Raw genomic sequence first — 121,896 nt, forward strand, 5'->3', positions numbered from 1 at the left:
ATGCCCTGGGGTCTCTCCCGGGCATAGAAAACATGGCTCACCCCCAAATACCAACAACATTTTGGAGCTCGGTTTTGCTTGATGGACTAAGAAGACTTTTTTTTTTTTTAATATCTCAAAATCCCTTAGCATGCGGAGCCACAGCCTGAGAGGGGGAGTTCATGGCTGCCAAAGGCCTGCCATGTGCTGTGAGAGGTAACTCTCACAGCTCCCACGCATAAGTATCATTATCTCCAACTTACGGATGAGAAAACTGAGCAAAGACCAAATTGGCCAAGGTCGGAGGGCAAAAAAGAGGTAGAGACAAGTCTCTATAACCCCGAATTCTTGATCCTAAAACCCGTTCTCTTTCCACCCAGATATCCCGTTTTGCTTTCTGAGCAGAGGAGCGACCCAGCCTTGATCTGGCCCTGGGGTCAGGAAGGGGGTGGGAGGGTGGAGGGTAGGGTAGGATGTGGTCCAAGCTCAAAAGTCCCATGAAGTAGCTTCCAAACAAACAGCTGGGAGACAGGGCCCTGGGTCTGGAACTGCTTTGGGAATTCCCTGCATTGGCCTGGGATGCCTGGTCAGTTTCTCTGGAGAACGTTGAGTTTGTCCCTTGTCCGTGAGGTCCTGCACACAGGGCAGTTGCAAGACGGGACCTACCAAAGCCAGTACAAGTGCTGCAGAACAAAAGCAAACGTGCGAAGTGCAAAGCAAAGGGCTCTCCGCTCTGCTTCTTACCCTAGATGTTTCTCCTTGTTACATCTCAGAGAGCAGGTGGGAGGGCAACACTGCGGAGTCGGAAGGGGGGCCAGACTCTCAACCAACCCAGACTGGGCTGGGGAAGAGGTGGCATTCCCCTGGAGGAGGGAAAGGCCCCATACAGCTGGCCTGAGAGACAGAGAAGTGGGACCATACAACAGAGTGGAACCAAGTCCCAAGTGTGGTGGGGGAGAGCAGTGGGGAAGCCCACCCAGGAGGCCATGGGTCGGGGCAGGAGGCTCCGAACCAAGACCAAGAACGGGGAAGGGGGGGAGGTTGAGGCCCGTTTCTAGGTCGTCTGGAGGCAGATCCAATGGTTCAAGAGGTCCACTCAAAGCTCAGACCACAGGGGTGGGTCGTTCACGGTGATAGGCTTCCAGAAGCCGGAAGAGACAGAGGAGTCTAGCAATAACCTTCATCAAAGTCACCCAGCTTGGACTGGGGACAGAGACCCCCTGCCCCGGGAGCTGAGACCCACTGGGCGCCTCCCCTGTCCACTCTTGCTGAACCCCAAATTTCCTTGTCTAGCCCATGGGGCTGGAGCGAGCCCCAGGCAGCGCCTGCTTGTCCTTCTGTCTCCAGCCATAAAGAGACAACAGAATGGAAAAATAATTAAAAAATAAGAGTGGAGGGGCGCCTGGGTGGCTCAGTGGGTTAAAGCCTCTGCCTTCAGCTCAGGTCATGATCTCAGGGTCCTGGGATCGAGCCCCACATCGGGCTCTCTGCTCCGCAGGGAGCCTGCTTCCTCCTCTCTCTCTGCCTGCCTCTCTGCCTACTTGTGATCTCTCTCTGTCAAATAAATAAAATATAAAAAATAAATTAAAAAAAAATAAGAGTGGAGGTTGTGCGGGGGCGTGTTGGTAGTGGGGAGAGAGTTGGGGGCTGGGGAAGCGATTTCCAGAGGAGAGACGGGTAGAGGGTTGGAGTGGCTGGCGTGGAGATAACCAACAGATGCGATTCTTCAGATAAGCGTAGCAATTTAGATAAATCTCAGGCTTTGGAGCTGGTCGCCTGCGTCCCTCTCCTCCGTCTGCCTTTTTTCAATTTTATCTCTGAGCCAAGGGAGGGGGAGGGGGAGGGCAGGGAACTCTGAGGGGTGAGGAGATGGGAGGAGGGGAGGGCAGGGAGGGGGGCCAACTTCATCTTCGGGGACTTTGGCTTTTCTTTTTAATGTGTTTTTCCCAGAAGGTGGGAAATGCCAACACACACTCGGAGACCTAGAAGGCGGCCTATGTTTTTTAAAAAGCGGCGGACAAAAATCAAAATATTTGAAAATGTATTTCATGGTAATTATGTCATATTTCATGGGCTGGTGCCACTACTGAAAGAGAGGCTGAATGCCTTAATTTGTATAGAAATTGTAATCATTTGTTCATTTCAAGGTGAAAATTGCATTTTTTAATTTAAATTGTATCCTGCATGATAGTCTATTATCTAGTAAAATTGTCTCCATGTCTGAATGCCTTATATGCAGCTGCAATGCTTGTTACAAATCCACTTATATTCATAAAAGCAGGTGGACATCTCAGGAAATGGAAGCCGTTATGTGTGCGTGCGTGTGGCTGCGTGTGGCTGCGTGTGGACGCGGTGGGCTCTCTTGCCCGGCTCTCACTCCCGCCTTCTCGTCCCCTGTCCACTCCCCACCTCTGACTCTCATGTCAGTGTTTCCAGATCTACTTAACAAACGAGCGTTAGTTGGGATAAATGAGGAATAAATGTACGGTGCGGAAAAGCAAGTTTCGGTCCGAGTCTGGGGGGCTGAGGCAGGGCTGGGTGTCCCCCTTGCTGTGTGCCCTTCCCCGGGCAGCTTGCTGCCTCGAGCCCCACTCTGGGCCTGACTGCCCGACTCTGAGTCCCGGTTCTGGCCCTGGCAAGCTGCGCTCTGGGACTCAGTTTCTTCGCCTTTAAAGTGGGATAACCACAAAATCTACTTCGTCTGGTTGCTGCCAGCAAGCCATGACCCAGGGGGGAGGGGGGCAAATCCACCTGCCACCTGTCTAAATGGGCTGCCAGCTGAGAGCGGCTTTTACATTTCTTTTTGTGGGAGGAGAAAGAAATAAAAAGAAATGATAGGAAATTACCTGAAATTCAAATTCAAGAGTTTATAAATAAAGTTTTATTGGAACACAGACATACTCGTTTAAAAATGGCCGTGGGCCCGGCACATCAGAGCTGAGTAGTTGTAACAGAGACCGTAGCCCACAAAGCAGAAACTACGTCTTTATGGACAAAATGTACCCAGTCCTGAAATAACATAAGTGAAGGGCTTAGCTCAGCATCTGGCGTGTCTAGGCATCCATCCTCATTAGCGGTGAGGACAGGACTTAAGGAAGCTTGAGTGCCCAGAAGAAAATCAGCCCACCAGTATTTCTGTGACAAAAGTTACCATCTGCCCAGCTTACATATGCGGTATGTACTGGTCAAAGAGAGAGAGTTTCTCTCTGGGGCAAAAACTGGAAATGGGGACCTTGTTTTCCCAGAAGAATTTCATCCAGGGTTTTCTTGACAATTCTATGACTTTTTTTTAATCCCTGGGATGTCCGAAGGGGTTCTGGACCGAGAGTTAGATACTCTATCCATCCATTACTCTGGGGTTTAGTTTTTCACCTGTAAAATGGGTCCCTCCCAGGGGCACTTGGGTAGCTCAGTCAGTTAAGCGTCTGACTCTTGATTTTGGCTCAGGTCGTGATTGCACGGTCATGGGATCAAGACTGCCGCATGGAGTCTGCTTGAGATGCTCTCTCCTTCCACCTCTGTCCCAGCCCCTGCTCACAGGCGTGCGCTCGCTCTCTCTCTCTCTCAAAATACATAAATAAAATCTTAAAAAAAAAATGAGTCCTTTCCAGCAAAAGGTCCAGCTACAAGTGCCTTATGACATGTGTGAAGGGTCACATGTTCCTGGCGTATGGCAGCTGTCCAAATGGTTCATTTCTTCCTTTCCTTTCATAAGCGTAGGTTTGGTGGTCCCTGTAGGACCCTGTTCAGGAGCACTGACTACCCATCTTTTAGTCCGTCCATCCCTCCATCCATCCCTCCATCCATCCCTCCTTTTCTCCCTCCCGCCCTCCCTCCGACAATTTCCAAGCATCTATGTCCCAGGCACAGTCTTGGAGGAGGGTCCTTTGTGGTGTCTCTCAATTCCAGGCAACCTTGGGCAAAGGAGATAGAAAATCTGCACTCCAACACAAGCCGGGTGTCCTTTGGTGAGTGACTTCATCTCTGAGCCGTATTTCCCCAACCCAAAAATCGTTGCCCTCTCCCTCCCAGGGTTACAGGGGAGTGCTAGAGATGGTGGGTGTCAAAATGCTTCAGAAACTCTAGAGAGCCACGCAATTGTTAGTTAAGGGTTTACCTTCCCCAGGAGTCAGGTCGGGAATGACTTGCCCAAGACCATACCGGGGAGAAAGGAATGCAATTGAGTTTAAGGCCAATGCTTGGTGTTATGGACTGCATGTTTATGTCCCCCCCAACCCCCCAGTTCCTATGTTGAAGCGCTAACCCCTACTGTGATGGTATTTGGAAATGCAGCCTTTGGGGTTAGATGACATCATAGGGTGGATCCCCCACGATGGGATTAGCCCCCTTGTAAGAAGTGGAAAGACGCTGGACTCCTCTCTCTCCATGTGCTTGCACCGAGGAAAGACCACGTGGGCACACAGCTGGAAAAGGTCTGCAAACCAGGTAGAGAGTTTGTACCGGAACCCAACCACACTGATACCCTGATCTCAGACCTCCGGCCTCTGGGACTGTGAGAAAATAATCATTTATTGTTAAGGTAAGTTTTTATGGAGTCCAAGCAGACTGAGGCACCCAGGTTCTTAACGCTCCCCCCACCCCACTTCCTCCCTGAATGTATTTTTATGAAGGGAAGAGAACGCTAGCCTTGTTGTGTAGCCTGGCGGAATCCGGGGTTCGAGGGAGTCAGGGGTGGGGCTCCGGGGGCTCAGTTTTCCCGTTGTTTGTCCATACCAGCTGTATGACAGAATCAACAGGGGAGCTAAAATAACAGTAACAACAACAACAACAACAACAATAACAATAACAATAAACATGCCTGAGCGCCAGTCCCAGAGGTTCTGGGAGGAGCCTGGACCCAGCATGTTTAGTGCCCCTCCCCTGCCCTTCTTTGATTCCGCACAGAATATTTGTTGGGTGGCGGCCCACCCTGAGCCGCGGGGCCCTGAGTCTGGGACCATTTCAACCCTTGCCGTGAGCCCAGGGGGAGCGGAGGGGCACTGAGGGCAGCAGCGCACGTGGCGTGTCCTCCCGTGTCCCAGCCCCGGCCAGAATTCCTGGAGGGTTCCCAGTGCTCCCTGCCAACTCCGGGGAGTCTGGGAACACGGGAATGATTCAACTGAGATGGATCCTGGGGCTGGGGAGCTGGAACCCAGAGCCCTGAGCTTGCGTCTCTTCCCCGGGAGCTCCTGCTCCGTTTGAAAACAGTCTACACGGGGGGATGGGCGCTATCCTGGTCATCTTCCAAGCACGGTTCTGTGTTCAGGGACATTTACCATTTCCTAGGGGCCTACCAAGTTCTAGGTGCCCCACTGACCTCCTGCCTCGAAGAGGACCTCAGCAGTCGCTCTCCTGTCCCGGCTTCTGGTGCCTTTCTCCCCACTCTCTTGCTGCCTCTGCCCCGTTGCACCTTTGTTCACTGGACTCCTCTCCCTTCGACCTCGCATGGCTGGAGTGCCTAGGGCCCGGTCCTTGGCTCGCTTTTCTTCTTCTGTCTCCATTCCCTAAGTGACCTCAGCCAAACTTAAATACCGACCAGATGGCCCCCCGTCAGCCGCTGCGCCCTCTCCTCTCCTCTCCTGCACGCACCACAACGGGCAGGTGCTGCTGTCTTCACGTGGAGTCCCCAGGCGGTTCTCTGCTCCCACCTGCAGAACCCCTGCCCCACCCTCGACTGGCTCCTCCCCGGTCATCCCAGCTCTGTAAATGGCCTCTTTGCCACCTCTTTTTAAGCCAAAGCCCTGGACAGTTGCCTCCTTTCTTGTCCCCTTCCACACCGCAGGTCATGAGCAGGAGCAGCAGGCTCTTCTTCCAAAATGGGTCCTGCATTTGTCCTCTCCTCTCTCCCACCGCATCTTTATTCATCTATTTAGCAGAGAGAGAGGGAATGAGCAGCAGAGAGACAGGGAGAAGCAGACACCCCACTGAGCCGGGAGCCTACCATGGGTCATGATCCCAGGATCCTGGGATCAAGACCCAAGCCAAAGGCAGACGCTTCAGCAACTGAGCCACCCAGGTGCCCAGACAACCTTTTCTTGACATAAATCAGATCATGTCATTCAAGATGCCCCCATGGCTGTCATTCACTCAGGAAATAAAATCCAGCCTCTGGAAGGCCTGTTTCAGCCTTCCCCTGTCCTATGCCAGATGAATAATCCATTGACTGCCTAAATGAGCAGACAAATGAATGAACATCCTGGGAAGGGCGGGGCTGGGCACTGAGAGGCTGGGATGCAAGCCCTGGTTATTCTGGAACTTTGGACAATTCCCCTTGCTCTCCCTATTTATTGCAATGAAATCTCCTGTGAAATAGGGTCTGTCATACCCATTTTACGGATGGGAAAGGAGAGTCTTGAAGGAGCTCTGTCCCAAGCCAAGGGCACCCTCACCCCGGTAACTAAGAGGGTTAGGATTTGAATACAGGCCTATGTGATTCCAAAGGCCACATACATTCCATTGTGCTGCTGCTCTGACTCCGCCTCCCACCCGAGACCCTCCCCAACCCTGTCTCCAGGTTGGGGCCAGAGGCACATCCAGCGGCTGGAACCACCCCCCTCCTCTTCGACTCTGAGTGGGCGCGGGAGCCCTTACTCTGCAGAATCCTCCATCCGCCAGGACCTGGCCACTCCCAGATCTGCTTCATGGGCTTGGAGAGGACACCTCCTAAACCAGAAGGTACCAGACAGCCACATCCAGCTGTCTTCCAGAAAGACCAGCTCAACGGTTGCTCTTGTAGGGATGGAAAAATTTCATTTACTTAGTGGGTATGGGCACAGTGCAGGACAGTCAAGGCCTCTATCTCTCAGCCTCAGGGCGATGGAGCTAACCCCTCCTGATCTCTCTCCAATCCCGAGTTTCTCAACCTTGGCACTGTTGACATTTAGGGTCAGATAACTCTTTGTGGGGGGCTGTGCTGTGTACTATAAGGGGTCTAGCAGCACCCCTGGTCTCTGCTCACTAGATGCCAGGAGCATTCCACTCACCCAGCTGTGACCACTGAAATGACCTCCGGACTGCCAAATGTGAATGTTCTGGGACACCAGGGAGAAGCACGGCTCTCATCGTGGGCGTAGCTTGGTCCTTACCAGCCCTAGCTTACAGGATAGTAACCATTCTCCCAGATTGTACGCTGCCACACTTCAGGCATCTAAGGTTAGTGACTTGCTAAGTGCCAGGTGTTAAACATCTAACATGGATAACCTCGTTTGCTTCTTACAGCAGTCCTCTGGGAGTAAGTATGATTATTATCCCATTTTACAGACGAAGAGACACAGGCCCAGGGGCATCGGGTGAGCCACCAGAGGGCTCTATCCCCGTAGATGGCAGGTGCCCACAGCCATGTTCTCACTCGGTCCTGGTGCTGTGGCAGGTCATGGCATCATGGTGCTCAACTTCCAGAGGAGGAACCTGAGGTTCATGTGGCTTCCACGAGCTCCCCTAGAGCCCCCAGTCATGGCAATTGGCAGAGTCAGAGTTTGAACCCCAACCTTACAGTAAAGCCCATTATCTTCCCACCACTCCCAGCTGCCTTTTAGACTCATCAATATGCTTCCAACTTGACAGACACTTGGAGATGGTTAACTGATTCAGTAGCTATTTATTGATGTCTACTCTACAACAGAACCTGTGGTTAAGAATGTGGGCTCTTGGGGCGCCTGGGTGGCTCAGTGGGTTAAGCTGCTGCCTTCGGCTCAGGTCATGATCTCGGGGTCCTGGGATCGAGTCCCGCATCGGGCTCTCTGCTCAGCAGGGAGCCTGCTTCCCTCTCTCTCTCTCTCTCTGCCTGCCTCTCTGTCTACTTGTGATCTCTCTCTGCCAAATAAATAAAATAAAATCTTTTAAAAAAAAAAAAAAGAATGTGGGCTCTTCCGGGAGGCCTGGGTGGCTCAGTCAGTTAAGCATCTGCCTTCAGCTCAGGTCATGATCCTGGGGTCCTGGGATTGAACCCCGCATCAGGCTCCTTGTTCAGCGGGGAGCTTGCTTCTCCCTCTCCCTCTGCCTGCTGCTCCCCCTGCTTGTGCTCTCTCTCTGACAAATAAATAAATAAAATCTTTTAAAATAAAAAAGAATGTGGGCTCTTCCTTATCTTTTAGAGACAGGGGCTGATGTATCTAAGGGTGAAATGATGGGGACATGGAATTTGCTCCAAAGTAGCCTGCGATGTGGAGGGAGGCTCTGAGCCCTTGATGGCCCTGGAGGGATTATAATCCTGAGTTCCCCATAGAGCGAGGAGGACACAGAGCTCCTAGTCCCCATGAAGAATGCTGACTCTATGCAAGTCCACCCGCTTTGGCCCCAGCATGACGAGGCCTCGTCTGGAATTCCTGGTGACCGATGTGCCACTTCCCACCCATCCAGCCCTCTGCCCTCGCTTTCTCCGTGCTCCCTCCAGGCTGGCCTCTTTCCCTCATCAACTCTCTGGGTCGCTTGAATTATTCCCATGTTCCCAGACTCTCCAGAGTTGGCGTGAAGCACTCGGATTCCTCCAGGAATTCTGGCTGGGGCCGGGGCACGTGAACTGGTGGGCGTGCCATGTGAATTGCTTTCCTCTGAGTCCGTCTGCCTCCCCTGGGGACCCACTCATGTTCTCAGGGTTGCTGCTTGGGGAATGGGCCTCCAGCCAGCAAGTATTCCATGAATTGTCTTACATTTCCCAGAAGGCCTTGCAAGTTGGAGCCACATGGCCAGAAAATAGTGGTGTGACTTCTGAGCCAAGGCAGCTAAGAGCCAGTGTGCCCTGGCCACCCTTCTCCCTGACTATGGATACCTGGGAGGCCACACATTCCAAATGGCACGGACACCTGGAGGAGAAAACAAATCTTTCCTGTGTAGACCCACTGAGACTTGGGATTTATTTGTCTCTGCAGCAGAGCCAATCCTCACCTGACTAATATAATATGGCCTTCAGAAACAGTTAACAAAGCCAAAAGACAACTGACAGAATGGGAGAAGATATTTGCAAACGACATATCAGATAAAGGGCTAGTATCCAAAATCTATAAAGAGCTTATCAAACTCAACACCCAAAGAACAAATAACCCAATCAAGAAATGGGCAGAGGACATGAACAGACATTTCTGCAAAGAAGACATCCAGACGGCCAACAGACACATGAAAAAGTGCTCCACATCACTCGGCATCAGGGAAATACAAATCAAAACCACAATGAGATACCACCTCACACCAGTCAGAATGGCTAAAATGAACAAATCAGGAAATGACAGATGCTGGCGAGGATGCAGAGAAAGGGGAACCCTCCTACACTGTTGGTGGGAATGCAAGCTGGTGCAACCACTCTGGAAAACAGCATGGAGGTTCCTCAGAGAGTTGAAAATAGAGCTACCCTACAACCCAGCAATGGCACTACTGGGTATTTACCCTAAAGATACAAATGTAGTGCTCCGAAGGGGCACGTGCACCCGAATGTTTATAGCAGCAATGTCCACAATAGCCAAACTATGGAAAGAACCTAGATGTCCATCAACAGATGAATGGATAAAGAAAATGTGGTATATATAGATATATATACAATGGAATACTATGCAGCCATCAAAAGAAATGGAATCTTGCCATTTGTGACAATGTGGTTGGAACTAGAGGGTATTATGCTTAATGAAGTAAGTCAATTGGAGAAGGACAATTATCATATGATCTCCCTGATATGAGGAAGTAGAGATGCAACGTGGGCGGCCTTGGGGGATAGGAAAAGAATAAATTAAACAAGATGGGATCGGGAGGGAGACAAACCATAGGAGACTCTTAATCTCACAAAACAAACTGAGGGTTGCTGGGGGGAGGGGGTCAGGGAGAGGGTGGTGGGGTTATGGACATTGGGGAGTATATGTGCTATGGTGAGTGCTGTGAAGTGTGTAAACCTGGCAATTCACAGACGTGTACCCCTGGGGCTAATAATACATTATATGTTTATAAAAAAATAAAAAATATATAAAAAATTAAAAAATCTTTAATCCTAATAATAATAATAATAATAATAATAATATGGCCTTCAAAGGGGTCAGATCCACCTCCAGAGGGTCTGGAGATTAAAGATGAGCTATGTGGGCAACTGGATATGTCTCACCAATGAAATCTCTGCACGCCAAAGCTTAGATGAACTTTCCTGGTTGGTGATAGTCTGTGTAAATTGTTATACCCTGTTGCTGCAAGGAGTTATCACTGGCTTTGACTCCACAGGGCACGAAGCTTTGTGTTTGGATACCCCCACCCCCACCACCTGATATCAGATTCCAGCATGCATCTCTTTTCCAGGCTGATTTTTCCCTGCATCCTTGTGCTGTCATAAACCATAACCATGGGTGTAACAGCTTTCGATGAGCCCTCTGAGTCCTTCTAGGAGATTATCAAACCTGACGGTAGTCTTGGGAACCCCCAAAGACCGAAAGAAATGAGTGCCAGAAGTAAGTGTGGTTTTGGGGACACTGTCTTTGACTTCTTCTGTCCTGGAAAAATTATACCCCAAAAATGCGGTACCAGACGAATGGACCCATATATCCCGGGGGTGGGATTCATGGGCCAACCTGTCTTCTGGGGACACAATCAGATGAGGAAAGTGGTGAAGAAGGTCACCCCTCGAGAGCAAGGTGTTGTCTAGCAGGACTTGATGACCACCCCCATCCCAGTCCCAGGTGTTTAGGCCATCCCATAAGGGGGCTGGCGCAGGTGTGCCACCAGGACCGTTTATGGAAGTGGAGACAGAGGCAAAATCAGATGGGCTGTTACCTAGCACACAGAAGTGACGCTCAAATATAGTCCCATGGAGGAAGTTCAGTGTCACCGAACATGAGAAGAAACAGAGGGAAGTCTACAGCACAAAGATATTTATGCAAATTCTTCACACACATACACAGAGGTATTTTTCAGGAATCTAAGGATGTACATTCAACATGAGAGACGCTAATGGATGAAGAAAATGATCAACAAAATAAGACCATGACAATTGCATTTGATTAGAATTTACAGAACTGTGGGAGGGCACCCTAGATTATAAAGTTACTAGCAGAACTGGGCCCACTTGTCTTGGCTCTTTTGGAAAGTCTTCGCCTTGGGTTGTCCCCTTTTCTGGTCTTCACCTCAAGTGAGTGCACCAGGCAGCATCAATTTTGATACGGTTCCTTTTGCTTTTTGTGCCTCATGTCTCCGACCTGCCTTCAGCACCGCATAAACCCAGAAAGATGGGTAGATCTTGATGCCTCCTCCCAGCTAGTCAAGAGGTCTCAGTCCTGATTGCAACTTAGAATCACTTAGCTGCTCGGGGCGCCTGGCTGGCTCTGTCAAATAAATAAATAAAATCTTAAAAAAAAAATTAGCTGCTCCCTTCTGCGCCACAATGCTGATTCTGTTGTTGTCTGGGGTGGAGTCTGACATTGACCTTTAAATGGTCCCAGGTTGAACTCATGGATGGGAGTCATGGAGGCTCCTCATCCAGGCTTTCCTCACTCAGAGCCTGCTCTCCTGCCACTGACATCACCCATGTGTCCCTCCCCGGCTCGGCTCTTTCTAAAACACCTTGAACAGGACCTGGCATAGACTGACCTCTCAGGGGAATGTTTTCTTTGAGAGGAACTGTTTTAAAACTGTTCAAATAGATGAGTCTTGCCCAGTTCAGCCTGGTGCTGCAATCATACATAATTTTTTTCCAGCTGATCCCAGGTTCAGCTCCTAATTCCCACTGGATCTTAGAACTCTTACTTACAGAGGACAAAATAGTCGTCTTTTTTATTTTTCAAGTTTTGAACAGCTGGGATCCACCTCCTTGCTTGTGAGCCTAACTGCTTTACTGGGAGTCCATGGGTTTGAGGCAGTAAGTGGGGGAAGGGCAGGCTCTGGGGTCTTTTGGGTCTGGGCTTGATGCTCCCCAGTCATGAGATCCAGAGTAGGATATCAACGGCTCATCATAAAATGGGCTGACTTGAGAATGGACAGAGATTGTATGTGCAGAATTCTTAGTGCTCTATCCAGCACATATAAAATGTATCATGAATAAAAAAGTATTCTTACCAGCTTCTTTTGGTGATTTTAGACACCTCCAAGCATTAAGACACCTCCTGCCTGCAGAACCAGTGGCCCAAGAGGGCACAGAAGCTTGGCGTCAGTAGGCAGAGAGTTTATGGAGAACTTCAGAACCAGTGGACTTACGGAGCCCACTTACCTGCAGGTGGGACAGTGCTAATAACCTTGTCTTTCTGGCCAGAGGACTATGAGAAAAATCTCCTGTGAGCCAGAGAGTGTGAGAAATCTCTAGGGTTTCTAAAAATTGATTTTCAACCTCTGCCCAGCCCCGAGACCAACCCCTATGGTGGATCAGCATTGAGGTGATGGAAGTGGTGGCAACTGGGCCTTTAAAAGCCAGAGAGAACACCTGTCCATCTGGATGGAGGAACCAGGCATAGGGGTCCCATGTTGTGAGGAGTGTGGAAGGAATCACAGGGTTTAAAAAATATATCTATTGCTTTCTAGTGTCTTCTTCCTGAAGGCAGATCCAGTCACATCAACCGTGACAGTGTGGGAAGTTAAATGCTAACAGAACCCCATCTTTTGGTCAGAAGGGCCAGAAAAGTGAGCCCCTGGGATATAAGGAAAATCTCCAAGAGGAAAGAGATGGAGAAGAGGAAACCCTAATTTTGTGTATGAAATGACACAAATACTTACCTCACCCTCTAGCTGTGAGTGCACAGAACACACATTAAAATGCAAAACAAAACAAAACAAAACAAAAAAACCAAAAAAAAAAATGCAAAACAAAACAAAGCAATGGCTTTGAAGACTGAAAGATTCTATAAACCACTACCCAAGTCCCAGACCAGCCCCTAACTGGCACATGAGTGGGATAGACCAAAACAGCATAGCAAGGCTTTGCACATTGGGCTCAAATTGAAACTACTCTTCCCTGAAGGCAAGACAGATCTTGAGATCTGAACTTAAGTGGGTTGATTGCTAAATTAAAACAGCAACAAAATAAACAAAATCCCCTTTCTCCAAAGGATTTTAACAGTCTCCAGAGTCTCACCACATAATGTTTCAAAAGTTCAAAATTACTTGATGTATTAAGAACCAGCAACCTCAACCAATTTTCAAGGGAAAGGACAATCAATAGATGCTAATCCTGAAATGACAGAAATTGGAATTATTGAGGATTTTAATATGGCTTTTATAACTGCACCACATGAGGTAAGGGGAACATTCTTGAAAGGGGTGATGATACAGAAATTCATGGCAATGAAATAGACACTACAAAAAAGAAGTAAATAAAAATTTTGTAACCAGAACATATAATATCAGAATAATAATAAAAATCACTGGGCACATTGAATAGCAGGATGGAGATAACACAGAAGATAGTCACTGAATTTGAGAAATGACTTAATCTGAAGAACAGAGAAAAAAGATCGAAAAAGAATGGACAGAGCTTCAGAGATCTGTGGGACAATAATGAAAGACCTAGTATTTCTATCATCAAAATGTCCAAATAGGGGAGTAAGAGATAGATACAGGAAAAAATATTAAATAAAAAAAGTAATGGCTAAAGTTTTCCCAAACATAAGTGAAAAAACTTAAATTTACAGACTCAAAAGGTCAGTGAATCCCCAAGAGGATAAGCTCAAAGAAAACCATGCCTAAACACAATCTAATCAAACTTCTGCAAATAAAAGATAAAGAAAGGCTTTAAAGCATTCAGAGAAAAACTACTTTTACACAAAAGGAAGCAACAGTTCAAGTACCTGTAGATATTTCATCAGCAACCACAGAGGCCAGAAGACATTGGAACACCTTTTCTGAAAGAAAATAAACTGTCGGCCCAGAATTCTATACCTAACAACAACAACAAAAATCTTCTAGAAGTGAAAATGGAAATGTCTATACTTTTGAATGAGGGAAAACTAAGAGAATTCTTAGCCAGCAGACATTCTCTAAAAGAAAGAGTAAAGGAAGTTTTGGCTAAAGAGAACAGGTACCAGAGGGTAACTTGGAAGTTCAGGAATAGAGAAAAGGCAACAGAAATGGGAGGTATCTGGGAAAATAAAATAGACTACTTTTCTCCTCTTAAGTTCTTTAAAATATATGATTGGTCAAGGGAAAAGTATAATATTGTTTGGGAGTGTTCGGTGTATGTACATGTATACATACATATGTCAGCTATCACATCAAGGTTGCAAACTTCTACATTTTATTTGAAATTGTAAGATATTAACTCTAGACTGCAAAGGGTAGGTATATAATAATTGCTAGACTAATCACTAAAAAATGTTAAAATATGGGGCGCCTGGGTGGCTCAGTGGGTTAGGCCGCTGCCTTCGGCTCGGGTCATGATCTCAGGGTCCTGGGATCGAGTCCCGCATCGGGCTCTCTGCTCAGCAGAGAGCCTGCTTCCCTTCCTCTCTCTCTGCCTGCCTCTCTTGTGATTTCTCTCTGTCAAATAAATAAATCTTTAAAAAAAAAAAATGTTAAAATATGTTCCAAAAAGCCAACAGATAAACTAAAATGGAACGCTAAAATATGGCCAGAACTTCCTTACTTCCTTTACTCTTTCTTTTAGAGAATGTCTCTCTCTCTTTAGAGAATGTCTGCTGGTTCCATTTTATATATTATACATATATATATAAAATATATATATATAACATATATGATATATATGTATATATACATATATGTGATGTATACATGCAACATATAAGATGTATATATATAAGATTTTTTTTATATAGTGGAATATTACTTAGCCATCAAAAATGAAAGTTTGTCATTTGCAATGATGATGACCTAGAGGGTATTATGCTAAGTGAAATAAGTCAATCAAAGAAAGATAATTATCATGATTTCACTCTTATGTGGAATTTAAGAAACAAAACAGAGGAGCATAGGGGAAGGGAGGGAAAAATAAAATAAGATGAAATCAGAAAGAGAGACAAACCACAAGAGACTTTTAACTGTACAAAACAAACCAAGGGTTGCTGGAAGAGAGATGGGTGAGGGGATGGGGTAGCTGGGTGATGGGCATTAAAGAGAACACATGATAGAATGAGCACTGAGTGTTATATATAACTGATGAATCACTGAACTCTACCTCTGAAATTACTATTACACTATATGTTAGTTAATTGAATTTAAATAAAAGAAAACAATATTTTAAGAAAAGAAAAAAAAACAGTCCCTCAAAACACATCTTTTATATTTCAGGAGTTTATTCTTGAGTTCTTATTTTTGATATCACATTGTCCTATTTAGAAAGACACTAGGGAGAACTGTCCTTTAGCAAGTTTCTTTTTTTTTAAAGACTTCTTAAAAATTTATTTGACAGACAGAGATCACAAGTAGGCAGAGAGGCAGGCAGAGAGAGAGGAAGGGAAGCAGGCTCCGTGCTGAGCCAAGAGCCCGACACGGGGCTTGATCCCAGGACTCTGGGATCATGACCTGAGCCGAAGGCAGAGGCTTTAACCCACTGAGCCACCCAGGAGCCCCTTTAGTGAGTTTCTTATTTTTTCATTGACATCAGTACCTTATTGTAACTCATTTGTTTTCCTATTTTCTATTGGTTGCTAGGAAACTCCTGGCATCTCTCTATAATGTTAATAAGCATTCCTACAATAAAAGATCCAAGGATCACATAAGTTTGTGAAAAAGGCCTAAAGAAAGTGAAATTGGTTTCTTCATTCTGTGATCTCATGTAATCTTCACAAGTGCCTTGGAGTACCATTGTTATGCCATTTTTACAGATGATGATAAAACCGAGTCCTCAGAGAGATTACTTGCCCAGGATTAGCTAGTAGTGGCATTAGGATTGGAACATGCTGTTTGATTTCAATCTGCTCTCTTAAAACCACAGGCAACTCATGTATATAAAATACCTGGAAAAAGGAAATGTTTATCCATATGACATAGGCATCTAAAGGGCTGACCTTAAGGGTTAACTTCATAAAAGGAAGGAGTTCTATAGGGTCAGGTGGATGTGGCCCAGCCCAAAGAATCTAGGAATCCAGCCACCCATACCCCAACACTTACCCAAGTCCTTCTGCCTGGGAATGCTCCAGTTCCTGTCAGTTTTACCCAAAACTGTTCCTGATAACCCACAAACTTCATACTGGTATCTGTTCCTCACCCTGACTTCTCCCAGTCCCTATTTTCCTTTCTTGGAGGTCTGCTCTCTGCAGACCAATTTGACAGGGCCAGGAAAGGGGGCTCCATGGGCTTCAAATGTATGATGGAGGTAACTGCTTAGGGAGGTCAGCTGTGTACTGATGGACATGGATGAGGTAGAACCAGACAGAGGGATTTTTGGTGTGTGTGCTAAATTTCCCAAGTAATGGGTCCCAATTCTTAACTTCTCTGTAATAGACATCCAAACTCTTTCCATGCCTCAGCGTAGGTAAAATGGACTCCCTCGTCCCTTGATCTTGAGCTTGACCATGAGCTTGGCCTTGGCCAATGAGATGTTAGTGGATCTGACAAGGGAAGAAACTTGAAATGGGGTTTGGAAAGTTTGAAATAGGAACCCCAAGATGCCCTTTGAACTCTGGTGATCTGTACTTATGGCCCAGTAGTAATCTGAACAAATATCATCAGACCTAGAGCCTCAAGTCTTGCTGCCCATCTGTATAAGTTTTCTATTGCTGCATAACCAATGAGCACAAACTTAGTGGCTTAACACAACACCCCCCCCCATTTATTATCTCGCAGTTTCTGTAGGTCAGAATTCTAGATACAGCATAACTGGTTCCTCTGCTCAGGATCCCACCAGGATGGAATCAAAGTGTCACCAGGGGCTGTGATCTCATCAGAAGGCTCAATGGTGGAAGAATCTATTTCCAAATCCATTCAGGGTATTGGTAGAATTCAGTTCCTTGGGTAAGACTGAAGTCCCCACTTTTTTTCTGACTACTGCATGGGTCACTCTCAGCTCCTGGAGGGTACCCTGATGTCATGTTATAGCTGTCATGATAAAGAAGCTTACTTCCAAAAGCTGCAGGAGAATCTCACTCCAGTCTGCTGTGATGGAATCTTGAGTAATGTAAGGTAATCACGAGAGTGACTATACTCTCATCTTTGCCAGAGAGTGTAACCATGTCAAGGTAGTGACCATTCCATCATATTCACAGATCCCACCCACTCTCAAGAGCACATATACCAGGGAACAGGAATCTTGGTGGACATCCTACAGGTGATCTGCCTACCATACCACCCAAGCCTAGATTAATGAAACCATGGTTGACCTACAAAACTGTGGAAGTGAGAATTAATGTTCATTGTAAGCAAGAGTTCTGAGTGGCATATTATGTAGCACTACAGTGGCAATTGGCTGATTGCCAATACTTCCAGAAGTTTTGTCCTCCTGGTTCACACAGTGTCCTATCTGCATTTTGGGGAGGCAGCCTGCGATGATGGACAGGACACAGGAACGAGTCATGGGTTTGAATCTCTACTCCTCCACCTCCTAGTTGGGGATGTGGAGCCAATTGCCTCACTTCTCTTCTGTACAGTAGGGTCCACAATGCTTACCACATTGCAGATGGTGGGACTGTCACCTAAAACAATGGCTGAGGATCACCTGGTACACAGCAGGCACCATAAATGTTAGTGTCTTTTCTCTCTAAAGCTCGTATTTCTAGCCAACATGCCCTTGTCGTCCACGAACGAGTGTGGTAAAAATTCTGGGAGGCGTCTCTGCAGTGCTCCTACCTGCGGGTTATCTGGCTGGTCTCTCCTCATCGGATGACAGGGGTGACCTACAGGGCTCTCTAACCCTGAGTCAGATTGTGGAAGACAGGCCTGCTTGGTTTCCATGGGGTCCAGACCATCAGCGTCCACCCTCAGACAAGACCCCTGCTCCACATCTCCAGCACTTCAATATTAGGATGTGACATGGAAGCCTTCTTTCGGAGAGTTCAGTCCCTACCAGTAACAAGCTGTGTGAGCTTGTGCACCTTTCTGACCCTTGGCTTCCTTCCCCATACACTAATGGTGAATTCTTCCCCCCAAGCAATGTTGTCATGCCAATGATATGACAGAAAGGGCATGCATGGCACACCGCAGGAACTTTGTACTCAGTGTTCCCTTTCCCTCTGAGAAGAGACCGTCTTTGTGGTTCATTTAGTGCTACCTCTTTGCCCCATCCTATCTCCAGGGTCCACCCTGGCAAGGGGCACAGAGTGGGCCCTTATAGAAATGTTTGTTTTCACATCATTAGACTCAAGAAAACCCCCTGCATAGGTGGGCATGGGTCCCAAGTGCTGTTCCTGATAGTTCCCTCTCCTATCTCCCAGGCACAGGAGGCATTACACTTCCTTCCTCCTTTCAAGGTCAGTGTGGCCACGTAACTTGCTTTGGCCAATGGAGGGTGAGCAGATGTGTACACCAGCCACTTCAGGTGGACGCTTTAAGAGCCAGCACAGAATTTACCACATCTCTCTTTCATTCTGGTGCCAACAGCCAGCAATGCTCAAGACAATGCCCATTCTCGATCAGGCTGACTATGATGAGTGGTGGTCACAAATAGGAATGAGAACAAAATTAAGCCTTTTTGGTGTTAAAAGCCACGGAGGTTTGAAGTTGTTGGTTACCACATTCTAGCCTGATACAATGGGACAAATGTTATTCCTATTTCAAGGATCAGGGGAAGTGGCTTATCTACCATCACACAGAGGGCACCCGGGACCAAGGACAAGGCTTTACCTGAGGGAGCATTTTGATTCTTTCCAGGGGGGAAGAGAGAGCAGAGGTGACTGGAACCCTGAACCTACTCTCCTGGGTGCTTCTGGGAAGTGAGTCCCCACTCCCTGCAACAGGTGTTTATATCACCAGGGCCAGGAGATTGATTCTGTGCTCAGAGAAAGTCAGTGGCAGCCTGGGGAGTGGAGGGGGTGGGGTTCTGGAAGCTGTGCTTTCAGGTGTTCCAGACTTAACACCACAGCAGATGGAAACCTCATCTCTCTGTCCTATGTGTCCCTCCCTACTCAGAGCCCATGTATCTCCTGTCTCAGGAATTTCTTTCCTTTACTAGTAGATTTTACTCCAGGAAAGATTGTGAAACTCACTCATATAAGATGTGCATGAGCAATGAGACTAGGAACAGAGGCTGCTACGTTACACAGCATTACTGCATTACTGTGGCAATAACTGACTGATACACTTGTCTATCCAATTGTTGTTCTTTCCTTTTCCTTTAGACACAGAAACTTGGTCTTATTCTGGGCAGTAGTATGCCTGGGCAGAAGATTACACTTCTCAGCTTTGCTTGGTCTGTGGGATGGGATTCTTAGAAAAGGTCCCCGAGAGGAGGGTCAGAGAGCTCTCTGAGGGCCTCTAAGGGCAAGTTTGTGTCTGGGGGCAACTTGGCATCACTCAGCACCCAGCACTGAGCATTGCTTTCCCAGGACTGACAGTGGACAGCTCTGAGCCATTGGAGCACTCTCTGGGCCACATTCGAGACCAGCTTTCAGCTCAGTTTATTGTCAGGGTAAAATGAAAGATCCTTAGGGATTATCTAGCTTGTTTAAAAAAAATAGAGAAATAGTGTCTGAGACAGCGAGAAAATTTTCTCAGAACCCGCCTCAAGTCACATGCAGAACTAAGAGCACTTGACCAGTTCTTGACTCTTCCCCATATCTTCCTGACTGACTGAATAACTGCACAGTTGGGGGTGGGAGGGTGGGGAATGTGGGAGGCAGCCCTTGTTCTGACATAAGCTTACTGGATTCCTAGACAGCTGGTGGAAAGCTCATCACCTTGCAGGGATACTAAGTGAGGGAGGGAAGACCCAATCTCCCTCAGTCCTGCTGTGGAGCATTTGGCTGGGTTAGATGGACTCAGTCCATAGAAACACCTTACTAATCCTTCATGTACAATTTCTCCCAGCAATTCCCCCACATTGCCCCTTCCTGTTCAGATTATCTGAGTAAACCAGGACCCTGGAATGACACGGGTATCCTGATTTAGAGCCAGGGGAACATATGTGGAATTGATGCTGCTGTTCCTTGCCCAGATCCCCTTTACTGGGCCAGCGTACCTGTCCCCAGTGGATGTGATGTTGCTGCTAAGGATGCGTTGCTGCACCTTTCTCTGGAGAACTGCCCTCAGCCCACAGGAGCCACATTGACCAGAGCTGCTTGGGCACATTAGCCTTTACTCACCTACCCACATTCCGAGGGACATCCAGCAGCCAGTGAGTGACTGACACTTTGGAACAAAAGGCTGTCCTCCACACTCAAGGTGAGACTAACTCTGTGCTACTCATCCTCCAGAGTTCCCTGCAGTATTAGGTTGAAACTAGACTCTACTTAAAGCTCCCTCTTTGTTTAGCTCCTTCCCGTCCTATGTTATTTCCTTCACTCCCTTATGCATTTCTCTTGAGATCTCTGCCTCCATAAATTCACCTGTCACATCACATTCTGCTTCTTGAGGAGACATGGAAGCTTCCTCCTCCTCCTCCCCCTCCTCCTCCTCTTCTCCCTCTTCTCCTCCCCTTCCTTCTTCTCCCCCTCTTCCCCTCACTCCTCCTCCTCCTCTTCCTTCTTCTCTTCTTCTTCTTCTTTTCTTCTTCTTCTTCATTCACTTCCTCCTCCTCCTTCTCCTCCTCTTTTTTGAAACATGAAAGTTTCTGAGTACTCTCCTACTTTCCAAATTCGATGTTTTGGGAGAGGGCCACAGAGGGCTCTAAATGTAGCAGCAAGAAATCTAGCCTAGTGAACAGAACTGAAATTTCATTAGTGAGATGCTTAAGCAACACCATTCATTGATCAAATATTGATTAGGCATCCACTATATGCCTAACACCTGCTTGGCACTGAAGGACCAAGTGGTCCTACCCTGACCCCTAAATTAGGTCAAACAGCTTCTCAACCACCCCTTGGTTCCTTTTAGGACAGCTGCCTAATGACAATCAATTGAGTACACAGAACCTTGGAAATGCTTTAATTTCTTTTAATGTATAACAGTTACGCCTGAGTTACAGAGGAAGCACTTACAAGCAGGTAGTTAAAGCAAATGCCAGTTTCTCTTTCTAGTCTACTATTCCATATAGCTGAATAAATTATGGTGCGATTATATTTAAACACACACCCTTGTGCCCACAGGCCCACGCACACACCCCACTCACACTCTCATGCATACACACTCACTTATACATGGAGGAATATGGCTGTGAGTCAAACACAGAAACAACCAAGTTGCAATTATTAGGAAGAAGGAATGATCTAGAGTGCTATGTAGATATTTCCCAGGTGGGGGATTGGCCATATTAGAGTTGACAGAAAAAGCATTCAATACACAGTTGTCGCTGAGCGTGTCAAGATGGCGGCCGGAGTACCCCTCCCCCGCCCCCCATTTGGTCTTGGTTAGGTGTCTTTGCAGGACAGAACTGTCAACTTCAAAAAGCGTCCAGTAGTGAAGGGCACATCGGGAGCTTGGCAAGAACATCAACCTGAGAGAGGCTGCAGAGAATGTCTTTTTTGGGCAATCATGGAATTTCACCAAGTTCCAGGATCCAAATCTCAGAATGCTTTGCGAGCTCCATCTAAAACAATGTTGGATCTTGGCAGAGTCTGGGCAAATTCTGGGACCTGTTCTGCTCTCAAGCCATAGTCAGATTGGAAATCTGACCTTCTCATTTTTCTTCTGGGCAAACCTCCCTCTTCATCCTTCTGTCCTTCTCTCTCATTTCTCTATCTCCCTTCTTCATATTCTTCTGGCAAAAGAATGGGAAAGGTAAATCAAGTAAAAAATAAGAGTATAAAGCATAGCTTGGTTCTTACACATCACTTTTTTTCATAGCAAGAGAGAAATACCAAATGAGAAAGCAAAGCAGTAAAAATGAAAGAACCCAACAGCGCCTGGAATGTATAATCTGAAACACACAATATGTAGATATATCCCTACAGATGGTCCCTGGCACTAGCACGACACACACTGTGGGGTTTTCTTTCCTTTTTTAGTATATATATATATATTTATATTTATATAAAAGTCAACTTCCTATAAACGAACAGCACATCACCACATTTCCAACTAATATACAATGAGTTCAGAAGAGGGACCTCCCCCCCCATAGGTAGGACCAACAGCTACTTGTGATAAGTTGGAGGAAACATCTCTTATTTTGCTATGGATTCTATTTACAGAAATGGATGGGGATTGTTTCTGGGCTGGCATGGCCACTGAGTTTCAGGCCTTCTTTCTAGGCTGTGGTCAACCCTCGAGTTTGAAGCCTTGTACGTCTTGTCCCACTTTCTCTCTCCAGTGAAGGGGTGAGCTGCCAACACAAGACAGAGTTTTATGAACTAAGTTGGCCAGACACATTAATACACAAGGTTCTAGGGAAAACCTGTCAGGGTCAGGGTCTCTCTCTGAGGGGGCGGGGCTCCAGGCGGAATAAGTCCCATTTACTACCAAGATGGCGGCTTGGGAGAACTCCAGAGAAGTTGGATATAATAAGTCACTTGGTTTATTCCCATTTCATCACAGGGGGCAGATGTTTGGGATTGGTCCTAGCATAGGAATGTCACCTCCTGGGAGTGAGGCTGGGCAGTTTTAAAGTCACCTGCCTGAGAGCTCTGCTCCTGGGTATGTAAGGGGACTCAGACGATTTCTGAGTCAGTCCTCCAGTGGGGAGGACTGACCATTTAAGGAATGTCAGTGAAGACCATGGTTGATCTTAAAAGCTGCTTCCTGGCTGTGTTGGTTTCAAACACGGGGACCGGGTCACCAGGGGACGACACAGTCTTCCTTTCTGTCCAGAGCTTGAAGGATCAAAAGTCTCCTGCAGTAGATGCTTCATTCGAAACCTTGGCTGAACTCCATGGGCTACACATGTCCAGGTATCTGCTGCTACCAGAAAGTCTATTTGTCCCCACGTATGAATAGGTTCCTCTAAACCAGAGATACAAGCCCCCCCTGGCCACGGTCCAGGACAGGCTTGATATTACCAAGTCTGAAGATGAGAAGCAGGTGAACATCTGTTACAGAGGAGGCGTCCATGCAGGAAAGCATCCTAGCATCTTGCTAGTCCAGTTCCCCAGTAGGGAGGAACTCAGGTTGACTCCCAAGGCAGCAGCCCTTCCCTCCGGGAATGTCTTGTTGGCTGAGAGCAAGGGGCACGGGTTGAGCAAAGAGGTGGCCTCACATGCCCAGGTGGGGACAAGCAATCTGGCCCAGTCTCTGCAGATTCAGTGCTGTGTCTCCTGTCACAAGTGCCTTTAACCTAGCAGCACTTGATAAAGGTGATCCAAGGGTAGATTATAATCATGAAGATGGCGAAGATGAATACAATTTTGAAAGTAGGTGAAGGTGGTGGAAAGTCCCCAGGGAGGCATAGTCAGGGGCTTGAACCATTCCCCAAATGTCTCGACTTTTAAAGAGAAGGGATATGAGGAAGCCATGGGTGTGGCCAAGGAAGGCGCCTTTCCCTTATTCTCTGGAACCTTTGGCGTCCCCCACCTGTACAGGAGTGTTGGCCTGAAGACTGGCCACAGATATCACCACCCCCACCCCGGCTGTGCTGGGTGACCAGACAAGGCCCACTCAGCCTAGAGTGGATCAACACTGAAAGGTGCCACTGTCAGTGGGACAGGGACACGACCCCCTCACCCCAAATGTTAAGGGGAATCGGTAGTCTTGTCTGTGGGTAAGCAGTCCTTGCTGGTCCAAGAAACCTCCTCCAGAGTTCCAAGGGAAGCTCTGTGTACCCCAGCAGCTTAAAGGGCAGATGGAGGACCGCTTTCCAGAGGTTCAGGTCTCCGAGGGAGGCTCTGGGAGAGATTGCAGCTCCATGGGTTGTGGACTCAAAGGCATAACCCTGAAGACTTTGGTGACAAAGGTCTGATGCCCACAAGGAGAGGGACCCCAGCTATGAAGCCCCCTTCTGAGCCTGCCCTCTGCCTCTTCACACAAAACTTGCTCCCTCCCCCTCCCATCTGATTCAGAAAATGAGAAAACTGAAGGGCTCGTGGGCTCCCCAGACCCCACATGGGATGGGCGAGATTGGCATTTGGGCTTCAGTCTAGACGCCTGCTGCCTCTAGGTGCCTAGGTTGGGTCCTTGTACCTGGCAGCCCACTGCTGGTGAACCCTGCCTCCTGGGAGGCCTCTATCTGCCCTTTTTGGTCCCCCTTCCTGGGCTAGATTCCTCTCCTACACCCAGCAGAGGTGTGTGGGGAGGGTCCTGGAGTCCTCAGAATTCCTGGGTGATTCCCCTGGGAAAACCACAGGGCTAGGGTCCTCTCTCTGCTGACATCCCAGCATCCAAAGGTGGAATGAGCTCTGGTTCTGGGCCCGAGCTAGAGATCCACCTGCGAGGGCTGGTTCCCAGTGCTTCCAGCTAAGAGTGACTCTCTGAGCTCCACCCCTACCTCTGGCCAGGGAACTCACTGGAGTCCAGTCCAAAGGGCTCTAGTACCTCCATCCTCCTTTGGGTACCCAAGGTACTCTCTTCAGGGTGAGCTTCCATATCTGTGCCTGAGATAGCACAGAGACCAGGACAGGATGTGACTTGGTGGGGGGGGGGGGTGCTGCAGGCTTAACCAGAAACCCTCCGGGGGAGACAGTGGAAGGGCAGACTCCAAGGGGGTCACTCTGGGCTCCTGAACATAGGTGAATGGTAGACTGGCTGCACATCTCCAGAGGGCTGGCTATGAGAAGGGAATGGGCTCCTTTCCTGGCCTCCTGGGATCCCAGGGCAATGAAAGGACGGAGGCTGGGAGGCTCAGGGATCAGTAAGGGCTGGACTGGGACTTGGTCTGGGGCAAGTTGTCCCAGGGGCCCTAGTAGGCCTGGCCAGTTTCCACAGGCAGGAGTCCCAGCACAGCAGAATGCTCCCCAAGCTTCATACGACGCTGTGTGGAGAGGCTCACGTTTTTGGCCAGGTAATCAACAGCAGCTGGAGGAAAAAAAAAAAAGAGAGAGACAAACTCCTAGAAATTGAGGTTCTTTTTGCCGATTCTTCCATCTGCCCCACATCCATCCATCCATCTATACGTACATACATACATTTATTCATTCATTCATTCATCCATCCACCCTTCTGTCTATTTGTTCTTCAGTCCATCCATCCAACTAACCATCCATCCATCCATCCATCCATCCATCCATCCATCCATCCATCCATCTTTTCATGAAACTCTTCCTCTTATCTCCGCTCTGACCACGAACAAATATTTACTTAACACTTACTATTTGCTCAGCTCTCTCATGGGTTCTGTAAGAAGGTACAGAGGATATCTACACTGCTGAGTGAAGATATTAGTTCCAACACACCTGTATGTATGTCTGCTATGGGGAAAGTCCGGTGAATCCCACAGAGCCCAGGTAGTAATGAGGGCAAGGTCCTTCTGTCTTCTCTGGACCCTGAGCCCAGCTCATGGATGAGGCAAAGCAACATCCCTTACTCAAAAGCAAAGCAGATATTAAGAGCCTCTTACGGTTTTGGGGGGTGGGAGGGATGGGGTGGCTGGGTGATGGACATTGGGAAGGGCGTGTGCTATGGTGAGTGCTGTGAATTGTGTAAGACTGATGACTCACAGACCTGTACCCCTGAAACAAATAATACATTATATGTTAATAAAAATTTTAAAAAAAGAAGCAAAGCAGAATTTGCAATTGAGCTGAAGGGTCAATGCAGAAGAAGCCAGGACCCCGATATGCAGAAAGCTGAGACCTTTAGCTTTGAAGTTCTGGCCATCCAGAGTGGGGAGAGGACAGTCTGAGGGGGTGTACTTGTGTGCATGCATGAACAGTGGAAACGAAAACCTCTGTGTAGTCATGGGCACGAACGTGAATGTTCACATATGAACAAGGCTCACGCATGTACACGCGGGTAAGCCGTGTGTACCTGTGTGAGTAGAACAGTGGGGATGCCTGTGCACACACAGGTAGGAGCGTACAGGTGAGTGGCACCTAAGCCAGGTACACGTGTCAGTGGATATGTGTGTGTGCAGGTGTGACTGCTGGATGAAGCGTGCATGTGTTCTGTCTTGATTGTATGAACTGTGCCTGCATGAGGCTACAGAAGAAATCAGCCCTGACCAGGTGACTTGGCTGGCATGTGACCAAGGTCTCTTGAGGCACAGAGATGCCTCCTCCCAAGCCAGAATCCATGGCTGTGGCCAATCCAAATCCTGGGATCTCTTGGATCCAGAGGTGAGAAGAAAATCGAATGAGTGCTGCCTTGGAATCACGAGGCCCGGCCCAATACTCTCCCTGTCACCTGCCCACTGAGGGACCGTGAGGGTAGGGCCAGGAGGTGTGGGCACAGCCAGTGGGCAAGGCCCAGGGAAGTGAGATGGGCAGTTATTAGTCATTGAGGCCATATTCCCTAGAGGTTCAAATACTGCACCCACCAACTTTTACTCTGGGGCACACCAGCTCACCTACACAAGCCTCAGTTTGTGATCCGGGGCACACCAGCTCACCTACACAAGCCTCAGTTTCCCTGTCTATAGAATGGGGATGATGATAGCACCTAGGTCAAAGAATTGTGGGGAATGAGGTGAGAAAATGTGTATGAAGAGGTTCATCAGTGCTCAGTGAGCTCAATGGCCTTGGGCTCTTGTAGGATTGGGATTCAGTGAACGGATGTGACCTTTGATGAAGGTAGGAAGGAAATGAGGTGTGAATGAAACAACTCAGAGTCCCAGCTATCTCTGGTTCATGCAGCTTTGGGCAAGTCGCTTTGCTTCTCCAGGCTGGTTTCTTTGTCTATAAAATGGGTACAATAAATCCCAGCCTCCTCAAGGGCTTTTATGAGGATTAAATGAGATGATGCACTTTAAGATGCTGGGCATAGAGGGCTCAGGGATTGTACCTAGTTTCCCAAAGGATATGCAAATGTCCTGGGGTTTTTGGAGTGCCTGGATGGGCCCTGTGTTCCTCAGCTTCCCAGGTTCTTGGGCTGGAGCTGAGCCCCCAAGTGGTGTCCCTGAGGTCACCCAGCCTCCAGACTCCCAGCTGGTAGCACAGAGGTGGTGGTGGCCAGCCTTGCCCTGCCTTGGGTTGGCCCCTCACTCTGGGTGGAAGCATGAGAAGCTCTGATCTCTGGCCTCAAGCTCTCATCTCTGCTCCTTGGAGCAGGTCTTATCTGGGTCCTGGGGGCAGGAAGAGAGGAAGGAGCTGCTGCCTACTGAGCTGGTGCTCCGCCCATCCTGGTCTAAGCACTTCCCGTGTGCTCACTTCCACGATCCCATTTTACAGATGATGTGGCTGAGGCCTGGCCCTAAGACACTGTGTAACTTGAAAGGTCATATGGCTCTTAGCCTGTGGAGCCAGATTTCAAGGCCAGGTGTTCTGGTGCCAGCTCCTAACCACCCCCACGCCTTCAGTGGCAGCATCCTACAGAGGAACCCCTGATGTGTGCATAGCACTTAAGGGGTTACGAAGCACTCTACACCCCAAATCCTGCACTGGCCCCATTCTCTACTCTAGGAAATGTGAGGGGTCCCAGGGCACATGGTCAAGTCAGGTGACCTTTCCTGACTAGCTGAAGGCTCTGCCTGCTCCTCCTGATTGTGCCTCATACCTGACTCTATGCTGGGCTCTCCAGCTCTTCCAGGGGGTGGAATGGAAAGGTCTGGCTCAGAGGAACAATCAGAAAGACAAAGCCTGATCCCTCCTGTTTTGTGCACTCACTATGGGCTGGGTGGACGCAGTCTCATTTCACCTCTCACCGATCCCAACAATCTCAACAATGGTACAGCTGTTCCCATTTTCCAGTTGTGGAAACTGAGGCACAGAAAGGTTGCTGACCCACAGTCGGACATAGCATGTGAGCTGGAGGAACCCAAATTTGTCCTGCTTGTGCCTGTGGTCACTCTGGGTCATCCTTTTCAGCCTCTCGCGGCTGCCAGCCAGGGCTCAGCGCACAGTAGGACCCACATCCTGTCAAGATGGGCAGGAGACTCCAAGAAACTCAACTTTGCTGATGAGCAGCCAACTTCAAGGGCACCCCTCCTGCCGCAGAGCCTGCCTCTCCCTGGGGTCGAGCCGGAGGCCGGTGAGGGCAGGGCTGTGACATTTCTCATTATGGCCTCTGTCAATGGCCCTCCCTGTCCCTCTGTCTCTCCGTGTCCCTTCTCCTCTGCCTTGTGCCCGCTCCTGGGCTCTAAATGTCTCAAATTAGATTAAGCGGGAGTTGGCAGGAGATGCCAACCAGTAAACAAATCTCAGCCATCACTGCCTCGTCAGCCCGCGGCCCCAGAGGAGGACCCTTCTAGACACAAATTCTTATTAGACTTGTCAGATCTATTAAAATTCTTTTCACACTTCTGCGTTCTATCAGCCCCATCATTAGTACGGCCCTGGCCTCTGGGAACACCAGGGCCATACTAATCTGCTGTGTGCCCCGTCCCTGCCCCCTGCCCCCACCCCCTCCAGGGACAGGAGAGACAGACAGATGGACGGATGATGGCCGGGCACAAGAAAAGAAGGTGTGGAGGTGTCCCTGGGAAGACAAGGGGCCCAGGGAGAGGAGTGGACTCTCCAGCTGAGGAGTCTGGCCACGTGCACGCGCCCCACCCACCAGCAAGGCTCTCCGGGGGCGGGGCTGTGGGCGTGGCTGCGTTCACACAGAGGCGGGATCTCAGGCAAATAGCCTCTCTGGGATCCCCTTCCTCCTCTGTCCAGGAGGAATAAACCACGTGCACCACATAGGGCAGCCATGAGAGCGAGACCCACAGCAGGTGTTCAATAAACTTCGAAGCCATGTGTTTAGACACACGTTAGTGCACACTCAGGAATCAATCTGTGTGTGTGCAGCTCTCCGCACACTGGTGCCTGTGGGGTCGTGGACGTGAATCTGGCCGAGATGTGTATCATTACTGAGTATCTGACACAAGTCGGTGGTTTGGCCAAAAGAGAAACGGGTTGGAAGTTAGGGGACCTAGGGCCCACCATTCACCTCCTGTGTGACCTTGAGGAAGTCCCTAGTCCCTCAGAGACTTAGCGCTCACATCTGTAAGCTGTGGACAAATAAAGTCTACTTGGGGTGGGGTTTTGAGGATGGCGTGAAATGAGGGCCATGCAATCAGCCCCATGCCTGGGCGGGACTTATGCTCGGGACAGATGGGAGCAGGGGATGGGCAGACCTGGGCACAGAGGCTGTCTGGGAATGTGCACTCTTGCACATGGGCTGGGAATCCAGTCATAGGTGTATTCGGTCTCTCACCAACATGGGGCAGGTGGTCAGTGGCAACGTGATGTGTCCCTGTCCCTGGCTGTCCCAGAAGGTCAAAAGCGAGGAAGAAGGTGCAATGGAAAATCTCTGGGGGGGGGGGGTTTCGTCCCTGGATTCCCATTTCCCAGATGGCAAAACTGAGGCTTAGGGCCAGGGATATCTAGGGGCAGAATCAGTGATAGTGGGGCCAACTCTTCCTTGAGCCCCTCCCAGCCCAACCCTGGGAACTTTGTGGGTAGGGGTGGGGTCTGCCCCAGGGATGCCTTCTGGATAGGGCTGGAGAATATGGCTCCAGAGGAGCTCTGAGCCACCCCCTGGAGGAGCCAGGGAGGCAGGGCTGGAGCTAGAAGGGGAGAGTGAGGAGAATGGAAAGGAGGGAAGGGGGAGGGGGAGGGGAAATGGCTCTGGCCAGCTTCTCCCCTAGCAGAGGGGGCACAAACACTCCTTTCTCGCCTCCTGGGCCCTTTCCCTTTTGATCCCCCCTCCCTTGCAGCCCCCGTGCTGACTCTGGGGTTAATTTTATTTCCGACTTGGGCAGGCAGCCCTGGAGCAGGGCGCGGGGCTCCGGCTGTGACTAACGCCCGCCCCAGGCCGCCGCTGCCTCCACGGAGCCGCTCTCAACTCTTTATCAAGAGCATGTGTGTCCTGCTCGCCCTGCCCAGGCACGGGGGCTGGGGCTGGGGATCGCCCTGGGTCCCTCTGGAAACACTCGCGTGCACACATGCGAGCCTGCCCTCCACCCTACCTGCACACACGTGCTCTACCGGCCACACACACGTGTCCCTCACGCGCGCCACTCCACGCCGGCATGGCTACACACACGGGCAACACCACATGTCCGTGCCCTGAGGCACAGCTCTACACAGGTGCATGCGGCCTTGCCTAGGTACACGCCGTAGCACACACGCACCCAGATTTACACACCGCCCGTGCAGTGTGTGTGCCGGTACCCATGTACTCCAGGACATTTACGGATCCACGGACACAGGCAAGCGTCTGTGTACACCAGAACGCACACGTAGACGCTCAGATATGGACCACGTGTACGTATCTGCACACCCTTACACACGTCTGTACACACGTGCACCTGCTCGTTACACACGTCCCCAGAGTGACATACGCCCATCACAGACATCACACATGCAGGCACACCACCTGTGCACACCCGAGTATACACGGAAACACACGTGTGTAAGCAGGACAGACACACTCACTCACAGGACCAGATGTGAGCACTTTGCGTGTTCACACATAGACTCACACGCCTATCACGTGGACGCAACAGGCTCATTTAAACTCAGACACGTGAACAGCCATGTGGACACACACTCACATGTGCCCCTCACACACTCACACATACAGCACACACTCACAAGGATGTGTGGGCAAACACGTGTGTGCTGAATGACAGGACACACACAGACACACGAATCATACCTATCTATGCTGTGTGTGTTCTCGTACACATAGGTGCACACACACGCACGAACACACACAAACACACACACACGGGACGGGGGCCATGAGCACAGCTTGGAGGTGGAGGCCGGCACAGCTGGCCCTCATTTAGCTGTGGAGGCCAAGGCCGAGCGAGGAGGAGCGGCTGGTGTGGGGGGCAGGAAGCAGAGGTCAGGGAGGCCGGCCGGGCGGCGGCGGAGGGGGGCAGAGGACACCCTCAGGCTGGGACCTCAGCCTCTCACCCAATGCCCTTCTGATTAGTTTGACACCAGCAGGTGAGGCCTTTGCCAGGAGTGGGGGGAGGAGAGGAGCCTCCTCCCGGTGACCCCGGCTCCCAGTACCTCCCGCCTGCCCTCACACTGCCCTGTCTGGCAGCTGGAGGCTGTGGCTGGGTCACTCTGCCTTTTGTAGCCTCTGGTCCGAGGGTCACCCGCCCCCCCCTTCCCCACCCCGCATCTAGGCAAGGTGCCAGGGCGATGGTGGCCAGGAAGGGCACGTGAAACCAGCTCAAAGTTTGGGGCAAACAGGGCTGAGGACGGTGGGGGGTTGGGTACGGGCCAGAGAGGAAAATCCAGCTGTCCCCCCGCACCCGGGGGCAGAAAGGGTCAGGGTCCCTAGAACCGCACCATCCATCATGGCAGCCGCCAGTCACATGTGGCCCTTGAGCCCCTGAAACATGGCCATGCCACCGAGGAACGGGATTTTACATTTTAATTTAATTTTATCTAATTTAAATGTGAAAAACCAAAATTCGATTTAGCTTAATGATTGGGAAACTTTACAGTATATCGGGAACAACTAGAGTGTGTAAATCCACTACTCTGTTGTAATTTTATGAAATTTAAATACGGATTGAGTAGTTCTATGAAAACTTAAGTGTCTGAGTTAAAGGGACTGAATTTCAAAGACGCCGCATGAGAAAAGAAACGTGAGAACATCTCACTCATAACTCAGTCTGGATTCCGTGTCAAAATGATCGTTTCAGATCTACCGGGTCAAACAAAAGATATTAGCGAAAAATCATTCCACTTGCTTCTCCTTACATTTTCAGCTGTGGCTACCAGGAAATTGAAAATGCCCTTCGTGGCTCCTAGTACGGTTCTATGGGACAGCACTGCTCTAGAACCACAGTAGCGGGAGTGCAGGGCCCGGGCTCAGGATCAGCTTAAGACAACAGCCCGTTCTTTCTGGGCCTCGATTTTCTCGTCTGTGAAATGGGCGCTCCCACCCCAACACCACCTTGCAGCTCTCTACAAATCAACAGACCGTCCTCGGAGTAGGACAGGAAGGGGGAGGAGGACGCCTGGGGCGCCAGGCACTCACTTTGGCCGTACTGGCCGTACTGGTAGCCAGCCACGGGGTCCACGCTGTAGCCGGTGGTGCTGTAGGTAGGCGGGCAGTAGGACTGGGAGGTGGGCAGGCTGTCTCCCGGCTTGATGGAGTCAGCCCGCTGGCTGCAGCTGGCTGAGATGGACGTGGCCGAGTCCAGCCCACCGTGCAGCGGGGAGATGGAGAAGTCGGCCTGTGGCTGCGGCGGCACGGCGCTGGGGTTGCTCAGAATGCTCATTACCTGTGGGGGAGAAATGGTCAGCGCGGCCCGAGTGGCGGGCATGGGGTGCTCGGAGGACGGGCCCTTGGCTGGGGTTGCTCCCTCGACATCCCCGTGCAGCACTGAGAGCCTCAGTTCACCAGGTTTGCTAGCCCCTGTGGGTAAGACATTTGGTGGTTTCTCCTGGTCGGATCCTGACCCATGGAATGACCCCTCATTCAGAGCTCCAGGAGGGCAGGGGAGGGCCACGTTCCCCTCCTGGGTATCCCAGGCCTGGCTCTAAGAGACATCTGGTGCCTGTCGCATGAATGAATAAACCCACAAACTAGCTGATGTCTCTCCCATCAGACAGGGGCTCCTCCGAGACAGGAGACCGTGCCTCCCCTGTCAGACTCGGAGGTCCCCATCTTCCAACACAGAGGTTAGAACAGGACTCTGGATCTCGTCCAACTTCACCCCTGGTCCTGAGGCAGGCCTGCTCTGCTCTTGACTTGGAGATCCTGCCCCTACAATGCCAACATCCACGGTCAATGCTTTTGAAGAGCCTCGCGGGTATCTTTCTCTGACTCTGGTAACTCTCAGATGTCTGTGATCCTCACCTTGTCCCTGCTTGGCCGGGACAGCAAATAGGACTGGTGATCCCAGCCTGGCAGGGGGAGGCTCACCTCTCCACACTCAGCTTAAAGAACCTGGTGTCGGTTCACTGATGTGTTCACTTCTTCCTTCAACAAACATGCACTGATGGGACTACAGCCCCAGGCCTCGGGCAGGGCCCTGGGTCTTCAGAGGAGGAAGAACCATGGTCCCTGCCCTCGGCAGGGGGGATGTTCTACGTCTGGTGGAGGAGGCAGCAGGGAGCAGACCATCAGGATATGAAGCGGTGAGGGGCGCGACAGAGTCCGCTCGGCGGGAGCTCTGGGAACCCCGGGAAGGGCCAGCCCGGTGGTCCAGGAAGGCTTCTGGAGGAGGTGACGGCTGCTGTCCAGCTCTCCAGGAGAGATGGGGAAAGGCGGGGCAGGCAGCGAGGCGTCCCTCTGTGTGGAAGCGCGGGTGTCCCGTCCCGTCCCGGGAGATGATGGAGAGGCAGGCCCTTGTGCTGCCGACCCACAGGGCCCAGGACCCTGCTGGCCTCCTGGGGATGTCACATGCCTTGTGGGAGGGAGGCTTCAGCGTCAGGTGGGAAGCCCAGCTGCTAACCCGCCCAGCAGGGAGCTGAAGCAGCAGGCTTGCTCTGAGCCGAGTGCACGGCTGTTTCTCTGGTTTCCCCACCTGCCTGTCGGGAGAAGACAGCCTAGAGACATCAGAGCAATGATCTTGTTGCCAACGGGATGCCTTCTAGAAACTTCTACCTTTTCCTCTGTGACTTGTCCCTACCAGAAACACTGAGGCAGGGCGGGGGTCGAGTGCATGGATAGGGAATCCTCAGGCCAGGGACAGCCCCTGATCTTCTCCACTGACAGCCTTAGGTGTCCCTTAGCAATGTGGTTGCCCGCAGTCCTGAGGAAAAGACATGACGACTGTCCCTAATTCAGAGGGTGGCTGCGGGGCACGAGTTGGTGTCTGTGTGCAGATGGCTTTGCGCCAGGCCAGCGCTCCTGGAAACAGGGCCCCAGCGTCCCCGGGCCGTGTCCTCTCTTTCTCCTTCCTTTCCTTCGTCTTGGCATGAACTCACACGGCTCTCCCAGTCCAGAGGCCTACCGAGGTGTGCGAGGCTGCGCCGTGAGGCCTCTTCCTCCGACAAAGTAACAGAGACCTTCAAAAGGCTAAGGCCTCTCCAGACCTCAACGCAAGCCTGTGGGGAGCAGCTCCCCACAGAGGCCTGAGCCCATTCGCCTGACAGGGTCACGACTGACTCTCCAGGGTGGGTCTGAGCGTCTGACCCCTTCAGAGGTCCTCACTCCAGGGGCCGGCAGCAGCTTGTGCCCCGGGCAGCCGCTGCTCAGGGGTGAGTGACGCTGGGGTCCCTCGTGGCTAGGGCAGGAGCACAGCCTCTCCCTGACCCTTCCCTGGATGCTCCCGGCACAATCCCCTCACCCTGGACTCACCCTCCTGGGTCCCTTCGCTCCCCCTCCCCCCAGAGCCAGAGTCAAGGGCACTGGGCCTGGGGAGGGCTGGTCTTTGCCTCCCCCACAGCTGGGGGGGAACTTGACGGTGTATCAGTCCCATCAACAAGGCTGACATGCGGGGATGGGGATGCGAGAAGGGGAGGGTCTGGGCAGGTGTCTAGCTACTCTGGGCCATGGCCTGACCCGTGGAATTTCCTAGAATCACACTCTTTGGTGGGACGGGTACAGGGGAGGTGGCAAGAAGGACCCCCCAAAGGTGGTGGTGGGGGAGGATGCCTGACCGTGTGGGCTGTGTTTGTGGCTTTCCGACTGTGCGGATGGGTTCTCTGGGGCCTGGGAGATTTGTTGTATGTCTGGGCGGGATCTGAGGGCGAACTCAGGAATCTAGCATTTGCCAGGGCGCTGGGGGACCTGATTCTCTTCCATGTTGCCTGTCAGGTGTCGAACTAGACTCCACTTTCCATCTAAATTAACAAAATCACCGCCCACTCCATTTCCGCCCCCCCCTCCCGCCCCAGTATAAGCGTTAACCCTGCTCTTCCCTGGAAGGAGGCCTGGACTCCAAAAATAGACTCAGAGGCTCAGGAAAAAACACACAGACCCCATTTCCCTTCCTTCAGAAGGGTAATTGTGGGCATGGGGAGACTCTCGGGAGGGTCTTGCAGCTCTGGTGAGACCCCAGTTTAATCCTCCCTCCTGCACACTGCCAACACGCCAAACCCACAAAAAATGATGGAATGTGAGGGGAGGAGCATATTTTGGGATGGGCTGGGAGCTATGCACAGACGGTACTCATCCTGGCGGACAGAGACCCACAGAGAACTGCTATAGATCTGACCACAGCGTTCAAGAATTATCAGTGGTGGGGCACCTGGGTGGCTCAGTCGGTTAGGTGTCTGCCTTCGGCTCAGGTCGTGGTCCCAGAGTTCTGGGACTGAGCCCCACATTGGGCTCCCTGCCTAGCGGAGAGTCTGCTTCTCTCTCTCCCTGTTGCGCCCCCAGCTTCCACTCTCTCCTCTCTCTCCCTTGCTCTCAAATAAATAAATAAAATCTTAAAAAAAAATTATCAGTGGCTCCTCATTACCTCCCAGATAAACAGGACAAAGTCTTTTTGTGATCAGACCGCTACCTACCTATTCTAACTCCTCCCTTTCTTCCTGCCTTTCACTTTGTGTCCTGGCTACACCAAGTGATATGGGGTTTCCCGAAGACATCTGTCATTCATTCATTTATTCATTCAACAAACATTTCATAGAAGGCTACCATGTGCCAGGCTGAAGATAGGGCTGGACCCACCTTTGCCCGGCCAGCACAGACACTGTGCCTGCTACATACTAGGTACCCAGAAAAACCAGCTGAATTCATGGATATCACTTAACAAATCTGTAGTGAGCAGCTATGACGTGCCAGATGCTGAGCTGGACATGGAGGATGTAGCAGTGAGCACCAGCCACTCCGTGCCCTCCTGGAGCCAGCCTTTCCTGAAGGAGGCAGACAACAAACCAATAAATACATAATATAATTTCTGATGCTGAGAAGTGTTTATAGAGGATAAACAAAGAGGATAAGTGCAGTAGTCAGGCAAGAGCTCCCCAAGAAGTGCTATCCAGCAAGACCAGAAAGAGCCAGCCAAAGGAGGATGTAGCAGAAGAGCTTTGCAGGCAGAGGGGCCAGCAAGTGCAAAGGCCCTGGGGTGGGAGCATACCCAGCAGATTTAAGAAATAGGAAGAAGGTCAATGCGGAGAGTGAAAATCCTGAGAGCTCCAAGGCCTCCTGGAGTTTGTCAGAAGGGGCTTGTGTGGTGCCCAGGGGTGGGGGAGAGGGGCACTCAGCACCAGCTCAGGCCAGGGAAGATTTTTCCTGTAATGGGATTTGTTCAATGGGATTTGCCCCGGAACATCAAATGAAATCCACATCTGGGATAGGTGTGACTGAGGATGCGAGGAGACTGCATACTCTCTCCCACAGTCCCTGGCGGCCTATGGATCAAAGGGCTGCAATTTCATCCCACGCCCTGTCTCCAGGCATGGCAGTTTCCAAGCAAGTGGGACAGGACCCGGCTGAAGAGAGATGGTAGCATTGACTCCTCGAGCAACCGGGCTATTATTCCCCCTATTATGCAGACAGGGAAACTAAGGCACAGGGAAGAGGAAAGGCACACCCTGGATCACAAAGCCAGGAAGCGGCAGGGTTGGGATTTGAACCTGTGTCTCCCTTACTCGAAGCTGTGCTGCTTCCCACTAGGCTGTGCCAGAGACGAGGGGGAGAGAGACCCTTGACAACCTGGAGGTGGGGGCTGCTGAGGATCCAAGTGGCCCTCTGTGGCCTCAGGCTGGCCCCTGGACCCCTGGGAGCCCCTCTCCGCCTGCAGAAGCAGGAAGCTTGGGCCAGGGTTAGCGGCCCAACCAAAGTCTGGGGCCTGCAAACTTTTGAACTTGAGGAAGTCCCAGTCTGATGCGGTAATCCACCCCCCTCAAGAATGCTAAGGCCTCTCCCCCGGTGGGTTTTACTTTTTTCCCGGTGACCTTGCTTTCGCTAATGTATTACTTCTTGGTACGTTACCGTTACTAACTCAAAATCAATACCGACCTCCACATCTGTAAGGTTTTATCTGAAGGCAAATCTCCGGGCTGTCTGTCAGGCTGAGTGACAGCCGTCCCTTCCTCGGGCCCCCACCCGCCGCAGCCCCCGCCCGCCCCCAGCCCCTTCCTCTCCCTCTGCTCTAAATCAGTCCCAGCCTCCACCAGACTAAATCAATAAGGGGCGGCCTCATCCCCCTTCCGCCGCTGGGGAGAGGCTTGCAGGTTTGGGGGGTGCGGGCTGCGGGAGCCCCGTGCCAGCCCTCCTTCTACATCCTCCGCTCGCCACCCCCTCCCCGGGACGCGGTGGCGCTCTCCCCTCCTTTAAAAGAAGGGGATGGGAAAAATGTAATTAATTCCCTCCGCTCCTGAGCTGGCCCCAGGGCCTGGGACCGAGGAGGCTGAGCGGTGGGATCTGCACCCTCTGTGATAACCAAGCGCGCTTCGGGAGCGAGGCGGCAATTAGAAGGGGATCGCCATCACGGGGGCTCCGTGGCAGGGTGCGGGGTGGGCGCCTGGGGACCACGGAGGGACACAGAGGAGACAAGGGATCACGCCTGGAGAGGTCAGGACAGTGGGACCTGGAGATAGGACCAGAGCTGGGAGGAGGCCAAGGACCACAGGGACCTGTGGGCAGGTCAGGGAGCCTCCGCAGGGCCAAAGGGGACCCCGAGGCCACAGAGGGACTCAGTCATTTGCTGCTGGCCAGACTACCAGTACCAGCATCCGGGCTCCTCTGTGGGTGAGCTGGGACCCTCGGTGATTTCTTTAACCTTCTGTGCCTCAGCTTTCTCATCTGTACGATGGGCATGGCAAGAATTGTAGCTACCTATAGGGGCATTGTAACTGAGGAAATGCACCTGGAATGTTTAAGGCAGTGCCCGGCTCGGGGCTTGTTCTCAGCACAGGTTCGCACTCCCCCTCCGCTTTCACTTGGAGAAGGCACCTGGCCCGAGCTTGACATCTACGCTGGAGGGCAGACTCCGGAAACGCCTCTTTGTCCTGACTGTGTCTTTCTCATCCTTTCTTCCCCAGGGGCCTGGCACACAGTGGGAGCTTTCTGGGTGGAGAAGCCCTGCCCCCACACAGAAGGGCATGGGCCCTGACGGCCAGTCTGTGAAGTCTCCAGCAGAAACTGAGGCCTGAAGGGGGTGGGGACTTCCACTCCAGGAAGTGTCACCACAGACCAATGGCACACCATCCCCGGGCTTACTGCCACTCCCTCCTGCCCTCAGCCTGGGGTGGGGCTCCCTGAGCACTTTCATCTCCATCCTAACTCAGCTCTGGGTCACTTCTGATTCTACAAGAGGTGAGGGAGGGGGACATGTTTGGAAGGCAGCCTGTTCGCACCATCAGGGGAGAAGGCAAGGGCACAGATGGCCAGGAATGGAATGCAAGGCTTGATTCATGATCTATGTCTCTGTGAGCTGAGGGATCACCAGGAGCAGCCTAGCTCACAGCGCACCCAGGTCCCCAAGGGCCTGGGGCCTGGAGTCCCTCCCTGTGTGCAGATGGAGCTCACGGGGGCTGACTGAGGGCAGGGGAGGAGGGACACGGCTGTCCCATTGGACCCTGTCTGCTCTGTTGCTGCCCCCCCACCTTGGCTGCCTGCTGGAATCAGCGGGGAAGTCTTTAAAAATGCCGACACAGTGGTGACGCCTGGGTGGTTCAGTAGGTTAAGCCTCTGCCTTCAACTCAGGTCATGATCCCAGGGTCCTGGGATGGAGGCCCGCATCGGGCTCTCTGCTCAGCGGGGAGCCTGCTTCTCCCTCTACTTGCCTCTCCCTCTGCCTGCTGCTCTCCCTGCTTGTTCTCTCTCTCTCTCTCTGACAAATAAATACATAAAATCTTTAAAAAATAATAAAATGCCAATGCCAGGGGTGCCTGGATGGCTCAGTTGGTTGGGCGTCTGCCATTGGCTCAGGTCATGATCTGGGATGGAGCCCTGCATCGGGGCTCCAAAAAGCAGCGTGGAGCCTGCTTTTCTCTCTCCCTCTGCCCCTTCCCCACCTCATGCTGCCTCTCTCTCTCTCTCCTCTCTCTCAAATAAATAAAATCTTCAAAATATGTATGTATATATGTACATATATATATACATACACATACATAATGTCGCTGCCAGGATCTCTCACCCTGTAGATGCTGATTAGTTGGTCTGAGGGTCTGGGCATCAGGAGCGTTTAAAGCCTGCTGCCCCTGGTGATTCTAATGCAAAGCCAAGTTTGCGAGCCACTGCTTTCAAATCATTGTTATTATTGCTACACACATAGTAATGAAGGCAAGTCCTCACCCACGTGGAAAAGACATGGGCGCCCACACCAAACACACTGACACCCGTGCCGACTGCACACGGCCTTAGGCAGACACGCCAACATGCACACACAAAGAATGACACACACGAAAAAGTGTGCATATGCACACAGCTAGGTCCCAGCCCGTCACATGCGTCACAGACCCACACGCAAACACGCACACACGATCACACACACTGCGATCTCACAACAGAATCGCCAGCTCACTGATGCAAGCCTACGAGCCTATGTTCACCTTACCGCAGCCCCCAATGGACACCGAGGCACACATCACACAAACACACCCCCAGCCTGTCCCACCGCCTATCCCCAGATCCTCACTGGGATTAGTGCAAGGGAGAAATCACCCACCCAGGCAGCCGAGCACCCCCCCCCGCTCCCCCTCTCTCCTGCTCCCGTCTTGCTAAGAGGATCGGCCCCCTCCCCTCTCCCTGCCCCCTGTGGACAGCGGTAATGGGCTTCGGGTGCTGACTTTGAGCTTCCAAACAAGATTTCCTGCAGGTCTCCCCATCCTCGCCCCCCTTCGCCTTCCATCTCTCTGCCTATGGCCCCCACCCTCCCTCCGCTGTGCACATCTCAACCAGGAGAGCTGGTGCCCCGCCTGGCCGGCCGGCTCCCCTCCCCGCTCCACGTACCCCCTGACCCCAGCCTCTCTCCTGTGCCACCACCAGCCTTCCGAGAATGCTTTTCGAAGCCTGGCTACCGCCATTTTCTGGCCCAGCACAGCACCGTACAGTTTCCGAAGCATTTCCCTTCAAGTCTCCAACCTCTCCAGATGAGGGACAGGCTTAGGGGCTCGCCGAGAGTCACCTGGGGGAGTGGCATCAGTGGGGCAAGAACCCTCAACCCCTGACTTCTAGTCCAATACTCTGGTCCTGCACCTGACTCTGGTCTTCTTTTACCATAGACAGCACTAGGTCATTCTTGGGTCCATGCGTGTATGTGCGCGTGTGTGTACAGTGTGGGTGTACATGGGGATATCACATGTGGGAATATTGCATGTGTGTCAGAATATTGTGTGAGTGCACGCGTGCATGTGCATGAGAGGACTGTGTGTGAATATATGAACTTTGTGTGTGTGTTTGTGAGTCTACATGTGTGCCAGTATTGCAGGTGTGGGGGGGTGTGTGTTCAAATATGTGTCCTGGGTGCCCCTCTATCTGATCTCCCCAAGGAGGGTATACCCCAGGGCTGGGGGTCTAGCAGGTCACTGACTGCTGTCTCTGACCGGAGGGGGACTCCTTTGGGTTCTCTCTCCCTTCCACGTAAAAGTCCAACACAGCTGACCTGAAAAGACCAAGAGAGAGGCTCTGTTTGTTTGCAGAGGGAGGCAGGGAGGGTAAACTCTGCAGAGAAAGTCTTCAGCCTAGGCTTGGGTAAGAACTCCCAGAGTATGGGAGAAAGATGCCGGAAGGCTAAGCTGGAAAGGAATGGAAGTCTTGGGCTTGGGTCTCACCCAGAGGATGCTGTCAGCCTTGCCGTGGCACTGACCCTGATCCTGACCCTGACCCTGGATTTAGCCAGGAGCTGCTGGGGGCAGACTTGCTGTCCTAGTCCCAGTGCCCGGCATGTAGTAGATGTCCCACTAAAATTGGTTGAGTGGATGAATGAATTTATCTGTCATCCCCAGCACAGGGCCTGGCATGGAGTTCCACAAATGAAAAGAAAAAAATGGAGGGGTCTTGTGGCACACTCACACCCGGCTCCTCCCCTCCATGGATTTCAGAGCCTCCTCCCCACCCTGGGGGTCCTTGGGGCCCAACTAAAGACTAAAAGTTGGGGGGATGGACAGAATGACTCCCATGCATTGTCTAAGAAGTTAAAGATACTCTCTCTCTAACACACACACACACACACACGCACACACATCTCCAATGTTTGCTCTACAAGATGTCAATCTCCAACATCTGGAAACATCTAGAAATATCTGGAAGCCCTGGAGGGGGGCTGGCTTTGGCATCCCCTCCCTGGATGGTTCCTGGGTAAGGCGTCCAAGCCAGGATGGCCAGGGACTCCTGGCTGCCGGCGGGGGCGGGAGCTAGTGGGGTGGGGTACAGTGGGATTCAGGGACCATCTCTGATGGGGCGATAATGGCGGAGGGGGATTAGAGCAGCCGCTCTGAGCGGTGGCGGGGCTGGAATAGGAAGGGGCTGATCGCCGGGAAAGATATGACTATTTAAAGATAATGATTGCATAAATTTAATTAGCACACTTTCACGCGGCAAATGGCCGTTTTGTAATTAATGTATCTGGCCTTACTAAGCATGAAAGATCCCATCTCCTCCCCCTCCCCTCCCGCTCCCCCTCCTCTGCGGCCCTAATGAAAGACAGAGAGCAAGTGACAGAAACAGTTCGTCCGTCAGTGGTTCTGTGGCTCCAGGTGTCAGGGGCCTAATTGGCTGAGCCGAGGCGAGGGGGGGTGGGAGGGCTGGGGGGGGGCCGAAGGGGGCCTCCTGGACTCTGGGTCCAGGTTGGGAAAGGAGGGGAAGGAGGAGGCCTAGGCTCTCGGCCCCCCTGGCGTGGGGGGTGCTCCCCCTTGGTAATTGCCGGAGACGAGGACACAGATTGGCCGTGACAGGGAGTGAGTGCTGGCAGGAAGGCCTCGTTAGTACCTGGGCAGACAAGCCGGTACATATCACAATGCGTTAAGGACTCCCACAGCCATGATAGCTCAGGCCCGGCGTCCCCTCTCCAAGGAGCCAAGTCCCCGGAGCAAAATGACAGAATGCCCCCCCCAACCCCATTATTGAGAGGCTCAAAAGGAAAACTAATCATCGGCTTCCTTTATGAAGCACCTACTGTGTGCCAAGCACCCACTATGGGCAGGCAGCCCTGCCATTCGCCCCTTACACCTGCAGTTGGAAGGATGGCTGTTTTCATCTTCCTGAAATTGGAATGCGTTTCACCACCTGTCATGTCTTGCCGGGGCTGTCCCAGCAGCCAGGTGGCACCCGTGCCAGGCAGCAGTGACCACGGAGCTGCGTGCGAAGCTTTTCTTGATGCCTTCTGATAAGATCAAGGTTGGGCCAACATCGAGTTGTCTTAGGTTCAAGGAAATAAGGCTGTTCCAGGTTCCAGGTCAGGAAACTGAGTCTCGGGGAAGCTAATTACTTCGCTGCAGTCTACACGATGAGTGAGTGCCGGGCTGGGATCTGAACTCAGAAGGTATAATTCTGAAGACGATTCTCCCTCTAGCATCTACCTAAGGGACCCACTGCAGGGCGGGCTCAGCACCCTTCCTTCCCCCGTGGTGCTGTCCCTGGCAGGCTGGTGAAGATGCTTGGCTGACTCCATAGGAAAGCCTCTTTGTTGGGTGTGTACAGGAATCAATCGCAGTGATGTCCTTCAGACTCAGAGCTGCCTGATTTTCCTGAAGGATGACCAGGTAACAGAACTGAGAGGGTTCCTGCTGGTCTGCCCCTTACCCTCGCGCCATGACCGTCTCGGGGCTGTGTGCACACCCACCTCTCCGACAAGACCCCTCCACCGTCTTCACCAGCCGCCCTCTGCCAGGTTCGGCCACCAGCCCCTGCCTGGTTTTCTTGGTTTTCTCCGAGGCAGGGGGTGCGGGGAGGCCCCGAGCCAGCCTAGGCCGGGTGGAACAGGGCCCAGCCAGCCCTCTCCTGGACCAAATTCAATTTCAAAGCTTAATGAGTTTGCAGAGGAGCCGGGTGAGCTCGCTGACGCTACTCTTTGCCGGCTGGGTGGTTCCCGGCCGGGCCACCGAGTGCGCAGCGGCCCGAGCAGGGAGAGCCCTGGGCTCCATCGACAGGGGCGGGGGCACGGAGCGAGTGAAAAATGTCAGAGCAAATTGCTCTTGACAGCGTTAATATCTGCACCTCATAGCAATAATTACATGTAAATAAATAGCAAAATCACAGTCAGCTGGAGGCAGCTTGGGGAGGACAGACGCTGCTAAGGACCAGCTGGGGACCCGACTGCGTTGCTCCAGCCTTTTCTTTCCTCCTTTGAGTCTCCGCTCCCCCCTTGCCTGCAACCAGATTCTTGCTGCAGCGTGGAACAGAGACCTCAAGTTCCAGGCCGCTTGTATTAAAAATGGGAGGGAAGAAAGAATACGTTTGGATTCCCTCCCCATGGCTCACCCTGTTCTCATCCAGCTGTGGGGGGACATCTGGAACACGCATCCTCCCAGCCTCTTCCTCTCCTCTCTCTCCGAGCATGTCCTTCCTCCTGTGGGTCTCTTAGAGAGACTCGCCTCGGAAACCCACATCTCTGCCCTGACCCCTGTCCCGGGGCACGGCGCTGGCCGCCTCCCGACCTTGACTTCCGCAAAGCTGCCCTGACCCAGGTCCTCCTTCTGCGCTCTCTGCTTCTGGGATTCGGTCACCCAGATCCCCAAAGGCCCCATCCTCTTCGCCTGCCCAGCCGGCCCGACAGCCATGTCGCTGAGCAACAACACGCATCGCGCCAAGTCACCAGCTGAACGTGGCGCAACTTCCTGGCGAGACCTGACACGACCCTACTTTATGACCCTGTTGTGACCAACAGATACGGCGGTGCAGTGGCAAAGAACCCAAAAGGCGCGTGCGTGTCTGCGTCGCAGGTGTGTGTCCCCAGGGCCCCTAGAGTACACACTCAACCCGTGGCTGGGGTACTTTGAGAGAAGCTGAGAGGCCCAGTGTACAACCGGAGTCGCCCCTTGCTATCCCACTGGTTTGCTTCTGTGCTTCTGTCTGCAAAAGCAAGGACCAGTCTTACCCACGTCTGGGTTCACAGTCCTTAGCAAAAGGCCCCCGGAGGTGTTTGAAGGACCAGGAAAAGAAACCAAAAGGAAGTGGAAAGGCCAGGAGGACAGGAGAGGAAGGAAGGGAGAGGCTAGGAAGCTGGGAAGGAGGGAAAATGGAGGAAACTGCTGCCCAGGCACCTGACACTCTTCAGATGAGCCCAGGTGTACTGCGGTGGCTAGACTGAATCCAGGGTTCCATCGCTCCCCTCCCCAGAGAGACCCACGGGCCTGTCCTCCAGGGACCCAGGCTCCCTCCCACTTCCTGTCTGCATTTCAGAGTTCCCCGTCTGAGCTCCGCTGCCCCGGGAGGAGGAGTGTGGAAGGCCCTCCAGCGGCTTCGCTGCCCGGCCCGCCTTGCCTGCACAGGGCAGGGAACGCAGGCTCCATTCTTCACGAAACAAATATCTTCTCCAGAGCAGCCCCGCGTCCCACACCGTCTTATTTAGTTCACCAACTAATCCACTTATCGAGGATAAAGCGCCTGTGAATCCCCATTTGATAAAGGCAGTCACAAAATTAGCAAAAACGTGCCCCTGCGGAGAGATGTTGTCTCTCTGTGGTCCCCGGGCCCCGGAGAGATGCGGGAAGAGATTGGAGATTGCAGCTCTCTCACGGGGCGGGGCGCTGCGGGCTGGGAAGGCAACGCCAAGGGTTATTTGGGAAGGGGGCTGGGCAAGCGGGGAAAGGAGCTGGAAGGGGGTCCCGGCTCCCTCCGACACTGTGTGCGCCCCAGTGCTAGGCCGTGTGCCTCCATGACCTCCATGACCCTGTGCCTATCACACCTCCAAATACCACTGTTCCACATCCTGGCTAACAGCTCTTCACGGCTTTCACTCCATCTGAACAGCGTTCCAAGCCTTGCACGTGTTAGCTAACTCCTCTGCTCCTCACTATACCCCTGGGAGATCGGTACCCACGTTTTCCAGAGCAGGAAACCAAGGCACAGAGAGGTCAAGTCACTTGCTCAAGAACACACAGCTGCTAGCCACTGCCTCCAGCTGGAGAGTTATTATCGAAAACTCTCCCAGTCAACCCTGGCCAATTCAAACTTAGTCTCCATCTCTGACTATGGTCCCCAACCCTGATGGCAGTCCGACCACCTGGCTGTACCCGCCCCTTCCCTGCCATGGCACAGAGCCTTCAAGTTGCTGAAGCCTGTATGCCCCCTCCAAAATCTGACAATGCCAAGTTCAACTCCCTGTGCCTCTGTCCGAGTCCACGTTATTCTGCGCCCCACGTCCACCATTAGCGACTATGGCATCTAGCAGAGCCCAGAAGTGTCCCCGTGTTGCCCTAAGGGGCTCCAGGCCCCCCGCGGACCCTACCTCCTCTCGACTGCGGCAGCTGGGTTGTTAATGCCATCACACAGATGGGAAAACAGAGACCTGAATAAAACCTCAGCCTGAGCCAACCGGCTGAGCGTGGCTTCGAGGAGGGGGTCTTTTCTCTGCTCTTGGTGGCTGGAGAAGATGCAGGAAGAGGGAGGAACAAGGAGGGGCTTCTGGAAGGCTCAGTCCCTGTGCTGCCCAAACAGCCGCTGGCTTAGGGAGGAGGGACTGGTCTCTGGGCTGGGGACATTAATCATAGGGAGCACCTGTGGTGGGGGGGGGCATCTGGAACTAAAGGGAAACACTTGTCAGAAGGGCAGGACTTCTTAACCCAGGCTCCGGGGGCTCTGAGACCAACTACTGCCCCGCCAGGAGGCCAGGACCGGGAGCAGGGCATCTGGGGGTCAGGCCCGGGCAGCCCTCTTTGCTTGGGAAAAGGTGCTGCCATGGACACCTGGCCTGCAGGGGGGAGGAGGGAGCGCAGAGCAGCAGGCTACCGTGTCAGGGGATGAAGACACCTTTCTGCTGCTGCCGCCTTCCTGCAGGAGGAGGGAGTCAAGGGCACACACTTGGTGGGGCTGTATCTCCCTCAAACCCTCTCTCCGTGTGCCCCTTCCAACTTTGGGGGCCCCCTCCTGTCTCAGCTCCCTGTCCCCACCCCACTTCTGTAAGTTCACGTCCCTCCAGTTGGGTCCCCGAGTCCCCATCACGCCTTGTTTGCCGGCCTCCCTGTTTGCTCTTTGTCTTCCTGCCCCTGTCCCTGCCCCTGTCCGCGCGCCCCTCCCCGCATAGCTCTGTCTCTCCTTCTTTCCTTCTCTCTCCTCCCTGTTTCTGTCTCTCACAGTCTCTGGGTGTCTCTCTCTTCCTGTGCTTCTCCACCAGACTCTCTTTATCTCCCCCTACCTCTCTCCCTCTCTCCCCATGCCCCTGCTGCTCCCTTTTTCCTGAAGCGGCTTAGACCCTGTCTCTCTATGGGTCTGCCGGTGTCTCTCTGCCCTTCACTCCTGCGTACCTCCAGCAGGAGGCGCCTCCCGCGTCCACCCGGAGCTTCTGGCGTCAGACCCAAGCCCACCCCTCCCGGGGTGCCAGGCTCACACCCTGGCCCAGCTGGCTGTCACCATAGCATAGGACTGCCGGGCCAGGGGAACCCTCAGGCCACCTCCCCTGCCTCTTCTTTAGGCCTTCCCTCCAAGGCCCCTCCCTTCTCCTCCCTCTGCTGTCCAGGGCGGTCCACTGAGTCACCACAGGGAGCTCACGGGGATTCTGAGGGCTGGGCAGTTGCAGAAGCCACTTCAGCCGGCGTTTCGCAAACTTTCCTACACACGTGAATCCCCTGAGACCTTGAAATCCAGACCAGACCCAGGGCAGCCATGGTCTAGTTCAGCCTCTGCCTGTCCTGGCAGCCCAGCACAGAGGAGAGTTTCCTCTCTGCCATCTGGCAGACCTGGGTTTTGGATGCCAACGTTATCCCTTGTCCCTGACCTTGACCTTTGGCTCTGAGTCTGCGAAATGGGTCTGACGATTCCAGACCCTCAGGATTCAGTGAAGATCAAATCATGGAACAGGGCAAATGTACTCATGGATATCCAGGTTCTAAACAAATCGATGATGTCATTGTCATTACTGTGGACAATATCAGAGCTGAAAGAGCCACCCCGTTCCTGCTCCTTCGGGAGCCAAAGCAGGGAGGGACCCCATTTGGGACAGCCGCTTCCTTCCTAGAGAGGGAGCATGGAATCAGCTGGGTTTGAGGTCAGCATCCAGAGGACCTGGGGGAGGACATGGGGAGTTAAGGGAGCGGGAGCCTGGGGTGGGAGCATTATCTGTGGTGCAGAAGGGAAGGCAGGCCCTGTGGGAGGCTCAGGAACTTCTGCCTTGGGCATCACGTCTCAATTTCAGCCTGGATGTGCCCCCTTTGTATAAGACACTTGACAGGGGCCCTTGCAGGACCCCTACCCTCCGACCCCAAAGGTCAGACCCACTGTCTGGAGAGAGGGGTGCATGCTGAGCCCTCATACTCTCTTTGGTCCCCAAGAGACCAGCAGGATGGAGGGAGAGGAGCTGGGCTGGGGTGGGTCTTCCTCACACATCCCACCCAGCGCTTCTCTTCTGGTGCTCCACACTCCAGATTTCCCAGGGCTTTGTGTCAAAGTGGGGATCGCCCATGACACCGGGAGCAGAGGCAGAGCTGAAGGCGAGGCTGTCTGTCCAGCCGTTGGAACACCGACTCATGCCCTCCGAAAAGCCTTGTTAATCCCTGAGTCCTTTTAGGCAGTGAAAAGGGTGCAGGGCCACCACGGGTGTCTGTCTTAGTAAGAGGAGGCACCGGATTGAGTTCACTATTTCTAGGATGCTTTCTGCCTTGGACACTGCTGGAAAGGATCAGAACAGTTCAGTTCAGACAGACCCTACCCTGAGGTCACTTCCTAAAGAAAGGGGAGGTCAAGGTGCTCCTGAAGCTGACGGGAGCCAAAGCTTGCTAATCCAGTGCTTTGATAATCCAGGCCGCCTCTGATGGTGTCTTTGAAAATACAGATTCTCCTGGTCCCCATGCAGACCTACGGCATCAACCAGTCGGGGTGGAGCCTGGATTTAGATTTTTAACAGGTGTTCCAGATCATTCTGATGCACAGACTTGGGAACTACAGTCTCTACTGAATCCCTGACAGCAGATTCTGCTGCTGCCCCCCAGAAACGGGGCGCTCAGGGCTTTACGACGTCACCCCTTCCACGCCAGCTTGGATGCAGACATCCTGGGCTGATTTCTGCCTCCCCGTGACCTCCACCCCTGCCACCATTGGGAACCCGCTGGCTCTCTCTGCCCCGCAGAAGACAGCTCTGTGGAGGTTTCTGGTAGAATGGTGGAGGTTTCCTTCCGGTTTACTTTACAATATCTGACCTCCCGAACCTCCAAGTGGGACTGCAGCTTGCCAAGGAAGGTGGCTGGAATCATCAGAAACCCTCCAGGTGGTCTATCCAGCCCAGCCAGCCCAGAGGAAGGGGTTTCCTTTGTAGGGGAATTCTGGGGGGGGGGGCGGTCACAGATACTCCTCTACCCCCATCCCTCTCCTGGTCTGGGGCATCCCCGTCTCTCCAGAGGCTTTAGGCTTCTGGTTTGCTTGCTTGTCTCTTGCAGAACTAACCAGAAGGAAGGTCCTCGAATGCAGAGGCCACGGAGCTGCGCAAAGAACGAATGCTCAGGGTTCCAGCCATGCCCACAGCTGTTTGCTGGATCCCTATCGTGTGTTGGGTTTTGTGGTGGAGACATGGGCCACTAGGATAACCTGGTCCTGGCTTTAGAGGGAGGCGGCAGGATCCAGAAAGAATTCAGAGCCAAAACTGCTACTGCGGGAGGGGGTGCAGCCACCCAGACTGGAGGGTCCGGAAGACTTCTCAGAGGAAGTAGCCTCTGGGCTGAGACCAGACAGATGAATGGGGGCTTGGCTAAGTGAAGAGAGGGAGGGTGAGCATGTTCCTGGGGAGGGAAGGGCAAGTGCACTGGTGCAAGGGGACGGAATGAATGCACGGGGAGTGGGGGAGGAACCCTGGCCCCGCTGAGGAACTGAGCTCCTGCCTGCGTCTCTCTGTCTCTCCAGAGCGCCAGCCTGGCCCCCGGCTCACCCACTGTCGCCGCCCGGCCCCTGGGCCACCGTGCGCACTTGGCCGGACCAGGGGGCCGGCCGGGCAGCGCGCGTTCCGGGGGCGACCGGCTCGCGCTGCTCCCCGGTCCCGGGCCCGGGCAGCGGGAATTAAGCAGGCCGCCGAGCCCGAGCGCGTCCTTATCTCGGGGAGACAGTTGTTGGGAATCACTTTGACTGAGTGGTTTTGTCTCCCCGCATTTTCCACTGTCAGGCGGCCTCGGGCCATGGATCAAAGGCGCGGTGGAGGCGGAGCGCGGGGAGGGGAGGGCAGGCGCGCGGATCCGGCCGATCCCTCGCCGCCCCACATCCCCCCCCCACTCCGCCCAGACTCAGCACCCCCTCTCTGGGCCAGGAACAGCGCCCAGCCCCCGCCCGGAGCCTCAAGCCCTCCCACCCAGGGTCGTGAGCCTGCTAGGTCCAAGAGGGGAGGTTGGGAAAGGAGAGATGGGGGGTTGGGGGGAGGCTGGAGACACAGGGAAATGAGAGAAGGAGTGGAGAAGAATGAGAGATTAGGAGAAAGAGAATGGAGAGCGGGACTGGATTTGCAGAGAGGAGGGAGGAGGGAGGAAAGAGGTCTGAGAGCAGCCTGGGTGCAAGTCCGGTGAGGGACAAGGGGCAGGGAGGCCTGGGGTGTTGCAGCAAGGAGTGGGGGAAGCGGAGAAAGGAGCAGAGGGAAGTGACCAGGAGAAACCCCAGGTTCATTTACCATCAGCTGCGACCAAGAGAAAGTTCTGGACTGAAGGATGGGGATGGGATGCGGAGGTGAGACTGGCTGGAGAAGGAAGGGGGGGGCATGACCGCCTGGGCTGGGGGGTGCGGGGGGTGCTGTCCTCCTAAAGAAAGTGCTGTCCTTCATCACTCACAAGGAAACAGGTGCTGAGTGCAAGTGACTGGCCGAGGTGGCCCAGGAATGGGGATGGCACTCAGGCTTGACCTTCCAAAGTCGCCAGCGGTGCCTGGGAGACACAGGTCTGGATCTCAGAATCTCCCAAGAGCCCCAGGGGAGGATGTCCTCTGCCTGTTTCCTCTCCATCAGCCGTTATCCTGCAGCCAAACTCCCCAGAATGGCTCAGAACACCTGTCCCCACTCCCGAAAGTGTTGGAGAAAAGTTCACAGCTGGGGAGAGGGCCAGGAGAGAGGAGGGGCTGCTGGGGAGGGTCCACAGAGAGGGGAACCCTGAGGCTGAGGTTGGGGCAGGGCAGATGCCTAGACAAGGAGGCAGGAAGGAGCAGGGGAACGTCAGGGCACCGGGGGAACATTCATTCTGCAACAGGATGTCTGGGGCCTGGCCCTGCCCCAACTCACTGTGTGGCCTTGGAACCCCATCTGCAAATAGCTACCCCGAAGTGTGCCAGATGCCAACACGCTTTGCCGATCACAATGTGCTCATTCCTCGGACCACTCTACAAGATGGGAACAACCGCTAGCCCCAACTGACGGCGGGGGAAACTGAGGCAGAGCAGAATCTCCTTGGAATCACGCAGGTAGGAAGTGACAGTGCAGAGACTGGGACCAGGCGCAGGGACCCCAGAGCCCACGTTTTGATACCCCTGCTCTCTTGCCTCTTAGGGCACTGGGAATAGCGGCAATGAAAACTCACCAGCAAGTGGGAAACAGACCGTTCTCATGACATGTGCCAGGTGAGAGCATGGTCTCTGGGGCCGGCCGGACGGGATTCAAGTCCCCGGCTTGCCACTTGTTAGCGATTTGTCTCAGGCAAATGATTTAAACTGCTTGGTTTCTCTGTCCGCCCCCCCCCCCCCGATTTGGGAGGCCCTCCCCCTCGGAAGGAGATGGTGCAAAAAGATTAAATGAGCTGATCCCACGTGAGGGGCTTAGCACAGCGTCTGGCCTCTGTAAGTGCTCTGGAAGAGGAACAGTTCTTTTTATCTAGTATTTGTCTAGTAATACAAGCACTTTCAATACAGCGATAAAATGTGACAAATGCGCAGGGAAAACACCCCATGAGGGGGTGCGCGAAGGTCCCGGAAGTTGGCCAAGTCTTAAGGAATAAGCGGGAGCAGTTTCGAGATGACAGGGTCAGGGAGGAGGAGTCCCAGCAGAGAGACACAGCAGAGAGACACAGGAGGAGCCCTGGAGGGCAACATCCTAGGGGCAGGGGACAGTGTGACTCTTTGGAGACCCTCCCTCCCAGTACCCCCTGCATGTCCTAGCTGGGGAACTGCCCGGCCTCCCAGGTCCAGTCACTGGCCATCCTGGCGGCCTCCTTCCCGCTGGGGACCCCAGGGACTGGCCTGGAGCCACTCGGCGCATCTGCCTGCTGTATTAATTGCTAATCTCCCTCATTTTCTTCCCCTCTCTCTGCCGGGACTGTCTCATTCCAAGCCCCCATGCTAATCACAAAGAAGGACAAATCCTCTATCTGCATTCTTTCCCACCCAACCAGGCAGCTCTGGGAGGCTAAAGCACAGGCCTGCTGGGAAGCCCAGAAGGCCCAGGCTGGGGCCCCACGAGGGTGAGAAGGAGGTACAGGACACAGAGGAGGGCCAGCCCCTGCCCACAGATCTAGGGGCAGTGACTCACAGGCTCTTACAAAGAACCCGCAGAAATCGCAGACTCTGAGCGGGAAGGTTCCTTACTAGCAGCCGGTCCATCTCTTTCATTGCACAGATGGGGAAACTGAGGCCCAAAGGTCACACAGTGAGTGAGAAGCAGGGCTGGCAGGGAGCTCAGATCTCCTGAATTTCCAGTTGAAAACTGGCTAAGCCAGACCTCTGGTCCCAGAAAGGAAATGGCCAAAGTGAAGGAAGGATAAGGCTCATTCAGTTTCTAATCAGAGCAGGGAGAAGCAGAGAGGAGAAAACCGTCACTTATTAATCTCTTACTATATGCCCAGGATGGTACTCGGTGTTTCCCATGAACAAGGCCTCATTATTGCTCATTATTGCTCATAATCCTGTGGGGTGAGCAGTATCGGCAGTGTCCTCCATCTAATAGAGGAAAACCGGGGCTCGGAGAGCTCATGTAACTTGCCTGTGGTCACAAAGCAAGGAAGCAGGAAGCTGGTATCTGAATCTCGGGCTGTACAATCATTCCACTTGCCCACAACGCATCTGCACAAGACATGGGTTTCGTACTTGCCCTGTGATTTGCTGTTGTCCTGCCAGCACCAGCCTCCTACCCCTTCCCTAAATATTGTCTCCCCTGAAATATACTTGGTTAGAGACAGACAGTCATGTCGTTTCTTTTTTGAGCCTCCCTATAAGCTGTGTTAGTAACAGGAGCTAGGGAAATGGACTTGAAGGGAATGGTAGGTAATGATATTCAAGTACAAACCAAAGGATCAGCTGCCTCAAAAACCTTTTGGGAACAGAACAGAGCGTGTGATCAGGTTGCAGAGGCTTAGGGGCTCACCAGTGGTGCTTGGAGGCCTACTGTGTGCCAGACGCTGGGGTCTGTGCGGTGCTAAAATGAATTATCAGCCACTGGGTGCTGAGGCCTCGCCTGTGGTCCCACTGAAGAGCAGGATCCCTGCCATCCAGGCTCCTCTTCTCCCCTTGCTCGAGCACCCGGCCTCACTCTGCCTGTGGTAAGCTCGCACCCCTAGCTTCTCAAGGTGCAAGGCCCAGATTGCTGCACCTGTTTCGGTGGTGGGCGAAAAAAACAGCCCAGAGCAGCCCCGACGGAGGGCAGCCTTGACCTACATCTCTTTTCCAGACTCAGAAACGTGGACTTCAGATGCTTAGAAGGCCTGGTCCTCTAAGGAAGCAGAAAGGGCCAGGTGACCCTCCTACTTCTCCCTGGATGATAAAAAGACTCTAAAGTCACCCAGAAGCAATAAACCGGGCCCCCCAGTTCCTGGCATTTCCTGCACATAGGCATGCCCTGCCTTCCTCAACCACAGTCTGGAAAGTTCCTGATTCCCAGCCAGGCTCGCCTCCCCAGCCCCCCTCCCCTCCACCCAGGAAAAAGGGGTGAGAAAGGCAGAGAAATAAACAGGGGTCTGTTTTCACAGGAGATGAGGCTCTGTCCGGGCCTCTCCCTGTGGGCTGGAGCTGAGCCTTTGATTGACGGGAGCAGGTGGTTTTGTTTGGCGAGGAGCTGCTGGGGGGGGGGGGAGCAGCGGCGGTGGGGGGATAACTCAGCTTTTCCCACTGAGGTGGGTTAACTGTGGACAAAGGCAAAGCTGGTTGTGAGAGCAGGATCTTGGCAGGGTCTGTCCCTCTAGGGGCTGGCTGGGCTCAAGGATGCCCAGGGCCCCACGGCCGATTCTATGAGCCCTGGGACTCACCCTTGCCCTAGGGCTGGCCTGGCTAGGAGTCAAGGGGAAAGGACACTTGGGGTGCGGGGTCACCTGATGAGCTGAGCCAATAGTATCCACCACCCACACCTGGTGCCTCGATCAGGGCTCCGGAGAGAGGCTGGCAGATGTGGATGTGGCGGAGGGGTCTCTGGGAGCTGGGCTAGCGCTGGATACGAAGAAAGCCAGCTGGGGAGGGCCGATGCTGCCCAATGGCATTTGGCCTTAAGGCTCAGAAACTCTGGCCACAGACTGTAGTCCTTCCCACCAGCTGACCCCTGACCCCATTACTGTTGGTCACCATGAGAAATGGGTATGTGGGTTGGATGGGGTGACTCAGCTCCTCTTAATCCTGGGGAAAACCACTCAGAGTCAGAGCCATGTCCTTCCAACTTGAGCCAGCCACTCTTTCCATCCTTGCTCATCCTTCCCAGGGACCTGAGCGGGGAGAGCGGAGATAGCCTTTCCCTGTGTTTTCTGCAGAAGAGGGTGCTTCCTGCACCCAGCATCCTCTCTTCCCAGGACTGGGATCAGGGGGACATACTACCCTGTCCTGGCCTGGAAACCGAATCAGGCATTTTCCAACTAATGGAAGGGAGGGTAGGAGAGAGAGGAGGGAAGGGAAGGAGGAAAGAGACGGAAGGGAGTAAGGCAGAGTTGGAGGCCAAGGTACAGCTGCGGGGGTGGGGTGGGGATAGAGGGATGGAACAAGAATTTAGAGTTTATTAAGCACCTGCTATGTACCAGGCATTTTACTCAAATTCTCCCTTTATCCTCATGGCACCCCCTGAGAGGCAGGGATTATCACTCCCATTCTCAGATGAAAAAAAAATGAAGCCCAGAGAGGTTAAGCAAGCTGCCTTAGGGCCACACAGCAACTCACTAAATGGCTGAACCAGACCTCCACCTGGGAGCTGCTTGATGGCAATGGACTGTGCAGTGTCTTGCCCCTCTCTTCCTCCTACTGGGGTGGGGTGGGCCTGTGGGAGAGACCCCCGGGGAGAGGGCAAGCCTGGAAGAGATCTTGAGAAGGCACTGGGAAGGAAGCTGGAGGCAGAAGAGGCGCCCCGAGGGGAGGAGAAGGAAGGGCTGGGCGGGGCGCAGAGGCGCGCTCACTCCTCACTCGGCTCGGGGCTGGGGTTAAAGCCTCGTGTTCCTACAACCCACTAAGCTGGAGAAATGAATTCTGATCCCTCCAAAACCCAACCTTGGAAAATGTGCGAAAGAAGGGTCTTCTTTCAGGGGAGCAGGAAATCCTCCACACCTCCTCCCGATGCCCCGGTAATGCCAGGATGTCCCCAATCTGCTTTGAGGAATGGAGAGATTAAGAATAATAAAAAAATTGCAATAAAATACGTGTGAAGGAGGGGGTAATTGTGGACAAACGCAGCATTCAAATTCATTTTTCAGCTCTTTTACACACCATTTCAATCTTATTTTCTGCTTGTTAATGAGATCTTGTTGCCTGGGCTAGGCAAAACCTTCCAATATCGGGACGTAATTGCACATAATTTTCTCTCCTACCAGTGATTTGCATCAGTTTTTTAAAAATTCTGGGCTATTTAACACCCCACCATCCCCCTCCCGTCTTCCTGCCTACAAATCTCCCACTCCCTCCTCCTTCCTCGTCCCTGGTCCAGCAAGACTCATTTTAAATGCTTATTATAAACGCAGTGTCGCCAATAAAGAGGAAAAAAAAAAAACACAAGTAGGAAGTGATAGAAGAAAGAGGCACAGGGAGTTTCCAGAGCTCACCGCATGAGGGGCACAGCTCAGTTCCCCAGAGCCAGCAGTGGTATTCCGCTGAGGGTCACCGCAAGGCACAGTGCGTGGTCCTGGCTCTGCCACTTAGAGGCTCTGTGGCCTTCAGCAAGTTGCTGAACCTCCCTGAACCTGTTTCTCCAGGCAGAGGGTTTCTGCAGAGTTTCATGACTTCTAGAGCCAGAGCGCTTCCGTGGGATCTGGCTCTCTGTAGGTATACGGCTCCCCTGGGGCCCTGGCAGGATGCCAGGAGGGGCATCGGTTATGGTGAAGCATTCGGATACCCCTTTCATAAAGAAATTAAAATAAAGCCTTGAGCTTTATTCCTCTCTGTTTTAGGAGGAAGGGAAAGCTTAGCATTTGTGGATTCGGACTCTGAACCTGACCATGCCCCGTGGGTGCCAACCTCAGCTTCACCAGATGGGGTGCAGGACACACCTGGGGGGGAGCGGCAGATAGAAGAGAACAGCTAGCCCGGTGGGCTCTGGAGGCAGACCGTTCCAATCCCAGCTCTGCCACTTTCCAGAACCTACCACAGAGCCTGGCACATGGTAGGTGCATGGATGGATGACGGATGGATGGATGGCCCGGGACAAGTTGGTTTTCTCATCTATAATCTGAAAGTCATGAGATCTGGCCAAGACTCCATTAGGGAAAGTGGTTATAGAGTTTATCTCCGTCCCAGCTGGCCACCAGGAGCATCTACTCCACATTAGCTGTCGCCGTAATTATTCTGGGCAAAAGAGGGAAAGGAGAAGAGAACATCAAGGAACCCAAAAGGACAAAAAGACTTGCTGTACGGGGATCGTGGCCATGTGAGAGCCACACAGAGTACATTTCGTGAGTTCAGTGTGGGAAATGGTAAATATGTAAATCCCTTTTACAGGTTCCTTCCCCTGAAGCTCCAGAGAGGAGCAAAGGACACGATGAGTGTGGAGCAAGATGAGCGGTGGTGGCAAGGAAGAAACACCCCCTTTCTGGGAGGCAGTGGCAGGAGCCCTTGGCTGGGGGTTTGGGGTTCTGGGGGCCTGAAGCAATTCTCACTCCCTGTCTGGGCCTCAGTTTCCACTTCTGACTCTGACAGAATCTGCATCTAAAAAGCCTGGGGAGGGGGGAGGAAGCTCAAGCCAAGGATGCCCTATCCTAGATAAAACTCTATCCATAGATGCCCTGGGGCAACGGTAGCCGGCAGGGCTCTCCCAGAGAGCTCCCAGTTTGAGGGACCCTGAAGAAGCCCCCAGCACAAGGCACCCTGCCCGTAGCCTTCAGCCGAACGACAGAACTGCCTTCCTGATTCTTTCCTTGGGACTCTGGATGGTGAGGAGCCGGGAATGACTTTTTGAGCCTGTGTCCCCTCAAACTGGGAGCTCTCTGGGAGAGCCCTGCCTTCTACCGTTGCCCCAGGGCATCTAAGGATAGAGTTTTTTCTGTTTCAGACTGGGAGCTCCTGAAGATGGGAGTGGAGTCCTTCCTCTCTCAGGCTAGGGGTCCCTCAGGGCAGGAGCCGTATCTCCCCCATCAGACTGGGGGATTCCTAAAGGCAGGTATCCTAAGGGACCTATACACAGGTGTCCCCTTTGTATCCCTGCCCACTCCCCCATCAGCGTGCCCTGCCACGGCAGGCATCCGATTGCTCACTGTCGTTCATGTTCATGCCATAAAAGGTTCCTCTTGCCCTAAGCTGTCCCAGGTTGTTTTTTATCTAAGAGACGTTTCGAAGGACCTCAGCCTAGGGGGTCTGCGAATCCTGGTTCCCTACGTCTCGTGGGCAGTACACTGACCCTCGAACCACATGGGTTTGAATGTGTGGGGACACGTCATATGCTCTGCCCTGGACCCTGCCTCTCACATAACGAACAGTTACTGGGTGCCTCGTCTGTGCCAGGCGCTGTTCTAGACGCTGTATTTCAATGACTACAGCACAGCCCCGCTGCAAATGTATTTTCTCTTCCTTATGCTTTTCTTTTTTTTTTTCTTATGGTTTTCTTTCTTTCTTTTTTTTTTTTAAAGATTTTATTTATTTATTTGACAGAGAGATCACAAGTAGACAGAGAAGCAGGCAGAGGGGAAGGGGGAAACAGGCTCCCTGCTGAGGAGAGAGCCTGATGCGGGGCTTGATCCCAGGACCCTGAGATCATGACCTGAGCCGAAGGCAGAGGCTTAACCCACTGAGCCATGCAGGTGCCCCTCTTATGGCTGTCTTATGGCAACAACTCTAGCTTACTTTCTCGTAAGAATACAGTATAAAAGAAATAGAACCTACAAAACAGGTTTCCGTGGGGCGCCTGGGTGGCTCAGTGGGTTAAAGCCTCTGCCTTCGGCTTGGGTCATGGTCCTGGGATCCTGGGATCGAGCCCCGCGTTGGGCTCTCTGCTCCGTGGGGAGCCTGCTTCCTCCTCTCTCTCTGCCTGCCTCTCTGCCTGGTTGTGATTTCTCTCTGTCAGATAAATAAAATATTTTAAAAAAAAAACAGGTATCCGTGTGCTATTTACCTTCTCACTAAGGCTTCAGGGCAATGACAGGCTATTAGTAAAGTTTTGTGGGGAGTCAAAACTTGGACGTGGATTTTCAGCTGTGTGGGGGGTGGGCAACTCTCATCCCCACACCGTTCAAGGGTCAACTGCTTTGGTTTTCCTTATACCTCTTCAGAAGGACCCCATGCGCAAAGCTGGGAACGTCTGCGTGCTAAGCGCTGAGTCCCTGATCTCGTAAAGCTGGGCTTTGGGGCCGGGCTATGAGGGAACCAAGCCTCACTGGTGTCTGAAGTTCTCAGAAAGCCTCTGCCCCTGTGACTCAACTCTGTCCATTGGCCCCTAACCTGAGGTCCTGGCCTCAGTCTTCTCATCCAAGACATGGGTTGAATGGACTTTCCCCTCCACCTCCACAGAGCAGAAGGGGAGAAGATTTCTTCTTGCTGCCAACCAGTCTCCATAAAGGAGGGTAAGCGTTTATATTTCTGAGGTCACAGGGTGGTGTCAGTTCTGATCTCAGGCTCCAGAGAGGAGGGCAGAATCCTGGTTTTGCTGCCCAAGTAGTGAAGGCAGAGGAAACACTCAGAGCAGGGTGCGGGTCACAGGGGCTTGAAAGTTTAGCTGCCCTTACCAAAGTGGTATTAGACACATTGCGTGAACTTGCGGTTTTATTATATATTGTCTGTCTGTCCTGTTAGACCGCTGACTGCACGAGAGCAGAGGGTCTCCATCTCTGACATGCACTGATTTATCTCCAGGGCCTAGAACAGTGCCTGGCACATGGCAGGCACTCCGTAACTCTTTGTTCTCTGACAGCCAGGGTACAGGGTCCAAGGCAGAGCTGAATCAATGGTTTTTCCATGGGATTCTGCTGGGCGGTCTCTCCATGGAGTGTCTGAGGCCTGACAGCCCCCTACTTCCCAGGCTGGGTCTGAGACAAAGACCCAGGTCGGGCCCGGGGGGGGGGGGGGGGCTTCTCCAGGCAGCAGCGCACCAGCCAGCGTGATGAGCACATGCTCAGCAGAGCCCCAAGTTCATTCCCCAAAAGAATCCCTTTGGGCTTTTGTAAGAACAAGGACCAAGGCTACCTGCGGTCTGGGAGGAGGGGAAGCCCCATCCCAGATGCAGCCCACCCCATCCCTCTTGCCCACATGAGCTCCAGACAACTACCCTGCTATTGGGGGAATGAGATCCAAGGAAGTAGCTCCATCCTGGTGGAGAACGCCACCCGCACCCCTCCCAAGACGGCGCCGTCGTGCCCGAGTCGTGCAGTTGGCCCGCTCAGAGGGAGGAGGGGCCATCCCGGGACTCACAAATACCAGGAACTCTTGTACAGACCCAGAAACACCCCTGGCTGCCCCCTTCCTCCGGAAGCGATCGAAGCTTAACCCTGGCCATTCACACGGGCAGAAGCACACACAGCCTGCCCTCCTGTCCCCACTCCGTGCAGCCCCCTCTCCCTGCCGGCAGCTGTTCACCTCCTGGTCCCCTCTGCCCCCGTCAGACCCGCCATCTGTCTTCACACCTTCGGTGGGAACCTCAGGGCAAGTCTCCGGAGTTGGCCCAATCCATCATTCCTCAGAGCCTCTTTGCCTGAATTGGGGGTGGGGGAGCCTCCCAAGCAAGGGTCTCTGGGAGGAGAGGCAAGGGTCCAGCTCAGGCAGGGAGAAGGTCAGGCTATTGGCTGCTTACAGTAATGGCTGGTTTTCCCCCACTTCCCTCTCTCTTTTATCCTCCTTCCCTGAGGCTTGTTTCTGGGCTCACATAGCTCCTGGGACATCCTTAGTCTTTACTCCATCCCTGAGCCAAGCTCCAGAAGCCAGGGCCCTTTATTTGCTTGTCTCTCCTCTGCCCTGTGGCAAAACTGTGTTTTGGGGAGAAACCTCAGCCCATGCTGAGACAGTGGGTTGCAAGTCAGCAAGGTGGTGCCCTAGACTCTGGGCTCTGCCCGGCCAACGGGTCCCTGGTCCCCATCCATGAAGTGAGAAGCCTGGTCCATATAATCTGATCGTCCTTCTTCGGACTTCTGAGTGATGCTCCTGTGACATGTCTCATACCGTGAGGCCAGGCCTGGACCTCATCCTCAGGTGTGGAGACCTTGGGTCTCCGCGGCCACGGTCACCCAGCCAGCTCTTGGGTCCTGTCCTGTCCGTCTCTTGACTCTCTGGAAGGTTATCTCAGCCAGTATGTGCTCAGTACTGAAGCCATGGCCTTGAACCCCAAAGATGCCAGCTACATTCCAGCGGGTAAACATTCTGGTCTGCAGGCTGCATCACCCCTGTCCCATATGTGGGCCCCAACAGGACGTGCTGCATCACCGTTAGGACCTCTGCAAGGAGCTGATCAAATCCCCCAGAGCTCAGCTCTGCCCTGGACCTGGGCTCCGTGCTTTATGCCTGTCTGCTCACAGCTTCCTCAACAACCCTATGAGATGGATGGTACTGTCATCCCCGTTTCATGGACGGGACAAATCGAGAAAGAGAGAGGCCAGGGAATCTCACCCATAAATAAACGATGACACGAAAATGCAGTCATCTGTCAACCACACTCACTAACAGAGGCAAACAGGGATGAACCCAAACCAGGCAGAAAATGAACATTCTTGCAAAGGTCTTAGACCAGGGGTTGGCAATGGGTTTTCTGTAAGGGCCAAATAGGAAACACTACTTGCTTTGTGGGCCAGGTGGTCTGTTTTGAAATTTCTCAGCTCTGGTGTGATAGCCCCAAAGCAGCCATAAATACATAAATAAATGGACATGGCTATGTGCCAATAAAACTTTATTGACAAAAACAAGAAACTAGATGGATATGGCCAGGGTGGCTGCAGCTGACCTTCCCTTTGGCCCCCTTTTTACTTCAAGTAACAGGTTTCTCACGCTAATTGGGTCATCTTGGCGATGGGGGGCTGGCAAGAGGACTGTTTTTTGGTCCCTGTTTTGTGCCAGGCTGGGTGCTAAGGCTTTGGCCAGTTAGATGCTAAGTTCAGAGAACACTCTTCTTAGGAGGTCAGCAACACCTGGTTTAATCACTCTTTAGTTCCATGGGGGACCAACCAGGGCTCAGCGATGCTAACTTCCCAACACCCTGAGCAGTGGAGATGGGATTTAACCCCCTGCAAGACTCCAGCTTTCCTACCCGAAGCACAACTGTTCAGAAAAGCTCGCACCACGTGTGTCCCCGCAGACATGAGGGAGGCGACTCAGAAGGCGGGAGGAAGGGTGAAACCAACCCTGGATTTAATTCTTTCCTCCGTGGGTATTTGAGAGCCTGCTGTAGCCCCAGAAAAGAATGCTCAAGGTCACGTGTATCACCACGTCCGCTCCCCAGACCCACCAGTCACTGCCATCAGCCTCAGCCCTGTCTTTCTGACTTGATCTAAGGGTGGCCCCATGACTTCTGACAGCAGGGGCAGGCACTGAAGGACGTCGCCAGCAACCCATCCAGCGCGAAAGAATGAGCTCCAAGACCCCATGGGAGCGGAGTTCCCAGTCTAGAACTTCAGCTGTGTTTCTCACTACCGATGGGACGCTGCCTCTCACTCACAGGTCACTCCTGGGGAAAGGCAAGAGATGGAGCCTAGGACGGCATCTAGGAAGGCCTCCTGGTTGTAGAACAAAGCGCGAACCATGGTCAGCATCCCATAGGAAACGGTACAAGGCGTCCACCCACACGCCGTGTGAAAATACCCGACTTTTATGGACCGAGCAGCCATGAGGTGGGTGGAGGGCCGGTTTCATAAGCTCTGGGGGGCTGTCAAGCCAGAAGCACATCTATAATGTGGTCTCTGTGTGCTGCTGGCGGCCAGAGCCCTTTCTCCGCGGCCGCCTGCTGGGTCACCCGGACCTGCGGCTTGAAGAGCATGAACTCAGGGCGAAGGATCCCGGAACACTGCCCCGTGAAGGTAGAAGGAGCATCTCCACTTTCCACTGTAGCTCTCTCCAACGTACCCGAGAGCCCGCCATTTCCCAGGCACCAGTCTGGTGAGGCCACCTACCTGGGGAGACAGGCCGTTGCTGACGGGGTTCATGTGGTTGGAGGACGCCGCCGGGTTCATGAAGCTGTCCGAGTAGCTGGAGAAGCTGTGGCGGGCTCCGTAGGCAGAGCTGGTGTCGGCGGCTGCTGCGGCCGCGGCCAGCCCCCCCTGGTGCATGGTGGACGGAGGGAGGGGCTGCGGCCGGTGCACGGTGCTGCCCCCATCTGCGGAGAGACCCAGAAGACGGCCTGAGCGAGGGGCCCCGGCCCAGGAATGGTGGGCGTCCCAGCACAGGGAAAGAAGCACCTGCTTGGAAAACAAGCCAGAAGCCTCCTCCTCCCGGTGTCCACCCAGCAGTGGGAGGGGACCACCTACTCTCACTACTCAGGATGGGACAAGCTGGCTTCTGGGCTGGGCATGAGAGACTAGCCGAGTCTGGACAGACAGCTAAGCAACGTTCCACGTAACTCCAAGGCAATTGTGAACCAGCCATGTTGCTCAGTATTTGGCACACAGTAGATGCTCAATAAGTGTCATCTGGACTCAGAGTCACACCTTGCTGGGGATTCTGTTACTCTACCCAGGCCTGTCCCGCTAGCATTTGTGGGCACCAACCACTTGCCAAGTGCCATTACGAGCACTGGCTAAGGGTATGAAGCAAGAATACGATTCCCATTTTACAGATGAAGAAACTGAGGCTTGGAGGGGTCGGGGCACTTGTGCGAGGTGATAGGGCTAGAGTGGTGGGCCCAGGGTTTGAGCTGCTGTTTCTGTTCCTGGCTGTGGGGTTGCTGTTCCGCTTTGCCAGGGTTCCTCCACGCAGCCTTGCAGAGGATGGGACAGTCCTCCGTTTTTCATCAAGAATCGTAGGGAGGGTCCCCTGCCTCCTGGGCTTCCAGAACTCCAGCTTGCCAGTCCTTTAAGGGGGAGCCATGGGGACTTCATGAGTCCCACGCCAAGCAGTGGGACTGCTAATGTGTGCTGGGTGGGGAAGAGAGTGGGGGGGTGCAGAATGGAGGGAAGGTGGGGAAGAGAGTGGGGGTGTAGAATGGAGGGAAGGTCTTGCTGGGTGGGGAAGAGAGTGGGGGGTGCAGAATGGAGGGAAGGTGGGGAAGAGAGTGGGGGTGTAGAATGGAGGGAAGGTGGGGAAGAGAGTGGGGTGTAGAATGGAGGGAAGGTGGGGAAGAGAGTGGGGGTGCAGGATGGAGGGAAGGTGGGGAAGAGAGTGGGGGTGCAGGATGGAGGGAAGGTCTTGGGAGGGAGGGAGAATAGCCTCGTATGTCACTTCTACATTTTAATACGGCTGCGGCAGGGGCACATGACTTTACAGTTTGAGAAGCTCTGTGCTAAGTGTGTGGGAAGGCTATGTTGTGTCCTCACCTGAATGCTCTGGGATCTGTGGGCAGAACCAAGAAGTTCAAGGGCAAGACCTTTGTGTGTGTGTGTGTGTGTCTTAATAGTCTATCCATATGCAAATAGACAAACGATCATTTAAAAAATAGCCTTGGGGCGCCTGGGTGGCTCAGTTGGTTGAGCATCTGAGTTGGGCTCAGGTCATGATCTTAGGGTCCTGGGATAGAGACTTGCATCAAGCCCTGCTTTGAGCCCCGTGTTGGGCTCTGTGTTCATCTAGGCTCTGTGTTCGTTGGGGAGTCTGCTTCTTCCTCTGCCCTTCCCCCACTCATGCTCTCTCTCTCTCTCTCTCTCTTTCATGTAAATAAATAAAAGCTTTAAAAATTACCCCTTATGATTCCTTCTTGGTTAAGGAAGGGAGGAACGTGGGGGCGGGGGTGAAAGGGTGTGGTTGGGGTACCCCGACAAGCCTGCACACTCACCTTGAGAGATGGTGGTAGTGGGGTAGGTGGAGTCCGGCAGCTGGTAGGGGGGCAGCGTGGGCATGCCGGTGGGCGGGAAGCCCCCCGGCAGAAGGTGGTTGAACGCTGCCAGCTGGTTGGCTCCTGCCTGCTTACGCCAGCGGGCGCGGCGGTTACTGAACCAGACCTGGGGGGTGGAGAGCGGAGAGTGGAGAGCCCTCAGCCCGGCTCCGAGGGGAGAGCTGAGCCACAGCTAGAACCGGTTGCCGAGCCATCACGCTCTGTCCAACCAGGATCCTCCTCCGTGGGAGGAGATCCCCAGCTTCCTGCAGCTCGGGACAGCGGGCAGAGCCCTCCCGTGGGTGTGATCCCATCCTGTCCTCACCACCAGTGAGGGGAGTGTCATTGTTATCCCCATTTTACAGATGAGCAAACAGCCATGCAGAGACAGCAGGTGACTCGTCCACGTGACAGGGGGAGCAGGACGCACAGCCAGGTCTGGGGGGACTCTGGGTGCAGTGTTCCTTCCATTGCAGGGGTTCCTGTCCTAAAGGACATCCATAGGAGACCACCCTTGTTCTAACACATGCTGCCCCCACCTCCTCCAGGAAGGCCTATGTCAGGAACCCGCCTGCATGAGACCCACTGGCCCAAGACAGATGAGGGAACCAGTCCTCTGTCCAGAGCCAAGTGGCTTGGTTTTGCTAAATTCTGTTTACCCAGCACAGGCCCCCTTGATCTGGAAAACCCACCTCACACAGACACAGGCATTCATTAGGCAACCGTGGAAAAATAACCTAACACATGTGAGGCTTCCTCTGCTCCAAGCCCTGGGCTGGTGCTTCACATCCGTCCATACGGAGACCCCTGAGATATGTCCATTTAGTCCCATTTCATGGAAGGGGAAACTGAGGCTCACAGAGGTCAGATACTTTGCCCAAGGCCACACAGTTCGCTGTAACAAATCTGAGGTTCAAACTTAAATCAATCCAACTTTCTAGAGCTCCCCTGTCTGGATTTGCAATGAATTCTGGGCCCACAAAGGGGAATGAGTGTGGGACCCAAGGGCTGCTTCGGCGGATGGGGGGTTCTTTTCCAACATTGGACTTTTCACATGCTGTTCCCTCTAACCGAGACCCTCTTCCCGCCGCCGACTCCTCGACCAGCAGGCTCAGTGGTAACGCCTCCTCCTCTCTGATTCCCTCATCACTGCATCTGAGGCAAGTTCAGGCAGGTCCTGCCTCCTCGCCAGAGGCCCCCAGCTTCCTCGTGAGCTCTCCCCCACACGCGCTTAGTCTACGTATTTGTTTCCGGGCTATGCTTCTCTTTGTCTCCCCCTCCGGTTCCAGCCCCATGGGCAGAGGCCACACCCTCCTTGCTCACCGATTATGGCTCCATAGGTGCTCACGGAATACTTGTTGAATGAATGAATGAACAAACGAACAAGGCTACAGAGACATGCTCTGGTGTGACTTGGCCAGGGCTGGTGCTGTAAGTCTCAGTTGGGAGCCAACCGCCTCCCTCCGAATGAAGACCTTGACCTCTCCTGGCATAGGATCACTTAAGATCCCCCCCCCCCCCACCGATAGACCATGTCTGCAGACACGGGGGAGGGCAGTCTCAGCTGGATGGTGGGGAGCAGAGTGCTTATGTGCCCCTGGTGTCTTTCGTTTTCTGGATCCTTCTGGAGGAGAGGAGGAGCTCTGCTTAGCTTTCCGAGACAGATGAACAGAAAAGCTGCCTCTGATGTGTTGAAGACGCACAGAGAAAGGAGAGGAGGAGGTCAGATCAGGAGTGAAAAATGGGCTTTGGATCAAAATTAAGGTCCTGGCTTCTTCCCACTCCCCAGGGGTCTCCTGGTGGGATGGATGCCAACTGTTGGACCAAGGAGCTTCTGAACTGGTGAAAAGGGGGCAGTGTCTCCTCGCTCCCTGCTTCTGGGAGAAGGTGAGGAGCTCATGTTTGTTTCCATTCTGTGTTTCCCAAAGGGTATGCCTCCTAGCACCCCACGCTTGAGGAATATCCCAGACAGCAGACCTTAAAGAGCCCTGAACCGCTCTGCTTGTCCTCCAGACGTGGAGGACACACACCTCCGGGTGTGGGGGAGACAAGGTTTGGGCTTGGTGCTGATGTGGCCTCAGGGCCTGGCTAACACCTGCTGAGCTTCCTTTTTAGCACACAGAGAGGAGCCCCTGCCTGTGCTGTTCTCCTGCGGGACCTCCGCTGCGTTGTTCGGCCTTCCCTGGTGTTTCCTAAGGCCTTCCTTATGTAACAGTGGTACATGCTTTCATTTGAAAATATATCGATTTTATTTTAGAACTGAGTAGCAATCTGCGTAACCTGTATTATGTGGCAGCAATCTCGAAGCTGGTCAGAGAATGACTTAGGTGTGGGACCCACTGCTCCCATGTGGCAGGCTGCCGCTGTCCCTTAGCTGGGGGTCACCCCTTCCTCGAATGAAGAATACTGAAGGAGGTTGGAAACGTCCTTCCCCTCCCATCCTTCCGGGTCTTTCCCTTCTCCCTCCCTCCTTCTCATCTCCAACCTTTGCTGGGACTCTGCTCCCTGCCAAGAGAGATGTTAAGGACGGAGAGCAGAATGGGACAGTCCCAGCCTTCCTTCAAGCTGCCTTCTGCCTGGACACGTGACAGACAAGGCAAAGAATGCCTGTTTCCCAGGGCAGTAAGCTCAGGGGACATACAGGTGCTGGGAGGAGGTGTGAGGATGGGCTTCCGACTTCACCTCTCAGAATCTGGGAGAACTTCCTGGAGGAGATGACACGCCCTTTGCTGTCAATTCTCTCACCTCTTCTTCCTCTATTGTTCTGTTTTCCTGGGAATGCCTCCATCCTGGCAGGCACCTCCCTCCTCACAAAGGGTAACGGGATGATTAAGAGCAGGGACTCTAGAGCCCGACAGCCTCGGCTTGATTCCTGCCTCTAACTCCCAGCTAAGATGGGCAAATTCCCTTATCCCTCCGTGCCTTTGCTTCTTTGTGCCTAACACTGGCAATCCCCTCTGGTGGTTCTGGACCTCCAATGAGTTCACACCGGCCCAGTGCTTAGAACAACATGTGTAACTATCATCCTTCTAGAAAAGCCTCTGATGGCTAAGCTGGGGGAGCTCTTAGCCAGCAACCGGGGCAAGTGGCCCATTCACAGAAAGGGAGTGGAGGCTCCGGGAGGGACAGGGGTAGCCCCAGCACCCACCCAGAATCCCCGATCAGCGCTGCATTCTTTGAGAGCAGAGGCTGAGTTCTGGTAACCATTTTTGATCCTTCTCTCAATACCTCGTTCTGGGAGCAGGACGCTGCGGGAAGCAGCTTTTACGGAGCTGGATATTCCACCTGGCCCTTCTCCGGATGGAGCACAGAAGAAAAGAACGGGACAGGCGGACTTGGGTTCAAGTCCCAGCGCTGGTGCTTCGTAACTGTGTCTTAGGACATTTCTGCCCTCCGCTGAAGCTCAGGTTTCTCACCTGGAAAGGGAGTGACTGACCATACCGACCTTCCAGGATTACAGGGAGGATGCTAAGGATAACGTAGGTGGAACACATCGTCCCTAGCACAGAAGAAGGCCACGATAAACACGATCTGCTCTTAGGGAAAGATGCCGTTACCGTGGTTCATCAGCGAGTCCTTCTAGTGCTTCTAAAATGGGATTCCATTCAGGGTGGCTCTGTTTCTGGAGGAAATACAGAGGCTCAGAGATCCTTGCACCTGGGACCAAGTGGATTTGTTTACCTCCAAGGAAGATGCACGGTTGACCCCCAGCTGTTTAAAAATGAAGATTCTTCCAGAGGAAGTTTCTGGTCCCCAGGCATGTGTCCTCCTGCCTGACCCCCTTTCCCACACTTCCTGGTGGCTTGCTGCCGGCGAGACAGGGGGTGTCTCCCCCAGACATCACGGATGCCAAGTGACACCTGCAGGCTTCAAAAGCCCGCTGGAGCAGAGCCCGAGGGAGGGAACACATCTGGGTTACTAGAACCCCGCCTGACACGTGTTCCTGTTTCCTTGTTTCCTGGGCTACCAGCTCCGTGACAGCAGAGATTTCTGTCTGCTGGGTCCCCGGCGCCTCGACCAGCGTCCTGCATGGGATAGGTGCCCCGTTAAGTGAGTGCCAGAGGAAGGCACCGGGAGTTCCTAGGGTGGCCAGGATAGGAACAACCAAGAACAGGTGCAGCTTAGTAAGAACATGCCCCACCTACGGTGCTTCTGTGTGTCAGGCACTTCTTAACCTCGAGTGTGTGTTTTCTCATGTGTAGCCACTGAACCCTTAGAATAAGAGGGGCTCTTAATGTCACCTCCGCTTTGCAGATGTGGAAACTAAGGCCAGAGGGATACGTGCTGGAGCTGGACCTCACACCTCAGCAGCCGGCTCTGAGCCTGCTCTGACCGGCTCTACCCTCCCAACGCCTCACTGGGGCCACTGAGATGACATGTCTCAGGACTGCAAAATCCCAGAACCACAGACTCGTAGAAACAGAGACCCGAGAACCCCACACCATAGACTCGGAGCAGTGCTCAGGAGGCTTTGAGCTCCCTGCTCGACTAGCCAGAGCAGGAGCACTCTCACCAGGCTTTCTGATCCACTGGACATTATACTTTGGCTTGAATGCTTCCAGTAATGGGCATCTCATCACCTCACAAGGCAGCTCTGATTGTCAGTAAGTAAGGATCCCCAAACTTTAAGGAGCTTTAGTGATCATTTAGTTCCTTGCCTTTATTTATAGATGGGAAACTAAGTCTCAGGAAGGGAAACTGATCGGTTGAAGGTGATTCAGCTGGTTAGAGTCAGAGACCAATGCAAACCCAGGCCTGTGGCTCCCTCTCCCACCCTTGGGGGCCTCTTAGCGGCCTCTTCCAAATCTCTTCTCCAGGCCAAATGTTCTATCATTCCTGTCCTGGTTTTTTGGGAGTCGACCTTTGTTTGCCCTTTGAAAACTCAACATATACGGACCTCTGCCCTGCTGGGATTAAGCTAAGTTCTCAGGCTAAAATTGGGAAGACTCACGCCCCTGGGGGAGCCCAAAGGATGGCAGAGGAGTCGGCATGAGCAAGAGGCCTGCTTTGTCTCCCTCGCTACGCATTTGCCTGGGCTCTGCCTGCTCCCCCTATTCCCAGCCCCCCTCCGTCCTTGGACCTTGAGTGACACCTGTTTCTGGGTCCCCTGGGCCAATAAAAGCACGGCCCTGACAGCCAGGAAATTTTACAAGGCGCAGTCAGGCTTCAAGGTGGTGGGAAGCAGCCGTAGCCGCCAGACGTGGGAATGAGAAAGCACCCAGGAATGTGCCCAGGAGAACAGCTGCAGGAGGATCAGAGCCGGGGGAGGGAGGCCCGGAGCCCAGGGCAGGCTCAGATATCAGCCTGCAGAGCAGGGGCGGGATGAGACGAGCTGGCTGCTGCCGCCTGCCCCCTTCCCCTGGGGGTCTCCCTCAAAGGCAGCCACGGACCCCCCCACTCCAGGAGTGGGGGCGGGGAGGGTGGAGAGAGGTACACTGGCTCCTGGAGAGCCTACATACCAGCTTGCTTCTAGAACTTTCCCTACTGCTTTCAAATCCTAGGCTCTGAGTCCACCTCTTCCTTCCCCACGGAAAGAACTTGGGCTTTAGAATCCGTCAGGACTGAGTTCCGGGCCCAGCTCTGTGCCCCTGGGCATGCCTCTTCTCTGAGCCTCTTTCCGCCCCTGTGGCCTGCTCGGAAGTGCCATGCCTGACAAGGTGGTCTGAGGTTCCGCCAGGTCGTGTGTGAGAAGGCTTAAAGTAGGTGCCCAGCAAAAGCTGCTTGCGCTCAGCTGGGAGTCCCTAGTGAAGAGTTTGGGGGGCCCTCCTATAAACCCGTCTCCCTCGCTCGCCGAGAAGACGGGCCAGGAATGGTTCCCACAGGAGATGCTCAATGGACCCTCTGTCTTCCTCCCCAACCTGGGGACAGGAGACTGCTCCCTCCCCTGCTGCTGGCCAGGTGGCAGGTGAGGGCCAGGCTGAGCCCAGGCAGGCTCGGCTTCTTCTCTACCTCCCCCGCCCCAGCCCCACTGATGAGGAACCGCACACTCGTGGGCGTGGAGGGAGTGTTCGACGTCCGCCCATCCTCCCTCTGATGCTTCTAACCCAACAGGAACGTGCCTGCTCCGTGTGCTTGCATGCTGCCTGTAACGGGAAGCTCTTTACCTGTCTTAAGAAGCTAGGCCTCTCAGCAATTTCCCTCCTAGTCACTTCCTCCCCTCATCAGAGACCTGGAACCCTTTAGGCACCCCGAACCCTCTCTTCAGGCCCTTCCCCGGAGAGCTGAGCACAATCCAGCAGGACTTGCTGCACGTCCCGGCTTCCCCAGGGCTGCTCATCCCGTGCTCAGTGAGTCAAGCAGCACTTACTGCCCGTTTACTCTGCATCACGTGCCAGTGGCTTCCCTTGTCTACACAGTCCCTGGACCACCTGCTGGAGAGCCCTCTGGGGGCCCACTCAACCCCGGGATGCCGGCCACCTCCACCTTCTCCCCGCAGGGCAAACACCCACGGCCCCGCCTCACCTGCACACGCGCCTCCGTCAGCTTGGTCCTCTGCGCCAGCTCCTCGCGGGTGTAGATATCCGGGTAGTGGGTCCTCTCGAAGGCCTTCTCCAGCTCCTCCAGCTGCTCGGCCGTGAACGTTGTCCGACTGCGGCGCTGCTTGCGTTTCAGAGGGAGGTCGGGTTCTGACTCCACGTCCGAGCCCTCATCCAGCCGGTTCCCTGCAGCCGGGTGGGAGGCAAGGAGAGGGAGCGGGCCTAGTGAGACAGAGGGGCGCTTTGTGCCTGCCTTCCCGCCCACTGCCGCGCTGACCGTCAGATCGCTCCTGAGCTCAGGAGGCGTGTTTCCCACAGCACTGCTCACCAGAGTGAAGGGGGGACGCGACCTCCATGCCCAGCCTCAGGGGACTGGCTACATACTTCACGGCATGACTGGTCTTGCTTTTAAATCCCCTATAGTTGGGTACTTGGTTAGCTCCACTGACACGGAAGGATGCCACGACATAGGACTCAGAGTCGTTCCATGAGGGAAGACATTTGCTGAAATTTCCTACAACTCTATTCTCCAAGATGAGAGAATTTTGCTGTGCGCGAACTGTATCTCCATACACCTAACTTGAAGAAAAAGGCAGGGTAGGGGCGCCTGGGTGGCTCAGCGGGTTGAGCCTCTGCTTTTGGCTCAGGTCGTGATCTCAGGGTCCTGGGATTGAGCCCTGTGTTGGCTTCTCTGCTCAGCGGGGAGCCTGCTTCCCCCTCTCTCTCTCTGCCTGCCTCTCTGCCTACTTGTGATCTCTCTCTCTGTCAAGTAAATAAATAAATAAAATCTTTAAAAAAAAAAAAAGGAAAAGGCAGGGTATAAACCAGTGTGCAAAGGTCAATCCCATTTTGGGAAAAAGCGTGCATGACACATTGTGGAACATTATACTCAAAAGATGAACAAACATTAGCCTTCGGGGAGACAGAGCTAGTGTATTTTTTTTCTTTTATGTTTACTTATAGTTGGTATTTTTAAAACAACCATTTAAACAGAAGTGCTATTGCATTTGGGGAACATATAATAAAACTAGGGCGAGGGGGCGCCTGGGTGGCTCAGTGGGTTAAGCCTCTGCCTTTAGCTCAGGTCGTGATCCCAGGGTCCTGGGATGGAGCCCTGCATTGGGCTCTCTGCTCAGCAGGAAGACTGCTTCCCCCTCTCTCTGCCTACTTGTGATCTCTCTCTCTGTGTCAAATAAATAAAATCTTAAAACAAAACAAAACAAACAAACGAACAAAAAAACCTAGGGCCGGGAGGAAGGCCAGAAGAAGGGGAGGGAGGGAGACAGAGAGCACGTGCATGAGCTAAGGGCTGGCAGCCCAGAAGCTTAGATTCCAGACCTGATTCCACCCCTAAATCCCCAGAACCATGACCCCAGGAGGGCTACCTTCCCTCCTTGGGCCTCAGTTTCCCTGCTTGTAATATGAAGGGTTTGGACTTTGACTTCTACACAAAGGCCCTTCCTGGGGTGTTTCAGGATCTGTGAGTAAACTTCCAGGCTAGAAGAGGAGACCTGGCAACCTTGGTTGTGGCCATGGCCCCTGTCTGATAGTCCCCTAATTTCCACCCTGGAGTCTGGGGGTGGATGAAGGTCATTGCTTCCTATGCAGAGAGAGCCCAGGAGTCTGGAGCCAGCTTACTTCTCAGCCCTAGATGGGACTATCAGACCAGGTCCAGACCTATGAGGTTGCAGGAAGGGCTTGATCAAACTCCTTGGCATCAGAGCTGAAGACACCCTGGGAACTGAACTGGCTTCCTGATCCCACTGATCCTGTGCCTCTTATCCATCTTGGTCCAGCAGAGGGAATGCTAGCAAGGAATAGCCTAGCTGGGGCTCTGGAGCTGTACCCTCTGTGGCCCCCAGGGGAATGTGGGCAGCACGGAGCAGGGCCAGGAGAAAAGACCAAGAAAGGGAGAGGGAAAGAGCAAGCAGGCTGCCAGAGATTATCTTCCTCCCATTCCTGCTTTCTCCCTCTTTCCTCTGCCTTCAGTTTCTCTCCCATTCCCCTCCCATCTCCATCTCTGGAGATGTTCTGGAGATGTTCTGTCATTCATCAGAGCATCAACAGAGCACCTGCTAGGTGGTGCCCCCCACCCCAGGCTGGGTACACTGTGCTCACAGCACTCAGTCTGAGTCAATCATGTGATCACACTGTACAGATGGGAGAAACCGAGTCATATAATCTCTCAGGAAGTGTCCACGCCTGTTTCCACTCCTGTTCTTGTTCAACTCCTTTAATGGTCTCTTATACAAATAGGTCTAGACCTCTCCCACAAGGGACAACCTCTTCTTTCCTCCCCCGAACACCTACTACAGCTTCTTAGATGTTAGATGATGGGACAGACATTCTAGGTCACGGTAAGACTATTTGCCAAGGCCTGGCATGGCAAATGGCACGATGGGCAACGTTGTCATAGGGCTGCATCCAGAGCTCGGATGTCATCTGGGCTTGAGTAATGCCCCTCTGTCCCAGGTCTCCTTCCCTCCCTCCTACTGTCTTGGTCATTGGGCAGTCAAGCCTGCTTTTTCTTGGCCACTGCCAGGCTGTCCCTGATTGCGATGCCACAGGACAAAGGAGACAAAAGCAAGGAGTCCTCCCTTCATCATGGCTTACACCGTCCCCAAAGGCAGAGACCTGGGGTCAGATCCAACCCCCTCTTCTCCCCGTTCCCGGCTGCCCAGCTTCCCATCATCGAGAGGAGATCAAGCCGGCACAGCTGGCATCCTGGGGCACCTTCCCCAGCACATCTGGGGCTCAGAGCCAAAGACAACTCTTCCCAAGGATTTGATCCTGAAATTCGCTGCACTACCCAGATGGATACGGGGAGGGGATCCCGTGGGCAGTATGGACACAAAGCACATTCACTGAACAGAGGATCTGGGAGTGGGCCGTGGGGGAGCAGCCTCCTGCCAGCAGCAGTTCCTGCCCTCTGCCCCCAAACAGCTGTGAGATGGAAAGCTCCCGAGAGAGGTGGGACAGAGCTCATGCAGGTGTGGGGAGAGCCCCAAGACAGAGGGATAGGGCGAGGGACCCGCTCTCTGGGTTCCTGGATCCTGTCTCTGCTCAGGGATGTGGGGAGTCCAACACAGCACAAGGATAAAACAGCCCCACCTCCCAACTTTATGGGGGAACCTCTGTCTTAGGAAGTTCCCAGTCTGATGGAGGAAGTATCCCCCCCCCCAACCATTTTGGGAATTTCCCAGTCTGATAGAGGAAACACGGCTTCCATAAGAATTGGGGCCAGGACAGGCACAGAACACAAGACAGCTGCCGGACTTTGGAGAGCCTCTGAGAATGAAATGGATGAGGGACAGGAAGGGTGACGGGAGCTGTTGGGTTTGTCAAAGCTTAAAAGTGGGCAGGAATGAGGTCTGCTCAGGGCCGTGTCCAGTCCAAGGCTAGGTTGCTGGAAGTGGAGAGAAAATCACCAGGGACCATCCCTTCCAGCTTCTACCGCAGCCACTGCCCCTCCTCCCAAGCCTGCTCAAAGCCGCTGATTCTGGAAGCCTCTGCCATATCAGTGAGGTCCCACCAGGTGCACAGTCATCTGCTCATCACTCTACCCGCTTCCCTGGCCAGCTCTGGGCATCCTTAAAGGACCAAGCCAGACCATCTCACACCTCCTGCCTTGAATCGTGAGCTCCCTCTGCTTGAAACGCCTCACTCCCTCCACTGGGCTTCCCCCACCCGCTCATGCAGCAGAACCCAGCTCATGGGGGGGCCTCCCCCAGCAAGGCGTCCTGAGCATGTCCACGTTGGTCTCTGGGCCCCTTCACGGGCTCTCAAAGCTCATCAGGGGGCCCCGAACCTGCCTGTTTCTGGGTCTCTCGGTACCATCGGACTGGGAGATCCCCAAATGGAGCAGAGACTGTGCCTAGCACACAGCAGGCGCTCAGTAAAGGCTTCTTAGATGAATAGGGCTTGGCAGAACAAGTACGAAGTGCCTTTTGAACTCGGACGCACAGCAACAGTCATCACCCAATGTGTATACGCCGCACCCTACAGTTTACAAGGTCTGTCCCTGTTCAGCCGCAGTCTCTCCCAATAACCCCAGAGGACCGAGCAGGTACTATGAGCTCCATTTTACGGATGATCAGTGAAGTCCTGGGGTGGTGGGGCTGGAAAGAAAAGCCAGGATTCAGGACTCCCAGCCCAGCAAAAGTCCCCTTTGCCACGGAGTACTCCCAGGTGGTGGAAAATTCCATTTCTGAGCTGGGGGGTGGCAGGGAACCCAGGTGGCTTGTTCTCCATCCCCATCCCCAAACTTCTCCTGCTCTCCCTCTGGCCAGAGGAAGACACTTGAAAGGAGATGGACCTACCAACTTCTCAGAGGGCAGGAAGCTGCGGATCCCAGTCCTCCTAGATCTGAGGGAGACAGCGGTGGCCTTGAGGTTTGGGGTCCTTCTCTGAGTGCACCCATCCAGTGACACCCTCCCACCCGGGCTCCTGCTCTCCCCCTCTCTGCCGCCTCCGAACCCAGTCTTTATTACAGTTTAACATGGGCCCGGCTCTAGCTGCGGCGGAGAAACGAATCACATAATAGTTGATATGCGTTTTAATCAAGTAATTCGGGCAGAGCCGAGAGCTGGCGAGTGTGGGCCTGGCATCTCTGAATACCAAACAGGCCTGAGCGCAGGTCTCGGAAAATGGAAAAGTCATTTACAGCTCAGCTGGGGGCCCGGCGAGCTGGGGCCAGGGCGGGAGCCCCTCCCGGCCCCTCCGCAGAACCACTCAGCTGTAACCAGGGCCTGCGGGAGCCCGGCCCCACACAAGGGCTGAGAGCCGGGATCCCCAGCTCAGGAGGGGTACAGAGAGGCCGGGCTTGGAGCCCGCATGAAAGCTCCCTGGAGGCCAGCCCCTCCTGTCCACCACCTCTGCACGCACTTCTCTTAGGTGCCCACCTCAGCACCGCCACCCCCGTGTCCAGATCAAAGGCCTGGTACTCGGCCCTAGCACCCTTTCCCTCCCTCTTCGTGCCTCCCAGGCAGCCAGCCCAGCACCAAAGTGGGAGTTGGAGGGACGGGACTCAGAATTCCCATGGGCTCCAAACCTCCCTCCTACAGCCATACCCCCAGCCCCGGCTCTTTATGCCCTCTCCTCTCTCCCTGGGCTCCAGCAACCATCTCCTGCTCCGGCAACCACAGGCCTTTGCACAGACTGTGCCCTCCGCCTGGAGCGCCCTCCCCGTGCCCCCCTAGGCCTGCCGTTGGCCACTGGCTGGGCCAAAGTGAGCAGACATCTCAGAGCACAGGCTCCTGAAGCAGTGGGCCTGGATGTAAATCACGGATAATATTAGAGCCCCCCCCCCCCCATGCCCACCTTGTTTGCTTTGCCTTTTTCCACATATCACAATCACATGGGCCAACTCTTCTATTTTTTTGCCCCCTCCACCATCGTCTGGGCCATCCATGGTCCATGACAATGGGTGGTTTCATCTTTGTTGTTCACTGATAAGTCTCCAGTGTTTGACACAAAGTGAATGACAAATAAATATCTGTTGAATGAATGAATGAATGAATGAGAGGATAGTGAGGCACATGAAACAGTACCAGGGACAGCAGTGTTCAGGAAATGTGAGCTTCCGTTGATCCTCACCCTTTTCGATTAGCTTGGGATCACTCTTCCAGGAAGCCTTCCTAGGTCACCCCCCCCTCCACATGGTTCAGAGGCGCCCACCTCTGTGCTGTCATTGCTGGGGCTCAGTCAAACTGTCCACACTTGGTCACTTCAGTCCTGCCCTCTGGGAGGGCTCCTGGGGGTTGAGAGAGGCACTGACGAGGTGGAGATTTCCGTCCAACTCTACACCAGCAACTGAGTCAATGGCCCAGCTTCACTCTCCCAACTCAAGGAAAGGAGAGGCAAGGTGGAACTCTCACTTTATTACAGCCTAAATCTGACAAACCTTTGCTTTCTCTGGGGAAGTCCCTATCCATCCGCACCAGGCTGCCTTTTTAAAACTTGAAACTGCTGGTACAGAATTTGCATTACAAAATGTGGAGCCTTGTGGGGTGTTCTTGGGTCATGGCTTCTCGGCTAACAGCCTAGTACTGCTCTTAGGCACTAGAGGGCACTGTTTATACATTCCTGCTAGGAAGGGGCATCTCTAGGAAGAAGGAAGCAGTACTGTTTGAAGTGGTACTGTGTCGTTGCACTGCCAGAATTCAGAGCCACACTGTCTTGCAATGGAACCAGAGCTGTCTCTGCAGGGAATTGTGAACCAAGTCCAAGTCACATGTGGGAGAGAAGGGAGAGTGTGTAGAGGGCTGGAATTGTCTGGGTGTAGCTATTTGAAATAAGGTTTCCCTGCTAAAGCAAGAGGTTAAAACAAAGATGTCAAGAGGGTCCTTCCAACTCGGTCTCTTTAACCTGTTGGCATCATATGCTACAAATGCGGAGTTCTGGAAGGGGGCACAGCAGCTGTGGACTAGGGGAGGGGAGAGGGCAGCTGACTTGCGGGCACGAGCAATCCCACTATAGGAGGAGCTCAGCTCACCATCTCCTGTAACACTCTTCCTCTGACTTTAAGACAACCTTACAAATAATCACCAGTTTTTCTTCACTTCTTCTTTGCGTTGTTTCAGCCATTTACTCATCGACCTCATGTAAGGACAGGAAGAGCCAAGCTTGGTGCTGGGTGGACAGCGGAGCCCGCTATGCCAGCATCTAAAGGAAGCCTGTCAATGGGTCCCATCTTTGTGGCCCAGGCTGGCAGGCAGTGGGGAGAGAAACGTGGGGTCAGATGGACCTGGGCTTGAATTCTAGATCCGCCCCTGACAAGCTATAGATGCTGGGCAGCATTGTTGAACATTTGAACCTCGCTTTCTTCATTTCTGAAATGGGACGGTGCTGGGATCCAGAGCCCCCTCCCCACACTGAGCCATTAAGCAGCTGTGCCTCCAGACCCAGAGTCCCCTCTGGTTCACAGAGCCTGGCAGGGGGCAGCTGGTGCTCCAGGCTCACACCCTGAGCTGCTGTGTGGCCCCGAACATGTCACTCACCCTCTGGGATCCCCATCTCCCTACCCATTCCTGTGAATAAGAATCCGTGTGCCGACCCCGCAGGGTGCCATGTGGCTACACGGGTTGGGGGGGTGGTGGAAATGACCTCAAGAAACACCAAGCAGTGCCTCTCACACGGTACTCCTGGCCTGCTCCCCACACTAACTCGGGAGTCACTGCCCTCCTCTGGGTCACAGATTCGTCTGTATAACGAGGAAAGTAATCATAAGTCATCATGCACAAAGATGAAATGAATTACTATAAGACGAGGGTTTATACCAGTGCTGGGTATACAGTAAGTTCTCAATATACACGAACTATTATTATTATAATGATGATAATGATGACGGCGATGATTGCTGGGTTTTTTAAAAAGACTTTATTTTTAAGTAATCTCTGTCCCTGATGTGGGGCTCGAACTCACAACTTCGAGATTAAGAGTCACATGCTCTACTGACTGAGCCAGGCAGGCGCCCCTCATTACTGCTGGTGTTACTGGTGTCAGCATGCGCCAAGATTTTAACCTCCCTCTGCACCCCGCCCACAGGTAGGCACGTTTTCGAAGCACAAAACACAAAGGAATGAATGCACATGTGAATGAATGATTGAATGAACGGCGACACCTTTGTTATCCCTCCCTCGTTCTCCTACAGCCGAGTGCTTGGCACAAACCCCAGGAGGCCCACAAACCGCCCCTGTCCGCCTTCCCCTGGGGAGGTCATCCCCAATGCAGAAGGTGCCCGCTGAGCAGAGGGCACAGCAGTCACAGGCACTCACAGGCACGAAGGGCCAAAGAGGGATCCTCTCTGGACGCGGGTCCTGGCGGAAGCCTGGCTCAAGGCCTCAAGGTCAGCGAAGGGGAAACAGCAGCTGGGGCCCCAGCGGCCAGATGAAGCTGCCCCGCATGGCGGGCGAGGAAAAGGCAAGCCGGCCACCCATCGGCGCCCCACAATGCCACTGTAAAAGGGCCATATGCCTGAGAAGTCAAGCCTGCTGGCCCAACTGGCTCTGCCCGCCACCCCCTCGCCCCTCCTCGCTGCTAGAACTCCGGGAGGCAGAGGGGTTCAGCCAGTTGCAAAGTCATTGAAGGAGGCAGAAATGGAAAAGGGCTCAGCACCCCTGTTGGCCCCTGCCTCCTTTCGTCCATCGAACCCCCTGCCTCCAGACTCAGCCCCGAGGAAGGGCCTCCACCTGGGGCTTGCTGGACCCTCGGATCCTGAGGACGGGGCTCTGAGGTTGCACAAAGCCTCCCATGGCAGGACTGGGCATGAAGGCCTCCGGAGAATAAGCCTAGCAGCGGCTGACCTGCTCTGGCCACGCCGGGTGCCTTTACCGCCGCGAATCGCAGCATCCTGCGGAAATCCTAAGAGGGACGGGTCTGATCAGCCCCATTCTACAGGTGGGGAAAGGAGGCTCAAATGGTAAATGAAAGCCGGGCAGCTGGCCCCGGAGGCCCACTGGAGCCAGGCATCCAATGGCTTTGCAAGGGCCCAGGAGCGCCTTACCCCCCAGGTTCCTTCCAGGCCTTCGTACCGCGCGGGTGCCTGGGCTGACGCTCTACACTATCTCCTAGATCCCCCTCCTGCAAGCTGCACCCAGAGTCCACCAAACCGCGACGCTCTCCCTGAACCCCCGAGGGAGGCAGCCGCCGCCCGTGCCACCCTCCCAGCGCTTGGCATTGGCTCCTGCTGGAGACGGACGATAAACCTCTAATTCATCTCTTCTGTTAACCAAATGCACCGGATCCTCCGGCTCGCGAGAGCTGCAGCTGAAGTTCCTGCGTGTGAGGACGGGGTGTCCCCACCATCGAACTGAGGACCCCTCGGCCTTAGAGAGAGGTTGTGCTTTCCCGATCAGACTGGGAATGTCTTGAAGGTGGAAACTCTCATTTCTCTATTATAACTGGGTGTTTCCCCGTGCTGGGTAACAGCACTGTGGGTCCTATCATTCTAGAATGTTCTTCATGACAGTCGTTGGTAGGAACGGAAAAGCAAGCCAGGCTTCCACTGCTAGGGGCAGGTGAGACGCATTAATAGAGGGTAGCATCCCTCCTTAGAAACCACAAGCTTGACCTGGGAAGGCCACCTCCTAGAACAGACTTCCTCTCTGGAGACCAAAACCAAAGCCAAGAACCAGAGGTACTAGTCCACCTATTGCTACCTCCAGGAATTCTGGGTAAAATGCAAAATATTCGCGGCAGAAGCACCCTCCACCCTGGCTACAGGCACCCAGCACCCTGGCCAGATGAGGCAACCGTCATCTTGCCCAGAGGCAGGACCCCAATGAGTCTGGTGGGAAAGACTAAGAGCTCTGGGTTAGAGCCCTGAATTTTTTTCCTGACTTTGCCTCCAACTTGCTGTGTGACCTTTGGCAAGTCTGAACCCCTCTCTGAGCACCACTTTCCCGATCCCTAAAAACCAGAGGTCCTCCTGGATCTCTAGGAACAATCCTAAGAAGGGGGCCGCAGCTATATCTGATTTATTCACTACTTCACAGTCTCAGAGTTCAATACCGCTCCTGGCACACAATAGGGCTTTCAATAAATGCCTATGGGTAGATAAATAATGACCGATCGATGGGAGTAGGGAGAAGCTCCAGAAGGGACTGCAGTTCTAAGTCGGTATACTGTGGGACAGTGGGACAGCAGAGACTTTTCTATTCTTGTGAGGACAGGGAAGGACAGACTTTAAGACCCTTCTATTCTGCTTCTCAGTCGTCCCCAGGCCCTTCTTCTTCTCTTAGGGGAAGGGGGTAGGGAAGAAGGCTTAATTCTCCCCTTCCCTCTCCCTCCCTCTCCTCCCCTCGCCGCCCCTCCCCAGGCCAGTCCTGGGCCCCTTGTGTCTCAGGCTGGGCTGGTCGCTGGGCAGCCAGAGGCCTTTCATGGTGCATTCTCGGCCTCCCCTCCCCTCCCCGCCCGCTCTCCCGGGCAACCCCACCCTGTCCCGCTCCCATCAATCTGCCGCACCCCGGCCTCTCCAGCTGGCCTGGCTGGGCTGTTCCCAGGCAGAGCAGGTCCACAGTGGAAGGTGGTGGAAAAATGTGGACAAATTTCTGATTTGCAACACTCTGGGAAAGAGTTTATTGCCATTGTTTGCGGACGAATGTATAAATAAAGCAAGGCGAAGATTGCAGGGGGAGGCCGATGAAAGGCAGAAAACGAGAAATTTTATGGCCATAAGGAGCGTACTCTAATGGTGATTTTTGAGGCACTGGACCATGGTAGTTACTTAGCCAAATGATCGCTGTGAAGCTGGGCAAGGCGGCTTATTTCTTAATTACTGTTACATATTATGTCAGGCAGATGCCCCAACCCTGGAAAACTTGGTCCTGAAAACAGACACCGGCTCAGAGTGAGGTCCCAGGGCCCGGGGCTCTGGAGGGCCGGTGGGAGGGCCATCCCCTGTGCCCACCGAGAGCAGGGGGCTCCCGGGGCCCACTGCCCTCTCTCCCTGCCCCAGGCTCCTGTCCTCAGATGGGAACCCACCCGCTCCTCGCGTAGGTGCCGAGCACGTGCCGGCTTCCAGCCAGCCACGGCAGGTGCAGCACAGAATGAAACAGACGCAATGTCTGGCTTTGAAAGATTTTCCCGGGAAGCACCTTGGGGCTCATTTCGGACTCCTCACTGTGTGTCTCTGTGCAAGATAACTCAGGACTGGACCGAAGGGGGGAGGAGGTGGGCTGAGTGGCCAGAAGAGGGCTGCTGGGGGGAGCATGGGGAGGCTGGGACATGCTGTGTCCCCTGCCTCTGTTTCCTCACCTGTAAAAAAAGGGGGGATGTTGGGACCAAATCATCCCCGTTGGGGGCATGATTCCCAGATGCTGTGATTCTCTTGCTCTCACAGTTGATGAAGTTGATTTTTTTTTATTTTTTTTTATTTTTATTTATTTGACAGACAGAGATCACAAGTAGGCAGAGAGGCAGGCAGAGAGAAAGAGAGGAGGAAGCAGGCAGAGAGCCTGATGCGGGGCTCGATCCCAGAACCTTGGGATCATGACCTGAGCCGAAGGCAGCGGCTTTAACCCACTGAGCCACCCAGGCGCCCCATGAAGTTGATTTTTCAAAGGTGACCAGCACTGGCCCCATGAAACACTAGGCTCTTATCTTACTGGTTCACCACTGTCAAGGAACAGAAGGAGGACGGGGGTTCCGGTTTACTGAGGGCATCCTGTGTACCAGGAGCTCAGCAGGCACCTTCCTGCCTGTCATCTCAGTGCTCCTCCGGGAACCCTCGGAAAGGCGTGGAGACTTTCTCAGACGCTAAGTTGTAAAGCCTCCGTCAACCCCGGGTGGATCCCAAAGTCACAAAATACGTTCCAGGTAAATCGAGCGCCCCCCCCCCCCATACCTTGCAGACCAGCATTAGGCCATCAGAGTCCCCTGGGGGGATTGCTGAAACACAGAGTGCTGCCCCCCCACCCCAATCCATCCCAAGTGGATGGAGCCAAGAAAGAGCATTTCCAACAAGTCTGCGGGTGGTGCTGATGCTGCTGGCGGGGACCCCACTTTGGAGCCACTGTTCTACAGAAACACAGAAAAGCAGCAACAGCCAACACAAAAACCACACCGCTCTGGGGGAAGGGGAAGCATATGACTCTTCTTCCCTCTTATCAGAACAAAGGGACTGAGAGTGCCAAGCCTGCACACACTGCCCCCCAAAGGACCCCAAACCTGACATGTTCTTCACACTGGGTTTGGTGGGGAGAAGACTCAGCCCAGGGTGGACCCAGCCAAGGAGCCAAGCTTGGCAGGTGAACTTTCTTCTCTGTGGTCCCTGCTCCTGCCACTTGCCATGGTGTCTGGGTCATTAGATGTGTATTTTTTTAAAGATTACTGATTTATTTGAGAGGAGAGAGAGAGAACGCAAATGGGGGTGGGGGGAGGGAGAAGCGGACTCCCCGCTGAGCAGTAGGGCTCAATCCCAGGACCCTAAGATCATGAGCTGAACTGAAGGCAGATGCTTAACCAACTGAGCCACCCAGGTGCCCCTGGGTCATCAGGTTCTTGACAGACCACAGTCCAGGATGCCTGGAGTCCCAACCAGGACCCACACCACCCCTTCTCTCTGCCTTGGCTCCCTACCTGGGTCCTCTTCCCCTTTCCCCCACCATCCCGGGAAAGAGAAGGCTGATGTCAGGGACCACCACCTGACACCTGCTTCCTCCCTGACCCACCTTCCTGTCTCCTAGTTTGAATTATTCGGAGAGGCAACGTTTCTGCTCCAGAAGGATGATTTTTTTTTTTTTAAATCTGTTTTGTCCATTGCTTAATTTCCAATGCCCAAAAGAGGGCTCGGCCCATGGGAAGAGCTCAACGCATGTTTGTCCAGTGGCTGAATGAATGAATGAGCAAGCGAGTGAATGCGTGGATGCGTGGCCTCTTCCTACGTGCCCAGAGCCATGTAGTAACTTGGAACGTTCCCACAGATGCCTGTGACAGTTTGTTTTTCAAGCCGGCGTGACTCCTGGAGAGCAGGTTAGGATCGTCCAGCAAAACCATCTCATCAGAGATGTTCATGCAACAGCAGACGCCTGGCCCCAAGCTGAGAGCCCCAGCTAGCCAGAATGGCTCCAAGAGATCCAGAGGACTGATGCTCTAGAAACCAACACACATGTACTCCGCTGATTCCCCCCTTCTGCACCCAGATGTTTGGTCCACTCAGAGGCGACCCCAATGCAAATGTGGTGTCTTAGCGAAGTCTTTGAAGTCACCTCCACTGCCGTGGGGTGATCACCCAGCCACCCCGGACCGTAAGCATCTCCCGGCAAAGAGCCTTCGCCTTTGGAAGTGGGTTGCTGGAGGGAGCCTGTTTTTAAGGGAGTTAAAATCCAATTTGATCCTGCTGCTTACGCCTATTCTAGTTTGATGTGCTTTTGATAAAAAAATTTTTTTTGATCAATAAAAATAAAATCTGTTACTCGCACCCTGGGGCAATTACTACTCTGGGCCCCGTTTGCTGATTCTTGATAGAATAGATAATGCTATTTTCCCAAAATGTGGCCAGCCACAGACAGGTTCGCTACCTCCAACCAGCAGAGAGGGGGTGGAATCTGAAAATGGAGCCGATCTCAGAGGGCAAAGTCAGGTTCTAGGGGCTGAGGGATGGGGCTTCCCAGTTCTGAAGGGCAAGTGGTCCTCCCCACAGAGAGAACAGGGAGGGATGCCCTTACCTGGAACCAGGTACTCTGGCCTGGCTGGTGCCCCAGGTAACTGGCAACAGCCCCCAACACTCAGAACTGGCGGGTCCTGATGTCCAAGCAGTTCCAAGGAGAAGACTCAGAGAAGGGCAATGCTTTACCCAAGGCCACACAGCTGCACATGGCCATGTGAGGGCCGGGACTCCAGTCCATCGGGACTCTGAGCCCACGTGCAGAGCCCTGCCACTCCATCTTTCATTTCTCTAGATGAGGGTGGAGAAAAGGCCTTGGAAGATGGAGAACATTCCCATGCCAGCTCGTCTTTCTGACCCTCCCCTGCGCCCTCCCCTTCTTCCCAAGTGCCATACTGCGCCGGTTCCAAATAGCCCTGATTGGGGCAGCTGGAAAGGGCAGCTTTGGGGAATCAGTGCAGAAGGACACACACTCACTGTTAGCCACGGTCCTACTGTGTGCACGCGTGTGCACACAGGGACGATTTCACTTTCTGTTGCATATTTCTGAAGGATGACAACAAAATACGATCTTTTAGTAAGAGTCCTACAGACCCTGCAAGGGTCAGGGGAGGGTGACGGTTTGGTGGCCTCACAGACGTGGGATGCCAGGCGAGGGGACCCAGGGACCAGATTCAGAGGGTCAGTGGTGAGAGAGGGGAGATTTTGAGTCAGGGGAATTCTTTTTTTTTTTTTTAAAGATTTTATTTATTTATTTGACAGAGAGAGATCACAAGTAGGCAGAGAGGCAGGCAGAGAGAGAGAGGGAGAAGCAGGCTCCCCGCTGAGCAGAGAGCCTGATGCGGGGCTCGATCCCAGGACCCTGAGACCATGACCTGAGCAGAAGGCAGAAGCTTAACCCACTGAGCTACCTAGGTGCCCCGAGTCAGGGGAATTCTTGAGAGTGCTTGGGGACGTGGGAGGGGTTTGTGTTGGAGGTGTGGACACTGGTAACCTCCGTGGCTGCTGAAGGATGGAAATAAGCCAAGACGGAGTGCCCAGTGGGCGCCAAGCCTCTCCAAAGACATAAAGCAGACCCAAGATGCAGAATTCAAATTCAAGCTAGCTGAGCCTCCCCCAAGCCCTGTGTTTACCCTCCCAGCCCCCTCGCACGCAGCCACAGGGGGCCCCCCAGCCCGACCTTCGGCTCCCATTGCTCTCAGGCTCGGCTGCCTGCCCGCTAATTAGATTCCCCTGGAAATAAGAGTTCATTGTACAGTCCCGCTAAAGGCAAACTGATTTCACAATTTCTTTTCTTTCCTCCTCTTAATAACTCGCAATGTCTCAAGGAGGTTTCACTTACAGCCTGCACACTGGAAAATTATTCTGTCTCTCATGCACTCATTTTTCTCTTAAGGAAAATTGAAAACTGGATTTCTCCTCCGTCACCAGCCCCCTCGCTTTGCCTATCTTGTGCCCAGACTATTCTAGTCCTTGGCCCCTCTCTACCTTGCAAGCAAGCCCCCCACCCCACCCCACCCCGCCTTCCTGCCCCACAGCCTGGAAAGGCTGGCAGCCCTGCTGATCTTGGGAAGAGGGAGGCGTCTTTCAGAAGTTTAGAGAGGGGCCGGAGGGTGGGAGGGAGCCATGCGGTGGGGGGCGAGGCGGTCCCCTCCGCTGCCGGATGCATTTGCCTCCAGAGAACTGGACGGGCTCCAGCACTTTTGAGGTAGGAGCTGGGTGAGTGAGGGGCCTTTATTGGTCCCATCGGGTTCCCGTTAAGTGTCAGAGAGTAAATTATAAACAAATGGGTCCCATTTCCATTTCTGAAGGCATCTCCCGCCCTGCCTTCGCCCTCCACATTTAAGGGTACATGCCCCTAAGTGGTGCCTGATGGGATGAGAAGCCAGGTGGATGGTGGCACGCAGGTGTGGGTTGTGGTCTGCACAGCCCGCAGCCCCTGCTGGCCGGCCCGCACCCACTCCGCAGGCCCTGGGGCCAGACCAGTGAGTGACGTGTGACAGACGGACAGATGGACAGAGAGACGGACACTCCTGAGGGACTGTGGATCTGGGCTATAAGTTAGCAGGTTTCATGAATTAGGGTTTGAGAGCCCGCCCCCACCCCAAGGGGGAAGAGAGAGGGTACAGGAGGGTGCTTGCTGGAGAACGAGGCCTGGGCCAGGTCTGGGCAGCTGGGGCGGCATGAACGGCCACCGCCATGGGCTGGAGCCAGGGAGGAAGGCAGCAGGTCCCAGGGCCCCACACTCAGGACATGTGGGACGGAATAGGACCCTGAGCTGGGCAACTGAAAGCTACCCACTCCCCTGTCACTCTCCGCCCCTTCCCAGCTTCTACTGCCCCTGCGCCCGTTGTGAGAGCAGGAAGGGGGAGGAAGATCCAGCCACACCCGTGCAAACAGCTGATCTCACAGGACCTGGGACCATTCGCCAGGCACCAAGGCCCTGGCACTTATGTTCTCATTGAATCCTGGCATTCGCATCCCCACTCCGTAGACAAGGGCCCTGGAATGCAGAGAAACCGTCACCAGGGACCACCCCAGCTCCTCGGAAGCGCCCCTCTGTGCCACGCACCATGATGGGCTTCGTGTGGATTAGTGGCTCTAACTGTTCCAACAACGTCACACTGTTAGTCCATTTACAGATAAGGAAACCAAGGCTCAGAGAGGCAGAGGCTGGGGTCAGTCTCAGGTCTGGTGCAGGCACCGGGCTCCCTGTTTAGGACGGCTTCTCCACGTGGACTGGGTCTCTAACGTTTGAGACCTCCTTTCTGTATCAGGGGAGTCTAGAAGTTCGAACTAGAAGCGACTTAAGAGATCAATCAGTCCCATCTCATCGTCTTACAGGTGAGAACACTGACCCCAGAGAGAGCATGTGACTTGCCAGAGGACACACAGCAGGTCAGTGCAAGAGCTCATACTGCTGTCCGGGGTCAGGCCCCCTCTCTGGTCCCAGAGATCCTCAGACACTCTCAGGGTGTGACCAATGGCAGGCCTCCCCAGCCAGGGACGCATGACTGTGCTGCCAATAACTCCCCATTAGCTATGCCCTGGGGCCACCGAGTCACGACAGGCTCTGGAGCTCTAAATATGCTCTGGGTTCCTGGCCTCCGCTGTCAGGCTGGGAGCAGTGCCAGGGGTTGCTGCGGACCTGGGAGGAAGACCACGGAGAAGGCCAAGTAAGGCCAAGTGCTAGGAAACGAGGGGTGTCCAACCAGGCTTAGGATCCAGAAATATCATTCCTTTGTTCCTGCAGCAGAAACGGCAGGCTGCCAGCACGAGGGGACTCTGGAGACCAGACACTGCGGATCTGAATCCTGGGTGACTCGAGCTGGTCACTTAGCCTCTCTGAGCCCTAGCATCTAGGAGGCAGGGGGGTGCTTAGGCAAAGCAAGTGTCCGAGGAAGGGGAGGCAAGAGAGAGACTCATGTCCTTTGGCCCCTGATCCCTCCCAAGGGCACCAAAGAAAAGCGACACAATCGCTTGCTTGCTACCTCCTCGTGAGCTCTAACATGTTGCAGGAAGAAACTTGAGGACCTGGCCTGGGAAGGAACTGTGCTGGGGCTGAGTCACTGTTTGCCGAAGGTTACCTAAGATGCGTCCAGACAGGAACAAGCCAGGGTCCTCCTGCAGGGCTTCCAGACACACCAGCCTGCCCAAAACCAGGACAAAGACAACCCTCCTTCTGGGGAAAGCTATGCCAAGCCAGGAATCCAGGTCCCGAGGAAAGCTTATGTAAATGTATGCAAAAATCCCTGGCTCGGAGCAAGACTCCGTGAATGGAAACCATTATTACCTTAACAAGCATTTAATGAGCACCTACTAGGTACCAGGTGCTGTCTCACACACTGTGGCCCTTCTATCTGTGAGAGGGCACTGGTGGCCCCGGGTGTTTGCAGGTGAGGACGTGGAAGCCGGGAGGGGGAGGTTCAGGCATTGTGTGGTTTCAGCACCCACAGCTCTGACTCTGGGTGAGGGGTCCTCACCCTGGGCTGCTCACTGGAGTCCCGGAATGATGGTCTGGGGTGCAGCTTGGGCACTGGGATGCTGAGAGCCACCGCTCTGGACCCCTGGGTTTTGCTCTGGATTTGCCCATCTCCTATTCAGCTCCCGAGGCAGCAAGGCTCAGAGAGAGTGTGGGAGGAAGGATGATGGAGATTTCGGAGGGAGGCGAGAACTGGGAGTTGGGGAGTGGGCATGTGACCATTGGCCTTGGCTGGGGGGTAAAGAAAAGACTAGACCCTCCCCAAACCTTGGTGCTTCTTGGGCCAGCTCAGGGGAAGGGGTCCCAGACAAAGCTGACAAGTGGGGAGGGCAGCAGCTCCTGGGACTGGGCGGGAGGTGGGGCAGGGGTGGTCCACTGCTTCTACCACAGTCTCAGAGCAAATACCGCCCCCCCCACAGGCCCCTCTCATCTCCCTCCTCACCCCAGGACCTCGTGACTTATAAAGACTGTAAGTGTGTACTTCCTCACATCTAAACGCAAACCCCTCTAAGTACAGCCTCCGGAGTACTCCTGCTAGAGTTGGGCTGCCTTGTGCTCCCTTGTCATGTGATGATCTGGCTTCTTGGGAAAAGGTCTCCCTTTACGGGGCTGTTGCAAAGTCAGGGCTGTGAGACCGAAGCATCCTTCTTTGCCCTGAGGCTCTCTGAAGGATGGAGGGGAAGCCCAGCCACAGAACTAACGTCTCCCTGCCCTTTCCCTCTCTGCAAGACGTCACACTTGACCAAGAACCTCACGGTGTTATTATTCTCCCCCGTTTTACAGACGGGGCGCAGACATGGAGCAGTAACGCGGGCTGCCCAGAGGCACACGTGCGTAGCTGTGGTAGGGTCAGGACTTGAACCTGGCTCCTCAGCTCAGCTGCTGAGCCAGGAACAAGCCGCTGGGGTCACGCCGTCTTGGATCTGCAGCAGGAGGGAATGGAGTCGGACGGAAGGAAGAATTGCTCGCTCTCAGTAAGTCTATGCCCTACCACCAGCTGCTTGGGGAGAAGCTATAGAATGTCTCGGGGGCCTTTCCTGATGACCCCAAAGGACTCCTGCCCCGTTCCGCTTACCACTGGAGTCAAGCTCCCAGATGCCTGTCCCCCACCCCCACCAACCAGTCTGAATGTTTCCCCAGGTGAGTTGGAGGGGAAATTCAATCCTGTTTCCTTTCCTCCAAACGTGCCAAAAGCTTGTTTGCTCTGAGAGGCCCTTGAGGCCTTGGCTTCCCTGGTTTCAAATAATTGACTTTCAAAGCCTGTCTTCAGGTGGAACGCTGCCACGTAGCACCTGGGTGAAGGGCTGAACCCCGAGGACATTTCCAGGGAATGAGCGGGGAGGTGCCTGGGCTCCATGATTGGCCAGATGCCTTCCACAGTCACCTCTGAGCCCACTGACCCCTTCCCCCACCCGGAAACTTGTCCCACAGTCACTGCCTGGCATGGGGGGCGGAGACGGGGGAGGCAGGCCCCATGGTGCTCCCCAAGCTCTTACTGCGCAGCTATTAGAGAGAATGTGGTACATGCAGGTGTGTTCACCTGTGCCACTAGCCCTCCTGGGGCTTGAGCCGGGCTGCAGGTCAGAGACCTCAGGGTGTCCCCTAGACCACAACTGGGCCACTGTGTGTGGAGGGGGTGGGAGAGGCTTGAGGTTTGGGGTGAGCACAGAGCTGGGCATTTCCCCCTCCACACTAAATTATTTTGAAATGGGATGAGTTTCATTGGCTCCGTCTCCTACCTCGGCCCTCTGTGTTGGCCAGAGACCATGAACGCTCTAGAGTGTCATCAAGGCCACTGCTCTGGAGAGCCGGGTCGCCGTCAACCCCTCTCCCGTCTGCCCTGACTGCAAAAACAGTAAGCCACCCACATCTATCGAGCACTTGCAGTAAGCAGGCAGTCTGCTAAGCTGTGGGCATGGGTCATACCATCTAAGGGACTCGGCCAATCTATATGAAGCCCCGTGTTGCTCCTGGGGAAGCTGAGGCCCAGAGAGATGCGGTCGTTTTCCCAAGGACACACAGCAGAGTCAGGATGGGCGTTCGGGTCTAGCAGACTCCGGGACCTGGGAGGCTCACTACCACCTGACACCGCCATGATGAGAATCGCTAGGAGCGGGAGGTGGGATCTCTGCCTGCACCTCATGAAATCTTTTCCGGGAAAGGGACCACATTCGCCGGTTTCCTCTCAGGACCTGGGGTTCACCTGTCATGGTCCAGGGGGACAGCCTATGTCTGGGGAAGGGGTCCCAGAGTAGGATCCTACAGGAGGAGGCCTGGCTCCTCCTCCTCTGAGCCTCACCCTCCTCATCTGTAAAACGGGGGCACTGATCTAGATGGTCCAAAACCTTCCCCTCCTCCGGGTTTGACATTCTATTGCTCACTGTGTGACTCAGAGCTACTGGCGTCTGTCATCCCATGGGCCTCAGCTTCCCCATGTGTACAGCAGGGGTGATGGGCCATTTCACAGAGGACTGGGAGGGTCGCAGCCCTGGGAGAGCTTTGGAAACTGCCGAGCATCGAGCATCGGCCGCATGGGAAGCTTTGTCTTCCTTTTCCCAGGTCGCCAGCTCCCCATCTGTTACGCCTCCTGGCCTCCTCCGGGTCGGGTTCGGTAGACTCTCAACAGTGGGAAGGGAAAAAACCCAGATGTGGCTCCAGGCCGTGTGGGGGCCCCAAGAGAGGTCACTGCTGCGTCAGAGGGATACGATCACCTTTCCAGCCCGCTGGGATCTGTGCAGGGCCTGCCGCTCATCAGCTGTGTGACCCTGGGCAAGTCACTTAGCCTTTCTGGGGCCTCTGCCCCTCCATCTGTGAAAGTGAGAGGGTCAGACTGGATGCTTCCAGGGCTGATGGGGGAGGAGGCGCTGATGGATGAGACCCTTTTTTTCTGCTCCAAAGCCTCATCTTTGTACAGTGTTCTGGGGCAGCTGTGCGTTTCAAGATCCCAGATCAGGAAAGAAAACTAGAACCCAGACACCCCATGTTCTTTTTTTTTTTTTTTTTAAGATTTTATTTATTTATTTGACAGAGAGAGATCACAAGTAGGCAGCGAGGCAGACAGAGAGAGAGGAGGAAGCAGGCTCCCCGCCGAGCAGAGAGCCCGATGCGGGACTTGATCCCAGGACCCTGAGATCATGACCTGAGCCGAAGGCAGCGGCTTAACCCACTGAGCCACCCAGGTGCCCCCAGACACCCCATGTTCTTAATGTCAATGGGGGAGGTGTGTGCTTACTAAGCCTCCCTCTCTCTCTGGGGGGGGGTGGGGGAGGGGGGAGGCTGGGGTGGTAGGGACCCATCCTGGACAGGCTGGGTGCAGCTGACCTTCACTTCCAGTTCATGTTAAAGCCACCTAATGGCTCCTGGCCAGTCAGGAGAACATCAGGGCTTTCGCCTCCGAGCGAGGCTGCTGTTCTTAACGGGAATCTGTCCGTTGAACGTGGCGGTTACATTTTAGGGTGGGGCCAACCCCTCCCCACACCCCAGAGGACTTAGAATCAGAAAACTCACATTCAAATTCCATCTCAGGGGCGCCTGGGTGGCTCTGTGGGTTAAAGCCTCTGCCTTGGGCTCAGGTCATGACCCCAGGATCCTGGGATCGAGCCCCGCATCAGGCTCTCTGCTCGGCGGGGAGCCTGCTTCCTCCTCTCTCTCTCTCTCTCTCTCTCTCTGCCTGCCTCTCTGCCTACTATTATGTGATCGCTGTCTGTCACATAAATAAATAAAATCTTTAAAAAAAAAAAACAAAAAAAAAAAACCAAAAAAACAAATTCCATCTCAGCTACTTTCCCGCGGGAGGCCTGTGGTGATCATTCCTGGCCTCTGAGCCTCAGTCTTACCTTCTGTAAAATGGGGACAGCGATGGCTTCTAGAATGGATAGGTGGACGTCACAGGCACGGGGACAGACACCTCTGTCCACACCTGTCAGACGGACAGCGACTAAAGCCACTGATAGAACTCACTGTCGGCGAGACATCCAGAAGAGGAAGCCCCCTTGCACCAGCCTCCAGAAAACGAAGTCCCCAACCTGCCGTTCACTACCGAAGTCCAGAACGGGGCGCGTTGCAGAGCCCATTTTGCCAAAATAAACATATGTGTACGTGCGCACCTTTCCCGGAGGAGAGATATCTAGACGATCAGATTCCCAAATTATTTGCAATATTTAACTGGGGTTCGGTGGGCTGGGGGTCGAGGGGAAGGACAAACCTTTTCCTTCTATACCCTTCTAGCCTTTGACTTTCTTTTCCTCACCACAAGCGTGTCATTCTCGTATAATAAAGAACCAATAAAATGTTGTCGAACGTTGGATAGCAGCTTCCTTTTTTCCCTCATTCCAAGCAGAAGCCTGACCAGAAGCTGCAGCCTGTCTCACGGGGCAAGCGCATAATGATGGCAGGAATGAATGAAGGGAGAAGCCAGCTAAAGGAGGAACAAAGGGGCAACGCCAGGCCTTCACAAAGGTTATGTCACACCACTGAGCATCCCTCAGCGTGTCCGTCCAGGATGTGGGCAGGGGTCACAGACCTCAGGCCCCCCTGGAAGACAAGATCACCGAAGCTCAGAGAGGAGGCGAGGCGTGACTTGGCCAGGGCCCAGGTCACATGCTTCAGAAGTGTTCGCTGTGGGCTTTGGGAAGCCGGAGCTCTCCCCGCTCCCCCCGCCCCAATTCGGGGTCCTCCCCAGCCTGCCAGAAGCTCGGGGAAAAGAGGCTGCTCCTCTGGCCCCCGAGTGCCCGCCCTGTCCCTGGCAAAGCACCAAGCCCCTCGGTCCAGCCCCGGAGCAGACCTCAGAGGACCAGGCTGGGCTCAGCCAGGGACCAAAAAATAAATAAGGCTGTTCTCTGGGCTCCGGAGGCTGGCCTCCACCCCCTCCTTGGAAACGTTCTTTGATTTCAAAACAGGCTGGAGTGTAAAACCAATAAAGCTTCCTGGGCCCATAAACAAACAGGCAGCCGCTTAACCTCCCTCCTCCCGGTGGTGCCCTCCACCCACCCCCTGCCACTCGAAGGCACAGGCAGAGGGCAGGGCTGAGTGCCATTGTCCTGGGTAATTAATTGCGGTAATAAGGAGATGCACAAAGCTTCAAAGGCCAGGCCCGGCCACAGGAGCCAGAACCTGGGTTGCTGTGTTGCAGCCAGAAGCCAGCCTGGGCTCCGGGCCCGTCTCCGGCACCAGCACCCATGCTCTGAAGACCTACTGTGTGTGGGTGCGGCACCCAGCGCTCGGATCTTTCCCACACTGTGCATTGGGTCATTCACCCTGTTTTCCTGATGAGAAGACTGAGGCTCACAACGGTTGTTTCTTGTCTGAGATGACAGAGCAGAAAAGAGCTAAGCTGACATGGAACCCAGGCCCATGTGGGCTTCTAGAAAATCTGGAAGGAGAGCGGGGACAGACCATTTCTCTTCTTCGGCCTCTGCTTCCCCATCAGGGAGATGGGGGCAGGGGGAGGGATCTATAGGCTAACACAGGAGACGTAGACACACCAAGGCTGGTCTGAGATGGGTGAGGGTGGCCGGTGGGAGCAGGGATCAGAAAGTTTCAGGAAAGATGCACAGGAAATGTGAGTTTAAAGAAAGAAAGAAAAGTGCGTTTCCATCTCATGGACCCTAAAGCCCAAATCTCCTACCGTGGAGAGGCTGGGTCCCACCTCAAGCACCTCTCACACTGAGTATGGGGGGGGGGGCTGTATGTTTTCCTGTCTCCCCCAGGGAGACAAGGGGGGCTCCGAGGACAAGGACGTTCCCAGGCTGCTGTCCACCTCTGCCCCACGCCTGGCATTTCCTCAGTGCCCAAATAGGGCAGACTGATGCTCTGACAACAGGGTCAACTCCCGAAATCCTCACTGGACCCCTAGTCTGTGCCCCCAGCGGATGACATTGTTCATGTCATGTTCCCCCTCTGGCACTGCTGAGCCCCTGTGATGCCCCAGGCTCACGGCCGTGGCTATCGCCCATGTTATCTCACCAAATCCTTACCAAAACCCTGCTGGAGACAGTGGTTCTGGTTCCATTTCACAGGTGGGAACTAGGGTCAGAGAGAGGAAAGCCATTCCTAGGCAAGGGGTCGGCGTCCACTTCTCCCCCCAACTCCTTCCACCTCCCGATGGCCCTCCTGTCCGTACCCACCCCCTCCTCGGCCATGTGCTCACAGGCCCCACCTCTGGCTCCCTTCTGGTTTTTCACTCAGGATTCCTGAGCCCGAGGAGCCTGGCGAGTTTATAGCTCAGCCTACCCGGTTGCCTTGGTCCCAGCTCAGGTCAGCTCTCTGGGGCTAGGAGGGGCTTTTGAACGTGCTAAATGCGGGTTACAGGGTTCAGGGGTCATAGCCCTTCCTTGGGGGAAATTTGACTTGAATCATCCATGAAACAGCAACTCCTATCTGTGGGGAGGGAGGCCAGGCAGATTTCTTACATAAGGATGATTCTTAAACAACCTCCCTGCCCCACTGTGCCCCACTCACTCCTGCCCCACTCGCCCCCTGTCCCCCAATAACTTACCCACACCACCGTGCCCCACTCACCCCTGCCCCACAATGCCCCACTCACTACCCGCCCCCCCCCTCCTTCGTCTCTTTCTATAGATTCCGCATCTGGATTTCCCGTTTCCTTTCCTCTAATTCTGTCCTTAAGCCAGAAAAAAAATCAGGAGTCTGGGGGATGAGCAGAGTAGGAAAAAAAAAGGGGGAGGAATTTAGCATCTGCTAGAGGCCCACTTTGTTGGGAGCAGATCTGGATTTGGATGGTATCACTTTTGTGTTCCAGACCCGGGGGTGACTCTGCCGGTGGCCGTCGTGACCCAGAACTCTGTTAGTCTAAAGCAAAGGGCCGAGCTCCCTCTGCCCCCTCCCCTGACAGGCCCCCCCTGGTCCCAGGCTCCAGCCACAGAGGACGCCCCCCATCCCAGCCACCTAGCACAAAGTACAGATGCCCAAAAGTCTTCTCCGAGGGAATGCCTTCACGCACCGGCTCCCCCGTGCTTTTCACAGCCCTTCTGTGGACCCTCTCCCTGTTCACCCAGTCCTTTCACAGAGTTGGTGTGAGGCTGAGATGTCCCCCACTGGATGGTGACAGACCTGAGCCTCACAGGCCACAGGGACCATCCCTGTATGCCGGAGAACAGAAGGACCCACCACCCAGTTTGCTCAGGACTAAGGCTTTCCTGGGACGTGGGACTCTCAGTGCTGAAACCAGGACAGTCCCAGGCAGACAGGTACAGCGAGTCGTCCCCATGGGGGAGGGAAGACCAGAGGCTGAGGCCAGGCTCCCACCTCTGGGACAAGAGTGATTTTTCCTTCTACCTGCTACTTGCCTGAACCCCCTTCCCTTTCTCTCCATCCCTTTCCCCGGGGGAGGGCGGCGACCACCACCCTCCCCGGCTCTGCTGTTCAGAAGTTGAAGGTAAGTGACGCCATCATCCATGATCCTTAAGGGTGCTCCCTTTTCAGGCCTCCTTGGAACCCAAATTAAGACAGGTGTGGGGTTGTGAGGGAAGGGAGAGGAGCAGGGGTAGGGGTGGTGAGGGAGGGGCTAGGTCTCAACCTTCACAGAGGCCTGGTGGTCCCTCTCCCTCTCCCCTCCACTCTCAAGTGTGTAAGGAAAGTTCTAGATTTAGGAAGTGCTTATTGGGCACCTGCTCTGCTTACTGCGTTGTGCTGGGACCGGGGAGAAAGCCTTCAAAGGACATGCCGGTCTGGCCCGGGGATAGGAGCAGAGAGATAAGCTCACCAGGACAGTGAATCTGCGCACACGCACACACACACACACACACACACGTGTACACACACTCCCCATCCCAGTCAGAAGGTACCAGGCCTTACTGGAGCGGAAGCATCTTCTCCTTCAGCCGTGACTGACAGGGCAGGACTCTCCCTGGGACCCTTCACGTCCCAGCCTCCCGTCAGGTGGCTCTCAGCCTTGCCCACCCCGCATGCCGGAGTCCAAGCCTCTCCCAGACGACCTCCCTCTCGGACACTCCCTGAACCCACCGAGCCATCAGCCAGCCGGTGAGCGAGCCGGCCTATAACTGGGGTGACACAGGCTTTGGGCCTCAACCCTCTCCAAATGAAGCCGCCGAAAAACGGGAGGGGGGTTACGGGAGGCTCTGGAGTCGGCGGGTCCACAGTGACCCCCCAACTCAGCATCGGTCCCCCAGAAAGGCACGGCTGTCCCGCCTCACTGCTCTATCCATACTTGCGGGAAGGGACCCCCAGCTTGCCGTAAATGCCCACAGGAGTGATGACGCACACGGGGTCGTCCTCCAGCGCCGGGACACAGGGAAGGGTCAGTGAGGGGGCTTGTTACCAGGAGGACAGACGGCAAGAGCCAGAGTCTCGAGAACCCCACTCTCTGCTCTTCTCCACGAACACCCACCCTGGGGTCCCTCAAAGACACAGCAGGCTGTGCTGGCAACATATGGCTGGAGGGCCTCTGGGCGAGGGGGCGGGCAGGGCCGGGGAGGAGGGGCGGGTGGGGGCAGGGGAGAGGCGAGGAGGGGCGTATTTAGGAAAAAAGAAAAACCCACACAAACCCGACAGAATTCCAGCTGATTATTCCTCCGCTGCAGATGTACATTAATGCAGGAGTGGGGGACGGAGCTTCAGGCTGGGGAAAGAGAAACAGCTCGAAGTTCCTTTTAACAAGCCCTTGTCTGGCTTGATCTTGTCACTCTAAAGAGGGCCATTGAGAGGTATTCATGCGTCGGCCCTGGGGGGACAAAAGGGCCAGTATATATACTGACTGCTCAGTTGCCTGCGGGCCTGGGGGCTTTTGTCTAACCTTCCCTTAATAAACTTTTGGGAAGAGTTCATCAATCCACTTCAATAGCTGATGTTCTCATTTTCAGAGAGAGAAGAAAAGTAGCAGAAGGCCAGCGTGGTGCTTTTTTTTTTTTTTTTTTTTTTTTAAGGAGGCATTCTCAATAAGAAGGTGAATGCGGGAGAGAAAGGGAGAAAGGCCGTCGACACCCCCACTTTAAAGGCAGAGAGAACACATCGCAACTACAGCCACAAATCCTTAAATGGGGGCCCAGACAAAACCGCTATTCATGGGGCCCTGGAGCCGGCCTCCGGGCCGAGAATCTCTGGGCCCCGCCGGAGCCTGGTCCCCTCAGCAGAGGTGGGGAAGGCCCAGTTCGCAGCTGTAGGGAGCCCAGAGAGAAGGAATTTCTTGGAAGCGAAGTGTGTATTAGAGCGGACAGCGGGCAGGAGTCTGCCCTCCAGCTTCTCGTTTCGATCTGGGGTCTCCTGGTTGCCTTCCCCATCAGGCGGTTTTTTAAAAACCGGAGGAGTTTTTCTTTACTGAGAGCAGGGAGGATACAGTGCTTCCTTCTGCTTCTGAGGCCAGGGGGACCTCTGCCTGCAGGTGGGGTCTCTCCTGGAAGCCGATGTGGGCCCCTCCCCACCCCAGCTTTGCTTCGCATGGTAAGGCGTGGGAGGGTGGGACAAAGAAGGACGGGTATCGCTCACAGTCCTGCAGGGCTGGACAGCACGCTAGCTCTGGCTCCGTCTGTCCTAAGTCCCTTCTCAGCACAAGCCGATGTCCTGACGCACATTCTCCTCATCCTCCTCGGGGAAACTGAGCCTCAGAGAAATGAACCCCAATCCAGGGTCCGGAAGCAGGAAGCTGAGGTCCAGACTCGAATATTAACAGCTCCAAATTTCCAAGTTCCCAACTAAGCTGTCTTTTCCATCTGAAGCTAGTATTTTTTTAAAGATTATTTATTTATTTGAGAGAGAGAGAGAGAGAGAGAGACAGAGAACACCAGCAGGGGGAGGGGCAGAGGAAAAAGCAGGTTCCCTGCTGAGCCGGGACCCTGGGATCAGGACCTGAGCTGATGGTAGCCACTCAACGGACGAGCCACCGGGGCACCCCCATCTGAAGCTATTATTAATAATAATAGCTAAAAATATGACCACTACTACCAACAGTAATGGCTACCAGTGGCTGTGTTCTTAGAATGCGCCAGGCATTGTTGCGAGAGCTTTGCACACGTCATCCTTTCCCAGCGGCCCAGTGAGGCGGTTCCTACCAAAAGCCCCATATGGGGACGCCTGGGTGGCTCAGCGGGTTAAAGCCTCTGCCTTCGGTTCACATCATGGTCTCAGGGGCCTGGGATCAAGCCCCGCGTGGGGCTCTGTTCAGCGGGGAGCCTGCTTCCCCCTCTCTCTCTTCCTGCCTCTCTGCCTACTTGTGATCTCTCTCTCTGTGTCAAATAAATAAATAAAATCATTCAAAAAATAAATAAATAAAAAATAAAAGCTCCATATTACAGATGGGGAGACTGAGGCACAGAGGATACGAGCCTGGGCCATGTCAGACAAGCGGGAAGGCAAAGGCGGATTCCAACTAGAGTCTGATTCTGGAACCGCGCCTCAACCCCGACACTGTTCCACCTTTGATGAAAGGCACAGGCAGGAGGAAGGAATCGGGACTTCTGCCCTGGCCAAGCCTCCAAGGTGGGTCTCCCAGGGCCTGGCTCAGTTTTGCTGTGCATGTTCACACACACACACACACACACACACACACACACACACACACACCCCCTCTGCGAGTCTCCCCAGTGGCTCTAGTTCAATGTTTTACAGGCCTAATGAGTGTTGACAAGTTTAATGAGTTTGTTTTAAAGAGGGGAGGGGGAACCTGGTCAATTTGAGATTTCCGAGTCAAATGAATTAGTGGAGACCGCCAGACTTCAGCTGACAGGTCTGGAAAACCTCCCGCCGACGGCAGCCTTGGGCCATGGACCCTGGCTCCCCTCAGTGGGAGCCGGGCCCCACGCCAGACACCGGAAGGGCTCCGGGGGACCTCTGAGTGGCCCCTGGGCGCCTGGGTCCCCGCTGAAGCCCATCTCCTCATCCTGCGGTCCCTTTCCCTGCCAGCCCACCCCTGATGGGCCCCCCCTTCTTCTGGGCTCTCCTCCCCCACTGGGTCCCCAATGAGAAATTTGATTCAAACCCAGTTTGGCACTTGTTTGCATATTGATTGTGTGGTAATTAAGTGGCTTCATCTGCGGAGGGGACTCGCCACCTGCATTTCTAAGCTTCCCAGGCCTGGGCTGGGACAGGCCCGCAGCCCTTGTTTCTGACCGTGGAAACTGGAATCCAGGGAGACTAGCTTCCGGCCACGGGAAGGGAGTACGTGGTCTTTGTTTAAAATGGTATTTATTTTTTACGGAGAGATGAACTGGGAAGGAGCTTGCAGAAACGTGACCGGCTCCTGACAAAATAACAGTCAAAATGAAATCATAGAAATTATGCCGAAAATAAAGGGGTGCATATACGATTCTGGCCTTGGAGCAGATGTCACTGTGGCAGGATAGGCAGGTTCAAACCAAGATTAGCTCTCCCCTGGGCCGGCCCCTCCTGAGCCAGCCAGGGGCTGACATGAGTCCTGGACCCCAAGCAGGAAGAAGAGGCCAGGTTCTAACTCCCTCTGCCTCTTTCTCCAGTCCTGATCTTAGGAACTCCGAGCCCCAGTTGCCCGATCTGTAAAATGGGATTAGCAAGACCTGTGATATTGGCAGGACTATGAGGCTTCCGGGAGATGCGCCCTCACTTGGCACGTCCTCCTGTCCTCCTCCATCCTGAGCTTTTGCCTCCCAGAGCTGCATCCCTGCGGAGGGTGAGCATGACCTCTTCATGTCTAATTCTTGCAGCCTTGCAAGGAGCCCACCCGGCGTTGTTTGGTTTTTTTCCCCTCTGCTAGCCCGGGCAGCCCATGACGTTCTTAGGTGCCATCTGTCTCCCTGGCGGCTCCCCAGGAGGAAGTGGGTGAGCGGAGATTCAGGAAGGAAAAAGGCATTACATCCCTGTGCTTTGGTTTTATTTATTTTGTCGTGTTTGGTCGTCCGAGTTCCGGAGAACAGAGCTGGAGGGGACGCAGCTCGGGCTGGGTCACAGGGCCTGGGTGGGATTCCAGCTGCTCCCCTCCCTGCTTCCGCCCCCTTTCTCCTGTGCTACTTTATTGGCTATTTCTCCCTGGGAGGGGGCACCCCCTCCTTTAAGCTTCCCCTAACCTCTGGTCCAGTGCAGGGCACTTTGTGGGAAGGGTTCTTTCCAGAGAGAATTTCGTTACAGAACGTTTTCTCTTTCCAGCTGGGAGAATGGAGCTGGGGGGCCTGGGGGGGGGTCACTCCAAGTCAAGCAGGCAGACCCTGTGAACCACGTCTCTGGATGGGGCTGTTCTGTCTCTCCGGCTACTTCTGCACTTCCTAGATCTCACCATTGTTCAGGGCCTCGGCCAGCTGCAGTGTTAATCTTTGACATATTTGCAATCCCCGAGAAAGAAAGGCCCGCGTGCAACAGGGCTGGGCTGGGGCCCAGGGAAGAGGCAGAGGCTGAGACACCACAACGAGGAGGGGGACATGCATGCGACCGTATGCATATACATCCCCCAGGCTCTCCTTGGCATTTAAACCCTTTGTTGTCACTTAAACCTTTCTGGGGAGCTGGGGAAAGAACTACCCGCGCACACCAACAGAAGCAGACAGGGCCGCCCACTTCCACTCCCAGCGACAGCCCATCCAATCTAACCAGGACCCGCGCTCTCAACTTCCTGGCTTCCAGAAGATGGTCCGTCGGCAGCCGCGCGTACACAGGACAGTTTTGCAACAGCAAAATACACACAAGAATGAACACTCTCTCAACAGAGTCCCAATGTCTCCCTTCCAACACACTCCCAAGGCCAACTGGGATTTCTCCATTCATAATCCCAAACGCAAGTCACGCTCGCGGGCAAGGCGCTCCTGCGAGAAGACACGCCCGGAAGCCTTCCTGCGGAATCTTTGGGTTAATGACAAGCCGTTTGCTCCGGAGAGAGTGAAGCCACTTCCCAGGAACACTGGGAGTCGGCCAGGAGGGCATCCCAGAGTCAGGTGCCCGCCACAGAGCTGGTGCGTCACGGGAGAAGAGTTTGCGGGACCTGCATGCAAGGCCTGGTTCTGTTACTTGGCTGTGTGACTCTAGGGGCCGGAGCAAACATCTCTGAATTATGCTCTCATCTGCAAAATTGGGATACTAGATCCCCATGGGGCAGGGCTGGGACGGTGGGGGTGGGGGGGCGTTCAGGTGACAGGAAGCAAATAGAACACTTGCTCCGGACCTGTATGGAGCAGGAAGTGAGCACCTTGAGAAGACAATACAGGCTTCCAATGAGACGTACTTGTCTGTCTGTGCCCAGGGGTCTAGGCATCTCCCCGTGCCTCGGTTTCTATATCTGTGGATGGGTATTTTAATATAAGGCGCCCCTGGGAGGACTGCATGGGTTCACAGAAGTGCTTAACTCAATGCTTGGCATGCGGTCAGCTGCCGCGGGGCTAGACTTCTGAGAATTAGATGTTCAGTGGACGGCTGCTGCTTTCCTACTGCCCTGCTCTCAGCAAATACCACCTCCTCTGGGAGGACTCCAGGCTAACCCATCACCTCCCCAGGCGGCCACTTTCTATGGTGACTCTGCGTTCTGTTCTCCCAATCCCTGTGCACCTTCTGAACGTATTCCCTGATCTGTGAACCTGTTCACTGCCTCCCTCCCCCCAGGGCACCAGCATCCCGGGGGCCGAGGCCTTGTGCATTTCGAGGCTGCGCTTCCAGCCCCTAGAACTCTGCGTCTGGCACACATCATCGCTGTGGGAATAAAATGGTAGTTCTAGCTCCGCCTTCCCGGGGCACGAGGGAGGGGGGAGGGGAAGAAGGATGGTGGAGACTGCAGCTGGAGGGGCCTCCCTTCTCCTCCCAGCCCCTGTCCTCCCTGCACACACGTCCACCCGCACCCCCCCCCCCCCCACCTGGTGAATGTGATTCCCAGCTGTTGGCCCAGACTGTCCACTGCCGGCCTGGGATTCTCTTGGTGCCCCCGCCAAGAGGCGGGTGAGCCTTGATGGGTTTACCTGGGTGTTAATCCCCCAGCAATCCCCCCCTGGCCTGACCAGACCTTCAGCCTCTATTCTTGTCCTGGGTCTAATTAAGTGCCTGAAATGCCACTTCCCCTTTGGAGGCTCAGGCAGGTAAAGCCTAGCTTGCCGCTTTGAAGCAGGGGAGGCCGGAAGCCCAAGCAGGTGCACAACGGAAAGGAGGAGGGGAGAGGTGCTGAGGGGTCCTGGGGAGGAGCGGGGAGGAGCTGGGGGCGGACTGGGAGCTTCTGCTGCCCCTCCTTAGAGAGGACAAATAGCTGCAAATCTCTAACCACGAGGTGCTTAACCTTTTGGGGACCCTGAGCCCTAGAGACCCAGGAGAACTAGAGGTCCCAGGGAAATGCACGTGTACATACACATACCTATACCTGGAATTCAATTCTAGGGTCTCACGCTCACCCCCGAGGTCTCTAGTGTCCCCAGCTTCAGTTGCTACTCTGCCACTTTAACGACCCAGGTCTCTATCTAGACTCACGGCTGGATGCTTAGATACTGATACAGATCAGGACCCATGAATCCAGACAGCGATACCGCCAAACTCAACACAATCATCTCAGGAGCAGTGAAAGATTTTCCATTTTTATTTTGTCCGCTTTAAAAAAAAAAAAAAACTTGAAATTTTACAGGTACCTAGGACTTCGGTCCTAAATCTTTATGGAAAACTACGCATAGGTATCTTAGAGGCCCTGATAACGCCACCTGCATTTGATTTGGGAAATTCTTATCTTAGGAGCCTCTACGGGTCCTCTGCTCCCTACCCACTGCTTTCAGTCCTTTTACCTCATTTTGATCACACACGCCCTGGGTGCCAGTCCCGTCTTCTGTGTCTCAGCTCCTGTGCTCCTTTTGGAGTTTGTATCTCCAAGGGATGGGTGGAAGCACCAAGGCTCAGAGAGGGGAGCAGTAGACCAGGGGACCCACTGTGGGTCTTGCTGATTCGGAGTTCAGTGCTACTGCTGGTTGCCCAGAGCTGGGCCCAGAGCTGAAATGAGAGGGAGTGTCTGGGCGGCCGTGCCCTTGGTGTGGGCAGGAGTCTGGCATGGCAGGACAGGCAGGGGTCTTACCCTTACAGTCCCCTTGTTCCTGGGATGATGCCTTGCCGGTCAGACCCTCCGTAGGGGCAGGTGACAGTAATAAAAGGTGAGGGACCCTGTGACTTTGGAAGAACGGTCCATTCACCAGGTCCCTGCTCTGACTCTGTTCCCAATATGCTGTGCAACAAGGAACAAGTTTCTTCCCCTCTCTGTGCCTCAGTTTCTCCATTTGTAAATAGGGGTGTTGCGGTGGACCAGTGACTGCCAACTGGGGTGTCCATCAGAAGGACCAGGGTAGCTCAACCCAAAAGCCACTCCTCTCCCATGTTCCAAATCAAGAAAGTACCCATGTGCGCACCCTTTGCCCAAGTACCAGGATGACTGTGGGACACATCCTTTGGCCGTCCTGGCTCCTGGATCTTTCCACCTCCCACACTCTGCATTGAATTATTCTGCACTGAATTCTCCTTCCCACACCACACTGGGATGGCACTGAAATCCAGCCACACCACCAATAGCTGCCAGTGAAGCACAGAGAGGGTAATGGCCCCCCTATTCACACAGCAAGCTTAGCCAGGACTCAAAAGGTAGACCCCAGTGCCTGGGGACCAGCCCTGCTTGTTCTTCGGAAGAGATCTCCTAGCCAGGAGAGAAAGTTCCCTAATGCAGGGAATAGAAGAGCGGTGGAATCATTTGTCACTAGATAAGCAATATCAGCTTATCTCTGAAGACCAATAACCACAGCCCCTGGCTCTGATTCCTGGCGTAAACAGAGAGCTCCTCTGGCCCTCCCCCTCCTCCACTGGAGGTAGTCCCTGCTCCGCCCTGGGACAAAGCCCTGCCTCACTGTCAAAGGGGAACGTGCTGGGTTTTGACTTCCTCCCCTCCAGAGCAAACATGCCTAGAGGCTCCAAGCTCCAAGGGTCCACGTCTGCTACCGGCTCAAAAGAGCCAAGGCTCCACGGAACTCACTTTGAAAACCACTAGACAGATTGTGCCTTGCCATTGTTCAGACACAAGGGCAGGGACCAGAGAGATTAAGTGGCTTGTCGAGGGTTACACAGCAGTTAGCATCACAGCCTGGGCCTCTCCGCGGGGGCCCTTCACACTGGGTCTGAACTCCGTCCCTAGCCCCAATACTGGGTACCGCCATTCCTTTCCCTCTGGGCTTTACTTGTCCTTGCTGCCACAAGGACTCTTCCCAGGAAGGTGGCCAAGTCTGTGACATCTGTCAAGTCTCAAAATACTAGCAGGTGCCATGGGTGCTGGGAGTGTGGGCGGTCGTGGGGGGATGCTGGTTGGACCCACAGTCTCCCCTGGGCCTGGATCTAGGGTTCCTGAAGAATGCGGGCAGGGGCTGGCAGCTGCAGCTTGTGCCGATGGGACAGGAAGAGTGGCCGGACTTGTGCCTTTCAGGCTTCTAGAAGAGGGTAAAGGTCTCGGGGTCCTACTAGGAGAAAACCCTCCTTTCCCTACTTCTTTGAGCAAATCTCTCCAAGCCTCAGTTTCCCCCTCTGTGAAATGGAACAACAACAACAAAAAGCAGGCATTGCAGTAAGCACAAAGGGTGACAGGCGGCAGGAATGGACAGACTCCAGACTTCCCATGCCCTCACCCTGGGCCTCCTGAGCTCCTGGAAGCAAGACTTCAACCTGCACTTTTGCTCCTCTATGAAGGCAACTGCCAGCGAATCAGAGCTACCGTTCCCTCCTCCAGGCTCACTCATGCCACACTCTCTGGACCTCAGCCTTTCCATCTGTAAAATGGCCAGATGAGCTCTAAGTCCTGTTCAACTCTGACTCATCCTTGGGGATCTCACCCTGGAGTCCCCTAATTCTGGGGTCAGGCTAGCTATCCTAGGAGCTGGCCACAGGTTCAGCACCCCAAGGCATCTGGTAAAGGGGGGGATACTTTGAACAATGCCTCCTCCCTGCCTCTCCCCCTTCTCAGGCTGGGGCAACCTCTCCTCAACATCTCTCCCCCCATGCTCTGCTCTCCACCTTCTCTGTACCTTTCCCCTGCTCCCTTCGAAACCCTAAGATCCTAGCTGACCTCCCCACACCCCCCAGTCCCTTCTCTGCTCAGTCCATCACTCTCCAGCTGCAGTATCTTCCTTGGCTCCCCACCGTGCTTGGGACAAGTCCTAACCTCTTAATTCAGCCTGAGGGGCCCACAGCCACCCCCACCCCAGGGCAGCAGCCTTCAGGAAGCAGGGCTTAAGAGACCATTGTGGGATGAAAAGCCAAGATGCCTTCAAAGCATCTTCCAAGTCCTTCTAGCCAGTGCCTAGACCTAACCCCTATTTCAAGCAAATGGGGAGCAGCTATCCTTGGGGAGGGGATGTGATGGGGGGACTGTGTCTCATACCCTCCTCAGCCTCCTCTACACCCGCAGGAGGTTTCTGCCATCTCCTTCAATCCCCGAATAGGGCTCACCCTGACCGTCCCCACCCTGCCCACCAAAGCTGGGAGGGGACAGAGCTCACCCAGGAAGGAATGACCCTCCACACATCTAGCAGTGTCTGTTGGGTCCCAGGAGCTGGCTGTTTCCGCCTTCTTCCCCTGGCCCTCCGTTGACTGAAGCGCTGCCTGCACGGTACACTTGTTTTCTTTTCTTCCTTCCTTCCTTCTTTCTTTTTCTTTTTTTTTTTTTTTTAAGATTTAATTAATTTATTTGAGAGACAGAGTGAGAGAGAGAGAGAGAGAGAGAGAGCGAGCGCAAGCTGGAGGAGGTGTATAGGGAGAGGGAGAAGCAGGCTCCCTGCTGAGCAGAAAACCAGATGTGGGACTTGATCCCAGAACGCTGGGATCCTGACCTGCGTCAAAGGCTCAGAATGGGTGGGATGGTGTCGCAGGAGCACTGAGGCTTGGGGGGAGGGGGGGTACCTCATTCAAAGTTGCCCAGATCTCTCAGGATGGGGAGGAGGCTCATCTTTGTCCTTCAACCCCCTCCTCCCCGGCAGCCCTAACTCAAGCACCTTTTGGAGAGCATCTCAGAGGAGTGGCCTCTGCCCACCAGATGTCCCCACCACCGGACCCAGCTCCCCAGGTCACCGAGGAGGAAGGGAGCGGCTGAGAGCCAGAGCCTCGTGCCCAAGCCACCGCCACGCTGCTCAGCCACAGACACACCAGTCTCGCTGGCCCCGTGACTTTCTTCTCCCCCCGCACCCCCCCCCAAGAAAGCCGCCGACTCCCTCTCCAGGCGGGCCCAGCTCCTCCGCCCCGAACCCCACTCCTCCACGGGCCGCCCGCCTGGGGCAGCTGACCCAGCAGAAGCCGGGGACGAAGCCCTCCGCCGCCAGCTTCCCTCGCCCGCAGCTTGGGTTTTGTTGTGGGGTTTTGTGCGTGCTGTTTTGTTCGGGTCTCCCCGCCCCTTCCCGCGCGGGGCCGGCCCCTCCCCCCCTGCCCGGCGCCCCCGTCCCCCTCCCCCGGGGCTCCCAGCGTGCCCGCTCTTGACTTCATCCACTAAGTCAATAGCCCGGGCGCGGGCGGCCCGCTCCCCCCGCTCCCCCCACCCCGCGCCGCCCCCGGTTTTCTTCTCGGGATAATGGGGGCCCTTTGTGGCCTAATCAGCCTCCTGAGGGGCCGGGAGGCCGGGAGCGCTTCCCCCGCGGCCGTCGGTGAAAATGAAAGCGGGATTAGGCTGGGGCCTCGGCCCACACCATAGTAAAGCGCCACCAGGCATTCGCCCCTTCAAAGCCCCTTTCGGGGGTTTGGTTACTTTATTTCTAAAGTTGTTTGTATTTCTAAAGTGGCCATTGAGGCGCGAGCGGGGACTGCGCCGGAGCGGGGGGGACGGTGCGCGGCCAGAAACTCCTGGAGCCTCCCTCTCCCCCTCCTGGGACCCGCTGACCAGTTTCCAAGGAGCCTTCCAGGGCCTTATTTCCTCCTGCCCCAGGAGGTGGGGAGGGGCCGTTATCCCCACTAATCAGATAGGGAAACTGAGGCTGGGGCCCTGGAAGTACCTGAGGCTGAAGACGAGCTCCCAGCATTCAAACCTACCACGCAGCCAAAAGGGGGAAAGGTGTTTCTGTCTGTTTGCTTGTTTGTTTTTAGCGGGTGGGGGGGGGCGCGTTTACCAGCGCTAAGCCTAATCGCCGCCCCCCACCCCTGCGCAAAGCTCTGAGCACCAGCTAAGCTTGGTCGTGTCCCTTGTATAGGCCATCGAAGGGAAAGTCCCAAACTGAGCACAATTCGACTCCCGAGAGAGGAAAGTTATCCACCTCCATTTATTAAAGAAAGTTCCAGAACCTCTTTTCTTAGGGTTCACTCCCGGCACCTGCAATCAATCCCCGAAACTACCAGCGCGATGATTCAGCCTTCCCCCATCACCAAAGATGGGAGAGGGCGGGCATTTGCTGGCAGCTGGAGGGACATAATAGAGGAAGGGGTACAGACTGAGGCAGAGGGGGTAAAAAAAAATCGGTAGAAGAAAGCAGAAGAGCATCTCCTGGCTGCGCCCTCCCCCCCCCCCCCATACACTGGAATTTCTTTTTTCCGATTGGACTTTTGGTTCTCCGAAGAGTGTGAATCCAAGCTCAAGCTCTCCAGGTAAAGAGAAAAAATTGCAAGGATGAAGACCACGGTGGGGTGGGGGTGGACAGGGGGTGGGAGGGGTTCATACAAAGTCGGGCTGGAAAGTTCCAGGTTCCCCCATTCTGCTGCTGGACCAACAGTGGGAGTTGGTTCTGTGGTTACAAGAGAGTGCAGGAGAAAGAAGCTGTTCTGCAGGCTTCCACCCGGAATGAGATCATTCTAGAAGGTTCCTTAGAACACCCCTGACCCCTACCAATCCCAAAGTTGTTGCTCTAGAGGTGAACTCTGAATCAGATATAGCCAGGGGTGTAGACTATAGGACAGGTAGGTTTCCAGGGAACCGAAGGGCTTGATCCCAGATACACAATCTCCATGCAGAATTAAGACAACACACCATCCAAACATAGGACACCCCACAGAAATTCCCCCAATGTTGCCTTCTTTCCACCTTCCCCAGTCGCTTAGAGACCCACAACTGTAATTCGAACCAGGAGCAGACCCTCTCCACCTGTTACCCCCACAGAGGCTGGCAATGGGGGAGGGTCTTAATGGAGAGGCAGGTAGCCCCTCAAGTGGGGCTCCGCTTGGTCTGGGTCCCATGGAAAAGACCCCAGAAAAGTTCAGGGTGGAGTTTTCCAAGCTACTTCTTGGGCCGACGCCCCACCCCTTTTTCTGTCCTGTCTTGGGGTCTGTTTGATCTTTTTTCAGAGGCAAACAAAGAGCACAGTGAAGGGGAGAGGCTCCGGAGCCCAGCCTCCTGGCTACTCCTTCCTCTTCTGCTCAGCTCAAACCCAGGGTGTTTCCAGGCCCTGTCGGATGCCTGTGACTCCCAAAGCCGCGTTGGGGGCTGCCTTGCCAAATCTGGCTCTGGCCCCAGACATAGCCCATTGTTGCACACACCCGCAAATCTGCACAAACACACAAAGGCAACACTCACAAACACCAGAGCACACAGGCAGCCCGGTAAGGGGGAAGGCGCACACGGAGACCCAGGTAAACATGCACAGAAACACATGACCTGAGGCAGGTCTGTTCATCGTAGGCTTATTTTCTGTCTCAACCACCTGGCTCAAAACTTTCTGAAGGTAGGGACCTTCCTGACTTCTCAGGTACCCCTGGGCGCTTAACACAATGGCCGGCACATAGTAGGTGCTCAACAAAATTTTATAGACTGAAGAAATTGACCCTTTGAAACAAATTTCTTTTTCTTTCTTTCTTTCTTTGTGGAACAGACAAAAGGGGAACACAGCATTTGTGCTCATTTTATCCTCAGAAAGGATGCTTCTAACAAATGAATGGGGGGTGGGCTCTGCTGCCTCTGTTTTGGAAAGGCGAGGAAGCAGCAAGGACCAGATGGAGGACAGGCTTTCAGCCTCAACTCTACAACCCCCCCCCCCCTTCAATCTCCCATCCTGAGCTCCTGGGCTTCCGCTCTGGGGTTGAGCTGCTTGGTGGGGGGGGGGGGGCGGGGGGGGGGGAGGGCACACACTGGAATCACCAGGAAACTTGCATAGGAGAGGTTCCTAAGGGGTGTGGCCTCTGGAGGCCCAGAGACCCCTTTATACTGTTGGCAAAATTCTATGTGAATGGCTTTGTGTGATTGGCCAGTTTGTTTTTTTTTTTTCCATTTTATCTAATTCTCCAAGGGGTCTAGGGTCCCCCCAAAGGACAAGAATCTTTGACTCAGTCCAGTTCTCTGGCTTTCATGGGAGAAAACGGAGACCCAGAGAAACGGAGCAAGTTGTCCAAGATGACATTGCTCATGAGTTGGGGGCAGGATAGACTCGAGAACCCTTCCTTCCTAGGCCCACCGCAATGCACTCTGCCCCTCCCGATTCCTCTGGCCGAGCGCAGTTAGCTTCAGATGGAGACAGGGCATGCCTTCGGAGGAGGGAACGGGACTCTCAGCCGCTGGGAACCTGCGGGCGTGAACTGGGCCCAGAGCAGCACGAAACTTTCGGCTCTCCAGGGTTGCAACCTTGCCTTCACTCAGCCCCCACTCGGCAGCGTGGGAAGCCCGGGAGTGCGGACGCTGGCCGGGACGCCATCCCTTCCCCAGAGCTGAGAACGTAGAGGGGCTGCTGAGAAAACTCGGAAGGCAGCGAGTCTCCCTCTCCCGACAGCGAGCCCCCACCCCCCACCCCACAGGCCTGTTTATTTAGCAGCGCTCTGAATAAGGGTTCCCTGCTCGCCCCCCTCCTCGTTCTTAGTCCCGACTGGGCCAGGCTCTCGGCCGGCCCCTTCCCAGCGCCCCGGGTGGGAGCGCGGAGCTCAGGCTCCCGCCTCGGGGTCGGCCTCCCTCCCGCTCCGCTGGCCCGACTCGCTCGCCTCTAATTAAGCGGCGGGATCGCAGCGAGCCGCCCGGCCGCGCTGTAATATGATGAACCGCCTTTGTGCCTGTGTCACCGAAAGCGCTTCTGATAAGGGGAAGCCGCCGAGGATCAAAAGGACGACAGCGGCTCGCCCGCCTCCCGCCGCCGCCTGGCTTTGCGCGCTCGTCCTCTCCGCCCGCGCTCTCCCGCGGGCTGTCTCCAGGTCCCGCGGTTTCTCCTGATCTGCCTGTCCCAGGCCAGCCTTTCGGGGACTCTGCGTCCTTTTGTCTTTCTTCCTGCTGTTCCGCGCTCCTCTCGGTCCCTCCGTATCTCTCAGCGCCCTCAAACGCTCTGGGCAGGTTCTTATAGGCCTGCTTCCCATGCATTCTTTTAGCGCGCAGCGTCCTCCCTCGCTCCCCTCTTTCGCTATTCTCCTCCTTTCTGACTCTTCCTCGTGCCACCTCCGTGGCTCTGTGTCTCCCCGGTCTCTGCCATCCCTCCCTGGGTCTCCACCTGAGCTCAGACCCAGCGCCCAGCCGAGGTCCCTGCGGCCAAAACTTGGATCATTAGCTGCCCCGCAGTCTCGGGGAAAACCGGAGGGAGCCTTCCTCAGCAAGCTTGCAGAGCTCTGCGGGTCCTTGAAACCCACCCTCCCTCAGCTGCCCAAGAGAGGGCCAGGCACGAGCACCCCAGGCACCCTGGAATGCCTCTGGGGCCTCGTCGCAGCATGATCTGGGGTGCACACCCTTCCCCTCATTCCTCCAGAAGCTGCAGTGCGGAGAAACCTTTCTTCTTCCCCCAAGGCTGAAGTTCCAAGTGCAGCCGACCCTCCTTTGGCATCCCCTTCCCTACACCCCTTCCTTTGGCCCCCACCTCCCCTTTGCCCTCGACCCCTTCTCTTCCTCCTCTAGGCCCCTCCCCTTCGCAGTCTCCAGGTCCCCTCTGTGCTCTCTCTCCGGACTCCTTCCAGGCCTGGCCTCTGCCTCCCTTGCTTCACCACTCCCTTCCCCCCACCCCCACCCCACTTTGTTTGAAGTTTTGGAGAGGTCTATCTACTAAAGGCGACGTTTCCCCCTTAGGTCACCGTTCTGCCTTGATTCGATTTGGGAAGGCAAGTTCCCTCCCTCCCCCCACTGCCCGACCCCAGCCGGGGCCAATCGCTCCGGAGCAGGTCAGAAAGCGCTGACCCCACTTCCACCTTTTCCTCTTTCAGCCAGAGTTGGGGGGAGGGGGGAAAAGAAGGAAGGCGCAGGACCGCAAAAACTGAGGGGGGCGACCCAACCTTCCAATCCCCTCTTATCCCCATCCCCAACTGGGTTTCCTAATTACCTCATTAGTCTGGGGTGGAAGAGGGGGAAGAGCTATTTTTCTGGAATTCCTGGAATGTGCCCCCCCATCTTCGTCACGGCCTTCAAGGCCCCAAAGTCCCTGGAGCATCTCCCCTTTGGGGTTTCTCTTCTATGCTCTTAGCAGTAGGAAGGCGTCCCCTCACCAGGCACTTCTGGGTCTCTTCTGCGGGTGTGAGTTCTGTCTGGCTTTAGGTGAACTCTGGGGCCAGAACCAGGGGCCTTGTACACTTCAAGTTTCTAGAGGTGCCCCATTAGGAACCAAGCCCTCATCAACTTTGCCGATGATGGCAAACGGGAGCTCCAAAGAGGCGGCCCGGTAGGAAATCTCATTTGCTCAGCCTTCTCTCCGTATATAAAAATATATATGTTTTTATATAATATTATTTATATAAAACGTAGTGTGTGACAACTATCATTTTCAGAAAGACATTCTTTAAAAAAAAAAAGTCCAAATAATCACCTTACTGCTTTAAGGCTACTGTTATATGTGCTTTTAAATCCTTCCATGTAAATTCCACTGAAAAATTTGGAAAGCTGTGAAAGGGGAGGGGGCGGTGGGGGTGGGGGGAGGTTAATCCGGGTTTAACGCCGCGATGGCGTCTTAGGACCAGGGTTAGCCTGATTGCCTTATCTCTTCCCAACATTTGAGACGCCCATATTTCACCCAGCCAAATAGCTCGGAGAGCAGCGCAGATGGCTGCCGTGGTCGCGCCTCAGGAAAATGTGTTATTAATATCTAAATAACTTCCCAATACTGTCTGGTAAATCTCCCCTCCACCATTCCAAATGATGAATTCGTTTGAAGTCTTCCCCCAGCCTCGTCTTTTCAATGTCCCTCTCTCTCTCTCTTCTCTCTTCTTCTTAGCCAGGCTTATTTCAAACTGGTAAATATCTAATTCCTTTCACGGCTGTGCCGCGCACACGAGTCTTTTAGGTACAAACGCCTCGAAACAGCCGGTGTGTGGCGGTGCGTGCCTGGAGGTGAACATAAAACCTGCACGCCTTCGCGGCGGGGGACCCCCACCCCGTTTAGAAACGCGTTCGGGAGACTGGAGCTGCGCGGGATCCTCCATCTGGGAGCCCAGCCCTTCCTCTGCAGGCCCTGGGGACCCTCTCCCGGTTCCCCGTGGAGTCCCAAAGACACCCCCCCCCAAACACACAGCTCCTGCCTCCCCGCCACAGTACTCCCCGCCCTCCAAAGTCTTCCCTCCATCTCTGGGGCGGATAATTACCTTCCGATCGCCTGTTCTCCCTTGTTTCAACTTTGTTTGCTAAATGTCTTCTATTAGATTATGTTCGTTCATTCCCCCTCCAACCTTATCTCCTTCTGTCTCTACTCTCCTTGCCCGTCACACTCGATTTAGGCACGAGTTTATCTGGCAAACAGTTTGCCGACTTTGTTTATGTACCGCGGGTTCCGGGGCTGCGAGCGAGCGAGCGGAGCTTCAGTGTTTGCCTTTGTAATACTTATCTCATTGTTGTTCTCGGTTAGTCTCAGCTCCCTCCTTCCCCGCTCTCTTCTTCGGTTGGGGGGATGGAGGGAAGAAAGGGGGAGTCTTGTCAGCCCAGTGTGGGCTCGCCCCCTCTCGGCTCACCCCATCCCCCACCGCCCCCTCCCCTCTCTCCCTCTGGTCTCACTGAATATCCACCACGGAGCGCAGCCTAAAGCCGGGGAATTGCCTGACACCCTCCCATCTTCCTCCGAGCCCCCATTATGCGAAGCTGATCCCACTCTGAACAGCCTCAAATCCCGCCTGGACTCTGTTTGATTAGATTGCCAACCCGGGGTAATCCTTTGATATGGTGGAGTGTCAATTACCTTTCTCTAAACACACATTTACAGAGGAGGGAACTTGTTGGTTTAAATCAATGCAGATTGTTTCTTGATAAATGGACTATCTTCGTCCCCTCCCTCGCTCCCACTTCCCAGGCCCCTCTCTCTGCGCCCCTCCCCTTCCCTCGGCCAGGCGCTCCTGCCTATCCGGTAAACAATGCCCCTTCCAGGTGTGAAGCTGGGGGGAAAAAAAAAACGGTGTGTGCTGAGGGGAGCCTTGCCCCCCTTCCCCTATTCATGCGCTCCCCCGGAGCCTAATTAAATTTGGCAGGTCCTTGTACACACAATCAAAACAGCTTCCTCCAGGGTAGCAAACGACCGAAAACCGCTTTAGCAGCTAGCCGTGCTGCCAAATTAAATTGTTTCCCACCTCCTTTTACAAGTGTCTAAAACCGACACTTCGGGCTCTCCCCTCCTTTCCGAGCCTTCTTCGTCATCTCCCACTCCACACCTGTACGTTTGCCGCTTTAAAAATAAATTAAGGAAAAACGCCCAGAAACACAGATCTGCCTCCCACACGCCACCTTCGGCCCCCACCCGGGATGGTCTTTCATACCCGGGACGTCGGCAAATCTTGGAAGGACTTTGACCATGGCACTTTTGCCCATAGAGGAAATGCACGCTCGCTCTTCTTCTTTTAAATATTGGGACCCCCTCCATTATTTCCTATTAATTGTGACCTCTCTGGGCATGGTACCCTAGAGACCCAGGTGGAGCCCCATGTCTGATCTGGTCAGTTTCAGCCCAAGTTTGTACATTGTCAGATGCATGAGGCTTTGGTGTTCTTATTGTTTATTGCTGTGGTTACTGCCTTTTATTATTTTATTTTATTTTATTTATTTTTTTGCTATTTCTTCCCACAGAGACATGGTTTGACTTTTTGCAACCCCCTATCAAATTTCCCACCAGACTCTCCCTGGGCTCAAAACTAGGAAAAGCTTTTCCTTTCCCATCCGTCCTCCCCGGCTGGGTCTCTGGCCTGTGTCTCTCCCTGGTCCTCGGAGAAGGGGTGAGGAGAAGAGAGTCCAAGTGGATGAGGGCAAGGAACTGTCCATTTCCCTCTCCAGGTGAGCAGAACACGGCTGGAGCCCCTATCCGCTGCGGTCTGAAATTCTCACAACCAACAATCCTAATAACTCAGTCTTAACAAGGATAAGAGCAAAAAAAAAAAAAAAATATATATATGAACAGCCTCATGAATATCAGCCCAAGGGGAGCAGGAGTGAGCTGTTCAGAGATGAAAGTGCACAGAAATAAAGGCTCAATTTAATCTGCTTTAAAACCCTTCAACTTAACGTTTGTGCTTCAAACTCCGAGAGTGAGGACTGATTGCGGATAAATAGTTTCTTACCATGCCTGGGAGCTATAACACCCTTCTGCAACACAGTTTCCTATTCAGCAGCCCCAGTTTTCATTACCAGCTCTAATAAGTCTTAACATTATTAAATGCCAAGCGGACGATAGGGAAAAACGGACTCAGGGAGGGATCTCTCTTTAGCGCTTAAAGAGGAGAGCTCTTAAACCCCTTCTTGGAAGGCTCCCCGCCATGAGAGGGGCAACCCCCGGAGAAAGCATTTGTCATGAGCAAGAAACCAAAACGAAGTTTGTGGGTGTGCACCCCTCCCCCTGCTCTGCCCTTTGAGGCTTCTCTGCTCCTCCCCACCTGGTCGACTTGGGTGGAGGTTAGGAGGTCTTCTCCCCTTTAACTTGGCCATGAAACTGATGGCTGTGGTCTGGGAGAGAGAGGAGAGGTTCCAGCTGGGTGGTTCACTGGGATGCTTGCCTACTGCCCCAGGTACTCAGGGGGTTGATATGTTTTGTCCCCGGGAAGGGGGGCAGACAACCGTCCCTCATCCCCATGGTCATTCTGGTCATTCATACCCACGTCCAATCACCCTATGCATCCATGCAGAACCCCACCCCCACCTGCACAGAATACGACCCACGGCACAAGGATCCAAAGGCCCACGGGCAAACAGCCACACGGAGAGTCACATGCATTTTTACACAGCCGTCCAGCTCACGGTACCCACGCTCGATGTGCCCACTATCACTCAAAACCTGCCAGGCTCTCTGGATACCGGACCCAAGGATTCCGTTTCATTTCTGCAGCTCCTGTGCTCTCTGCCTTCCCATCTGGAACCAGCAGACTCCTTCTAAACCCTTGGAGATCTGGAGCTTCCTGGTTCTGCTGCAGGGAAATCCTCTCTCCAGCGAAGCTGCCTGTGAGCCGGTTTCATAAGCCCGGGCCAACACCAGAAGCGCCCGAACTCCCTGGAGCCAAAGAGATCCCCAAAGCTCACGCTTTTTATCCCCTGTCTCTCCTTTCCTTCTTTCTCAGAAGAGACTTACCTATTTTGCTTCCTCATAGACTGAGCTGGGCAACCCCTACTCTCCCCCACACACACCCTAAAATCTCTCCAAATAAAACCAAACTCCTTCTGCTTCTGCCCAGTACTTCTCAGAAACGGTGTCCGCTGTTTCAAGTTCATTTCATTTCAAGTTCAATGTGTCCCACCCCACAAAAAAAAGAAGCTCAACCAAGTCCCTTTCTGATACAAACTGAAGTCAGGAATGGGTCCCCCCCCCCCCCTTGCAGGGGTCCCAGGGCTCTGGGCTGTCTCCACCAAGCCAGGGGCTCCTGAGCTGCACCAGGCGGCTTCCCACTGAAGACCCCAGGCTCCGAGGCAGGCCGGGCACAGCGGGGTGCCAGGCACAGCTCACTCCCTTTCTTCCCTCGCCCTTTTGTCCCTGGCGGGACTGGGCTCCACTTGGGGCCCTGAATGTCAATAGCCCGCCCCTTCCCCAGCTCTAGGCTGCTTTCTCAAAGGGGCTGCTCCTGCCCCTCCTCCCACCTTCCTCCTCCACCAGGCCTGTGGGGGCTGGGCCTCCCTGGGTGTTGTCTTTGGAAGCGGGCTTTGTCTGTGAAGTTCATCTTCAAGGTTGGGAGAGACTACTGACAACTGCAGAGAGAGAGACCCGGGCTAGGAGTTCACGGGAGGCGAGAAGAGGGGTACTTCGAGACATCTCTGGAAAGAAATTCAAGCCAAATGTGCTCTTTACAAGTTTCCAAGTTTGGGGCACTCCCCCACTTTTTCCCAAGCTACTGCTTTGCAGACTTGCGGGACCACTGTCTTTCCTGTCTGCCTGCTGCCTCCTGGCATGCCCGTTTGTGGGCTGCCTCCTTTCCCCAGCCAGTCTTGGTGACTCTGGGCCTTCTATTTCTGTTTCTCACCCCCTTCCCCCACTTAAGGCACACAGACCGAGTCTCAAAGAGAACTTCAGGGGGGCCGGTAATGAGGAAGACTTCCCCCCCCCCCCCCCCGCACCCCTCAAGAAACAAAAGCACACGCCCCTTTCCCCTGGCCTGCAGGCGCTCGAAAGAGAAACGCCTTCCCTAGCCGACCAGGAAAAAAGCAGGGCGCAAGGCTCAGACCCCAGCCGGCGGGTTGGCGGAGCGACACGAGGGGAGAGGGTGGGTGCCGCCGGAAGCTTTCTCCCCGCCTGAGATCCTCCGATCCTGGGCCTTGGGGAACTTGGCCTCCACGCCTGGCCCCGCCAGAGGCAAGCGCTGACTGGTGCGTCCGTCTGCACCCAGCCGGCACTGTCTCCGTTCGGGCCCCTGGCAACGCGGGGCTGAGGCTTAGGCGGCGGCCCTCGCTAATTTTTATTGATTGCAGCGGTCAGTCAACTGTCAGGCAGGGTTTCAAGGGACCGTTTAGAGAGCGTGTGCGGGTCTGGTTAACAAATTCATTTAGGGAGCCGCAGGCCGGCTCCTCCTTCCTCGCCCCCCGCCCCTCTGTCCAAGCGTCCTATAAATAATAGATCCACACCGGGACTCGCCGCCAAAACGCCGGCCCCGCAGGGCACACGCCCCGGAGCGCCGGGCCAGGCCCAGCGCGCGGGGCTTGCGCACTCGGAGGCGCGCAGTGCACCAGCCTGCGGCCGGCTCCGCGGGGACGCCGAGGCCCGTCTGCGCCCCGGCTCCGCCTTCTGCCCTGGTCGGGGGCGCACCGAGGGGGCGCTCTCCGCAAACCCGGAGGGGCTCCCGGCTGCCCCGGGGGCTGCGGGTCCTCCCGCTAAAGTGCGCTCGCTAGCCCTGGGCGGCGGAAGCGAACCACTGGTCCGCACGATCTCGCGCGGAGACGCGGGGTTCGGCGGTGGAGACCCCCCGGAAGTTCCCTACCTTTGTCGCCCAGGATGCCATCGATGCTGTGCTTGGCTTTCTTCTCGCCGTCGTCCTCCTTCTTGTCCGCGTCATCGTCCTCCTCTTTCTTCCCGAACTTGATTCTGAGCACGCGGCTAATCGAACTCACTAAACCTCAGAAATTCAAAGGCAAAAGAGCAAGTATAAGTTGTTGGGGCAGTGGATCCAGGCGATCTAGGTCCCCGGAAGAGAGCCACGCAGTCCCTCCCCGCCACGCAGGGCAAGGGGACTCACACCCACTGACACCCCCCCCCCATTTAAGCATTTACATCCAAGTGCTGTCGCTGGCTAGGGAAGGGGACTCACCTGCGACACTCTCACAGTGGCATTCCTATACTCCTCCTTGCACACACTTGTGCCTAACACTGTCACAACCCCTAGATGCACTCACACCCACGCCCACTTCCCCAGTACCTTGCTAGAGGCGCTCCAGCCCCTGTGACTGCCACCCCGACACCAGGTGTGTGTCCCCACCTCGCAGGCCTGGATGCCCTCCTTCCCTTGCACACGTGCACACATGGATGTCCACCCCAGGACGCTTGCTGCCTCACGGGCAGCGTGGTGGAAGGCCTCCCTATTTGGGACCCACTGCCAGCTGGTGGCATTAACAGAACGGAAAGAGTGACTTGGGGAAAGGGGTCCAGGGAGCCCAAGGAGATCAACCCTCCTAGGACAGACCCTTCCCTTCTCTCCTTCTTCTCTCCTTCTCCCTCTCTTTCTTCCTTCTCCTTTCTCTGTCTTTCCTAATTTTCTCTCCTTTCTTTCCTTCTTCCCTCCCTCAATCTTCCTTTCGGTTTTGATTCCCTCCTTTGCTCTAACTGCCCTCCTGCTCTCTTTCCTCACAACTTTCCTTGGCGCTCTCCATCACCTTCCGTCCTGTCTGACCTCCAGCCCTGCACCGCCTGAGCTGAGCCAGACCGTGCTGGGTCCGGCTCAGCTGCCTTCTCACCTGAGGGCACCGTGCTGCGGTCACAGTGTCCATCCTTCAGCAGCCGGTCTCGGATCTCCCAGCTGAACATGCCTGGGTTTTCCCTCTTGTATTCCTCGATCTTTTTCTCCACATCCGGAGTCGCCACCTGCTTCAGAGGTGGAGGTGGGAGAGCAGGAGTGGAGAGATGGGGTGGGGAGAGGGAGACACTTTTAATATCAAACTCCCAAGAGCCCCAGGCCAGGCTGGTGGCTCTGTATCCCATGTCCCTCCCCTCCCCCCACTTCTGAGATTGGCTTTACCCTTTCACAAAACCTGTGCCTGCCTTCAAGGAAGGCAGCCCGGTGCATAAGGTAGTGATAGGTAATAATATAGGACCTAATAAGGACTCCTGGGATCCCCCCACCACCTCGATCACTATTTCAGGCAAGACCGAGGGGAGAGTTCCCCTGGTCTGCGATGATGCTGGGGGTCTGGGCCGATGTAGGAGCAGCCCAGGGGATGACTCATTGGCCTCAAAGTTCTGGACAACCTGGAACCTCAGTTTTCTTATCCCCTAGAAATCCAAATAATGAGGGGGATATTTGGGGGGTGAGGATACTCTCCTCCTGTACTTTCCATAAGAGGCTTATGGACACCCCAGTGGCACTGGGCGACAGAAGGTAGCGAGAGGGGCCACAGCCAGGATCCCCCAACCATGGGAAGGCCGACTGCCAGTTCTGCAGCAGAGACACTCACTCTGGGCTTGCTGCCGCCGATGGCCCCAGGCCTGATGGACCCAGTCTCCTGGTAGCGGCAGAGAATCTTGGAGACGCAGCCGTGGGAGACACGCAGCTGGCGGGAGATGACACAGGGCCGGATGCCGTGGTGGGCCATCTCCACGATCTTGTGGCGGATGTGGTTAGGCAGGGGTCGCCCGTTGATAAAGACCCCACCAAGCTGATTGACCCGGCCTTGGCCAAGTGGCGTGGACACTGGAGGAGAGGGGAAATGAGGAAGGAGAGAGGCACGGGGTGTGAATGGGGATGAGACATGAGAACGCCCCTTGACTCCAGTTTTGTGAGCCCCAAGACCCTTGGCAGAGGGTCTGTGGGTTCCCCCCATTTGGAGGTGTGGCTGTTCAGCGCTCAGGAAAAAACTGTCAGAAAGCTGAGAGAGGGTCCTGGAAGGATGGAGAGAGGAGTCATCGCTGGTGGCTTATGTCCCCCAGATGCTGTGTGTCCCCACTCCTGTCACAGTGCGGGGAATGAGGGATCTGAGGCTTCTGTGAATGGGATGGAGAGAGCAGAGCCAAGAGGCTGGTGGAGTCTTGGGAGTCTGGGGGTCCAGTGGCTCCATCCCCCAGGATGCAGTTTGGGACACAGGTCTGCCTGCCTCTTAGGGAGGCCAATTGCTAGTGAGAGGTGGCCCCTCTCACTGGTCATTTCCATGCCTTAAGTGGTCAAGACTGATCCATTTTGGGGGGAGCCAGAAGAGGCTGGTTAATTACTAGAATTTACAGCCCTAGCCTGGACAGCCCTACTTATAACTGAACAGCCGGGGGACTGGTGACACTATGCTGTTGGTCACTGCCTCTGGGGTCACCTGGCTGTCTCTTGAGGGACTCCCCATGGTTCCAACGCCTCTCAAAGTTCTAATTTCGTTTTGGGGCAATTTGGGGGCAATGCTCCACAGTCAGCGAGCTCCCATCAAATAGTTACTTGGGTTCAGAAATCCAGAATCTGTCCCTGTAGGCTCCGTGAGGGTGTTACACGGATGGGCCAGCGTTTCCCCGGGTGGGTGACTTTGGGAACCAGGGAGAGAGGCACCCCTGCTGTAGTGCGCCGGGGAGGGGAGAGCTCCTCAGAAGCCTTAATGCAAAGTCTACACAATTTCCTCACAGAAGGTTGGGGGGCACCCAGTGCACTAATCCGGCCTCCATTCCCCCAATTTGGGAACCAGGCGGCTGCGGAGATCTGGCAGATTAGAACGATTTCACAGACGCGGGAGTGGAGGGAGCTGCCGGTGTAATTGGAAGGGAGGAGGCGAGAAGGGGCTCGGCTGCCCAGCCGTTCCTACCGCCTCCTCCCTCGCGCTCCTGGTCCCCCCACCTCTCTTTGTAAAAGTGGGTGTCTGAAGCCACCCTCGGATTTAATCAGAAATCGTGCGTCGCCAAGTCAGAGTCACTCGGTCTCCGTGGCGGAATATGCCATTAGCGCTGGAGAGCTCTCCAGCGCCCAACTTTATATTCAAGAGCCTCTTTAGCGACCGGCGCTCGGCTCTCCTCAGTATTCTCCGTCATGTTGGGCAAATATTGTTCTAATCCGCTGTGCGTCCTCGGCCGCCTGTTTTACTTGCATTCGCTACAGGAGAGTGCTACGGCAAATCCCCGGGCTTGTGCGCTCTCCCGCCTGCGTGGCTGCAAGCGCGCACTTGATCACGGAGCCACTCTCTTCGCCTCAGTCTAATTCAGGGACCCGCGCCATCTCGCTGCCAGAGGGACCCCTCCCTCCCCAGATCTCAGGCTGCCTGCCCGTCCATCCCCTCCCCGCCTCCTTTACCCTTCCTCACGCAACAAGGGGCGCATACAATTACAAGAAGAGTAATTAAAAAATGAAAGTGGCACCTTTCACCACTTCTGTCTGACACCCTGGGCTACCCAACCCCAGATACCCAGTGATCCCTGAGTTTGTTGACAGGTTGATGGCCTTCCCTTAGTTTAAAAAGAAAACAAAACCAAAACGCAGGGAAGGGTCTTGGCAGCGCGATCCCACCCTTTTCCTCCAGCCGGGAACCGAGCACTGCCAATCCTCTCTGCTCACCCCGGTGCTGGGTATTGACGGAGGACACATTACAGAATTCACCTTTTCCCCTTGCACGGACACTGCGGTGCCGGCTCACTGTCCTGAGGGTCTCTCCCAGGAGAGTTGCAGAGTTCCGAAGCCCAAACGAAAAGTTTTTTGGGGAAAAACCGTTACTATTTATTATTTCAAATTAGTTTGCTTTCTAACCAAAAGGCAGGAACTTCTGTCTGGTGCTTTGGAAGAAGCGGATAGCCTTTCTGGTTTAGACTTAGACGCTATCCCCACATGGCTGGTATTTCGAAATAAAAGGGATTGGAGGACCATACCGGGACTGAAAAAAGGAACAGTTCAAAACCGAGAGTAGAAAGCGCTGTAGCCGGCGTGCGCAGAGAGCTGAGAAAGTAACCGCGGGGAAAGTATCTGAAAATAGTGGCCACGAACTGAAATTCTCTAGGACTTGAAATTTACTCGGGGCCGAGATCTGCCGGGAGTTCCGCCCTGCGGGGGAAGGCCGCCGGTCACCGAAAGCCGCGCAGAAACGGACAAGTGTCGGCCCCCGAAACTTCCGCGGGTCCAGCGCCCGGACTCGGTCCCCAGAAAAGAAGGGGACCCCCTCCCTTCCCGCTGCCGCGGGCGGCGCCTCCACCCCGGGACATCGCTGCCTCTCCAAGGACCTCGGGTTCCCGGCGGAGGAGCGGAGGCGCGGCGAGCCCAGGCGCTCTTACCTTCCAGAGGGAATCCCGTGCGGGGATAGTTCTGCCCGGGAGCCGGCCGCATCATCCTCGGGACGGTGCCGGGAAGGGCCGCCATTCTTGCGCACGCCGCGGACGAGTCCAGAGTCGGCCAAAATCGCTTCCCGTCCTCTGCCCTTACCCCTGCTGCGATCTCTTTCTTTCCTTCTTCTTCCACTTCTCTTTTTTTAACCTCTTCCCCCTCCTCCCCTGCACACACGCTCCCCACCCCACCCCCCACCCCGGGCTGCAGTCGAACGCGTCCAGAAGCTGGGGAGGGGGGCGAGGTGGGGGCGGAGGTTGGGGGGAGGGAAGGTGGTGACAAGGAAGTTCAAACAAACAAACACAGCAACCCCAAGTCCGCCTCTGCCCGCTCCGCTGGGCCAGAAGTTGTGCGGGCGGACGCGCCGGGCGGCACCGGGAGGCGAGGCCGGGCGGCCGAGCGGGGCTTGGGGGGACGCGGCCGGAGGCAGCGCCCGGGCCTCGGACTGGCAGCGGCGCGCTCTCGCGCTCCGGGCCAAAGTTTCTGCGCGCAGAGGCTGCCGAGTGGATTCTCCTCCGTATTTATTTATATATTTATCCTCGCGCCCGCGCGCTCCCTCCCCGCTCTCCTCTCCACGCCTTTCTCCAGACCACACTCACGACTCCCTCTCACACCAGCGCTCACACCCCGCCCCCCACAAGGCTTGGGGAGGGAAGGCGGTGGCTCTCGAGTTTCGGGGCTTGAGGGGAGGCGACAGGGGGTGACGGGGTTGGGAAGAGAAAAGGGGAAGCGAGGGGGCGAGTGATCCTCCGGGTAAGTTGCGCAAAAGTGCTCCACTGGAGTTTGAGAGGGTCGGCAAGGGGGGGCGGGGGAGGGCAGCGGACAGATCTGATAGGTTCGGACTTTTCTTTTATTCATGAGGAGGGAAGGGGGCCAGGGCGGAAGGGAGCCGAGGACCAATAACGAAAAGAAATCGCCAACGAATATTTTTTTTTCCCCTCTCTTTTCTAATCCCCGGCTCGACCTCGTTTTTTGGGGGGAGAATTTGAACCGCCCGTTAATACATAGGGAGCTGAGGCCCCGGGCCTGGGGGAGGGCGCAGAAGGGGAGGAGGCCAACTTTGTGCAAGTGTCTTCTTTTGACGAATGGGCCAAATCAGCGCAGTGCCCGGCCCCCGGATCGCCCGCCGCCGGCCGTCTCAGCGTCCCGGCTGCTTGGGAATGTCTGCGTCGGGTTGGTGGCTCCTCTGGATTCTCGCCTTTTCTCTGGCCTCCCAGGGTCAGAGTCTGCTGATTGCCCCTCTCCTTCATCTCACTCACACACTCTGAAATTTCCGCCACTAGGCACATGGGGGACCGGCCTGGAGTGACTTCAAGGGAAGGGTTTGTGACTTTCTCTGTGAAATAGTGTCTCAGCCCCGGTGTCCGGTCCTTGCTCCGCTTCCTGCAGCTCTGGGAAGAGCAGAGCGCTTAGAAGACGGGCTGTGCCAAATGTTAGGGATGATCTCTTCTCCCCTCTCCTCTTCCTTCCCATTCCCCTCACCCTTCTCCAGCGGGGCTTCAACTTC

The 121,896-nt window shown here is 54.4% G+C and overlaps 1 protein-coding gene across 2 annotated transcripts; it reads right to left on the minus strand.

The window, feature by feature from the left end:
* Positions 1-24,742: 24,742 nt before the first annotated feature.
* On the minus strand, positions 24,743-120,462 carry PAX7 (paired box 7). 2 transcript variants are annotated; one of them, XM_046023317.1, is made up of 9 exons: positions 120,341-120,462; positions 117,571-117,806; positions 116,854-116,983; positions 115,884-116,012; positions 69,629-69,828; positions 63,128-63,293; positions 61,314-61,516; positions 31,927-32,173; positions 24,743-24,858 (listed from the first exon to the last, which is right to left on the minus strand). In XM_046023317.1, the coding sequence occupies exons 1-9, from the start codon at positions 120,423-120,425 to the stop codon at positions 24,743-24,745; spliced, it is 1,512 nt and encodes a 503-aa protein (XP_045879273.1). In that variant the 5' UTR covers positions 120,426-120,462. The 2 variants fall into 2 exon arrangements, with proteins under 2 accessions (XP_045879273.1, XP_045879267.1); XM_046023311.1 differs by having other exon boundaries at positions 115,884-116,018.
* Between the last annotated feature and the right edge of the window lie 1,434 nt (positions 120,463-121,896).

This window comes from Meles meles, chromosome 1, assembly GCF_922984935.1.
Source record: "Meles meles chromosome 1, mMelMel3.1 paternal haplotype, whole genome shotgun sequence".
Classification (NCBI taxonomy): domain Eukaryota; kingdom Metazoa; phylum Chordata; class Mammalia; order Carnivora; family Mustelidae; genus Meles; species Meles meles.

Coding starts and splice junctions, on each gene's coding strand:
- PAX7 (XM_046023311.1), bottom strand. CDS start 120,425: ATGGCGGCCCTTCCCGGCACCGTCCCGAGGATGATGCGGCCGGCTCCC. Junction 117,807..120,340: donor CACGGGATTCCCTCTGGAAG/GTAAGAGCGCCT, acceptor CCTCTCCTCCAG/TGTCCACGCCACTTGGCCAA. Junction 61,517..63,127: donor CACTACCACCATCTCTCAAG/GTGAGTGTGCAG, acceptor GTCTCTCCGCAG/ATGGGGGCAGCACCGTGCAC.